The sequence below is a fragment of the Silurus meridionalis genome, chromosome 7 (genome assembly GCF_014805685.1).
Source record: "Silurus meridionalis isolate SWU-2019-XX chromosome 7, ASM1480568v1, whole genome shotgun sequence".
In the NCBI taxonomy this organism is placed as follows: Eukaryota; Metazoa; Chordata; class Actinopteri; order Siluriformes; family Siluridae; genus Silurus; species Silurus meridionalis.
In genome coordinates, this window is record NC_060890.1 from 3,025,908 (window position 1) to 3,170,086 (window position 144,179).

At 39.1% G+C, this 144,179-nt stretch overlaps 7 protein-coding genes across 12 annotated transcripts in view; 4 read left to right on the forward strand and 3 right to left on the reverse strand.

Moving 5' to 3' along the window:
* The first annotated feature begins 11,325 nt into the window (after positions 1 to 11,325).
* LOC124388794 (succinate receptor 1-like) lies at positions 11,326 to 17,064 on the forward strand. Its single transcript, XM_046853819.1, has 2 exons — positions 11,326 to 11,349; positions 16,153 to 17,064. Exons 1-2 carry the CDS (start codon positions 11,347 to 11,349, stop codon positions 17,062 to 17,064), a joined length of 915 nt encoding a protein of 304 aa, XP_046709775.1. The 5' UTR covers positions 11,326 to 11,346.
* A 5,053-nt stretch (positions 17,065 to 22,117) lies between these two features.
* LOC124388343 (protein phosphatase 1 regulatory subunit 1B-like) lies at positions 22,118 to 39,812 on the forward strand. 2 transcript variants are annotated; one of them, XM_046852876.1, is made up of 6 exons: positions 22,118 to 22,429; positions 31,674 to 31,757; positions 31,985 to 32,060; positions 33,219 to 33,314; positions 34,146 to 34,306; positions 39,680 to 39,812. In XM_046852876.1, the coding sequence occupies exons 1-5, from the start codon at positions 22,340 to 22,342 to the stop codon at positions 34,292 to 34,294; spliced, it is 495 nt and encodes a 164-aa protein (XP_046708832.1). In that variant the 5' UTR covers positions 22,118 to 22,339; the 3' UTR covers positions 34,295 to 34,306; positions 39,680 to 39,812. The 2 variants fall into 2 exon arrangements, with proteins under 2 accessions (XP_046708832.1, XP_046708831.1); XM_046852875.1 differs by lacking the exon at positions 39,680 to 39,812 and having other exon boundaries at positions 22,120 to 22,429; positions 34,146 to 35,137.
* A 3,919-nt stretch (positions 39,813 to 43,731) lies between these two features.
* Positions 43,732 to 75,874, forward strand: heatr1 (HEAT repeat containing 1). The gene is given in 47 exon segments (XM_046854192.1): positions 43,732 to 43,846; positions 44,209 to 44,370; positions 46,313 to 46,390; positions 46,393 to 46,528; positions 46,689 to 46,830; positions 47,668 to 47,769; positions 47,858 to 48,004; positions 49,918 to 50,129; positions 50,355 to 50,485; positions 51,125 to 51,230; positions 51,335 to 51,439; positions 51,819 to 51,936; positions 52,090 to 52,197; positions 52,372 to 52,467; positions 53,411 to 53,499; positions 53,623 to 53,834; positions 53,975 to 54,096; positions 54,214 to 54,405; positions 55,590 to 55,758; positions 55,868 to 56,016; positions 57,373 to 57,565; positions 57,657 to 57,829; positions 58,006 to 58,167; positions 58,319 to 58,561; positions 59,739 to 59,870; positions 59,955 to 60,058; positions 60,146 to 60,283; positions 60,951 to 61,066; positions 61,164 to 61,285; positions 61,368 to 61,496; positions 62,110 to 62,340; positions 65,043 to 65,172; positions 65,305 to 65,474; positions 66,042 to 66,094; positions 66,198 to 66,321; positions 66,948 to 67,088; positions 67,208 to 67,509; positions 68,883 to 69,033; positions 69,168 to 69,231; positions 69,234 to 69,325; positions 72,798 to 72,932; positions 73,287 to 73,391; positions 73,479 to 73,647; positions 74,547 to 74,704; positions 74,825 to 74,983; positions 75,112 to 75,220; positions 75,641 to 75,874. Coding segments are annotated over 46 exon segments (6,450 nt in total). The 5' UTR covers positions 43,732 to 43,846; positions 44,209 to 44,228; the 3' UTR covers positions 75,730 to 75,874.
* A 10,306-nt stretch (positions 75,875 to 86,180) lies between these two features.
* On the forward strand, positions 86,181 to 92,125 carry arg1 (arginase 1). The gene is made up of 8 exons (XM_046853757.1): positions 86,181 to 86,393; positions 86,482 to 86,554; positions 89,164 to 89,338; positions 89,438 to 89,597; positions 91,134 to 91,228; positions 91,354 to 91,458; positions 91,561 to 91,697; positions 91,865 to 92,125. The coding sequence occupies exons 1-8, from the start codon at positions 86,196 to 86,198 to the stop codon at positions 92,026 to 92,028; spliced, it is 1,107 nt and encodes a 368-aa protein (XP_046709713.1). The 5' UTR covers positions 86,181 to 86,195; the 3' UTR covers positions 92,029 to 92,125.
* A 102-nt stretch (positions 92,126 to 92,227) lies between these two features.
* p4ha1a (prolyl 4-hydroxylase, alpha polypeptide I a) lies at positions 92,228 to 110,154 on the reverse strand. Of its 3 annotated transcripts, XM_046853753.1 has the most exons (16): positions 110,010 to 110,154; positions 105,994 to 106,081; positions 105,785 to 105,881; positions 105,228 to 105,379; positions 104,054 to 104,191; positions 103,646 to 103,897; positions 101,318 to 101,517; positions 100,309 to 100,485; positions 99,236 to 99,306; positions 98,235 to 98,300; positions 96,165 to 96,264; positions 94,509 to 94,561; positions 93,905 to 93,971; positions 93,725 to 93,793; positions 93,534 to 93,630; positions 92,228 to 93,239 (listed from the first exon to the last, which is right to left on the reverse strand). In XM_046853753.1, the coding sequence occupies exons 1-16, from the start codon at positions 110,022 to 110,024 to the stop codon at positions 93,175 to 93,177; spliced, it is 1,707 nt and encodes a 568-aa protein (XP_046709709.1). In that variant the 5' UTR covers positions 110,025 to 110,154; the 3' UTR covers positions 92,228 to 93,174. The 3 variants fall into 3 exon arrangements, with proteins under 3 accessions (XP_046709709.1, XP_046709708.1, XP_046709707.1); XM_046853752.1 differs by lacking the exon at positions 99,236 to 99,306 and having other exon boundaries at positions 98,235 to 98,305; XM_046853751.1 differs by lacking the exon at positions 98,235 to 98,300.
* Positions 110,155 to 114,719: 4,565 nt separating this feature from the next.
* dnajc9 (DnaJ (Hsp40) homolog, subfamily C, member 9) lies at positions 114,720 to 123,628 on the reverse strand. 3 transcript variants are annotated; one of them, XM_046853759.1, is made up of 7 exons: positions 123,483 to 123,628; positions 123,342 to 123,398; positions 122,021 to 122,199; positions 121,077 to 121,217; positions 116,573 to 116,827; positions 116,396 to 116,479; positions 114,720 to 115,557 (listed from the first exon to the last, which is right to left on the reverse strand). In XM_046853759.1, exons 3-7 carry the CDS (start codon positions 122,192 to 122,194, stop codon positions 115,453 to 115,455), a joined length of 759 nt encoding a protein of 252 aa, XP_046709715.1. In that variant the 5' UTR covers positions 122,195 to 122,199; positions 123,342 to 123,398; positions 123,483 to 123,628; the 3' UTR covers positions 114,720 to 115,452. The 3 variants fall into 3 exon arrangements, with proteins under 3 accessions (XP_046709715.1, XP_046709714.1, XP_046709716.1); XM_046853758.1 differs by having other exon boundaries at positions 123,296 to 123,398; XM_046853760.1 differs by lacking the exon at positions 123,342 to 123,398 and having other exon boundaries at positions 123,483 to 123,616.
* Positions 123,629 to 127,996: 4,368 nt separating this feature from the next.
* Positions 127,997 to 144,179, reverse strand: part of usp22 (ubiquitin specific peptidase 22) — a 38,985-nt gene continuing 22,802 nt past the window's right edge. The window contains 10 exon segments of the mRNA XM_046853755.1: positions 127,997 to 129,340; positions 131,829 to 131,978; positions 132,090 to 132,152; positions 137,753 to 137,822; positions 137,825 to 137,843; positions 137,930 to 138,056; positions 138,478 to 138,636; positions 139,493 to 139,598; positions 139,951 to 140,098; positions 142,045 to 142,211. Coding sequence (XP_046709711.1) covers positions 129,298 to 129,340; positions 131,829 to 131,978; positions 132,090 to 132,152; positions 137,753 to 137,822; positions 137,825 to 137,843; positions 137,930 to 138,056; positions 138,478 to 138,636; positions 139,493 to 139,598; positions 139,951 to 140,098; positions 142,045 to 142,211 — 1,052 coding nt within the window. The 3' untranslated portion in view covers positions 127,997 to 129,297.

Genomic DNA, 144,179 nt, shown 5'->3' on the forward strand with positions numbered 1-144,179 from the left:
TTTCATGTAATGGACATACACAAAATAGTCCAAATTGGTGAAGTGAAATGAAAAAAATAACTTGTTTCAAAAAATTCTAAAAAAATAAATAACGGAAAAGTGGTGCGTGCATATGTATTCACCCCCTTTGCTATTAAGCCTCTAAATAAGATCTGGTGCAACCAATTACCTTCAGAAGTCACGTAATTACTTAAATAAAGTCCACCTGTGTGCAATCTAAGTGTCACATGATCTCAGTGTATATATACACCTGTTCTGAAAGGCCCCAGCGTCTGCAACACCACTAAGCAAGGGGCACCACCAAGCAAGCGGCACCATAAAGACCAAGGAGCTCGCCAAACAGGTCAGGGACAAAGTTGTGGAGAAGTAAAGATCAGGGATGGGTTATAAAAAAATACATCCCACAGAGCACCATTAAAGCCATTATTAAAAACTGGAAAGAATATGGCACCACAACAAACCTGGCAAGAGAGGGCTGCCCACCAAAACTCACGTACCAGGCAAGGAGGGCATTAATTAGAGAGGCAACAAAGAGACCAAAGATAACCATGAAGGAGCTGCAAAGCTCCACAGCGGAGATTGGAGTATCTGTCCATAGGACCACTTTAAGCCGTACACTCCACAGAGCTGGGCTTTACGGAAGAGTGGCCAGAAAAAAAGCCATTGCTTAAAGAAAAAAATAAGCAAACACGTTTGGTGTTCGCCAAAAGGCATGTGGGAGACTCCCCAAACATATGAAAGAAGGTACTCTGGTCAGATGAGACTAAAATTGAGCTTTTTGCCCATCAAGGAAAACACTATGTCTGGCGCAAACTCAACACCTCTCATCACCCCTAAAACACCATCCCCACAGTGAAGCATGGTGGTGGCAGCATCATGCTGTGGGGATGTTTTTCATCAGCAGGGACTGGGAAACTGGTCAGAATTGAAGGAATGATGGATGGCACTAAATACAGGGAAATTCTTGAGGGAAACCTGTTTCAGTCTATCAGAGATATGAGACTGGGATGGAGGTTCACCTTCCAGCAGGACAATGACCCTAAGCATACTGCTAAAGCAACACTCGAGTGGTTTTAAGGGGAAACATTTAAATGTTTTGGAATGGCCTAGTCAAAGCCCAGACCTCAATCCAATTGAGAATCTGTGGTATGACTTAAAGATTGCTGTACAGCAGCGGAACCCATCCAACTTGAAGGAGCTGGAGCAGTTTTGCCTTGAAGAATGGGCAAAAATCCCAGTGGCTAGATGTGCCAAGCTTATAGATACATACCCCAAGAGACTTGCAGCTGTAATTGCTGCAAAAGGTGGCTCTACAAAGTATTGACTTTGGGGGGGTGAATAGTTATGCATGCTCAAGTTTTTTTTTTTCAAGGGGGGTCAATACTTTTGCAAGGCACTGTACCAGTCGAGCAGTGCTGGAGGATCTCAGACAGCGTGGTGCAGTGCAAGATGTGATGAGGTCACTGAGGTAAGATGGTGCTGGTCCATTTTCGGCCTTGTAGACAAGCATCAGTGTTTTTAATCTGATACGTGCAGCTACTGGAAGCCAGTGAAGGGAGTGCAGCAGTGGGGTGGTGTGGGAGAACTTGGGCAGCTTGAACACACGTCATGCAGCTGCATTTTGGATCATTTGCAGTGGATGAATAGCGTTCAGGGGAAGACCTGCCAGCAGAGAGTTGCAGTAGTCAAGTCTTGAAATGACAAGAGACTGAACAAGCACCTGGGCAGCCTGTATAGACAGAAATGGTCGAATCCTTCGGATGTTATAGAGAAGAAATCGACAAGAACGAGCAACATTAGCGACATGTGGGAAGAAAGACAGTTGAATGTCCATAGTTACCCCAAGGTTACGAGCAGTGGCTGAAGGGGAGAGCAGAGAGTCATGAAGTGTTATTTGGAGATCTTGACCTGGAGATGAATCACCTGGAATGACCAGCAGTTCTGTTTTGCTGGGGTTGAGTTTTAGTTGGTGAGCACTCATCCATGAGGATATGTCTGACAAGCATGCTGAGATCCGAGCGGAAGCTGTGGTATCTGATGGAGGGAAAGAATAGCAGTGATAAGAAAACCCATGTGAGGATATGACTTCACCAATGGAGTGGGTATAGAGGGAGAAACGGAGGGGACCAAGTACAGAGTCTTGTGGGACTTGCTGTTCCGCAGATACCAAGGCTCTTGATGGTTGACAAAGGTGTTTTGTGGTTGACTGTGTCAAATGCTGCTGAAAGGTCCAGGAAGATAAGTACAGATGACAGCTTGGCTGACCGAGCAGCATGTAGTTTCTCAGAAACAGCCAAAAGGGCCGTCTCTGTGGAATGTGCCGCTTTGAACCCAGACTGGTTCGGATCATGGCGGTTGTTCTGTGAGAGACAGACTGTGTACTGCATCAGCTATATATGGTTGAAATAACAATAAAAGCTTCTTGACTTATTTCTCTTTTTTACCACAGAGCAAATTGTATCTTCTAAATTAACAGAACATTCTGAGAATAAAAACAAAAAACTTTAAAAGTGCATTAGAATTAATAATGTTATCACTACATATTTTTAGAATGTTTTTAAAGAACGTTAGTTTGCCTTTTAGGAGAACATTCTGGGATCAAAAATGAAATTACCTGCTAAAACATTACCAAAACAATATATTACTGCCTGCTAATGTTATTATAACATTTTCAGAACAAAGGATTTCCAGCTGAGCTTTTGTTTCTACCTCTAGATTTCTATATCAAGCCACAAAATGATTATAAATCAGGAAATAAAGATTTCCAGAGTTCTAACACTGTGTATAAGAAATGAAACATTTAGAAGTACAAAACGTTTTTTATCTTGTTGGAAGCAATAAATAGATACAGTGCAATCACCATCTAAACCCGTTTATAAAGGTCAAGTGTAAAATCGACAGATTGAAAGCATTCTAATGTAAGTTCAAGCAACAGCATGTAATACTTTGTCTTATTAACAATATGACAACATTGAAATCAATTTTTTGGAATCAAAATATTAGTTAATAAAAAAGGGTTTAGAATTGCTATTTATTTATTATTAAAGTAATAATTCATCAAAATTTTCAATATTATTTTCTATATTATGTTTTCTTTCTATATTAAGCTTTTATTTTCACAAATTACAAATCGGCAGCTCAAGAATCAAGTCAGACCGAGTAAAACAGCATATGAATAAAAATACAAATGCAATTTCTTGTGTTTGCTTTATCTGTGGTCTGATTCTTTTTCAGATTGTTGCAGCCATCAAATTTAAAATGAACATTTATTTACTTCAAACATCAGATATTTTCTATTGTGAAAAAACAGATTTGTTTAAGAGATTTAGAAACCATTGTATTTAGTTTTTATTTAAATTGAATACAGGATCCTACATTTTTTGGGATTTGGGGTTGTGATATTGAGTGGAGAAGAACAGCTTCTGAAATAAAGGTGATGCACTGAATTTCATTGATGTGCAAAATATGTTCCATCACAACAATTATATCTTATACACAGTACTTATAAATAAGTGCCATATATAAGATGTAGAAGAATTAAAGAAAGAAAGATATCTCCTTTTTGGTCTTCCAATGAAAATCGAGCATCTTGAAAAAAGAAAATCATACAAAAGTAAAAAAGATAAAGATTTGGAGAAAAAAGATAAATGGTAAAAAAAGATAAAGGGTTGGAGATTAGGAAAAGAGTTGCAAGAAAAACTGGTGGCTTAAAAATAAAACTGGTGGCCTTAAGGTTCATATTTGTATGTAAAAATTTATATAATTATAATAATTGGTTAAAATTGATCTTTTTTTTCCTAGTTTATTACAAACTACCTGTGTCCTGGTCATAAACCAAAACATTTATTTAACCTGTTGATTTGTGTTCATGGACACAAATTTCTCTATTTTTTCTTGTCACTCGGCACGACTGCCTCCATCTGGCTCTGTCTCCATAGCAACTGAGGCGGTGGATCATGGGTAATTCTGACAGAAATGCCAAAGTTAATCATTTTTCCCCATTTTTATCAGACAACAAGGCAGAAAATATATGGTTAGGGTAAGAGTTAGGGTTATACTGTAATAAATGTGTGTGTCTCTAATTAACGCAGTCTCCTTAATTAACCGGGAGAATATATTTACTGTGTTTTGATTGGAAGGAACCACTGATGATGGTTTCTAATAGCGAGTAGTTTACCGAATATAAAGCAATAAAAACAAGGATAAAATCTCCTGCTTAAATGTAAGTAATAGTGCTTGGAGATTAAAAAATCTATAACAAATGAGAAAAAACAATACAGAGTCTGTGGTATCCAGTGGCAGAAAGAAAACTTTGGGGGAAGCACCAAAAATACTTCCTACTGAAATACATTACATACAAGGTTGTCCTCAGTGAAACAAAAAAGAGGGGAATTTGTGTTTATGAACAGGAATAGATGCAATAGATTACATTTCATGACAATATGCTGAAATGCTGTGAGACTGGGCTGCATAAATGGGATGCACATTTTGAGGGCAATGATATCTATTTAATATGCTTTTATATTATCAGCAAATAGGAAAAAAGACTTTTTACTCATTTACATTGTTTTTTATCAAAATTAATGTACACAATTTAGAAAAAAAATATATTTTATACTTTACTGTAATTGCTTGTCATAAATTTCCTCACATTGTAAAGAGAACAAATTCAGAATTCAGAGGTTGCAGATCTGAAATGTCTTAAGATATAAAAATAAAGTTTACAATTGAATGAACAGTTTTGAACACAGTGAAGTGAATGTATAACTGATAAACTCATATTCATGCAGTTATCCTTTGGCTGCTCCTGTTAGGGGTCGTCATGGCAGATACTCGATGCTCCTATTTGATTTGGTCCAGTTTTTCTGCCAGATGCCCTTCCTGACACAAACCCTCCTATTTTATGTGGGCTTTGGGACCGGCACTGAGACCGCCACTAGTTTTGTGCACCCCCAAGTGACTGAGTTGGTTCCCTGCCCAGGAATTAAACTCAGTCCACATACTGAGAGTGTAGGATCCTTTGCTGCTTGAGTACATACAGATACAAAACCAATATAATAAAAAATAATAATAATTAAACACAAATGTAGATACTTGCATTTCTTGCTAACAGCTAATATAAAAAAGCTGTTTTTTTATGACACTGATCAAAGTGAAGGAACTTAATGAAGCACTATTCCTCTCTGATAGGGTGGACAGTAATATAATGGAAGTGTTATTTTATTTGGGGTTTATGGGGAAATTGTTGGCTATCAAGGTTTTCTTGGTGGCAGTGAATGAGTTCAGTAAGAGTGATTTAGGATTTGGTGGAACTTGGCATCAACTGCCTAAATCACACTTTAGTGATGGCTGATGTTGCTCAAAGAAGCAGTGGTGGACAGTAACAAAATAAATTTACATCGTTACTGTAATTAAGTGGCTTTTTCTGTATTTGTACTTTACTAAAGTATTACCATTTGGAAAGGCTTTTACTTTAACTTTACTGCATTTCAAAGTCAAATATCGTACTTTTTACCCTTTACACTACATTTTGCTAAATCAGTTGTTCCTATTAATTTATGAGTGAATCAAAACTTAACTGGTCAAACACACAGCAAGCCGCCAATCAGGGTGGGGCATGTGCTCTGTTTTAAACTTGTTTTGTTTGACGCTTGGTGTAACTTCTTATCACCTACATATAGTTCAGTATCAGTGCAGCAAGCAGTACATCTAGAAAGGAATAAATGATGAAAAAAAAACTCCTGACTCGAATTTACTTTTTTACCTGATCCTTCTTAAGTAGTTAAAAAAAGGTTCCGGGTCAGAATAATTTGAATTGAAATCAATCAGTGTTTAACTTATTAATATGTGGTGGCCGAGAAGTGCAAAACACATGAACAAATAGGAAAACACAAACAATTGCAAAAACAAAATAACAAATGCAAAAACAAAATAAAAAATCCGAAAACACAACGATAATTCAGACAAAGCGGAAAAGGGAGGTATAGTATAAGGGAGGTATTTGTTTCTTGTACATGTGTAAAGTTCTCCATTTTCTTTAAACTATTTTTTATTTGGATTAGTGCACCTTCAAATATAAGAAAATAACAGAAGTAAACAGAATCAGGGAGAAACTGGAATGAATTCAAAGCTACTTTGAGGAAGGACATTCATATGCAGTGATGTTGGAGATGCTGCAGAATATAATGGCATAAAGATTAGTTTCTACACTTTTACACAGAAGTTTTATCTTTCTCCTGCTGCAGACTGTTACTTCAGACACTTTATGGTCTGATATCCATAACTGGCTTTACCCAAAAGTTCCCCATCTAAGAGATTTCACTGTGAAGGACATTCTCTTTGGACTTGTAATGAACAATAACAAAGACGACTTTCTTGTTAATTATATTCTTCTGATGGGAAAATTTTTATATACAAAATCGAAATATTTGAAACTGAAACCAACGTTTTTTGCATTTTATAATGAGTTTATTTCTTTCACAAAAGCCCTAAAAGTGATTATAAAGAAGAATGCAATGAATCTTTTGTCCTTTAGAGAAAAATATGATTTACAGAATAAACCATAGCCCTGTTTATTTTTATCCTTTTTTTATTTCAATTCACTATTATTATTATTTTAAATTGTATTTACTTATCAATTTTTTTTCCTCTTTCACCTAAATATGTGTATATATTTGTATTTTCATGCACCTGTTTTGTGTATTGTAATGTAAATTGTAAATTGTACTTAATATTGCCACGTTGTTTGTATATGGCTAATTGCTTAATAAAATAAAAAAATAAAAAAGACTGTTGTACTTCCTGTATATTTTGAATGACAGGTGTCTCGTCCAATGATCAGTAAGTTTCCATTCACAAACTATACCTACCTTTTCCGGTTTGTCTGACTTCTTGTTGTGTTTTCAGATTTATTATTTTGTTTTCAGATATGTAATTTTATTTTCGGGTTTTGTAAGTATTTTCTAATTTCTTCATTTGTTTTCCGATTTGTTAATGTGTTTTGCACTTCTCAGCCACCGTACATTTATGTTTAAGATCACAAAACAAATATGTGTTGACAAAGATGGTATTAAAGGTTTTAAAACATGTGACTGATATTATTTCTTGTCCAGCTGTTTTTGATAGAAAAGCAATCCATTTTAAAGCTGAGGAAAAAGGGAAACTTGACCACAAGTTATCTTCTGAAAAAGAATAAAAATCAGAAGTTGATGTCCCAAAGTTCCAAACATTAATTGAATGGTTGCTGCATAACTGAAGGCCTTTTACTGTAGAATAAAAGCTCTGCCCCCTGGTGAAGCATTCATTATTTTCAGGTATTAACAAAGAGCCTGCATCTTTTATTAAAGGTAAAGCGAAAAAGGGGCTTTATACTTGTTACATGTATCTTATAGCACAGTGAAATTATTTCAAGATACAAAGTATCTGAAGCACAGATGGTTAAGGGCCTTGTTTAAGGGCCCAAGAGTGGCACACATGATTTCAAGTTTTTTTTTTTTTCTAAATGTATGATTTTTTTTACCACCAAAGTTATGTACTTAAATGAAAGGTTGGATTTTTCTCTTTTTTTGCATTTGGGTTCTATGTTGTTTTAAAAAAAAGGAGAATTTTTAGAAGTCCACGACCACATCTTAAACAGGGGTGCCAATAATTGTGGAGGGCACTGTATATTACAATCAGTGCACAATTGTACCGGTAGTCAGTGTAGTGTGGGAAAGATAAAGGGTCTATAGTATTATATTATGGTTCTAGTAAGGACTCTTCAGTGGTGGGCGGTCAGGGCCAGCAAAGCCTTCTCTGCTGGCCTAAACACTTTCAGAAGCACTGACCTACCTAAATTCTAATATTTGTTCCATGAAATTTTATTAATTTATTCCCAACAGTTTATTTTCTTTATTTCGTAGTGTTTCTCTCGGCTGCACTGCTTCCAGTACGTGTATGTGGATGTTAGATTTTTTGTCCAATCAGATGTCAGCCTCTATGTGTTGCCATGTCAATCTAATCTGCCCAAGGCCCTCAAAGACTCTGTGGTAGTCAATAAGTGCCATTAATCTAAATATTGAATGGGCAAAGTAGAGTTGAGCCAGTCAGGAATCAAACTTAGAATCTGAAGGATGAAAAGTGAGTTGCTTTGGACACTTTTGGCGTGGTTAAGTGAGTTAATTTAGCTTTTGTCAGTGGCAAACTTTCAACCCATGTTTCAAGATTTGTTTGTGTTAACGTACAGTTTTGTTTAAAACAATGAATGGTTTAAGAGAAAGTCTAATCATGCAGTGTGCCGATAGCCAGCCTGTGGTTTGCTGAAGTCACATTTCATTATCTAACTAAAGAAGAGCTGCTAGTCCAACTTAGGATTACAAGGGGTATATAGAAAATCCATGTCATGCCTCAAACAATATTTGCTGTGGCAATCATACAAAGTGCTAGCCACTATATGATTATGGCTTTCACCACTTGTGTGTACTGGGAACCCTGGCACTATTACACTACTACAGCAAATACCACCTAAAACCTGGTATGTAGCAGGAAACTGTAGGCAAATTTCTACTCAGGTGAAAGAATACAGACAATTTCCAATACCAGGAATCTTATTTTCTAGACCATACTGGCCTAAAGTGAGTTGCTGCAGACTTCTAATGCTTTAACACTGCTCTACTGGTCCAACCATCTCTTGGACTACAAGATCCAAAGCAGTTATGCTCCTACAGTACCTGTACAGGAAAACCATTCATGAAATGTCTCAGTCAGGATTAAGGCCTTTTTATAGCACAGTCTATTTAGTCCAGCCTGTTTTCTTAAATGAGCAGACTTGGAGTGGTCATGGATTATATAGTGTTTCTGTCCTTTTCTTCTTTTCAGATCCGCCTGATTCATCAGGACGCCCTATATTTGGATGGAGTTCTCTTCAGTTGGAGACTGCTGGGGATGGTTCCTCATCAACAACCTAAAGATTATAATGAATATAAACAGTCCGCTACAATAATGAATGAACATTCAGTGTCGCCCAGATGAGGACGTTCTCTTTTGAGTCTGGTGCTCAAGGTTTTATCCTTTTCCTTGCCACTGACACCACTGGCTCACTCATTAGGGATAAACTTTTAAGGGAAAACTTATAGGCACTTATCATTTACATTTTATAAGCTTTATGTGTCTGCAATGTCCATTGTTAAAAGTGCTCACAAATAAAGCTGAACTGAATTGAACAAATTTCAACTTATTTTACAACCTTTACATTACAAAGAAACCATTACAAAATGTAATGAACATAATCCAGTTTTTTGGCACAGAGCCTGTCATCATTAATATTAATAACTCATGTAAAAACACCTAGGCCTATAAATAACAAAGCAGTTTTAGGAATTTCCCCTTGCACTAAGACCTTCCATGATGTCTCCGGGAGTTTTTCCTTTCAACAATAACCATTGGCTCACTCATCAGGGATAAACTTAGAATTAATTTTTTAATTTTTATTTGTAATGCAGTACCATATTCTTAGACAACAGCTGGTCACTGCACCTGTACCTCATACTTTGCCCTCCTATAATATGTATATTTATATATATTAGATTTATTTATTTATTTATTTATTCAGTGCATCTGGAAAGTATTTACAGCACTTCACTTTTTGTTAGGTAACAGCCTTATTCCATAATGAATTAAATTCATTATATTTGCTCAAAATTCTACAAACAATACCCCATAATGACAACACGTAAGAGGTTTGTAAAAAAAAAACGTTGCAAATTTATCACACAAAAAATATAATGTAAAAATAAATACATGAGGGAGCATTTCAGGGGCATAGTCAGGGAGATTAACTGCATTTCATTGGCTCTGTACTTGAACTCTGAATAATGACAATAAAATTGAATCTAATGTAATCTAATCTAATGAGGAACAAACTTATAGGCACTAAACTTTACAACTTTATGACTTTTTTGTCTCTGTAATGCTGCCTGGGACAGTGTCCATTGTTGAAAGAGCTAAACAAATAAAACGTATTTAAATGAATAGAATTAAATTGTTTATGTTTTAATTCATGGCCTGCCTCTGAACATGTCCAGTTAATGAGTCTTTTGTACAGTTTTCAGTCTGCCTCTTTAATTAGTTTGTCATGTTTCAAACATTTGCTCAGTTTGTGCCACTCCCTTGATGACACCAAGCATTTGCACTTAATAAAAATGCTTCGTTCGTCTCCACTATCCACTCTCAGTCTATTTTTATATTTTAAGTAGGATTATGTTTTAAAAAAGGTTCTTAGGGAATTGATAGAAGTTATTTAATGATCGCGTGCAAAATGTTGAGAATCTCTGTTGAAAATATTGAACGATTGTATTTACCTGATGGTAATAAATGTTTTGCATTGTGTAGACTGGAACAAAGTGTCACCAAGGAAACAGCTTTTACTTAAGACAAACAGAAACGTTATGATCTAATAAACCTCTACATGTTTTAATTTGCAACAATATATAAGCCTGCTGTACAATTCAATTTGATTTATTTCAATTCAATAGATTACAAATTTAATAATTGTGTACATTAGTCTCTAAGTATAATTCCGAAGTTTATTCCAAATGAGCAAGTCATGACTCTGACTAAGAACCAAACCATCTAATATAATATGCAATATTTTTTATCTTTACTTTACATGCTTTGTTAATTTTCATAGAAGAAACTAAAAAGTGTAAATAAATAGAAAATAAAGACAATAAAGACCTTTAGTGCATATATATATATATATATATATATATATATATATATATATATATATATATATATATATATATATATATTTTTTTTTTTTTACCTTCCCTATTAACAGGGAAGGTAAATATGTATGGTCTAGATCCTTTTCTGTCCTTATTCATTCCTCTTTCTTTGTGCTCAGTCATCTTTTATGAAGTAAACCAACGGCTGTAACTGGATTTGAGAACATTGTAGTCTGGAGTGCATCCATTTGAGATAAAGTGTAAACACTATTTCATAACCTATATAAATAGTAATTAAAAAAAAAAAAAGAAAAACCAAATAAAACCATTAAAAAAAATCAGTTTGAATGTAAACAATAGATCATTTTCAACCATCTGCTGCATACAGATAATATAAATGATATATATAGTTAATAGACAGTAGATAATATAAATTTATTCTCTCATTTATGAGAGAAATAAAGTCAGGGAAAAGGAAACAGACAGATGTCATAGCATCATTGTCATTTATTTCCCTGAGGGGAATATATTATTTGCATATATAAAAAGCACAGTGTTTATACAGTGATATACATGTGAACACACACACACACACACACATTAAGCATCACATCTTTCTAAAAGCTTGCTGAAATCACAAATGGTAAGGACAATTAATTATTTCTATTTAATTTCAAGAATATGTGCAGGTAAAGTTCAAAAATATTATGTTGTATACTCGCACACAATGTCATTATTGAATGATTTGATCTTTAGGTAAAAAATTATAATTTTATTTCATATTTTGCTATCGCTTTTAATAAGTGCTTGTTGAATTATTCCGTTTAAATTGTTTACAAGTTCAGATATTAAACCAGAATGTTGGATTTGTTCAGTTGATTCATTGGTGTAAATAATATAAATATCCTCTCAACATTAGACAATATATCGTCTGTAATATTTACGTTCCAGATCTCGTTTTTTTTTTGTTTGTTTTTTTTGGGAGACACAGTATTTGTCTACTCTTTATATGATCTCTATGTGTATATGCATGCATTTAACAGCATGATTGTGACATTACACACTTATTATGATAATTAGATTTATGTAAAAGATGGAAAACATGAAGTCTGTTAGAACCTGGTTTGCATTTTTAGACTGATAAAAGCCACAGAGGTATATTTTTGCATAAATTAAGATCAGGTGGCATGATATAGATCTAGTAAATGAAAATATAATCAATAAAATAATAATAAGTGTTTATAAAAAAAAATCTACACACACTTGTTAAAATTGCAGGGTTTTAAACACATGGAACCCCTTTAAGTCAGGTCCGATATTTTCCACCTTAAATTTAAAAAGTGAAAACTTAATTATTTGGAGGGGAAAAAGAAAGAAGAAAGTGAAAAAAAAACTTACAATTACCTGAGTACATGAGAATGTATTTAAAGTGGAGCATGTAACTCTGCTTGGAAGTAATAAATAAAGCTCAGCTATTTCTGTAGGATTTTCTTGATCTCTTTATGTTCTCTTTGGACGATCTATCAACAGTGGAATTACAAAAGGCAGTCATCAACAAGTGAAGCAAATGGGGTACCGCAGCGACATTATCAAGAATAGGACGTCCTTCCAAAATAGACATAAGGACATGACACTTACTGTATTAATCTTCCAAAAGACCTGCAGTCTATAAATATCATAAAGCCATTCTAAATAACAACAAAAACCATGTGGCAACATCAATGTAATTAGAAAAAGGTAGGACTTTTTGGCAGAGGGTGGCACGGGGTGACACGGAGTGGCAACTGCATCCCTAAGATAAATCATTGCCACCCAATGTGCTTCAATATGATGACAAAAAGTTTAATGCTTAACTATTTTTAAAAGTATGTTGTTCAGTAGCTCTGACAAGTGAAGTCACATGACAACAGCGTGTTTGGTGGTGTCCGTCGATGTGCTGATTTAAATGTTGTTTCTGTGTATTCATTGTGTTTTTGACTTAAGTAAACCAATATTTGATCAATGGAGGCTTTGTACCTATATGTAATGTGTATTGTTTGTCATCGCACAGACTTAAACTTGTTACAGGTTTGCGTAGAACTCAAGACTTTTAAAGTTAAAGCATACAAATTGTTAGTAACAATGAATGAGATGTTTGTGTATTTGAACAAAACTCTTGAACATTGAAATTAATGCCTTAAAAGGAATTGGGGACTCTCCCACAATTTGAAAAAACAAAATACCTGGGTCAAGTTCAAAGGAATACAAGACATCATATATCATGTTCTCAGATCAGTTATTAAAAAAAACTGATAAGTGTGAAATAACCTGTAAATCATTCATCTTAAGCCAAATGCAGTGAGTAGTTCCATTCCATTAGCAGTTCCATTGTTATTTCCCATTCGGGAATTTTGAGCTGCGTCACTTTGGGAACATCCCCGCATTGTCCACGCTCTCAACCACGTGTGAAATCTGGCCAATAGGCAAGACGTGGCGTCATCGGCAGGCGACGTCGCGTGAAACAGGAAGCTACAAAATGGCTGTGAGGTGGTAGTGACATTAGCTTCTGCTTGTTCAGGTAAGCGCTTTGTGTGAGTATCTGGGGGGGGTTGTGCAGGCAGCAGATGTGTTGTTTGCTTAGCATAGGAGCATGCTTATTCGGCTCTTGAGGGAGCTCCAAGCTAGCTTGGCCGGTCGAGATGCAGAAGCAGTGTGCACCCAGAATGCTGGATGAGCGCTTCCTGCGGCCCGTGTCACAGCCTCAGTGCCTTCCCCGAACTACACACCGAGGGGTCCAGGTCCTGGGAGGCCCAGTATGCGGCGCATGCTTTTTCCCAATGAACCCTGCTGTACGCAATTGTGGTTGGGGCAAAGGAGTGCGTCTATGGGGCGATGCCACGTGTGGAAGAGACACTAGCAATCTATCTCTCCCCAGGTGGTGCATCGCTAAAGGCTTCAGTATGCCTATGAAAGCCGCTTTGGCTCTAGTAGGTAGGGCTAGGCGTCAGGTCAGGCTGCGGGTTGAGTCCACACGATGAGTGTGTTGCAGGCATACCAGGCTGACCTGCAATGAGAGATGGGATTCAGCTCTGGCGCTGACGATTAGGAGTTATGTTGTACTGTGGCCTGACACTGACCATTGATCGATCAATGTCAGCCCTGGTAGCCACAGAAGGGCTTCTGTTGCTCTTCCTGTGCACAGAGATTTCCGACAGAGACAGGGCTTTCCTTCTGGCTTTTTCTTCAGGAGACCATGGCGGCATTTTGGTGGTACTTCCCTGCCTCTCCCATGGGGCTGATCGGTGGCAGCCTCAGCCTGGTATGTCCAGGCACTGCTAAGGCCAGAAAGAGAGCATTGCCACCCAGTCCCCGTAGGAAGGTCCTGAGGTCCCCTGGTGACGCTCTAGGCCCGAGAAGGAGCTGGTCGACCTGAGGGTCATCCTCGCTTCTAATAAACGAGCCATGGTGCATAAGTCCTGACAGCTTACATCTTGGATGGCGGTGTACCACCGGGAGGCTAGGCCGTCGCCTCTCAGGAGGCTGTAACGGCTGCAGGGCACCGCTCCAGCTGCTCGGAGTGGGTCAGAGGCCAACCCCGAGGGGAACAGGAGGTGCGTGCTCTCCTGAGGATAGGGGCCATCAAGGTGGGTTCCCCTCAGGCCAAAGAGTCAGGCTACTACAGCCTGTTGTTCCGAAGAAAGATGGCGGGATTGCGTCCGATCCTAGATCTCCGCTCCTTGAACCACTCACTTAGGAGGCTCAGGTTAAGGATGCTCACTCTTAAAGAGGTCATGTCTCAGGTCAAGTCCAAGCTCATCACGGCACCCCACAGGGTTGGTAGTGGATGCTATTTCATCATCTTATGAGTCCTTTGGTCTCCCCGCTCCGCTCGGGGTCAAGGCTCACTCCACGCGGAGTTTGGCAGCTCTACGGCCTGGTCATGCCACTCCGGGACATTTGCAACGCTGGGGGCTAGTCCACCCCGCTAACCTTTGTTGGGTTTTATGACCTCAACCTCAGCAGGGTAGTCTCACCCCACAGCGTCACATATCGACGCTGTGGATGTTGCGTCGGACAGCGTCCACATCCGACGCCGAGGGTACCCCCTTCGCGTCGCTTTTCGACGTAGAGAGATGGTACCTCCCTTCGCCTCGCTTTTCAACGCAGATGGTTGAGAGCCCGTGTGCTACACTTTTCAACGCAGATCGCTGTCCTATACACTGAATAAAGTATTATCTATCATAATAAGTGTACAGGAATAATTTTTAAAGTTCGAAAAATCCTGAAGATGTCCATAGCCCTAACCCTAACCCTAACCCTAACCAAACCCTAACCCAAACCCTAACCCCAACCCTAACCCCAACCCAAACCCTAACCGTAACCCGCAAATGGGGTTCTGTCCATCTGCATCAAAAAGCGAAGCGAAGGGTTTCCCGTCCCTATCGTCGGCGGCGCAAAGGGGTACCCTCGGCGTCGGATGTGGACGCCGTCCGACGCAACATCCACAGCGTCGATATGTGACGATGTGGGGTGAGACTGTGTTGACCTCAGAGCCACTCCAGGCTCCTCTGGCTTGCATGCAGGTGCTGAGGCCCTCACACATTAGGCAGGTTCTGGTCAGTGTGGCATGATTGGATATCTCGTTCTCAAAGCGCTGTGACGCAGCTCGAAGTTCACGAATGGGGAACATCTCTAGGTTACGTATGAAACCCTAGTTCCCCAAGGGAACGAGACACTGCGTTCCCATGCCACACTCCCTGCATCCCTGTGGTGCTTACCTTCTCTCTTCTGCAGAAGCTAATGTCGCTACCACCGCACAGCCATTTTGTAGCTTCCTGGTTTGTGCAATGTCGCCCGCCTTTTGGCCAGATTTCACACAAGATTCAGAGCGTGGACATAGCATTGCGATACATACGTAACCTAGAGACATTTCATAGAAACAACCATGACATGATTGAATGATATTTTACTGCAACATGATTGGCTGATTGGATATGCAAATGTTTATAATACAGTGTCACTGGGCTGTGTTGAGAATGGATTCAGTCCATGGTGATATTTTGGGATTTCCTGGCAACCCCAGTGTTGCAAATGTCCTCCACTGAAGGGTAGGCTGCTCCTGTGAGAAAATATACAGTTAATTTAGAGAAGTACATTTTGTAAAAGTGAGCTAGTCAGTGAAGAACTTTGGAATCCTGGGGATGCCCTTTTTAAAATCTTGCTTAAAATTGTTGAGAATTTTGGCTCTCAATATAATGTCCAATTTAATGCATGCAAATCAGGATTCATATTACAATAATAGTATCCAAATGTTCCTCATGCTACACATTCATCTTTATTATCGTATTGTGTTTGATAAACATACATGTGCATTTATTTAAAACATACAAATCTATCTGCTTTAAAATTATATCTTGATTACGTGAAGTAATAATAAGTGGATATGTGATAATCTGTCTAACTGCAGGCGTCCAACTGTACTGATATCAACAGTCTACTCTACAACAACTACCTCTCCACCATGTATGCTGTAGAGTCTGTCATTGGCTCCCTCTGCAACCTGTTTGTGATCCTGGTCTACATATTCTGTCTGCCTTCTTGGAAATCTACAAATGTGTATATGTTTAATCTGGCAATTTCCGACCTCATCTGCATGGCCACCTTAGCTGCACTTTCCTACAACTACAAGAATAACCTAAAATTACCCCCTAATCCATGTGTGGTTGTTCGCTACATCCTTCATGTTAACCTGTACGCCAGTATTGTCTTCATGCTGTGGGTGGGTGTGGACCGATTATTCCTGATGTGGTACCCACAACGCACCCACTTTCTTTTGACTTTAAAGGGCTCATTGCTCGTCAGCTTCCTGAACTGGATTTGGGTGACAATCGAGCTTGCTCCTTACATCTACTTTATTATCGATGACTTGGTGCACAACAAAATGTGTAAAGATTTTGGCAGCTTGAACCAAACCATCCCTGTCCTACTTTACAGCTTGTTGCTTAGCGCATTTGCATATGTGCTGCCACTGCTGGCCTTGTATCTGTTATCCAGTAGGATGGTTTCTCTGCTGAAAATGAGACAGGAAGTGCTCGGGACATCCTTCGAAAGGCCAATGAACATCGTAAAGGCTGCGGCGGTCATGCTGCTTGTGCTCTACTTGCCATTTCACATCATGAGAAACATGCGCATCATATCACAGCTTCCTCAGTTGGAAATGTCACTGTGCACAAAGACCTACATTGAAACGGCATACATAATAGTACGGCCAATTGGATTTTTCCACAGTGTCATAAACCCTGTGTTTTATGTCCTAATGACAGACAGGTTTAAAGAGATCTTACAGGACAAGTGGAAGAAGATTAGAAGATTCACCTAGAAGTCAAAAGCAAACCTTAATAAGCAGAAAATTAGCCTTAATTATCTACTTATTTTGATGCATATTACACTTGTAGCTATGTTGTATTTTATGCATGGATCAAAAGTATTTATTTCATTCAACTAGTATACATTTATCTATACAAAATAAAAATGTATAAAATACTGAATTAGTCCTGTACATTGGTAAACGTTCTGTCTTTGCTATTCAGTAAGGGGGAAAACTGTTACTTACTGTAAACTGTAAACTTAGGTACTGATGGAGGTGAGGAGATCTGGGGTGCAGCCAGTGTTCCAGTTCATTTTTAACCCTACCCATGTAAACCTAATCTTCCTAGAGATCCTTTTGTGTCCAGGGGCTTTTAATGCTGGAAAGGTGTGGGTCTCATATTTCAAATAAAATGAAAATGTAATGCTACCAAATCCACAAAGACCCTACACAACTGTGTGCCTCCAATTTTGGGAAAGAACCATATATGGCTGGAAATGGGAGGCGTCCCAATACTTTGTACATATAGTGTTTTGAGTCTTGTAAAATAAATATGAGGCAGAATATTTCAAGTTGTTTATTACATTGTAACACAGAAAAAGAAAATGCTTATGTGTTGAAGATTTGCACCACAACAACATGAACATGGACATGGGAACTGAAATCCCCTATCAACTTCCCTAGAGACAAAAAAAAGGAAAGTCAGCAAAAATATATATATATATATATATATAAATAAATAAATAAATAATAATATTTCCAATTCTCATCAGCAGGTGTTTTCTGACCACACTCTTCATTTTATACAGCACAGTTGAGTCTATTCAAAATAACACATACAATGGAACTGCACTTAACAATCACAAGAGTGAGCTTTTATTGTTCTAAATATCCAGAGAAATAGTATGTTATAATAAAACATTTCTACATACACAAATACAATATATTTATTGTTAAAAAGATTCATTATTTATTAAAAAAAATATTATACTGTTTATTTATTAATGGCTAATAAATGGCTTAATTATTTAGAAATATTTAAAAATCAGCATTTCTTACATTAAATATTTATTATTTAAAACTGTTTATTAATGGATCAGTTTAATGTGTTTTCTGTCTAAAAATGTCTTTTTACATACAGCTTTTTTTTTTTGAAGGAGCACTTTTTCTTAGTAGTGCTTCTTTATCTTACCATTTTACATTTCTTTTTTACTCTGCTTCGTCTTTACATTGTATATCAAGGGGTCCAGAAACTACAGCCAGTGGGCTAAATACTGAATTTGGAACGGCCCTCTGAAAGTGTGATGAAAAAGAGATGTTTTTTCAAAATACAGTGGAACCTCGGGTTACGAACGCCCCGGCATACGTATAATTCAGGTTACGAATCGCAGTTCATCAAAATTTTTGCCCCTGGTTACAAACAAAAGTTTGGGATATGAACGTCGCGCACCAAAAAAATCACAGGCAAGTCGGTTGTTTTCTTATCGCCACCCACGCTCTATCCACGCGTATCGGGATACGAACTTTTTAGGTTACGAATAAAGTACCGGAACCAATTAAATTCGTAACCCGAGGTTCCACTGTATTATTTTTTTTACACGTGAAATGGTGCGCTGCATGGAGAGCGCTATATTGGTTAGTTATAATTTATTAGTTATATAATCATATGTATTACCGAATATATTCATATTTATTTTCATGATTCAGTACTATTTACATTTTTTTTATAAAGTTCAGTCCATTTTAACATAGAGTGTTATGTTTGTTGTTTTTTTATTCAGTTTCTATTTTAAAAACTATTGGTTGATTAATCGGTCATCGGAAAGTACGATCCAATCTAGCTATCTGTATCAGCAATATCCGCTATCGGTTAACATCTAGTTAATAATGTAGCCTAATTGTTTGTTAGATTCACCCCCACCATATATGCATATGTAAGTAAATGTTTTGATTTTAATACCAATGAATATGAAAAATGTCATTACACTATAAAATGGAGATTGAGGGTTAAAGTTAATGTAAAATGTGGGTTCAACTTAAACAATTAAATAAGATTGCAGGTAGTTTAAATAGAATTAAACTTAATTCAGCAAATGTAAATAAATATTTTATGTATTTTACTCATTTTTGGATGCAAACCCTATGAGTAAATATATTGAGTAGATTTTAAGTAAAGAAAATTAAAGTCACAATAAAATTATGTATTTTAATAAAAACACAATCTTTGCCTTAAATCAACTCATTCATATTTCAAATAAAGACCTCAAGGTAAGATGTTTTGTCTCATTTTAATGAACAAATGTCTCAGCAGCAATATTGGTCCTAATGCAATTTGTCAGACTAACGTTAAATTTACTGCACACGAACGGCAGAAGTTAAAAGCTAACATCATTAACAAGTGCTTAAAGTAACTTGAAGTTAGTGAAGTCATGTTCACAGAAAAGTTCACTTATAGGTGTTGAATTATACCCTAATTCATGAAAAACGTCTTCATTGCCAGTTGCAATCACCAATAATTTACTGTTAATTTTACATTTCATTACCATTATCTTTTATAGCATGTTACAGTAAAAATACCATTAGATTTAATCTCAAGTTAACTCATTTTATTTGCAGAAACCGACTGCACTTAAATTAACCAACTGCCTTTTGTTAATATTTATAATGTTTAAGTGATGTGAGTATATTAGTACTGAAAAAAAAACATTTTATTCCCCAAAGAAAAACATATTGAATTATGCAAAATCATTAAAAGCATCAATTCAAGTCAACTCTGAAATTAGCGACGAGATTCAACACTTGTGAACGATTAGAATCACTGAGAAACAAAAGCAGAGAAACACAACTTACAGCCAAAGCCAAAGACGAATAAACTGAAAATAAAACATTAAACCTCCCATGATCCAGGCAGAGGATGAATAAACTACACCAAAAACAGCATTGCCAGCTTCAATTATTACAAACCAGTGTTTATTTCTGTCATATGTGTACAAAAGGTTTAACTGAAAATGTTGGTATTGTACTTTCATGTGAAACATCATAATTGTGATCAGTGTTTGCTGTAGTTGTTCAACATTGACATTTTAAAGATTGTTTTTGTATTGGGGTCTTTTGTCATTAGTTGTGTTTAATAAACACGGTATTTATAGCAATAAAAACTCAAAATTCTCATGAACAAACCCACATCTGTTTTTAACCACACAGAGACATCAACAAAATTTATCTCGTCAATCTCGACATTGGTGGAATTAAAAAAACATAAAAAATCGACAGGGAAAAACTCAACCCTGAACATCGCAAAACAGTTCTTCTGAAAAGTCACAACAAAGCAAACAACCCCAAAATAAAAACAGATAAAGAAAATAGTAAAAACATTCAGCTGCAAAATGTACTCATTTTGCAATGCATGCTGGAAGTTTTGTACCACACTTGCACCCAGCATGCATTGCGGCATGACTTTTTTTTCTTTGTTAATAATTAGTCACCATTGTTGAGTTTTAGATGCTGATTCCTGATGTCCGTGTGTGTTTTTCTTTAGCGTGTGTTTAAATAGTGCTGTCGTGCTCATGGTTTGTGTGTAAAACTGTTTTCAAAATATTCCTTAATAGTTCCATTAGACAGTATCAATATTATTTAATATTAATGCATCAATATTAATTCATTTAGTCAACTTAAATATTTTATACTTAAAGATTTCATATATTTGAATTAGATTTCATTAGATTTTTAGTAACTAGCAATTATATAAATGTATTTAGTAAATATTCATTACATTTATCCAAATTATTAGTAAATCTAAATTAATTTCAGGAAGAATAATTAACATGTGGGAAGATAATTTTATTAATATTTTCTGTTTCCTGTTTCCTAGTTAGATCAACCAAAAATGTACTATTATTATGAGCAAATTTTACTTGTGCTTTTATCCCAATAGACAATGTTTTTGAATACATATAAATAATGTATTTAATGCATTTTACTCAGACTGTCAAGACTTAAAATCTATTCATTATGTTAAGTATCACTTGGTTGCCCCGAATGGTCAATTTTTTAAATGTATGATATAATAATGTTTTTTAATAGGCTATAAATCTTTTGAACAGTATTGCTCATTTGTCTGTATGGTGCATAACAATAACATAACAAAACTAATTTGGCATTAGGAGGCATAATAAATACATTTCAAATGAAATCTCCACAATAATACTAGTGCATGTAATTTTCTGTTCCCCCCATTCAAGAAAAGAAACATGTGGCCTTCACAGAAAAAAAGCTTGTGGACCCCTGTTTTAAAGCATGTATAAAAGGTATTAATATACAGAATAGGGCAGGAGTGAGAGCACATGGTTTATAAAACTCTAAGCAGAGATGTTGAACATGGCAAAAATGTGGTACTTCTTTCTTATTGACATAACGGCATCTTAAGAAAACAGTCTGTATATAATTTTGTGTGTTTTGTTTGTTCAGGTCTGCAGATCTGCTCACGGTGTGTTTAGAATGACCCGATGCTGTTGCTGACATTTTGGTTTAAATGTCAGTAAAGATTTTTGCTTTATTTTTTCTCTGGATCAAAGAGTTCGAGTGTGCTCTAGCGCTGTCTGACGGCCTTATAGATGGACAATACAGTGTGGAGAACATTCTGTGATACTGTGGCAGGAATTTAAATATGACTCATCTGTTCAATTTCTTTATTTCTGTATACTTTTTTCTGTCTACTTATGATGGGACATTTCGTCTGCACCAAAATATAAAACCACGCCCCTTAACACCAACCCCCATCGATATTTTCAAAGACGTCTAGGACATCATAATGGACAATCCACAGCATCTCATTATCAGCCCCAGTCTCTCTTATTTTTCCACTTTATCCTTTTTTGTCACTTCTTTTCTTTTTAGCTTAATCTGTCACCCCCGCATCTGTTTTCTAATCCCTTCTATTGCTTCTTGTATGTATCTCCCTCTTTCAGTCTCTCTTGCTTTCCCCCTCCTATTTTTTCCCTGTATCCCAGTGTCTCTTTATTCCCGCCCTCCTCTCTCTCTCTCTCTCTCTCTCTCTCTCTCTCTCTCTCTCTCTCTATAGGGGAGTGAAAGACATTACTCTACAACCAGAGCAAGAGAAAGAGAGGTCTCATTGAACACACAGGAGCAACCTTAGCTGTCCATTTGTAGATGATAAGCAAAGTGGCTGGAAGGAGAACGAGACGCAGGAGCAAGGCAGCTTTCGAATCTATAAGAACATCACTTGAAAGAGCGGGAAAAAACCCAGGTCGGTTTCAAAGCATCAGAGATGGAGGGAGAGATAAAAGAAGGGAGGAAGATCCAGTTTTCCATTCCGTCCGCAGGTCCTATTCAGCTCGACCCCAGACAAGTGGAGATGGTAAGAATAAAAAACACAGATGAGTAAGTTCGAATGGCTTGTGGTGTGAAATTTTATATATATATATATATATATATATATATATATATATATATATATATATATATATATATAAAGACAAACAGTGATCTCATGACCTGTTTTTATTCTTGTTATATAAAAAAAGCTCACTTACCACTACAACTGGCACGACGTGGATAAAAATAGCAGCAGATTTGCTTATGCGAGTGTGAAAGTGTGTGTGAATTCCATTGGGTTCCAGCAGTGGGATCTCCATAATAACAACCATGTTTTTAAAAATACAAAAACATATATATATATATATATATATATATATATATATATATATATATATATATATAGTCTGCAGAATATTTGCATTTTAATAATTGTATTATTTTATTTATTTTATTTCTATTACTTTTTAAAATTACCATTTAAATTTTACCCGTTATATAATATCATTATCACATTGTACTGCACCATAATATACGCTGTTACTGAAAGTTAACTCAGCTGCTACTTATAGCAAATTAAAAATAGTACTGATGAACCAATTAGTCACGTAGTAGTATATTGAATTAGCCATGGTTACCATAGTTACAGAACATGTAGTTTTGTACAGAAAAAAGTCCTTACAGAAGGTAATTCTACCCTTATTCCACCCTTGTCCCCTATTTTACCTCAATTAACATGCTTATATATTTATTAAATTGGTATTTAATGCGAGTTCTTATCTTGTATTCTTTAAAATAATGTTTCTATTGGTTAGCAGTTGGCACACAGAAAAGTGTCCCACTAGCTGGAAGTACCACAGAACAAAATTGCTGTACTCTCTGGGTAGGAGGGATGTCATATGTTCACTCTTCTGTTATTCACATTGAATTTGCAGAAGAGGGTCGATCATGAGGGTTCTTTTGAGTGTGTCCTATGAGAGCAGATAAACAGTGTCAGGTTAACCCTGCCCGTACGCTAACCCCTGTCCTCATATTAACCCCTGTCCTCATATTAACCACAATCCTCATGTTAACCCTTATTCTTCTTTTTTACTGCCCTTCACGTTAAACCGTGTCCTCATGTAAATCTTGCTATTTGGAAGTCTATCTTGTGTTTTTATGTAAAATATATTTCGGAGTGTTATTCAGGTTGGCCAATCTGATGTTGGGGTAAGATGAATTCCCAGCTACCCTTTTGGCTCTGTCACAAGCAAAGATATTGACTTAATTGACTAATAGCATATACACAATATAGAGAAAAATTGAGACACCTGGCTCCTAGCCATATGTGGTTCCCCAAACTGTTACCTCTAGTAGTGGGAAGATCAGATCATTTTAGTGACTTGGTTCTTTGAATCTGGTTAATCAAAATCAGGGGTGCCCAATACGTAGATCGTGATCTACCGGTCGATTGCGAAGGTAGTGTGAGTAGATCGCATTATATGAAAAAATAAATATTTATTTATGCATTTTTATAGTAGGTAAATTATTTTGACTTGGTCATTTTATAAGTAGCTCTATGCTGAAAAATTGTGTGCACCCCTGATCAAATCTTTTTTTTTGTTGAGTCATTTACGTCATTTTGTTCCTTTGATCAAAAATAAAATAAAATAATAAATTTTTAATAAGCAGATCCCTAACACATCTACATACACCAATTTTTATGGATATATAACTGATTAAGCATATATCAGAGTCACGTGACAAAAAGATTGAAAGCCTCTGTTCCCTGTGTAATGCACTGTATAGCGTATATGGGAGTCACGTGATAGAAGAATGAACGACTCTGACTAGAGAGATAAACTACTCAAATCTGGTTCCTAAAGACTCGTTCAAAATGAACAAATCGTTCATGAATTAATAGTTACCACAAAGTTGGAGACACACAATTGTATTGGATGTCTTTGGATGCTATAGCATTCAAATTTCCTTTCACTTAAACTAGCAAATCTGTTTCAGCATGACAATGCCCCTGTGTTCAAAACCAGCTCCATGAACATCTGCTTTCTGCATGAACATCTGGAGTGAAAGATCTCAAGTGGCCTGCTATAGAGTTCTAATCTAAACCCTATTTTACACCATTGGGAGAAATTGGAACGCTGACTGAAACTCAGACCTCAGACTTTAATAATGCCCTTGTGGTTGCCATTGCTGGCCCTTGAGCAAGGCCCTCAACCCTCAACTGCACAGGTATATAAAAGGGATAAATGTAATTTGCTCTAAATAAGGGTGTCTGCCAAATGACACAAATATAATATGTGAGACAAATCTTCACAACCGCACAGCAAAATCTTGTGGAAATTCTTAGCAAAAGAGTGAAGGTTATTATAACAGCAAATGGGAAATAAATGTAGAATGGTATGTTCTAGAAAGCACATTCCGGTGTCCAAGTGTATACAATAAAGCAGAGACCCCAACCTTTTTTGAGCCACGGTTTAATGTCGGACAATATTTTTTCACGGACCGGCCTTTAAGGTTTGGTGGATTAATACAACAAAATAAAATGATACGAACATAAAAAATGGTATTTTCTGAATATAATAATAAACGTGAATCCACTGTGTTGTTTTTTGTTTATTTTGCTCGCTTGGGGGTTTGAGTTTAGCTGTAATGTATTATGTGTTAGCGGACGGAGCAGCCCCTTTAAGAAGGTAGAGGATAGAGGTAAGACATGTGACCGAGGCTTCATAACATACATCAAGAGTGAGTCATAGACAGATGTGGCGGAGAGAATCCAGTAATTTTCCAAAATAAAACATTGTTCAGATTTAGATAATAAATAAAACAGAAATAATGTAAGTTATGTATTCTTTCTGTGCGGCCCGGTACCAACTGGCCTGGGGGTTGGGGACCACTGCAATAAACTATTACTAACTCTTATAGAAAATATGTGTACCTCTATGTTACCAGCTCCCAAGGGTTCAAGAGGTTAAAATCAACAATATACATGATGTAAAAGTAATTTTTGTTCAAAACAAGCAAATACAAAATGAACATTTTATACATGTATACATGTGATTTGTTGTTTCATAATGAGCCAAATCTAAAGTCCTTATCACTGAAATATTCTGGCATTTATTTAAAGATTTTTTACCACAGATTTGAGCGTTTTAATTATTTTTCTCGAATAGCATGCCTCTGACAGTAGTTCTCGCTGTAATTCAAATCATTTGAATACACCATTGTTTCTATAGTAACAGCTCATTTACAGGGAACCTGTATGGCAGACTTGTAGAATCTGAGACTAATAATAAATAAATGTGCACAATCATTGATATGGTAAAGAGCTTTTATGGAAGGAGCTTTTTCTTCAGGAAAAGGGAATTTGATCTGGCAGCTTTTTCAATACCATTCCATGTGGTGTGATTGTTGTCTTATGAAATTCAAAAAGAATAAAACTTCAAAAGTAAGCGAATTAAAGAGTTGATCGTTTGTAGCTGCTATTCCTTCAGTGAACTTAGACATCATGGACATTCCACAACAAATCAGGCTGCTTTTGTACAAATAAGTATAGCAACAGAAATACCATAAACAATAATAAATACAAAATATTTTAATATAATATTATGCTATATATATTATGATATACAGTAAACCTTTTGAACTCCATCACTAGTGATAAAGGATTATGCACCAATCTGCCTGACAACAGATTACGTGTGTGTGTGTGTGTGTGTGTGTGTGTGTATGTGTGTGTGTGTGTGTGTGTGTGTGTGTGTGTGTGTGTGTGAGGTGAGAAACTAGTTCAGCATCAGGTGCTGTGTCACGTTACGACCTAATTAGCTTGGAGGCGAGGAGAGGAAGAGAGGATAGAAAAGAACGGGAGAAAAAAGTAGGAATGGACAGGGGGATTACAGGAAAAAGAATAAGAAAAGAGAAAAAATGTAGACGAACAGGGGATAGACCAGGCATAGGTGATTACATAATGAAAAAATCTGCAGTAGTTAGAAAATGTGACAAATAGAAGCAGAAGATCATTTTAACAAATGTGTGTGTGTGTGTGTGTGTGTGTGTGTGTGTGTGTGTGTGTGTGTGTGTGTGTGTGAGAAAGAGAGTCTCAGAAAACACATACAGAATGATTAAAAAAACGTGAAAGCTAAGCAAATATTTATATCAGCTGACGACCAGTTTGAGTGGAAAAACTAGTTTTGTTTCAAACTAGATGTTCTGTGAATATTAATGCCGTTGTTAAGCTGCTGAGAAAAACACACACTACAAACACACACACACACACACACACACACACACACACACACACACACAGGTCGTCAGCTGATGTAAAAATTAGTTAGAGTGGAAAGACGAGTTTTGTTTCAAACTAGATGTTCTGTGAATATTAATGGAGTTGTTAAGCTGCTAAGAAACCCACACACTACATTACAGCTATATTTGTGTGTGTGTGTGTGTGTCTGTGTGTGTGTCTGTGTGTGTGTGTGTGTGTGTGTGTGTGTGTGTGTGTGTGTGTGTGTGTTTAACAAAAGAAGCATTACCATATAAATAGGCCTGGTTGAAGAGAAAGCTTATAAAAGAAGAATGAAGAGCATGTATATAAAGAGTTCGAGGGCCTCTGCTCCCCAAGGTGGCTGATTTTGAACTGAGAATGTTGATCATGGTGAATATAACGTAGCAAATCTAGCATACTTTCTGCAGCTTCGTGTGTCTCAAATGTCACATCTGAAAATAACAACTTCAAGGTCCAGTTGGCCAAAAGCATTTCATGTTCCCATCATTTTAAATGGTGTAGAGTGAATGTTCAATATGAAGTTTCTTACTCTAAATAAGTAAATGTGCTAATCCCAAAAGCTATGTGAGTAAGAGTAGCTTGATGTTAATTGTGCTTAAAGTAGTGAGTACTTTTAATCATTCTTTTCAGAAACCATAAACTCCCTGTTGATCTTGCAAAAATTCTCATACATGAATAGCTTCTATTTGATCTGATGCATGTTGGAGAAGTGGTAGCTCAGTGGTTTAATTATCCTCATCTGTGTTACACTAAATGTCCATTTATTCCAGCTAAATGTTGTTGAGGTTTGCAGTGATGGTGATCAGAAGCAAACTGTAGTCCTGAGTCAGTGTAGCAAACTGTTGACTTTACCTACAGTACAAATCCATCCTCAAAGCCCCTGTGTTTCTCCGTAATTTCATGGATCCCGCCGTAGATGTGAAACCATTCCCAGCTGCACAAAGTGGCCTCCAATCAAAGAGAACACTATCCAGAGGCAGGCCGGGATGAAGCGGGCAGATCCGAGGAGAGGAGACGGACATATGGATTATTAAGTGTCCTTATTGTTGTATGAAAGTTAATGTCACTGTGCAGTTTGGACTCCGGCAAGACTCGCTATGGCAGCATAACTAAAAGTGAGAACCAGAAGGTAACACAGACATGAGGGACCTCTGGGATAAGAGACGACCCACCACACCACCGTCAACAAACCTGAGTGAACGTGTGAATGTGAGGGGACGACAGCATACAAATATCCCAGTTTACCAAACACTCTATATCCATGATCCCTCCAGATCTGAGCCTTTACCTAAGAAAAATCTACTGATCAAAGACTCGACTTGAACACTGAGACTGTGTCTGAGTCCCGAACACTGATTGGAAGGTTGTTCCATAACTGTGGAGCTTTATAAGAGAAAGATCCCCTGCTGTAGTCTTCATTATTTGAGGTAACAACAAATAGCCTGCACCTTTTGATCTAAGTAGAGGTGAAGGATCATATTAATACAGATGTTCACACAGATAAGTGCTTTATACGTCAGTAGTATTATTTTGTAATCAATGCGAGATTTAATTGGAAGCAGTGTAGACTGATGAAAACAGGGGTGATGTGGTCATATTTTCAAGATCTAGTGAGGACTCTCTCTATTGCTGCTGCATTCTGGATTTATTTATGCACTTAATTAAACACACCCAGACAGTAAAGCGTTACAGTAGTCTAATCTAGATGTAACAAAAGCATAAACTAATTTTTCTGCATTCTGTAAACATCATATTTCTAATTTTAGCAATATTTCTAAGTTGAAAGAAGGCGATTCTGGTAATATTATACACTTGAGCCTCAAAAGAAAGACTCGAAAGAACACCATCCACAGATGCTACATAATCGGGAAGTTTACTTCTAGCTGCATGTCTTCCTAGTAAAAGTACCTCCGTCTTATCCGAGTTTAGCAGAAGGAAGTTATCAAACATCCACCGTCTAATGTCCTACACACACTACTCAACATTGTTAAGCTGATTTCTCTCATCACAACTCACAACTGTGTATCATCAGCATAGCAATGGAAACAAATGTTAAAATTTCACACAGAGGCAGCATATATAAAGAGAAAATCATTGGGCCAAAGACAGATCCTTGCAGAACACCAAACTTTACATCAGAGAGTGTGGAGAGCTCTGCAATCAATCAAATAAGACCTGAGCCAGAAGAGATCTGTTCCCTTAATTCCAACAACGTTCTCTAGTCTAGCAAACAGGATAGTATAATCAATGATGTCAAAAGCTGCACTAAGGTCGAGCAAAACTAGTAAAGGGACAAAACCCTGATCAAAGGCCAATAGCAGATAATTTACCACTTTTACCATCTCCGTCTCTGTGCTATGATGATACATTTCATAAATGTTATTCATAAGTAGATGTGAGCAGAACCGCTGTGCTACAACCTTTTCTAAAATCTTGGAGATAAAGAGGAGGGTTGATATTGGCCTGTAGTTGGACAGCTGACATGGGTCAAGCTCAGGTTTCTTAATTAGAGGGTTGATAACTGCCAGATTGAAGGATTTAGGTACATAACCAGTGCTGATGAAAGGGTTTATTATTTTTAAAACAGGTTCAATTACTTCTAGAGGTATCTGTTTGAAAAAACTTGTAGGCAAGGGATCAAGAATGCAGGTTGATGATTTTGTTGAGGAAATAAATTAAATTAAATTAATCCTCTCTTAAATAGGAGTAAAACTTTGTCTTGTTTTGATTGTCTGGTATAATAACACTGCTGTCTACAGGGTTACTTGTAAAATGGTTTGGATTTATATTAATTATCTGGATTTTTTGCCTGATGTTTTCAATTTTATTATTAAAAAAAGTTTATGAAATCATTACTACCTATTGATGGTTTAAATTTTGTGCAGTGCTTTTATTCTCCATCAATTTCACTACAGTACTCAATAAAAATCTAGGATTATGCTTGTTATTTTCTATGAGGGTGGAGAAATATGCTGATTAGCAGCACTAAGACACTCCCTCCACGCTATTTGAAATACTGTCAATTTATTTCGAGGCCAATTTACGTTCTAATCTCCGAGTGGTCTGTTTTAAGGTGCGTGTTTGATCATTATATCACGGTGCTAATTTTCTCTCCCTGATCATTTTGCTATTAAGGGGTGGATATTCCTATTAATATGGATCCTAACTATTAATCTCCATTATTGCAGTCATGACTTGTTCCACTGTATGTTATTCACATTGAACAAGTCGTGACTGTTTCACTGTTAATAACACTGGGGTAGAATGTTCCTTTACTGCAGAGCACAAGAGCTACTTAACAATTCCCACCACTACAAATGCCTACGGTGATGTGAATCACACACACACACACACACACACACACACACACACACACACACACACACAAACACACACACGCACACACACACATACACACACGCACACACATACACTGGACATCATATTGCTGTATAGAGGTTTTTGTAGATTATGATTTTATATAAAAACCATATGCACTTTTAAATTTTAATTGTTACTTTACTAATTGTTACTTTTATGTTTAGGGCAACTTTGCTTCATTACTGCATCCTGTCGCTCAGTATTGTTTCTGTTCCAGCATTGGGTTTCATGCTCACTTATCAAACCCACCATTTCTGTGATATGAGGCATAATTTGAAGTTGCAGAAGCTGTGAGCTGTAACTCTGACTAAAAATGGACTCAGCGGTGGTCAGTGTGGGATTGTGTGTTGGCGAGGAGTTTGTTTATACATAGAATAGTACATTACATAATCAATATATATAAAAGTGAAGCAGTTGCCTTATCAGCCTCTGCACGAACTTTTACTAATAGAATTTAAAGCAGCACTTTGATAAGCTGACAAAGTATTTTTCGTATTTTTTATGTGACTACATTTCTAAATAAACACAATGTCATCGATCACCTAGTTAGGCCTAAAAAACACGTAAGATGGTTTTCTGTTACAGCAGGCTTAAAGAGAGAGACGTGTAGACAATGGCCAATGTCAAATAAAAGTCACCCAGTAATCCTTTCTTTCTCACGTCCTACACTGCGGTTACACAAGGAGTCAGTATGGATTCAGGACAAATATTTAGCAGTGATTAAATGCATCACTCACTTTTTTCAATTTCCTGTTATCCTTTTGTGGGATGGATGGAATTTATTGTTGACTGGATTTCTCCCACTCTTTTGGGATTACTTGGGATGTGCATATGCGGATTTGTTTGATTTTACGCCTCAGATGATGCCCTCTAACTATTACGTAGAGACCTCACTTTGCAGAATTTGTACCTGGTTACTGCCAAGCCACTGACCACAAAAAGGCCGACCTACAGACAGACAGACAGACAGACAGACAGACAGACAGACAGACAGACAGACAGACCGACAGACAGACAGACAGACAGACCGGCCGACAGACAGACATACAGACAGACTCACAGACAGACAGACAGGTAGACAGACAGGTAGATAGATAGATATTTTTTTAGATTTTGTGTGTACTATTGCAATAAATGCAGTTTTGCATATACCAGAGGTATTTATACATGTATAAATACCTCTGGTATATGCAAAACTGCATTTATATAAATATATATATGGGCTGTTAAATGTAACAACATGTTAAAACAAATTATGTCTGTGATTATTTTTGTTAAAAAAATAGAAATAAATTAATCATTTAAAACCTTCAACGCAACACACATTTATTCACACATTTATTTGTCCTTTCTTTACTCAGATATAAAAATAAACTCCACCGAAACATTATTTTTAATCACTAAATGTTTGTTTTACTGATGTCTCAGCTCAGACACCGAAATCAGCCATGATTTACACATCCGGCAATTAAAACCTCCGTGTGGAAACATAGCAAAAGTTCCATTTGGTGTCCTGATTGATTTACATCATTTAAACCATCAAAATTACTTTTAAACATTTACAAGAATATTTTGATATCGATATATAAAACAGTGTAAACAATTTCTTGTTTTGAAAAATCAGATTCGGCGTCGAAGGCCGACTCCAGCTACTCTGTTCCGAGTCACAGATCACCCGTCTCCAGATGAGGAGAATCCCAGCATTCCGGTGAAGTGAAAACATAAAACACAAATACAATACATACAATAGAAAAATAAAATTACATTTAAAAAAATTATAATTGGAAGATTTTCAAAATGTTCAGTTCCGATATACTTTTATAGTGTATTTAAATTACATTTTGCATTTAATGTAGTATTGTTTAATAAATGGTGTTAAATAAGTAAGTATGGTCATTTTCACTGGTGTTACTGTTGAAATATTTTATGTTTTAGTTGCTTGGTTGTGAAAATGGAGTTTCAAAGCACACAAATATCAACGCAGCTACTTATCAGCCTCCTTCACTCAAAGGTAAGAAAAATACATAAAAAACTTTAAAAGGGGACATGGCCAGCTGTGTATTTAAATTACACCCAAGAGCCACACACACACACACACACACACACACACACACACACACACACACACACACACAGTGATATATTGTTCTATCTTTATCACCTGATGATGTTCTACAAGGTGACCTTTCACTGAGAGATTAAAAACATGGAGAAGGGGGAAAAAAGATGGTCATGCTAAATGAAAGCGATGATGGACTCAATATGAGATGTCGCTTGTTAATAAGAAGTTGGAGGAACACACATATGCCTTATTGTCCATGTAGCTGTGGGATGCAGGTGTTCTTTTTGGCATTTAAGTCCCTGAAAATGAGAAAACAAGAGTAGAAAAATCTTGAATTTTTGGAAACAATGCTGCTTGCATAAGTAAACAACCTCTTTGATTTGGCCTCTGTAGAACATTATGTAGAACATTTATGCTTTTTAACCAGTTGGTCTTGTGTTTGGAATATTTTTTCTACATTTTTCTAAAATGTAAACATACAACCAAGATTTAGTTTTATTTACTTTACATTTTTCTCTGTATTTTGTTTTCTATTCTATTCTATTCTATTTTCTTCTATTTGTTTTCCTTCCATTTTTTATTAAGCAATAATTGCATGGTGCTACCACCATTATATTTCACTTTAGGGTTGTGGATTAAGGCAAGGCCTCTGTTTTGTGAGCGATAGCTTCCCTAATCTTGTTTTTTTGTTTGTTTTTGTTTTTTAGTTTTTAAGGGACAGCGTTATCTAGTGCCTGGGTGGTGCAATGCAGCTTTCACTTTCTGACTAAAAGTGCTTACTTGAAAGTCCAAACTCTTAAAAATAACTTAAGTCCTAAGTTACAGAATGTGATTATATGATTTATATAATAACAACCTTAGATTGCAACTTGGCCTCACTTTCACTTCAGAAAAACAAGATGTTTTAATGTTTCACAGTGAATACAGAGATATTTTCACCCTGTAGCTGGTTAAATTGTATTTTGCTTCAGTCTATTGTAAATGGTTATTTTTGCAAGCTTTTCAGCGAGCATTAGTGTAACAACTGATCTCTGAGTCTATCAAGTAGTTTAGTCCTATTGCTTGTAACTTATGAAACATTTTACAATTTGCTGTGTATTTCAAAAGCTGTCCAAAAGATGGCCAAAGCTCACATCAAATCTCCAGACACTCCTTCTTCAGAATCATCCGACAATGAAGATGTTTCTTTGGATGCTTCTAGAGGTGAGACTTTATTTATTAATATAAAAATCCAACATACACTATGCAGGTGTTTAAACATCGCCCCCTGGTGGCTCAAAGAGTGAAACAGCACTATATGTATAATACTGTATATATTTAGGATTTTTGGGGGGGCATTTCTGCCATTTCTTCTGAAAATACAAACAATAATCCAAAAAATACAAACAATATCTTATAACAAATTATAAAGAATTTCACCACAGATGCCTTTAATGAAATCAAGATGAATTTGGAACATCATTTGATCCCAAAAGGCTCACATATTGTCTCATTGTTTAGCTTTTTGCTGCCAGGCTCTGAAACAGCTGCCACTTTTTCCTATTTATTTGTTTATTTTTTTTTAAACTTAACCTTTACATGTATTACTTCGATTCAAATGTATATATTTGAAGTATATTTTTAAACCAAAATAAAATACAATATTTTAAGAGCAGATTTTTTGTGTAGATTTTTTTTTTTTACTTGTAGTTTACTTATAGTTTAATCAAAATACATTCCTCCCAATAAGATCATCAAAAAATGAGGAATACATTATGTTTTTTTTTTATTATGCACCTGTGGGTTCCTGCCGCACAAAACTTTTCCCATTAAAAATCATATATTTATATTACAGCATTAAAGTTCAGAGTCATCGTTGAGATCCGCAGAACATTGCGGTCTTCTGCAATAAGCAATTCTAATAACACCCCAGACCTCGATTATACATCTATATTGCTTATGTTCATTTCATTGAGATGACATGAGAAAGTATCAAGGGTACGTTTTAAAAATGAAAGGAATGTTAAGTTTGACCTTTATGTGTTTCACCTGCAGATCCACCAGACGAAATCAAATCCGAGATCTCCGAATGTCCGTTATCATCAGGACAATTAGCCGAAAAGGAGAAAGGAGAAGAGGAAGCAAAGTATTTAGAAGCAGAAATTCCAGAATTTAGAGAGAGTGGGGAAGAAGGTGAAGAATGAGCTGATGACAAGGTGGAGATAAGACAGGAAACTTAAAATTAAGTTTTATAATTTAAGGATTATATGACAATTTTATGTGAAGAAGCATATTTTTATAAAACAAGGACTATAAGGATTTTCAGAGAAACCAAGAAAGAGAGAGAGAGAGAGAGAGAGAGAGAGAGAGAGAGAGAGAGAGAGAGAGAGAGAGAAGGTCACGCTGAAGGTCAGTATATGAGGAAGTGAAGAACGAAAAGCCGTTGAAGCATCATAAATAAAGCATTAAGCATTTTCTCAGACTGGAACATTTAAGGTCATTGTAAAATATGCACATGTTAATAAACATTTATATGAAGGCCACGATTTATTTGCTTGTATACATCACATCCAAAAGTCAAAAAACTTTACCTTTAACCACAAATCATTCATTTTTTGGCATCATTAAAGTGTGTAAGAAGAAGCCTGATCAATTGAACGCAGTTTTTATGTTGCCTGTTTTCTCTTCAGCGGCCTCAAACTTTCTTCACCTTGTCTTTCTTTTAGGATTTCAAAACGGGTTCTAACACACACACACACACACACACACACACACACACTCTCTCTCTCTAAATAGAGCTGTCCTCATTTGTCTATGTCTTGATCCAGACCGCTGGGTTTCAGCCTCCTGAGGGTTTGTGGTATGAGGTTTAGGTGATATTTAACACACAGTAATTTATACTCTCAGGCAGAAGTACTACAACAGAAACTGTGTACAAACTCTGAAAGTAATGAAGTAAATGTAATTATTTAATGTAATATTTACCTTTTGGAGAAACTGTAATTTCCCTACATTTAAAAAAGTCAAATATTTGACTTTTTACTCCACTACATTTTGCAAAATCACTTCTTCTTTTTTATTTATGAGGAATTAAAACTTAACTGGTTAAACACCAGTGTTTTCATTGGCGCTTGGCGTATCTACTGATCATCAACATACAGTTCAGCATCAGTTCAACATCAAGCAGAACATTTAGAGAGGAATAAATGATGAAGAAACTCCAGACTCGAACTCACCACAACACACGTGACCTCATTTACACCATTTTTTTAAGTAGTTGAATAGAAGGTTTTGTGTTCATGATCATTTTAATAGAAATCAATCAGTGTTTGAGTCATTAATATCATTCTATTAATAGATCAGTGTGCTGAGAGTCACATTCGAGTCTTTTCACATCAACTGAGGTGATTAAGTAAAGAATCTTGTGATAAAAATGATCATAGGAACATTAGAGTTATAATAAATCATAGTACTTTTGATACTTAAGTAAATTTGAAATTTGAATGGGACACTTTTACTTTTACTGGAGTCACATATTTTTGAGTTCATCTCTACTTTTACTCAACTACACTACTTTGTCCAATACTAGTGTAAAAACACTTGTTAGAGTGGTGGTAACATCAGAAATGCATTTCCTGTACCTGAAATTAAGAATAGAACTGTAACATATTGCAATGAACCTTTTAATAGATAATGAAGAAGTAGTTAACAATGGACAATCGAGAAAATCCTGCATAGCTGCTAGAAGGGTGTACTACTCATCATTGAATGAATGAAGGTACCAAAGCGCAGAGTTGGCAAAAGTACACACATCCTTCACTTAAGTAGAAGTACAGATTCTCATGCTTTAAAATATTCTGGTGAAAGTTGAAGTTCTGACTTCACTTTTTTACTCAAGTTAAAGTAAAGAGGTTTGGGCTCTGACATGAACTTCAGTGAAAAGTAGCCTTTATTACTATCTGTTTTAGAGTCAAACTGGACACCACCAGCAGCGATTAAGAGGATGAAGAGTGGAAAGTTGGTTGGACCAGATGACATACCAGTAGAAGCATGGAGATGTTTAGGAGAGATGCAGTGGAGTTTTTAACCAGATTGTTTAACAAGATTTTGCCAGGTGAGAAGATGCCTGAGGAATGAAGAAGGAGTGTGATGGTACTGATCTTTAAGAATAAGGGAGATGTGCAGACCTGCAGTAACTACAGGGGAATTAAGTTGATCAGTCACACCATGAAGTTATGGGAAACAGTAGTGGAAGCCAGGCTGAGGGAAGAGGTGACCATCTGTGAGCAACAGTATGGATTCATGCTGAAGAGCACCACAGACGCATTATTTGCTTTAAGAATGTTGATGGAGCAGGTTGAGAAGAGCCTGGAAAGGTGGAGATATGCGCTGGAGAGAAGGGGAATGAAAGTCAGTAGGAGTAAGACAGAGTACATGTGTGTAAATGAGAGGGAAGGCAGTGGAGTGGTGCGGTTGCAGGGAGAAGAGGTGGAGAAGGTGGAGGAGTTCAGGTACCTGGGGTCAACAGTGTATAGTAATGGAGAGTGTGTTGGAGAAGTGAAGAAAAGAGTGCAGGCAGGGTGGAGTGGGTGGAGAAGAATGATAGGAGTGATTTGTGATAGAAGAGTATCTGTGAGAGTGAAAGGGAAAGTTTATAGGACTGTGGTGAGGCCTGAGATGTTGTATGGATTAGAGACAGTGGCATTGAGTAAAAGACAGGAGGTGGAGCTGGAGGTAGCAGAGCTGAAGATGTTGAGGTTTTCGTTGGGAGTGACGACGATGGACAGAATTAGAAACGGGTTTATTATAGGGACAGCGCATGTAGCACGTTTGTTTTGTTTATTTCTTCTTCTTCTTCTTCTTCTTCTTCTTCTTCCTCTTTTGGCTTCTCCCATTATGGGGCGCCACAGCGGATTATTCATCTCCATACCTCCCTGTCCTTTATATCTGCCTCTTTCAACGAACTACCTGCATGTCTTTCCTCACCACATTCATAAAACCGCCTCTATGGCCTTCCTCTTTTCCTCCCTCCTGGTGGCTCCATCCTCAGCATTCTCCTACTGATATACCCCATGTCCCTCCTCTGCACATGTCCAAACCATCTCAATCTCACCTCCCTCACCTTGTCTCCAAAACGTCCTACATGTGCTGTCCCTCTAATAAACTCATTTCTAATCCTGTCCATCGTCGTCACGCCGAACAAACATCTCAACATCTTCAGCTCTGCTACCTCCAGCTCCACCTCCTGTCTTTTACTCAATGCCACTGTCTCTAAACCATACAACATCTCAGGTCTCACCGCAGTCCTATAAACTTTCCCTTTCACTCCCACAGATACTCTTCTATCACAAATCACTCCTGTCACTCTTCTCCACCCACTCCACCCTGCCTGCCTCCACCTAGAACCAGTCTGTTGTTCCTACTGCACACTTCACTGCTGTCACACTGTCCTCATACATGTCCTGCACCACCCTCACATACTTCTCTGACACACCTGACTTCCTCATACAATACCACAACTCCTCTCTCCACCCTGTCGTACGCTTTCTCTAAATCCACAAACACACAATGCAACTTCTTCTGACATTCTTTATACTTCCCCATCATTCTCAAAGCAAATGATGTAAAGTAATATAAGCAACAAAAACATTCAGATTTGTTTCACTTTTATAAGTGTGAAAAACAGAGGCTTATTTGAGAAAATGAAATAATTCCACAGTGATATCTGAATCTCTATGTAGAACACAGTAGTTGGCCAAAATATGTGACCTTCCCCCATTTTATCAAGGAGATTTCATGATATCCTTGAGAGACCAACTGAGAACATTGAAGGAAATGTACATCGAAGGATATGTACTCCTGTCAGACAGAAGTTTATTTATGCCATATGGGTCACAAAAATAGATGGTCAAGTTGTCCATAATCAGCCTGAAGCTGATGGTTCAAGATGCACTTAATATATACACCTCCCTGAACTGCATCCTGTTCAGGAGAACATTTTGTAATTTGGACTGTAACAAATTTAATGCATAAACAGGACCACTGTAAGGTACAGAACATTTTCAAGGCAAGACATCAACTTTTTTACTTTCATCTGATGTTGTATTTTCAATGTTTGAAAAAAAAAAAAGTTTAATAAATTTTAGTTAAAATTCTGTAGTAAAAAAGAAAAAAAAAACGAACGAACGAACGAACGAACAAACAAAAATCAAAGTCATGTTTTCCTCAGTATCAAACTGGAGTTTTGAAGAACTATCTGGGCACAATATTTGATGTTAAAAACATTTAATAAAAGTGGAATATTTATTGAGTATATAAAAAAAAAAAACATTCAGGAAGATTAATAGTTTTAGTCTGTGAAAATAAAAACACGAGGGCAACACGTTTTTATTTTATCATACACATTCATACAGAATACGACATGTAGTAAAATGTATTTTTTACCACATGTAACATGACTTCAAACTCTCACAGCACACAAGCAATATGGAACATGGAAAGAGTGAAAACATGGCATTAAAAGTTATACTAAACTTTTAACTTCACCCATGGAAAGGTGTTGTGAGTGTGTATCTACAATCCAAATACTTTTCTAAACTCAAGACCAAAAAAAAGCAAAAAATCATGAATACTTACTTATAATAGAATTTTACATCACAGATACATATACAACTGCATCTGACCAAATTCCCTGGTAGTTTTTCCTTAGAATAAAAAGCTGGGCTTAATTAACACAACTAACTACAGCAACCAAAGAAAAATGATTTTTTTAGTTCAAGATCCCAACTACAGCAAACACTGATCACCAATATGGTGACTTGAAAAATGTTGCCCTGGTGAATAAGCGAAGCTGGTAATGCGGCTTTTGTGGTTGTTTAATCATCTTCTGCTGAGATCATGAGATATTTTTAGTTGATTTCATCTGTGGCTTTGGCTGTAAGTTTTAACAATAATATACTGTACATTTGATTTATGGAAGCAAACTGTAAAAAACAACAACAGTAGATTACTGGAAACCCTGCTGTCAGTAGTTTACTTTAAAATAAAAAAAACAGCAAAGTACTGTAAAACCTAACAGTCAAATCCATGTTGTGTGTTTTGTGGGTTACCATTGTGCAGCCTGTGTTTAATAAAAAAAAAATATATTGAATTATTATTAATTCAATGTAATGTAATATGTAATAATTATTAAATTATTCTGTATTATGTGTCATATTGCTTCATTTAAAGGCAGTAACTGTGTAGTTACTTAAAATCTCTTTGATCATTTCAATCGCACATAAATGTTTGCTGCTGTTTTCTGCAAGAGATTTGGCTTCAATTTATGCATTTATTGTTTTTGGATGATTCATTATGTTTTTCTTTGTGCATTTAAGTTAAATACATTTTCAGTACTAATATGCTGACAACTTTGTTACTTAGTTAACTTGGGTTTTAATTAATAGAGGTTTTTACAGGGTTTTTTTTTATGCTCTAAAATAAATAACAGTGGAGACATTAAATTAACAGTAAATTACTACCAACTACATATACATATACATATATATATATATATATATATACAGTGACCACTGTTGCTGCCCCTCTAGTGTTCTCTTCGTTTGGAGGCCACGCTGTGAATCTGGGGACGGTTTCTCATCAACGACTTGGGTGGTTCCATGAAATTCCGGGAGCTTTGAGGATGGATTTGGACTGTAGTTAATGTCTACACTGACTCAGGACTACTTTTCGCTTCTGATCATCATCACTGTATTCCGCAACATCGTTTATCTGCAATAAATGGACATTCAGTGCAACCCAGATGAGGATGGGTTCCCTCTTGAGTCTGGTTCCTCTCAAGGTTTCTTCCTTATACCATCTCTGGGAGTTTTTCCTTCACCACAGTCGCCACCGGCTCACTCATCAGGGACAAACTTACACTTATAAAGAACATATTCATTTTTTATCACCACATTATCTGTGTAAAGCTGCTTTGAGGCAATGTTCATTGTTAAAAGGCGCAATAGAAATAAAAATGAATTGAATTGAATTGAATATATACCAGTCAGATTCCAGTTGCGTTTTGTGGGTTAGCATTGTGCAGGAGAGTAGAGCCTGAGTTTAAGCCAAGGACGGACAGAGCCTTATTGATATTATGCTCAATGTTGCTTCATTTATAAGCAACATTGATTAGCATCTTCTTGCTAATTTCAATTGTGCATAAATATGTGCTGCTGTTATTTGCAAAAGATGTGGCTGGAATTGATGCTTTTAATGTATTTGCATGATTCAGTAAGTTTTTCTTTGTGCATTTAAGTAAAATACATTCTCAGTACTAATGTGCTCACATTATTTGAACATTATAAATATTGGTTTATAAACAAATAGCAGTTGGCCAATTAAAATGCAGTGGGTTTCTGTAAATAAAATGAGTGAACTCAGGTTTTAATTTAGTGATATTTTACAGTAAAATGCTGTGAAGTAGATAATGCTGAAAAACTATAAAATTAACCATATTATACAGTAAATATACAAGGTCCCCTGGTGGTCTAGTGGTTAGGATGCGGCGCTCTCACCGCTGCGGCCCGGGTTCGATTCCCAGTCAGGGAACCAACCCCAACCACTCTTAGTGCCGGTCCCAAGCCCGGATAAATGGGAAGGGGTTGTGTTAGGAAGTGCATCCAGCGTAAAAACTTGCCAAATCAAACATGCGGATGGTCCACTGTGGCGCCCCCTAATGGGAGAAGCCGAAAAAAAGATACAGTAAATATACGGGACGGCTGTATTTTGTGTATCGGTGCTACACTGTCTTTTTGCACCTCTTTTGTCTGCACTGTTTGCACACGATGCACTTTATGTGGCAGGGACATTTACGTTGATCCTCATCTCTGTGTTCTGTCATGTAGCTTTATGTTGTTTATGTAGCACCAGAGTTCTGGAGAAACGTCTCGTTTCACTATATATGTTTGGAAAAACAATAAAAGCTTCTTGACTTGATCATGTGAAAAAAACTGCCCTGGTTAAACATTCAAGATCAGACAGTACATTCAATTATAAACTGCAATAACCCATAGCATTACATAGAGAAGTTAAATTTCATAGACTTAAGACAGAAACTGAGAACAATTAAAAATGTCTGAGAGCAAAATCCTACCACAGAACCCAACACAATGAAATAAATAGAATGGAGGGTGGGGAAGTTTAACACTACAAGTGATTGGGAACTGGTAACTTCGCTCACGGAAAGGTGTTCTGAGTACATACACACACTCCTTATACTTTCTAAAGCTATATAAGCTTTTAACTATTTAGACTTAGACTATATAGAGCAGGGGTCACCAACACGGTGCCAGCGGGCACCAGGTAGCCCGTAAGGACCACATGAGTAGCCCACAGGCCTTTTCTAAAAATAGCTGTTTCCTACCTTGTTAAATGATTGTTGATAATTATTATGAGAAATCATTAACATGATCAGTGTCTTCTCATAGATGAATATCATCAATTATTCATAATAACATAATAAAAGGTAAATTGAGCAAATTTGTTATTTCAGATCAAACTGAAAACTGTGTGTACCCTTCATATTAATCGCTACCCAAGAAGTAGCTGTCAGTTTCAAAAAGGTTGGTGACCCCTGATATAGACTAAACTAGCCTGTATTTAACATTATTAATCTGCTCCTACAATCAACAAAACATACAAAATTGGAGAAATAAATAAGTTTGTATATTATCTGATAAAGTGGAAAAACAGAAAAAAGCTTTTAAAAAATGTATATATATATATATATATATATATATATATATATATATATATATATATATATATATATATATATATATATAGTGTGTGTGTGTGTGTGTGTGTGTGTGTGTGTGTGTGTGTGTGTGTGTATAGAGTAGGGACGAAAGGCTTATGAATACCTAAAGTTTAACACAGTGAACGACTAAACAGAACCAATAAACAGTGAACATCTTAGTGCTCTAGTCTGTGACAACTAAAAGAGAGCAACAGATCAGAAACTAGTCTGTATTCAACAAAACATCAAAAATTGGGAAAAACAAACAAATAAATAACTTGATATCTAACCAAATGAATAAAAAGGAATAAGCTTAATTTTTTGCATCAGATGAAATGCAGTAACCAAGAGCACAGAAAATATAGATTTAATAACATAAACATGATTAAACACAATCTTATGACAATAAGAATCATATGGGATCACAAACCTACCATACAAAACCAACACCGTGCAATAAATCGTATAGAAGGAGGGAAACTCTAACACTACAAGTGACTGGGATCTGGTAACTTCACTCATGGAAAGGTGTTCTGAACACATGCCTGAATACTTTTCTAGGCTTTTGATTAAAAAATGGCAAAAGAAAAAATGCGGTTTTATTTTTCAAGGTTAATACAATGAATGACTAAATCGAACAAATGAATTGTGAACATCTTTGTGTCCTCTAGTCTGTGAAAAACACAACAAATTTGACCAAAAACGAACCTGTATTTAACATTAAGCTACTCCTACATTCATCAAAAATAAATTAACGACTCTATATGAATGATGAAGTAAATAAAAGGAAAACATTTTGGCATCATGTAAAAAAAAAACCCTGATTAAACCCTCAGGAGCAGCTAGCACACTCAATGCTAGCAAAAGCTTTTATTAGCTTTTCTTATGAAATACAGTAATATACAGTAATCTATAGCACAGAAAAGAGAATTTTAATAAAATAGATATCACAAAACAAAAGCTTATGACAATTAGAATCATGTGAGGTCACAATTGTATCACAGAAACCAACACAGTACAACATAAAGCATGGAAGAAGGGGACGTCTAACACTAGTGACCGGGAACTTCACTCGTGGGAAGATGTTCTGTGTTTTCCCACAAACTTTTTACTTTTCTAAGCTTTTGTTTAGAAATAAGCAAAGGACCATGTATACTTAATAAAGAAAAAAGAAGAATATATCTGGATATTTAAATACAGTGAATGACTAAATGGAATCTATAAATATTGAACATGATTGTGCTCAAGTGTGTGAACCTTAAACTATTCATACATTCAACAAAACTGCAGAAAATGTAGGGAAAATAAATAAATATTTAATGTCTGATTAAGTGAATGAAAAGGAAAAAGTCATCATGCAATTAAAATGAACCTGATTAAACACTCATGAGCAGATACAGTACACTTAATGCTGGCAAAAGATTTAACTGAAGAGAAAAGAGAATCTTTTATAACAAAGACACAATAATTGCAATTGTGTGAGGTCACAATTCCACCACAAAAACCAACAATAGATAACAATAGTGCAGTAGAAAACATGGACTGAGGGGACGTCTAACACTACTGGTGATTGTGGATTAGGTGTTTTGAGTGTGTACACACACATACCTTTCAAAGCTCTTGATCAAAAAATGCCATGAATAAAAAAAAAACAAGATAATTTAATATAATGAATAACTAAATGGAACTGATCAACTAAATAAAAAAGAAAAAATGCATCATTTTGGCATCTTCGTGTGTAGAAAATTTGAATAGATTACACAAAAATGTTTATTAGTTTTCATATGAACAGAAGGAAACGATTATTGTGGTAATTGTGAGTTTTATGAGGATTTGGTGTTTACTGCAGCACGTTGTAATGGATTCTAGTCCATTCCGCGCCACACCACTAGGGGGTGCTGGTGAGAATTACAGCTCTGATTGCAGGACTGTGGAAGAAGTGTGCGCTCCAGAAGCACATGTGAGAGTTTACAGTGAGGTAAGTGCTCAGGAGTTGTTTTTTGCAGTGAAATACTAAATAACTAGTGTTTTTTTTAAATCATTTAGATCTGTATTATTCATTTTGTTAGCTAAAGAACAACCCAAAGATAGAGCAATCATATTTTCGCCAGCAAGGCCCATACAAAACACACACAGCTGGACAGATGTGGTCTAATAAGAAGTTTTATCGTTTTATTCACGTGAACTCTTGTAGTGTGGTGCACATCATATTTAAATCTGAATATTATTGTACATTATACACGTTTTTATTACTGCTTTATCTGTGGAAAGCTGAATTGAGACATTGTCCATTGTTTAAAAAAAAACGCTCTATAAATAACTCTGGATTATTGAATTCAGACCTACAGGAAGCAGTGAAGATGACGTCATTAGCGCACCAGTTGAAGCGGCTGGCTTTGCCGCAGAGTGACCCGAGTCTGCTGAGCCGGAGCCGGGTCGCCTCGGTCCTCTTTAACCCTAAAGATGCTGCCAGCATGGACAGAAGCACGATCTATGCCCTGGGTATGAATCTTAAACACACCCACACACACACACCCATCCACCCCACCCCCACCCCCACAAACACAAACACACAACTACCTACCCATCCACAAACACCCCTACACACATAAACACACCTACACACACGCCCATCCACCCTCACAAACACACAACTACCTACCCATCCACCCACACCCCTACACACACAAACACACCTACACACACACCCATCCACCCTCCAAACACACAACTACCTACCCATCCACACACCCCTACACACATAAACACACCTACACACACACCCATCCACCCTCACAAACACACAACTACCTACCCAGCCACCCACACCCCTACACTCATAAACACACCTACACACACGCCCATCCACCTCAAACACACAACTACTCTACCCATCCACCCACACCCCTACACTCATAAACACACACACACACACCCATCCACCCATCCACCTCACAACACACAACTACCTACCCATCCACACACCCTACACACATAAACACACTACACACACACACCCATCCACCCTCACAAACACACAACTACCTACCCATCCACCCACACCCCTACACATATAAACACACCTACACACGCCCATCCACCCTCACAAACACACAACTACCTGCCCATCCACAAACACCCCTACACACATAAACACCTACACACACGCCATCCACCCTCACAAACACACACAACTACCTGCCCATCCACCCACACCTACACACGCCCATCCACCCACACTACACACACACACACCCATCCACCCTCACAAACACACACTACCTGCCCATCCACCCACACCCCTACACATATAAACACACCTACACACGCCCATCCACCCTCACAACACACAACTACCTGCCCATCCACCCACACTACACACATAAACACACACACACGCCCATCCACCCTCACAAACACACAACTACCTACCCATCCACACACCCCTACACACATAAACACACACACACACCATCCACCTCACAAACACACAACTACCTACCATCCACCCACACCCCTACACACACAAACACACAACTACCTACCCATCCACCCATCCACCTCACAAACACACACAACTACCTACCATCCACCCACACCCCTACACACATAAACACACACACACACCCATCCACCCTCACAAACACACAACTACCTACCCATCCACCCACACCCCTACACACATAAACACACCTACACACACGCCCATCCACCCTCACAAACACACAACTACCTACCATCCACCCACACCCCTACACTCATAAACACACCTACACACACGCCCATCCACCCTCACAAACACACAACTACCTACCCATCCACCCACACCCCTACACACATAAACACACCTACACACACACACCCATCCACCCACACCCCTACACACACACCTACACACCCATCCACCCTCACAAACACACAACTACCTACCCACACCTTTGCACACACAGACACCTACACACATGCCTATCCACCCCCACCCTCATGAACACACACCTACACACAAATACCTAACCCACTTTACACACACCTATCCACCCAACGCTCATCTACCTAACTACACACACACCACCTACAGAATGTGATGTATGGAGTTTAATAGGTGACCAAATGATAAATATGAATGTTTAATATTTGAATTTTAAACGCTCATTTGTTTTCTTTTGCACTTTTCAAATAGCTTTATATTATAATTTAATATATTTAAAACACACACACACACACACACACACACACACGGTCTGGAATGCTTGTTTGTGTATGTTTATCCACTGATTTAAAGACAGATTTGAATTGAAGTGAAATTTAAAGTCAAGGGAAATTTGGCAGAAAAATCCCCTGAAGATTCTTCAGTAGAAAACATCCAGAACTTATTTAATGTGATGGATATAATTCTGATATATGAAATGCATACACACATTATATATGTATATCCATTGTGCAGGTTGTACAGGGCTCGATGAGCTGCTGGGTATTGAGCCAGCGTTCGCAGAGTTTCAGGAAACGCTCTTCAGTCAGGCTTCAGTAAGCTTGAGCGCAGTGTGCAGTCCAAGGAGGTTAACCAGAAACTAGACAAGGACATCTCGCTGTTCCTCACTCGTCTGTCTCCATACTTCCTGCTCAAGCCTGCACTCAAGTGTCTGGAGTGGCTCGTTCACAGGTGCTGTATCACTTATATCATCTTCACTATTTTTCTCATGAATTATTGCACGATGTCACGACTGTCCGCGGTTTGTTATTTGTATGTTCTTGTTGGTTGGTTGCCTCTTGTTTGAAAGCACAGCTAGATAGACACTCTTTTTTTTCTGACTGTATTTCAGGTTCCACATTCACTTGTACAACCAGGACAGTCTGATTGCTTGCGTGTTGCCGTTTCACGAGACCAAAGTGTTTGTACGAGTCATTCAGCTTTTGAAGATCCCGGATCCCACACACAGGTGGCACTGGCTACATGCGCTACAGGTATACGGTTGTAAAACCACGTGGTGGGAAGTCGATGTTTGTTTTTTAAAAGTCTATATTTCAACGACGCATGGTAACAGACTGTATGTTGAAAGACTTTGTGTTTGGTGATTATAAAGAAAGTTATTCACACTTTTATAGCCATAATTAAAAGCAGGTATGGAGTGTACGGATCATCCAGGCATTCCATAATTTTGCCTCCCAAACAAGTGAACTTCTTGTGCATGCAGTTCTGAAATAGTCTGGCAGCATTGTGTAATCAGTAGAGGCTACTTGATCACACCGATTAATCAACCGATAGTTTTTCAAATAGATAAAAAAAAAAAAAAGTAAAGAGTACTGAACCTTATGATAAAACTAATTAAAATAATAAATGTGATCATTCTAAGTAACAAAAATAATATAGAGCCTGTGGCGTCAGTGATGTACTCCATTAGTGGAGTGATGCACAACGAGCGTTCTCTGTAAAAGCCTTTTATAAGAATGGTGATGGTGTGAGTGCAAAGAGAATTTTAGCGTCTAACTCCAGTTAAGACTTCATGATCGTGTCCCGTCTGCTGATTTCAAAGAAATGGGTTCAGCTTTAAAAAGCACTGAGCACACTAAGCACTGGTGCCCCTCAGGGGTGTGTTCTCAGCCCACTGCTGTTCACTGGGTGACAACACACTTATACACACACACACACCCCAGGGTTGCCAACACCTATTTCCAAATTTCCCCTTTTCCTGCGCCACCTTGTGTTAAAGGGCATAAGTGTAAACGTACCCAGACATGCTCTCTCTCTCTCTCTCTCTCTCTCTCTCTCTGTCTCTGTCTGTCTGTCTGCCTGCTCCACAGAAACCTGGAGTACCTTTGGCAAGAGGGACTCTCCTGACTCACTGTTATAAAGATCTAGGTTTCATGGATTTCATCTGCACCCTGGTGACAAAGTCGGTTGAGGTAACACGTCTAACCCGTGTAACCATGTCTGATCTGATGTGCTCTGATCTGTCGCCTGATTCATTGGGTAACGGTGCTGTTTCTTTAGGCCTATGCACAGTCTGTTCACGACGGAAAATGTGCACAGCTGCGAGTGATTTTTTCCTTTTATTCGGCGACCATTGTTCCCTCACTGGAGGCAGTGGAGAAAGTCACGGATTCTATCATAGCGAAGTTACTTCCTTATCTACAACTGGTGAGTTCAGATCTTACTTCAGCTTCGTAATTCTTAACACATGCCTGTAGTGAGTCATTTCATTTTAGCACAGTATCGTTTTTTTAAAGTAAAACTTGCACTGTGTGGAGAATATTTTATTAACAGTACACTCCTGCGCATGTTGTTTGGCCTCTCTGATAAATCTTTGGCTCTCTGAAGCATTCAGAAACCAGAGAACATAGTGTGGCATCTTTTACGTTTTCTTTGTGCATTTAAATTGGTGTTGAAGCTTCCATGTTTGGAAACGAATTTATGCTTGAATTCTTGTGAAGTTGTCACTTGATCCAGTTCTGTTATAACATTTATCCTGCCCTGGTTCTGTGTTTATTGCACTGCTTCATCCACCAGGCATCTTTGCACCATCCATAACTTATGTTTATCATTAAACTACTTTATATTCTACCCATATTTATTCTCTATATACTGTATCATACCGACATTTATATATGTGTATTATGTTATTTGAGCATGTTATCTTCTAACATGTCCGTCTTTGCACATTTATACTGTATATTACTATATATACCATATTTCATTACCTACAGTTAGGGATATTATCCTAATACCCTATGTTGGGGATGGATCCTGCGTATCGATATTTTCCATACTGGCATTGTATCAAAAAGATCGATCCTGAAATAGAAGTATTGATCCGTTCTTTTTTTTGTTTTGTTTTTTTAACAAGTGAGTTTAGAATATTATTATAATATTAATACGCTATGTAGTATATAAATATTTATAATACTTAAATAGGAATGTAAATGGGAACCATATCTTCCACTGTACCACCGCTTATGACAGCGTTCACTCACTCAATCAAAGCACTCAGCGTAGGTTTAAAATGAGATCGAGTGCATGGCTGCGATCAGGACTGAAAGAAAAAGAAGCATAATCTGGACTCATTTCGCTCCAGTTAAGAATGATGAAGCTTCATGTGACATACACATGACAAAGCATCTAAACGTTAAAGCAACCTATAGAACGTGACTGAGAGAACAGCCGAGGAGAGCAGAGGAGGTAACGGACACCACCCCCATCTTCTGGCTCGAGGCAGAGTTCATTAGCAGGATGGTTTTAGAATGCTGTACTTTATACCTTACACATTGTTTCAGATATGAAGATATTACAGTATTTCATGTGGAACAGAATATTACACTGCATATGAGGTTTTTTTTTTAACAGTAAGATTTTTATTAAAACATTTGATACATATTTCATAGAAATATCGATATCGACGATACTTCTTTCCAAAGAACTTATCGGATCGAAAAGAAAACGATTGGCATTAATCAGTCTCACCCCTGCACATACAGACCCATCCCCTCATTTACCACGTTGCTAACTGGAAACAGGACACGTATGCACTTCTGTGTAGATGCGGACTGCGTTTCATTTTCTTTGTACATGTACATTGCACAATGAAAATAAAGTTCTAGTAAAGTATCCATAGAAAGAATCTAATCAAAATGAATCATAATTAAACCACATGTCCCATTTTCTTAACCTCTTCAATCCAGTGACTACAAGACAGATGGGAAAGAGAGCTTTTATGTGTATATTTATGCCATAAAGCGATTCACTGCAATTCAATGGAGACTTAAAGCAATGAATTCGGTCTTTAAAAAGGATTTAGTGAAAATGTAGTGTTTTGGGGAGAATGAGACCGATTCAGTTAGAGAACAATAAGTAGATGACACGAATGCAACATTATTATTTGTATATGTTTATTTTCTGCACTCTTGAAGGGTTGATTATAAATCACAGACAGACAGCATTGAGACTTTAAAAACTGTATTTGCTGCAGAAAAATATTTGACATAAAAACAAGCTTTTCCTCCGAGCGCAAGAAAAAATGGAGATGACATCAGCATGTGTTTTTTTTTTTTTTGCAGGGCCTGAAATCTGAGCTTTTGGATTACAAAGCTGCAACATATATGATTGTGTGCCAGCTTGCGGTGAAGGTTGTGATGCAGCCAGAGCTGCTGGACTCACTGGCACGACAAGTGAGTAGGTCAGTGACTAGAGCTCCAGTGCTGACGTCTGAAGGCTTGTCGTGCCTCATTATCCTCCTCCAGAACCAGAAGAAAAGTGTCATCGGACAAAAGTGAGTGTTGTTCTTGCTGCCAAATTTGTATTTATTTTTTTTTTAATCTGGTGCATTAATACAAGGACTACTCCTGGTATTAGTGTGTTATATCACTACTCGGTAACGGTGTGTTATATCACTACTCGGTAACCATTTCTCAGGGATTTCCTTTTAGTTTTCAACATTTTTGGTCTGTTTGTGAATTGATTTTAATCTGCAATGTCTTTGTTCTTCTCCACCCAGGACATTTCAGTACCTCTGTGAAGTTCCCTCTCTGGTGTCCACCTTGCAGTGTATTGCAGCCTCCTATGATATCAGTCCTTTGCTGCACTACTTCCTGCCAAAGCTCACTAATGTGGTCATCACACAAAATGGTTTGTTTAAAAGTCATAAAACTCTCAAATACATTTTTTAAATGTTCTTACTTTCGGATAAACTCCTAAATAGTACCAGCACTTGAGCTGAGAAGTGTGCCGAGGTTGATCAGTAAGCATTAAAAGAGCACAAGGTGTAAAGAGTACCTGGAATTCTTGAGTGAAAGTGTAGATACCTCACTGCTAAACGTACTCCATTACAAAGTTCCAACTCACCAATTCCAATATGACTTGAGTAAAAGTTTATTGTAAATTTAAATGTAGTGGAGTAAAAACTGAAAAGATACTTTAACACAGAAATTAAGTACGTTTACTCAAATACTTCACACCACTGCCCACATGAATACACACATCTGTCCTGGAGCAGGAAGTAGTGAAGTCTAGATGATGGTAAATGTTTCTGAAAGGATTCAGAAGTTTTGTTCTGTTATTCAGATGAAATCCATTTTTTGCCCAACAGCGTTCATGTTAAAATCACAAGCCGCTATAAAGTCCTATACATTTTTTTGTATAGATTTCTGTCTCATATCTTTCATTTTCCATTGAAGTTACACAGTAAAAGTAGTATTTATGGAACAGCCAAAGCAATTTATACCCTTTTTCTCGTCATTAATAATTTGACTAATTGCCTGCCACCAGATGACCTGGGAAACGAAGACTCGCAAGGAGCTTCATACTGCCGCCTTCTGAAATCAGTCATTGAGAACCTTCCCTTGAGCACCGACTTGGCGAACACGGTGGCACGATAATCAGTTTCGATGGCTTGAATCCGTGAGATCATGATGTGCTGCATGGAGAGCGCTCTGGATTCTGAACATACTAATAATAAGCATTTGTTGGTCTTTGCAGACTTCTCCTTGAGGGATACATGTGCTGTGGGGCAGAGCTCAGATCAGACAAGCTCTCCTCTTTTAATCAGAAGGTCCAAGGGGTTGTCAGGCTCTTTGAGAACAAGTACGTTTTCACCTATTGCCAATAACCGGGATGCGTAAAAGCTCTGAAGGCTCTGAATGCTCTTCAGGGTCATTTTTGCATGTACTTGATCTTACTGTAGTTTAGATGATGGAGTATGTACATAATACTGATCTTGTAGTTTTCATCCAAATATGAACATGGTTTTATAAGTAGTTTTTGGGTATATGCACAAGAGGCGTTAGAAATCCTAGCAAGCCATGAGAGCAGTTTGTTTTTTATTCTACACTTTATATTTCTCTGTTTTTGGTCCATCACTGCTGCAGGCATCTGTGTGAGATACAGAATGTGGTACAGAGCTGCACTTTTCACTTTGGCTTTCTTCTGTATAAAGTTGTGTTGAACTCCTACTGTGTTGCAGGTATCCTGGAGCTCTGGATGCAGTCCTGGTGGGTTGTGTGGGTGAGATGGGCTCAGCTCAGCAGAAGAACCTCCTCCATCAGTTCCTCTCACTTACCTTGTGCTGTGGCAAGCACCAGGTATGCAGACCAGCATCGTGTCTTTTCCTTCGGCGTATCAAAATATTATTAGTGAAAATAATTTTATACTAAAACTGTATCTATTGTATACTAGAATTCTGCTGTAGGTAGTTTATATTGTTCTGACTGTAATATCTGCTGTATTTCATGTAGTTTCTGGCAAACTCGGACACCTCTCTGATCCTCAGTCTTAAACACCCCGTGTCTTCTGTGAGGACCATGGCTATAGAATACATGAAAGAGATTCTCACCTCCGGACAGGTACATGCAGCATTAACATTAGTGCTCACTAGCTGGCTGAGATGCATCACTGCACGCAGGGAATACTGGCGTGTTCAGAAAGAACAAACACTTTGTTAACGTCTAAGACGTTTACAGGGTCTTGTGTGAACATTGATTTTCTTCTAATTTGCACGTTTGTGTGTCTACATTAAGGAGGGCTTTGATGAGGCATTCCTGAAGGATGCTTTGCTTGAGAGGTTGAAGGATGATGTGCCTGATGTCGTGCTGTCAGCTCTGTCGGCAATGCGGGTAGGAGGACATGCTAAATACCTATGAGTGCTAATAAACCATGCTGCATACATTTATTCATAGTTATTTTATTAATGGAAAAATTTACACATTCAGTCACAAATAACACATTTTATTTATATATATATATATATATATATATATATATATATATATATATATATATATATATATATAGTAATAAAAAAAATATATATATATATAGTATTATTTATTTATTGTTTTTCTTTGCTCGAGTATATACAGGTAGTCGTCGACTTAAGACCTATGCGACTTACGACCACAATCGCTAGTTACTACTTAGTACGACAGTAAGAAACAAAATGGTGTAGAGATGATACAAATGGCATAAAATGATGATATTTACAGTTTAACAATAATGAAAGAAAATTATGATAAAATACTACTTAAAGATTTTTAAAACATCATTTCACAGTACTGTACATTTAGCCTACTCCACTTACGACCAAATCGTGTTACGACCGGTCTGTCGGAACCAATCGTGGTCGTAAGTTGACGACTACCTGTATATAAATTTTTTTTATATATATATATATATATATATATATATATATATATATATATATATATATATATATATATATATATATTTCTTAAATAAATGTGTGTTGCTTTGAAGGTTTTCATTTCACCATTTATTTATATTTTTACAAAAAATAGTCAAACAGAAATTTTAAAATTTTGAAAGAATATTTAAAATAATTTTGTTGTTGTTTTTATTGCATTTTTTTAGCATGAGCTACTCAATTTGGATAATGCACATGCAACACTTTGATGTTAAACCTGAGTTTTTGCTCCTAAATCTTTCACAAAACACTCGTATATCAGTGGACATGAGGAAAAGTTCTGCTTTTAAATCTTAACACGGCTGCTGCTTTTTCCGCATCAACTCTTATTGGGTATATTTTCTAATGTCTGCTAGCTGTATCTCGGACGCATGGATTTAGAGGACACGATTCCTTGTTTGATTTCTCTTCTACACCGCGTCCAGCCGTCGGATTCTGAGCACTGGTGCGTACCCACAGTAACGCTACTTTTCCACTTTATACGCCTCATCAGTGCCGTCCTGGTGTGGATTATTTCCCTTTGTACGCCTTCTGGATAAACTAATCTCTTTTAATGATGCTATGACAGGAACTCAGTATTAAAGGAGGCGGTTCGAGTACTTGATGACCTGCCCATCAGGGATGCGAACTCTGATCTCAGAGCCCAAATTAGCTGCGAGCTGTTACCCTTCCTGCTAATAACAAATCCAGCACCTGAGTCAGCAGAACTGAAACTGGCATTGTGTGTCGCTGAGACGCATCTTCTATCCCAGCATCCGCTCACCCAGGGCTGGGTCGAAGGTACACACACACACACACACACACACACACACACACACACACTTCCTGACTGTTACATTCCAATTTCTAGTAACTGATATAGAAATGTTTGTTTAATTCTGAACCTTTTGACTGAGCATGGTGTGTTGTTGGTGTTACAGTGTTACAGGGGGTGCTGAAGAAAACTTCATCTTCAGATGTTATCCGAGTGGCCAATCAGATGCTCATCAGCACTCTGACTAAAAACCTGGCCCGCATGGATCCGTCCACTAAACGCAATGCTGTGAGTATCAGTCTAGAGGAATGGTTGTAAATATTCTCGTTATATTGAGTTTGTTATTTAGGATCCTGAGGAGATCTTTCTGACTTTCTCCTTTTTGCTTTTGTCTTTGTGATACAGATCGAGCGTGTGTGTGCGTTGCTGGCCAAGCAGGGTTCTGGAGAGCGAGAGAGGGCAGCGTTCGTGGTGTTGATTTGTGCTCTTCTCCAGACTCTGGATTCTCTGAATGAGAGCACACACCTCCACACAGCTCAGATACTCTTCAGACTGCTCAAACCATCACTGAGAGAACTCAACACGCTACAGACTGAGGTCTCGACACTGCTTCATACGTACACACGCACTGAGAACAACACGATATTGTAATTTAAATAATACGGGTAGAAAATAGGAAGTAAAAATGGCAAAATCTTTAGTGGGTTTTTTTTAAATACATTTTTACTTTTTTTGCATTTATATGGTGTTTTAAAGCTTTTCTTTAAGAGGAATTTTGACATTTTATTCTGTACGTGGTTCTGAAAACGATTGGCTTTTTTTTTTTTTTTTTGCACACATCATAGTGACACGTTAGAGCAGTTTTAAAAAGCTTGGTTTCTTCAGAAATGAAAAAAAAAAAGATATTTATTGAGGAAAAAATCATTTAAAAATTCCGGTCTGAGCCATGAACCACTTCCTGATAAAAATCAGTTGTATGGAAATATCATGTTTCATCAATATCAATAACCTTTAATTTGAAATATTTACAGTTACTTCATATGTTAGTTTTTTCGTACAAAGTAGTACATATGAAATCAAATTGCCCTGAGATGACAGACTGCAACAAACCTCCTGCCCACATCCACATTTTTGTACATTTATGGGCGAAAAATGAAAGGTGGTGGTGGTGTAAAATCATTTTCAGGGAGAAATGTGAGAAACACTGAGATCGTATGACTTATTCTGTTTAAGTTGCAAAAGCAAAGTTAACTATATTAATATTTTAAGAATTCATAATTTGACCAAATTAAGTTTGATCCATATTATCCTCTCTCGATTTATTACCTGACCAGATTCGCTCAATTGGTCTGTTCACTATTAGTTCAGGGATGTAATTGAACCTTCGATTGATTCACTCAATTCTGCTGACTTGGCATTATTTTTATTAGAGCATTCAAACGTTTTAGAAATCGTCACACAAGCTGCTCTGAGGACAGAATTATATTTTAATACATTGATTTAGGGTGGTTTTGGAAAGTATTTAACCCCCTTCAGTTTTAACTGGTATGCATTTCCTTTATAATGGATTACATTTGATTTCCCTGCTGTTAATCCACAAACAGTAACCAATAAGATTCTGAACAAAAATCTAAATCTGCAATGGAAACGGAGACCATTTTTAAGGACTGGTTTTTGGACTTTGTCAATGTTACCGTGACACTTGGCTGATATAAATTTGAGAGTTTTTCTTCTCGTTTGAGTGTTTTGAGTGTTTGACTGGTAAATGTGTATTGTTGCAGCTGTATGTGGACCAGGACGAAACCCCTCAGGCCATGTATGAGGTACTTGCAGACTTTTTACTTGAAATGCACACGGGAGAAAATACGGAAAAGAAATACAGCTTGTTGGTCCTCTCGCTCCTCCAACACTTCATCAACAACCTCAAATGTCCCGAGGCTACATTTAAAGGTAGAGTTGAGTGATTTTGATTAAATCCTGCGTTTGTAAAATTGTGAAAACTGCGTGAGATGGTGTTTTGGCCTCTGACATTCATCCAGGATTGTTATTTGTGTTTTAGATGAACTCTGGTGGAACCCTGAGAAGCTCGACATGAATACCTGCTGTTACCTGCAGCTGCTGTGCCACCTGTTTGACACAGCGGTGTCTGGGGCTAGTCAGGGACCCTTGACCTTCAGTTTTCGAGCCCTCTTGCATTCCTTATTTGAGGTACTTATTTAAGTTTTAACATTGCGCTTGAAGCAACACCTCACCCAAAACACACCACTCAAGCAGACGTAGACAGTAGTTTTGGTTTTGGAAGGAGTGTGTGTGGGGCAATGATCCAAAAAGCCATCAACATAACAGTGTATCACAAAAAGAGCATCGTATCTGATATTAAATAAACGAATGTGCTATGGACGTTAAAATGAACAAATCTAATCTAATAAACTAATTCTTGGCAGTAACAAACATCAGACATATGAACTGGCTCTTCTGTCAGTGTTTTTGAGGTGGATGACAGCACACGCATATGATATGTGTGGAAAAAAGTGCTACACGGAAAAGTCCAGTAGTTCAGTGACAGTAGAACTTTAGTACAGCTCTTCTTCTGCACTGACCCCGAAAAGCTCTTCGGCTCTTTTCACTGCTACTCTCTGCTTTTCTAAATATTTAATAGGGGAAGTGGCAGGAGGAGCTCAGTGCACTTCTGATCCGGAGGTTTCATCACCACAATGCTGCCACTGCTGGGCCCTTGAGCACGGCCCCTAATCCTCAACAGTTTAGCTGTATAAATAAATAAATATCATTGTATGTTGCTCTGGATAAGAGCATCAGCTGTAGGCAGGTAGGTAAGTACGGATGATTAAGTAGGTAGTTAAGGAAGGTATGGTTAGATTAGATTAGATTAGATTAGATTAGATAGATAGATAGATAGATAGATAGATAGATAGATAGATAGATAGATAGATAGATAGATAGATAGATAGATTAAGTAGGTAGATAAAGAAGTTAAGGAGAGGAAGGTAGGTTAGGTAACTAGTTAAGGAAGGTAGGTTAGGTAGGTAGATTTCTCTTTTGTCATTGCACAAGGTACAATGAAATAAAGTTTAAGTCCTTAAGGTGTATAAAAATAAAATATGATAAAGTATAAAAAATATAAACATTAGCGATCGTTAATATATGGTATTGCGCATTCAAAGGCTTTTTATATATATATATATATATATATATATATATATATATATATATATATATATATATATATATATATATGAGAGAGAGAGAGAGAGAGAGAGAGAGAGAGAGGTTGTGATTGGGAATAATTGAATACGAGGCCTGTGAAGTGTATAAACACAAGTGTGTGTAGTGCAGATAGATTAAAGCATTCACTGATCGTGTTTCTTCATGTTCTACACTCTAATGGCTTTGGGGTAAAAACCTTTTTCTGCCTTTAATGAAAGTTTTACTGTCCATTATTTCTCTGCATCATATCTCTATCAGTGCTTGCAATGTAATTGTTTTAATACTTAATGCTACCGATTTACTAAATACATTTATTTTGTGCTTTATTTGGGTTCTCAGGTCCACCTGAGTGACCCTGAGCATCTCTTTAAGTTTCTGTCTCTGCTGTGGGGCTACAGCAGTAATCTTAGCGACCAGTTAGAGATCCGTGTGACAGCGTTGTTGCAGACACAGGCACTGTATGTGGGCAAAGTTCTGCTGACCACTCTCCCCGCAAAAAAGCTCAAAGTCCTGGTCTCACCTTCTTCACCAGGTACAGAAACCTGAACCAAGACAGAACACATCTTTCTTACAGAGAGCACCTGTTTGTTCTGAATGTGAGGTTTCTGTTTTGCTGCATGCAGTGGTGCCATCGCTCTTGGGATGTCTGAGTTGTGCTGTGAGGGAGGTGAGGAGAGCAGCCGTGGCAGTGTTGCAACCACTTGCAGGAGTCGTCACCTCTCCATACCACCCTGTGTTAGAGAAGCTGCTCGCATCGGCTGAAGAGCTCATTGCTGATCCAGCCTACCTCACTCAGGTTGTCCACTGCTTGATTCTTACAGATACTGTACATAAATCAATGTGTAATAATAATGTCAATACCTTAATGACTTATAAAGAGCTGTATTTCTTTCCCTTTAAACGTACCTGGTTTTCTCGTAATCATATTCATTTTACATTCTGCTTACTGATTGGGTCATTTTCTGACCTCAGGCACTGTCTGTACTTTACGACGAAGCCGTTTCGATGACTGGAAAGAACAAAAACAAGCTGCTCTCAGCAATAGAGCAGCTTTTACACTGTGTGAGATCTCCTGACTGCCCCAGCTACATGGCCAAAGTATTGCTGCGAGCACTGCAAGACGTAAATGGAGAGGTATGAGCGATTGTTCTGTGTGTGTGCATGAAGCCAGATTTGCTGACTAAGGGCTTTGAGATATAAGTAGAAAAGAGGCCACTAAAAATCCAGGAGATGTTCTAAAGTTCTTCTTTTTATTTTCCCTGTCTGTCTCTCGCTCTATCTTCAGTATGTTTTGGCCAATCTCCTCCCATCCATCGAACATTTGATGGAGCAGTGTGCTCCAGACACTCCAGTTTTTCTGCCAGATGAGGCTCTGTTCCTTCAGTTGCTTCTGGGCAAGTACAACGAAGCTTCTGCTCCTCTACTTGTTCGAGATGCTAAAAGCCTGGAGCTTTTTATCACCGCAATGGGCAATTCCTCGAAACCCTACTCACACATGGACAGTTTTCAGATCATTGCCATGGAGCAGGTAAGGAGTCTACTACCTGGATTTAACTCATTAAATAGGTGAGATCCATTGTATAATTACTGCAGTCATTTATTTGTTTCAGCTGTTGTGTCATTGATTCGCCTCTAGGGGCTGCTCTAATACTGTATAACGCAACATGGAAAAAACTATCGGTATGGATTTCCGCTGTGAGACGATTAATCTGCAAAACCAATGAATCGGTCGACCTCTACAGCTGACTAGCCGAGTTTACTCAATGACCAGGGCATATTCCAAGAGGATAATTCCATTATTCCTCATGTTCAAATTATGAGTGGTTCAGGGAGCCTGAGGTTACATTTACACACTTTGCTGCAATTTGCTGCCACTGAGATCAGACCTTAACCCTTAATTCTTTGAGTTGCACGCTCTCATCAACAACGCAAGATCTGGAAGGCAATAAATGTAGTGATGGTCATTTACATAAGCTTAACAAAAAGGTGCCGCAGGTAATATGTACCGTAATCGGATGGTACTGTGTATGGATTTTTTTTGACCAGGCAGTGTATATATGCTAATACGTCTGGGGCAAAATCCCAGTCCTAATGCCCTACTCTTATATCCAGCCTTTAATTCCCAGAATGCAATGTTGCGTATGTAAGTCTGCTCGCAGTGATTTTGATGAGTTCATCCTAGAACTCGATGATTTTTCTCTGAAATATTTACTTTCTGTGGGTTTGTCATTTGTTTCACCTATAAACAAAGCATCATGCAGGTCATTGAGTTCTAGTGCTCATAGTTTTCCCATGAAAACTTGTTAAATAAATTCAAATGTTGGTGGGAAAAATAGCTTTGTGCTCATTTTGATGAGAATTTGGATGCATGTTTTGGTCCTGTTCTAACACGAGACTTGCACCAGCCAATAAACAGCCTCAGATCATAAAACAATCACAATCACTATAGAAAGTAGAAGAAGAGGTAGAAGATAGGAGAGGGTTTCAGGTTTCCATTGCTTTCTCTTGAATGTCAAAACGTTTGATTTTGTTCACATCTGACCAAAACACCCAATTCCACTTAAATTCCAGTGATGTTTCTGGAAATTTTGTTAGATGTTTTTTTTTTTCCAGCTGTATTAAGTTGTCGGAGGTGTAATGCTTCTAAAACCGATCCATTTTACTAAAAAGTGATCCTAAATGAGTTCTGCTTCTTCCGAACTCAGATCACTAAGCAGTTCTTTATGGCCCTGGGAGACGAGAACATTCAGCAGAGGATTCTGGGAGTGCTTTTCGATCTGCTGGTGGACAATAAAAACCCAACTTGCTCTCAGACCATCAGTAGTGTCTTCAAAGGGGTACAGTTTATTTCATCTTTACTGTTCTGTGGTGGTGGTTTAATTTTTTATCCGTCTCTTATAGCTCTTGTATGTCGGTTTCAGATTGCTGTGGATGCAGAGTTGGTAGCAAACGAACTGATGCCTATTGACAAGCCAAAAATATCAGTGAGTGTGCAGCAAACTCGCCGGAGCAAGGTCCAGCCCAAGTGAGTGACCAACTTGAGCTCCTCCACTGGCCTGGATGACATTAAACAGTTAGTCGAACATACTAATGTACTTATTCCTTCCAAAAGGAAAGCACAGGATGCTCCACCAGATGCTGGAGAGGTGTCCTGGCCGAGGGTCACCTTTATTTTGGAGCTTCTACAGCACAAGAAGAAGCTAAAGAGGGCTCAGATGTTGGTGCCAGCTCTTTTTAGTCTTCTCTCCAGGTACAGCCATATACATTAGAGGTCAAGTGAGTAATCGATTTTGCCGGCACCGATGGTTGATTTCTGGAACTATCAGAAATCTGCAGAAATCCATACCGTTAGTTTTTCCGGCTTTCGATTCACTGTCATTACAAGAGCGCCCTCTAGAGGTGAATCACTGACACCAGCTGTTTGTTTTTACACGTGCTGCACAGAGAGCATGATATTATATTTATTCCCCTTGAAATTTTTATAGAATGAATAAATACAATTATATAATCAATATATTATATAATTATATTATTTTATATATTATTTCATTTAGCACATTTTCACTAACATTTTGTAATAAGGTTCAGCCCTTTTTTTTTTTTTTTTTTTTTTTTTATTATCCAGCATCCATTTTAAAAACTATCGCTCGATTATCAGTAAGTACGACCCAACCTGGGCATCAGTACCAGGAAAATCCTCCATCAGTCGACCTCTAATATACATACATAATTGCTTTAATGGCTTGCGATGCAGTGGTGGTGTTTTGTAGGTACACTCTTTTTAAGGTCTCCTACTTTGGTAAGAACATTGAATAGAAACCTGCTTGTTTCCAGTAGCACAAATGTGACTTTTTTCCTAATCGTTAATAGAACTGTTTGGATATAATGGACATGATCTTTCATTTGTTACTCTGCAGATGTTTGGAGGTGTCGACTGAGCAAGAAAATATGGAGTACACCAAACAGCTTCTCCTCAATGTTCTCCTCAATGTCTGCCAGAAGCTCTCTCCACAGGGTGGACCAATCAGCAAGGGTATGCATGTGCACACCTGTCTGCTTTAAGGATCCATTTAACCAACTTACCTGATATCAAATTCATCCCAGTTCCTCTGTGGTTTATTAAATTACAGACATCTTGGATGAAGATAAGTTTAGCGTAGAGCTTGTTGTTCAGTGTGTGAGGACGTCGAACACGCCTCAAACGCACCACCATGCGCTGCTGCTGCTGGGAACTGCAGCCGGCATCTTCCCAGTGAGTAATAAACACACGCATTAGGGTGACTGTAGAGATCATAAAGACTGCTAATGAGACTCATTTTGTTTTTGCTGTTCAGGAGAAAGTTCTGCACAACATCATGCCAATATTTACTTTTATGGGGGCCAACATTATGCGCCTTGATGACATCTACAGCTTCCAGATCATCAACAGGACAGTGCAGATGGTCATCCCGGCTCTGATTAATGTAGGTGGAAACCATTTTGGTTCTTGTGTCCATAATGGCCCTTGGGTAGTGGATATCGGTTTATAGTCAGTGGTAGAGGTCGACCGATTCATTGGGGGGGTTTTTTGGCGTTTTTTTTTTCCCCCGATTAATCAGCATCGATAGTCGATTGCTCGGTTTTCAGCAAAAAATCCTTACCAAGATTTTTTATCAGGTAGCTTCTGTTGCTTGAGCGCCCTCTAGAGGCGAATCACTGACCCCACATGCTGTTTGTTTTTACACGTGAGACTGTGCGCAGGTTTTTTTTTTTATTATTATTCATATAATTGTATTTGTTTATAATTAATATATTTAAATTTATTCCATTTAGCACATTTTCATAATTCTGTACTATTGTTCCATAGAGCGTTTTTTTTCCAGTATACATTTAATCAGTCGATTAATCGGTTATCGGCAAATACGATCTCACCTAGCTATCAGTTTCTGTCAAATCTATTGGTTGACCTCTGGTCAGTAGGTCGCAGCTATTGCTATTTTACACAGCGTTTGTAGGTGTGTAGCTTTCGCTTTTTGGAGTGATCTGATGATCTTTGACTTGAGGTTTTACACCCGTCGCTTCTCTTTTGTCCTGAAGGCTCATGGCGGAGGGAGTGCTCAGCCAGAGGGGCAAATGCAAGTCGTGGTGACGCGTATCATCCACGTTTTTGTTGACGCTCTCCCACACGTTCCTGAGCACAGACGTGTGCCCATTCTCAAGCAGCTACTGGGCACACTGGGGCCTGCACATTTCCTCTGGGTCTTAATGCTGCTCCTGTTCAAACAACATGCCACCAGTGGTGCTACCAGCAGCACAGGACCTGAGAAGGTAAAACTCTTCAGTGTCTCCTACAATGATAAAATACTGATGCCAGTAATAAGTAATATTCCTCTAACGTTTACTAACATTATCCTGTTTTGGAAATTTGTAGTTACCCTGGTTTATTCTTTTTATTTGTCACGTTTCTTACTGGAAAACGTTTTTTTGTTTTTGCTTACATCAAGCAGTTTGCCGTTTGTGTTACTGTGTTTGTGCGCTTTTGCAAATGACTTTCCAATAGTATGTGAAATTTTGGAGGTAAGTGGACAGGGACGTTCATCACGTGACCATTTATAGTGCACTGTTTAATACACTAAGTAAAGAAGTGCCACCTCGTGTCATTTTTTATTTTATATATTTATATTTTAGCAGTTCTTTTTGGGGTCAGTTAATCTGTCCCTTTTTTCAGAGTCGATCCACATGGTTATTCTTTTTAGTTTTACCCCCCCATGTTAACCTCGGCGTCTGAGGGAGAGGTGCTCATAGAAAGAGGAGAAAACCTTGTGGATTTACTAAAATAAATAAATAAATAAATAAATAAAAGCTCTGCCAGTGAACTGACCCAGAAACAACAGGGACAAATGGGCAGAAAACGGTGGGATTTATTTGCAATGAAAGGGCAACACATGTAAGAGAGAATATATTATATATATTATAAAACAAGACGAGAACAAAACTGAAAAACAGTGACTAATCCCCTCCTCGTAATCTATCCGAAAATGAAATGAATAAATAAATGCTCTATCCAATGCTACTCTCTCTACCACAGAGACATACACCAGGTGGCGTTCTCTCTCTACCCATTTTACAGAAGAAAACCCTGCATGTGTGCTTTATGTTGGACGTATTTCCTTCTTACTTCCCCTTGGAAAGGAGAACTCGAGTCATGAGCAGTGACCAAAAAACTATAAGTCACAAACTCAACCCCACCTCTGTGCAGGTCTCCGGAGTCTTTAAATCCGGGGTTCTGGCTGTTTCCATCGAGATCAGATTGATCAATGGCAAAACAATCTGATACGAGAGTGGAATTTGTTTCGTTTTTATTTGTAGAGTGCTTTTCTCAAGTTTGTTTCTTGCAGTGGTGGACAGTAATGAAGTAAATGTAATTTGCTTGTGATTTTAATTGGAATGTAATTTGCAAAAATGTTATTTGAAAGCTTTTTTTGCGTATCTACTTTACTGAACTATTTCCATTCGAAGAGAAGTTTACTACAACTTTTTAACTGCATTTTAAAATCAAATATCTTTATTCAACTACATATTGTGAAATCGTCCTTTTATATTTACGAGGATAAAAACGTAACTGTTCAAACCAAGTCACCAATCAGAGTCGAGCGCACGCCGTTTGGTGTATTTACTGATCAACAACATACAGTCCAGTGTCAGTTTAACAGTAAGCAGAACATTAAGAGAGGAAGAAATGATGAAGAAACTCGAGACTCGAACTCACCACAACACACGTGACCTCATTTGCGCAATTTTTCTCAAGTAGTTGAAAAGAAGGTTTTGGGCTCATTGTAATCTTTATAGAAATCCATCAGTGTTTGACTCATTAATCTCATTCTATTAATAAATCAGTGTGTTGATTCACATCAACTGAGTTGATAAAGCAAAGTGACAATAAAACATTTATAGCCATAATAAATCATAGTACTTTGGATACTTAAGTACATTTGATGGCAAATTCTTTTGTACTTTTGCTGAAGTGAAAGTTTAAAGGGACACTTACCGTAATTTCCGGACTATTAAACACACCCATATATAAGCCGCACCCACTGAATTTGACAAAGATTTTTATTTTGAACATAAATAAGCCGCACCTGTCTATACTGAAACTAATGATCTTTACACAGGCTTTAATGAAAGACAGTGTCTGTTACACGGCTTGTATCTAAACAGTAGCCTACCAAAAGTCATTGTTCACTGTCTTCCTCCTTCCTTTCACAACTATTTCTCTCGAGAGTTTATCTTTTGGCATCGTCATGCGTTTAAAAATCACCATCGGTGAATCTTTTCTCCCGATGCTGTGCAGCTCAGAACACAGGTGAAGTGCGTTTTCATGCCCGGTTGTTTTCAGCGTGACAAATGATTCGCATTTCCTGTAGACAGTCCGAGTGAGCGGCAGGTCAAACGTCAGAGGAACATCATCCATATTTATGATGTGGTGCGGCCCGATTCAGTGGGAGCGCATCTGATTTAATATAAAGAGTTTCATTGGTTCACCTGAACCCGTTCTGCAATTTTATTGGTCTAATGCTATGGGGCTCAGTTTTTTGGCTTGAAGTTTGTGAAACCAGGAAAAACCCAGGAAAAATACATAAATTAGCCGCATCATTGTTTAAGCCGCGGGGTTCAGAGGGTGGGGAAAAAGTATCGGCTTATAGTCAGGAAAATAAGGTATTTTTACTGGAGTCACATTTTACCTCATTTGGGTGACACGGAATGTCCATTCATTACAGCTTATCATTGTTAAGGTGTGCAGTGAGTGGTGATTAAATGCAACATGTGGTCCTGAGAACATTGTAACAGACTGTTGATATTAATTACAGTCCAAATCCATCCTGAAAGTTCTGAATAAAGATATAGGATATTTAAAGAGCGTGGTCGGGGGACGGGACTTGCCCAGCTATAACTGGACACAGCAGGAACGTTCGAATAAAACTGCAGGTTTATTGTAGAAGATCTTGCTGAAGGATCTAACTGTGTTTCAGGAAACAGCACTGGAGCACGATCAAGAGTTCTGGGGATTGCTGTGTTGCGAGTTTACAGTTCATGAGCAGCTTACAACCCTTAATAAAATTCTACACTTCCTTATGACCCTCCCAAAAGAAAAAGAGGACGGTAAGTGCCCCCAAAACCCCCACCCCATTTATCCAAACCTTTTAACTAACAAATACGCAAACAGGTGTAAAGTGACTACTATGCTGTGATGCTTAAGAAAATGAACAAAAGTCTGTATTTTGCATGTTGCAGTCCCGGAGCAGAGACGGACAATACGAACAATACACAAAAACCCTGAGGAAAATGCTGTAGATTTGGTTTTTAACGTAGAAGCCCATAGTGGAAAAGAGCTCCGGCATTTTAAGTTCCTGTCTGTGTCCTTCATGAGCCAGCTTCTAGCCTCCAGCAGCTTTGTTGGAAAGGTAAGGTGTTTCTACACTGTCAAATCTCCCATAAACATGGTTAAACATAACGTCCTATAGGATGGAAGTTAGAGATCTATTGATACTGGATTTTAAGTTGATAGCGGGGCTAAGTTGGATCGTACTTGCCGATAACCAATTAATCAACCGATTTCTAAAATAGATACTGAAAAACAAACATAACATTCCATGTAAAATAGTAATGAAATCTATTACAAAAATAATTAAAAGTACTCAATCAAATAATGTGCTAAACCAAATAATTCTATGACTTTTTGTTGATAGTCTTTAGGTAATAAGGTAACATGCTACAAAAGGTAACACTCCAAATAAAAAATAGTTACTTCCAAAATTAATAAAAAGACACTTCAAATAAACAGCACATGATGTCAGTAATTTGCCTCTAGAGGCCACTGTCGCACTGTATAACGCAACCTGGAAAAACTATCAGTATGAGTTTTTCTGATAGTTCTCACAATCAACCAACAGTGCCGGTTACTCTGCAAAACCGATGAATTATTCGATCCTTTAGATAACAGTTTATTTTTGTTTTATTTATTAATCTAGGTGGCTGATTGTGAGGATTTAACCGACAGCTCTCTGCAGGAGCTTCAGCAAAGGTTAGTATCTGTGAGAAAAATTCTTCAGTGCAGTAATGCAGATCGTTTTAGAGTCTGGCCACAGCATGTAATCATGCGCGTTATCTTTATGATTGCTTTCTAGCCTGTTGGAGAAAAATCTGCAGTACATCCACACTGTGGCTCAGTGTGTTGAGGAGAACTCGGACAAACCCACAGCCAAGTTTTGGAGAGCACTGCTTAACAAGTCCTACGACGTTTTGGATAAGGTACAATCAGCATGTCAAACGTAAACTTTGTGGGTTCTATTCTGACCCGAGAGCAGGCTTGCTGAACTTTACACATTTTTGCATATTTAACATACGAGTATTTTCCTATGATTTTGTCGCACAAGACCACACACTGCTCATACACACTTCAGTCTACAGTTGTTCGTGTGGGCAAGTATTTAAGTATTTTTCAGGAAGAATTCGTTTTACACCACAAGTCCTCCTCACCCCAGGGGTTCTCTGTGTTCCTGTTCAGCATTAGCAGGTTTGCAGTCATGTGTTGGCCAGGTTGTGTGTGTGTGTGTGTGTGTGTGTGTGTGGTGCATTTCTCAAAAAAATTAATACAAACAGCACAAAACAATGGATTATTTAAATGCTAACTTGATCACTCACACAAGATCGTCAAAATGGTCAGTGATGTTTTTTCAATATGACGGCGCACGGTTTCAGAATCTCCTACAGTTTGAAATACAAAGATTGAAAATGCACGAGGCTGAATTTCTTCTGTTCGGCATCTACGGGTTTCAACAGCACGAGTGACTACATGATACAGACGTCGAAGAATTTCAGAAACTCTCCAAAGCAACCGAGTAAAAAAAACGGTAACATCCTTGTCTTCTCTGAAGGTGAACGCCCTCCTCCCTACCGACACTTTCATCATGGTGGTGCGGGGCCTGATGGGTAATCAGCTGCCGTCAGTGAGGAGAAAAGCAATGGAGCTGCTGAACAACAGATTACAGCAGAGGACTCAGTTGGAGGAGAAGCAGGTACGCACCAACGTGGTCTTATTGGATTTTAGGGCTGTAAGTTCTAATGAAGTGTTTCATGCACACGCACAGTTTTAGGGACTTCACTGTAGCTGCATTGTCTGTATCCTCTGTTTAAGGTGGATGTGCTGCTGAAACTGATTGATGACCTCTTGAGCATCGTGGGACGGGGTTGTGGCCAGACTGAAGGACAAGAAGAAGAAGAGCAAGCCATTAACCGGCAGACAGCCCTGTATAGCCTAAAGCTGCTGTGCCGCAGCTTCGGGAGCCAACACCAGACGAAGTTCTTACCCGTCTTGAGTCGGACGGTGGAGTTGGTGGAAAACACCAAGGAAGAAAGAAATGTTTTGAGCAGCGCTTTGCTCTGTGTGGCCGAGGTCACTAGCACGCTGAAGGCCCTCGCCATCACCCAAGTTCACAGGTACAAAGCACCAAATGGAATTTTTTTATAATTACTTGCATAATACATTTTTAATGAAGTTTTGTTCATGTTTGTTGTTCATCAAAAAAAATTGTTCTGCATATCAATTAAAATTCATGGCATTTGGCCGACGCCCTTATCCAGATCCAGAGCCACTTATATGTCATTCATACCACTGAGCAGCTATAAGGTTAAGGGCCTTGCCTAGGGGCCCAGGAGTGGTAGCTTGATGTGGCAGGGATTTGAACTCAAGATCTTCAGACCCAAAGCCCACTGCCTTCACCACAAAGTTACCACCTCCTTCATTCTGCTTGTTTTTGAACATGTCACAAAGTGTGCTAACATTTTCACTTTAACACGTTACTGCATTAGAGCACTTTTTCCATCACCATTAAAATGACCTGACAAAACATGAAGAAGGAACCTCGATAAAGAACCCCGTCCTCTCCTGGGTGAACGCAGGGCAGTGAAATTATTGGTCTTTTCTCATTCACAGCTTCAGTGAGAATCTTTTTTTTTTTTTTTTTATTCAAAGTTTTTAGCTGCATGTCTTTAGCATCCAGCTGAAGTTATCCACTGAAAACTAAATGAGACTTGAGCTTCGGTGGTTTTCCAATAAGTAGAAATGATGCGAGTCCAGTCCACAGGAGTAAAAATGGTTCCGTCCACAGCAGCGCCCCTGCTGGCCATCCTCAACAGCACCCGAGTGTTTCTCACGTGAAGGAAACTCTGAGCAAGTCCATGTTAAATTTCGCTACAGTTTAGGGGGAAGAAATGCTTTAAGTAAAATTGCTTGTCGTTTCGATGTTGAATTATTATTATTATTATTATTATTATTATTATTATTAACATTTGTGAACATCAATAGTTTACTTTTTTTTTTTTATAATTTAAAATAAAATGCCTGCTACATGTATCAAATAAATAGAATGTAGAATAGAATAAATCCAATTAATGCAATTATTCATGAAAACATTCCTTTCATCCCTCGTTCATTCACTCCCTCGATATGTGAAATTGGCGGAATTTCTTGAAGTTGGACATAAAACGCAAAGGAATCCATATCACTAGAATGTTAAAAACATTGGCAATGACAGGATGTCATAGATTTCGCGCATAATCGACATGGGCAGTACACATCACGTACAAGAAGTGCATTTCCCAAAGTCGTGTAACGTTTCTGTACGAATACGTGCACCGTTACACCCCTACCTTAATGGCTGGTTGCTTTTTGGGGTTTTTACTAGATATATATTATATGATATTGAGATTTTTTTTATTGTATAATGTATCTGTCATTACTGACTCTATCTTGTTTATTAAGTGTTTTTTTTTGTTGTAATAGTTACTCTGTGTGTTTGTGTGTTGATAAGGTTAATGCCAGCGATTCTACAGGCCCTGAAGAAGCGTAAGGATCTTCTGTCTACAGAGGTGTATCTGTTAAGTGCAGTTACAGCCTTACAGAAAACAGCTGAAACTCTCCCTCATTTCATCAGCCCTTACCTGGAGGACACTGTATCGCAGGTAAAGAACATACAGAAATCTGTGGACTGAGCAACACACAGGAGCCCCGAAACCTTTACAAATAATTGATGATGAATTATTCTGTCGAGTCTCTACCCAGTGCAGTGTGTATTCATTATGCCTTTGTTGAGCAGGTAGCACATCTCACAGGGGTTGCTGAGCGTCTCTCCACCTGCCCTCAACTGACTGTTAGACTCTCCTCCTGAGTTCCACACTCGCAACCAAGGTGCCCCCAAGGGTTCTTCTGCCCACACTGGCACGGTGCTATAACAGCATGGTGGACTCTCAGCAGGTTTGTGTGGAGATAGAAAATTAAATCTTAAAAATGTAATCATCTGTTACACCGCTAAAAATCCTTTATTTGACCTTGGGGTGTGTGTGTGTGTGTGTGTGTGTGTGTGTGTGTGTGTGTGTGTGTGTGTGTGTGTGTGTGTGTGTATATAAACACCAACCAGGCATAACATTGACATTATAACATTATGAGCAGTGAAGTGAACATCACTAATTATCTCTTCATCATGACACAAGTTTGGGGGGGGAGGGGTTATATATTAGGCAGCGAGTGAATATTTTGTCCTCAGAGTCGGTGGAGGAGCAGAAAAAATGGGCGAGTATAAGGATTTGAACAAGTTTGACAAATTTTGACGGCTAGACAACTGGGACAGAGCATCTCCAAAACTGTAGCTCTTGTGGGATGTCCTGGTCTGCAGTGGAATCTATCAAAAGTGCTCCAAGGAAGTAACAGTGGTGAACTGGCGACAGGGTCGTGGGGGCCGAGGCTCAATGAGCGGTCAATGGGGCACGACTGTTTCATCAGCAAAAGGGAGACCAACACATTATTTAGCAGGTGGTCATAATGTTGTGCCTGATCGGTGTGTGTGTGTGTGTGTATTTGGGCTGTCAAAATAAACACATTAATAGCATGTCAACGCAAACTCATTTAAACGGTACTAATTTTATTAACGCTCGATTAATGCAGCGCACGTTTCTGTGACTATTTTTATTCCAAATATAAATAAATATGAGGCGAATTTAAAACCTTCAAACACAACACACATTTATTCACAACGTCCTTTTTTCAATTAGATATAAAATATATATATACAGTAAAACCCCGTTGTACGAGCATAATTCGTTCTTAAAAATTGCTCGTATTTCCATTTGCTCGTACTTTTGAACTGATTTTCCCCATAAGAATGAATGTAAAAGTGATTTAATCCGTTACGAGATCTCATTCGATCGCTTATTTCTGCACTTAAAAAGTATTTGTAGCCCATTTTAACAAACAAATACACCGCAAATTTCTTACCCTTACACCCTTATTACCCATGTGATAGTGGTTGATTGCGAGTGTGAAACGCGCATCACGCTCGTAACTCCTCGGTTTCCATGGTAATTCTATTCAATTTTCGTTTTCACAGCACCATCACTGATTTTATTGGGAGACATTTTTCAAGATTTCTAGTGAAATAAAATTATAAAACTAAAAAAAGTACAGTTTTTACTGCACTGAACAACGAGAGCGACCGAGTGATACGTCATCAACTAAGCCACTGATGCGACCCTCCGCAGAAAACGGTGAACCGGCAGCGTGGGTTTGCTCGTGCCTTTAAAATGTGCTCGTGAAACAGGGTAAAATTTGGCGAGCGAGGTCGCTCGTATCTCCATTTGCTCGTACTATAGGTTGCTCGTACAACGGGGTTTTACTGTATATAAACTGCACTGAAAATTCTTTTTAATCACTAAACACTTGTTTTACTGATGCGTTAAGTCTCAAATCCGCCATGAAGCACAAATCCGGCAGTTAAAACCGTCCGTGTGGAAACATAGCGAAAGTTCGCGTTCTCATGATTTACGTAATTTAAAACACCATCATTACTTTTAAAACATTTACTTGAATATTTTGTCTTCATGCACTATGTTGAGTTTGGTTTCACTAATAATTAACATACATTTGCATAAAGCATCCATAATTGTCCATGTTGATTAGAGTATTAAACACGTGAATAGTATTCATTTAAGGTACATTTAAAGCAAATTTTAAAAAAAATGTGCAATTGAGACAATCCATATTTTAATGGATGAAGAGCCCAAATATATATACATACATACATACACATGTGCATCCCTCACATTTCAGCAAGCACTTTATTATTTCTTCTCAAGGAACAATACGATAGAAATAAACATTGGATATATTTTAGAGTAGTCAATGTGCAGGTTGTATAGCGGTACTGATTTACTGTCCTCTAAAAATAACTCAACATACAGACATTATCAAAATATCTGGCAACAAAAGTGAGTACACAGTAAGTGAACATGTAGAAAAAGTGTGTCCAAAGTGTGAATATTGTGTTTGAACACCATTGTTATGTAGCACTGCCTTAATCCTCCTGGACATGGAATTCACAGGTTGTTGCTGGGATCCTCTTCCACTCCTTTATAATGACATCACTGAGCTGCTGGATGTTAGACACATGGTGCTTCTCCACTTTCCGCTTGAGGATCCCCACAGGTGCTCAATAGGGTGCAGGTCTGGAGACATACTTAGCCACTTCTTCACCTTCAGCTTCAGCAGGGCAGTGGTCCTCTTTGCGGTGTGTTTGGTGTCGTTATCACGTTGGAAAACTGCAGTTCGGCCCGGTTTCTGAAGAGAGGGCATCATGTTCTGCTTCAGAAAGTCACAGTACATGTTGGAATCCATGTTTCCCTCAATGGACCGCAGCTCCCCAGTACCAGCAGCACTCATGCAGCCCCAGACCGTGATGCTACCACCACCTTGCTGCACACAATCTTCTCACAAGGGCATCGCCCCACATGCTGGACACCATCTGAGCCAAACAAGTTTATGGTTCTAGTAACTCATGCTCTTCAGATTTTCTTCAGCAAATTGTTTGTGGTCTTACTTGTGAGCAGCTTTAGAAGAGGCTTCCTTCCGGGACGATGGACATGCAATCCAAATTGTTGCAGTGTGCTGCGTACGGTCTGAGCACTGACAGGCGGATCTTCTTCTACTGCGACCTCTAAAGCAATGCTGCAGCACCCATGCGTCTGTGTTTTGAAGCTCCACCACCTGACACACAGCAGGAGGACTCAACATCTTTAATGGATCTTTGTGAGGTCCGAGTGGAACCCGTCTTGGAAAACCTCTGTATGACCCTGATCACTGCACTGTAACTCAGTTTCAGGGTGATACTGATCTTCTTACAGCCTCAGAATCTTTGTGGAGAAAAACAATTGAAATTCTCAGATCCTCAGAGATCTTTACCATGAGGTACATGTTGAACATCCAGTGGTCAGTATGAGAGATTTGTACTGAAAGCACCACATTTTAACTGCTCTAATACAAGATACACACATTTGTCTGGTTTTGTCAAGCAAAACACAAAAACATGAACATGATGAATAGGACGTGTGTCTTTACACCACGTACAGCTGTTATTACTGAGGGTCTACTCACTTTTGTTGTTAGTTATTTAGACAATAATGACTAAGTTGTTATTTTCAGAGGATAATAAATCTGTACTGTTATACAAACTGCGCATTGATACTCAAATATATCCACGTTTTATTTCTATATTATTGTCCCTTGAGAAGAGATAATAAAGTGTTGCTGAAATGTTAGATTTATTTATTTATTTACATTGCTAGGGGTTAGGGTTATTTGCACCTTTGGTTAGATGATAACTGCAATTCATTGACGCTGTATTTGTTGTCTGCACAATGACAAAGTGGAATCTAATCTAATCTTTTCACTGGTTTAGCACCATCTTCATCCTCTGATGAACATCCTGAAAGAGCACATTGGACATATGGAAAAGGATGAGCTCAACTCCCACCATTCAGAACTTACCTCCTTCTTCTTGTCAGCATTGGACTTCCGTACTAAACACCATCAGGTAAAACCTCCTCAGAGCATTCCTCATTAATGCTTAGATAAGTTTGGTCGTTCTGGTGCAGGATCTAATGGGAATTATACAGTGAGTGAAGCCAGGATCTGATTCCCTCATCAATAAGGGGAAAGATAATGAATAGACATTCTGTGCCACTCAGATAAGGATGGGTTTCATCCTCAGGGAGTTTTTTCCCCTTTGTCACAAATCAGCACTGGCACACTCATCATGGATAAACTTTATAAGCTCTTGATCTCTGTAAAGCTGCATTGGGACAATGTCTGAAAATAAAATTGAATTGAATGAAATGGAATTGAATATAGGATCATGGTGACTAAAGCCCATGGTGTGTTTGAACAGGGAGATCTGGAAAAGACGTCTGAAATCGAGGGCTGTGTCATAGACTGTCTTCTTGTGATGGTAATGAAGCTTTCTGAGGTCACATTTAGACCACTATTTTTCAAGGTAAGCCGAAAGCTCACACTCTACTACCTGCTGATCTTATTAAATAGTTCAGTTAAGAAAATACGCAACCTGTTTTTTTTATGGCAGCTTTTTGACTGGAGTAAAACAGAAGGAGCACCTAAGGACCGAATGTTGACCTTCTGCAGGCTAGTTGATTGTATTGCAGACAGACTGAAGGGCTTGTTTGTACTGTTTGCTGGCCAGCTGGTGAAACTATTTTCAGACCTTCTTCGCCAACTCCATACTGCCCACACTGGTAATTCTCTTTTTAACGACACTTTCTTCACCATTTGTAAATACATATACATATATACATATATATATATATATATATATACTTTTTTTTTTGTTTCTCTCTCCATCCCATCCTCTTCTTTTTATGCTTAGTATGGACCAGAGTACCTGAAAATCATACTTGAGTAAAAGTCACCAATTCCAATACGATTTAAGTAAAAGACTTGGAGCATGTTATTTAAAAAGTAGTTGAGTATTTGACTAAAATTTAACTTTTTAGGCTCAAAGATGCACAAGTCCTCAACACCAGGACACCCGTTAGTGAAAAGCCAAAAGAAGTTGATTTGAGGTTTTATTTCCTAAAATACAAAACAAATTGAACACTTCAACACTGCATTAAACAGCAACACAACAACCTCTTCAACACACCAGAATAAACCAAAGATTGTTCAAAAAATTTATTTAAAAAAAGGCAAAGTAGCAATCTTTAATAAAAAATAAGCCACGGCAGATGAAGCTGCCAAGCAAACTGTAATCAGTAATGTCATTGTCAGTTACAATATCTGCAAATAAATGGACATTCGGTGCAACCCAGATGCATCTATCGAATCCTAAAAGTAGTTGACTAGTAAGAAAAAATCCTTAATAATCACTAAAACTAGAAAGCTGCCAAAATTTACCTCAGCAAAGTACATTTACTCAAATAATATACAACTCTGGTATAAACATGCTAAAATAAAGTACTAATGTAGTTACTGGACATGTTTAGTTTAGTATTTACCAAACATTACAGAATTGTTCATCCAAACAAAACTACATTTCAGATTGATTGAATTTAGTTTTGCTAATTATAAGGTTCAGGTCTTCACGTGGCACACGTGTGTAAATGTGTATATTTAACCTCGTATGATCTCCTCGCAGACAAGGCCTTCTTTGAAGATGAAGATGATGCTTTGCAGAAGAGCAGTCTTTTGCTGCAATATACACTGGACTGCCTCCATAAGATCTTTCTGTATGACACACAACGATTCATCAGCAAAGAAAGAGCAGATACCCTCCTGGTCCCTCTGGTAGATCAGGTGGGTTTTACAGCTTATTCATTTTTAGGTATTGTCTCTGTATGGATGATTTATTTTTAATAGCTCAGCGAATGCAGTACAGTGATTATGCACTCACATATTCATGTTGTCCACTGGCAGTTGGAGAACATGTTGGGCGGAGAGCAGGTCTACCAGACCCGAGTCATTCAGCACTTGGTTCCGTGTGTAGCCCAGTTCTCTGTTGCCATGGGTGATGACTCTCAGTGGAAAGTTCTCAACTACCAGATCCTGCTGAAAACACGGCATAACAGTCCCAAGGTGATGGAAACAAGTAGCACGATTCCTGTTGCCACACAATCATAAAAGAAAGTTTAATGGATATGTATAAATAATGAAAGTGTTGTGGAATGAAATATGCTCACAGCTTTTGTTCGCTTTTCTTCCAGGTGCGCTTCTCGGCACTGCTGACGTTGGTTGAGTTGGCAAGCAAACTGAAGGAGAACTACATGGTGCTTCTACCAGAGAGCATCCCGTTCCTGGCTGAGCTAATGGAAGGTGAGCCATGAGTGTGTGTTTAAGCCAAACTAAGGGAATTGCTTGTTTTTTTCCTCTGAAACTTTGTCAAGTGCACAAACACAATGTGCTCTCATATCCCAGTTTGTCTGTGTTAATTCAAATGTAGTTGTACTCAAAAATACATAGTGTCTTTGGGCTCGGAGGGGGTGGAAACATAAAAAAAACTGGTCTCAGGCAATCAACCTTAGTTTTCACTGTTCTGCTTCCTCAGATATTTATTATAATAATAATAGTAATAGTTATAACCATCACGTTGTTATTATTATTATTATTATTATTATTATTATCAGTATATCTGATAAAGGTGGCTGTGCTCTGATTTGTGTGTCAGGATACACATTCTTTGTTCCCTCATGTCATTTCTAAATCTCAACCCGTGAATGTGTCTTGTCTCTGTAGATGAATGCGAGGAGGTGGAACACCAGGTGCAAAAGACTATTCAGGAGTTGGAGACGATCCTGGGAGAATCCTTGCAGAGCTACTTTTAATACTCATATCTGACCGCACAAAAGAGACCACTTTGAATTATAACTTGAGCTTCAGTGGCCTCTGTGTACACCTTATACAACAAATGATCTTTTGTGCACTTCTGGTAAAAAAAAATAAATAAATAAAAATAATGTGACATCTGAATTGCATTGTTCTGTATTGTTTTTTGGCAGTTTATGAAGCAACAAATCCAGACGATCGTCTCGAATAAATTCTAAGAACTATGATTTTGTTCTCTTTATTATTCCATGCCAAACCTTAGCATTCTTACTGTGTTCACACCACCCAGAAACACCAGCGTGCAGTATCTTGAGTCTGTAGCATGTTTACACATTAGCTGTAACCTTTACACATTAACTTTTGCAGGCTCCTATTGGGCCTTTGATTCCACTGATCAGACTGAGCCTGGGTCAGCGTGCTGCAGGACTGTAGTGGCGTTTCATTTTGGATTTTAACCCTTACATTTACAAAGTATGCTTTCATAAAGCTTTTCAAAAAAATTGCTAAAGTTTATTCTATAGAATAATTCTATACTTATTTCAATGCATTGCATTGTTTATAAAACAAATGTTGAGATCTTGAATTTTCCTAATTAAAAAGATATTGGAAGCGCAATTTAGCAGGTAGGAGCCTGGGGGTCAATAATAGGGTCACGGCACCGTCAGTGTGTAGTTCTTGCCGTGGTAGAATATTCAGTAGTCTATAGATAAACATGCTGTTTCAGTTTCATGATGTAGCCTCAACGATATACCTACTAAATGCTGATTGGTTGATTTTTATTAATAACCCAGACATGCAGTGAAATGCTTTTTACATCTGTCTGGCATTCAAGCATACAAAGAATGGAAATAAGGATAAAAATAAAACACAGCAAAGAAGGTAGACAAAAAGTATAAACTATATACTATTGCATATTGTATATAACTATATACAATTCATTCTTGTTTTTTATAATAACCACTCTTGCTTTTTGTGAGATTTTGGGGTGTAGCTGTGAAGATTTGTGTTAATTCAGTATCAAGAGCATACAGTGGTGTGTAGAAGTGTTTCCTGATTTCTTATAGTTTTGCATGTTTGTCACACACTATTGTTTCAGATCATCAAACTAATTTAAATATTAGTAAAAGATAACACAAGTGAACACAACATGCAGTTTTTAAACGAAGGTTTTTATTATTGAGGGAACACAAAATCTAAAACTACATGGCCCAGTGTGAAAAAGTGTTTGCCCCCCTGTTAAAACTGTGGTTTATCACACCTGAGTTCAATTTCTCTTGTCACACCCAGACCTGATTACTGCCACACCTGTTCACCATTAAGAAATCTCTTAAGAGGTCCAAATAAATTCAGAAACAAATGAGAGGAAGTAATTGAGATCTATCAGTCTGGAAAAGGTTATAAAGCTGTTTTTAAAGCTTTGGGACTCCGGTGAACCACAGTGAGAGCCATTATTCACAAATAGCAAAAACATGGAACAGTGGAGAACCTTCCCAGGAGTGGCCGGCTGACCAAAATTACCCCAAGAGCACAGCGATGACTCATCCAAGAGGTCACAAAAGACCCCACAACAACATCCAAAGAACTGCAGGCCTCACTTGCCTCAATTAAGGTCAGTGTTCATGACTCCACCATAAGAAAGAGACGGCAAAAATGCTCTGCATGGCAGAGTTCCAAGACCAAAACCGCTGCTGAGCAAAAAGAACATAAAGGCTCATCTCAGATTTGATTTTGATGATCCCCAAGACCTTTGGGAAAATACTCTGTGAACTGACGAGACAAAAGTTGAACTTTTTGGAAGATGTGTGTCCCATTACGTGTGGGGTAAAAGTAGCACCGCATTTTAGAAAAAGAACATCATACCAGCAGTAAAATATGGTGGTGGTAGTGTGATGGTCTGGGGCTGTTTTGCTGCTTCAGGACTTGGAAGACTTGCTGTGATAAACGGAACCATGAATTCTGCTGTTAAACAAAAAATCCTGAAGGAAAATGTCCGGCCATCTGTTCCCGACCTCAAGCTGAAGTGAACTTGGGTTCTGGTTCACAGCAGCAAGTCCACCTCTGAATGGCTGAAGAAAAACAAAATGAAGACATTGACCTAATGAAAGTCCTGACCTGAATCCTACTGAGATGCTGTGGCATGACCTTAAAAAGGCGATTCATGCTCAAAAACCCTCAAATGTGGCTGAATTACAACAATTCTGCAGAGATGAGTGGAGCAAAATGTCTCCACAGCGCAGTAACAGACTCAGTGCAAGTTATCACAAACGCTTGATTGCAGTTGATGCTGCTAAGTGTGGCCCAACCAGTTTAGAGGCAAACACTTTTTCACACAAGGCCAAGTAGTTTTGGATTTTGTTTTCCCTAAATGATAAAAACATTCATTTAAAAACTGCATGTTGTGTTCACTTGTGTTATCTTTTACTAATTAGGGCCCGAGCACCGAGGAGCAGGCCAGAATGGCCTGCACCAGAGGTGCGAAGCCCTATTGTTTTCCTTAGAATTTTTTATTAGGGCCCGAGCTGAACAAGTGAACACAACATGCAGTTTTTAAATGAATGTTCAAAACCAAACATTCGTGCACAGATCGGGCAATTATGTTCGCACATGTACGAGAGTTGGTACGCATATAGATCTCATCGAACCGAACAACTTTCTAAACTATGAGCTACGCCCAACAGGAAGTCAGCCATTTTGGTTTGTTTTATAAGTGCATGCGGTGAACTTTTAAATACTCCTCCTAGGGAATTCATGCGATTGACATCAAACGTGGCGAACATGATGCCGAGACATTGGACTTGCTAAATTGCGAAGGGATTTTTGATATCTCGAACGCTGCTGCCATGGCGAGGCGACAAATTTATGGCGAATTCGGAGAACAGGAAAGGTTTAATATCTAAAGCAAAAAAATGTCTTATTCAGATGACACGCGGTTCTGCCAAGGATTCCGATCGCATCGATGTGCCTATTGTGAATCTCGGACATAGCGCCACCAACAGGCGCCAGGAAGTGTGTTAGTCACAAAAGGTGGATTTTTTGACAGTTGCATGTGAACTTTTAAATACTCCTCCCAGGATATTTATGCGATTGACACCAAACGTGGTCAACATGATGCTGAGACATTGTAGATAATAAATTGCGAAGGAATTTTTGATATCTCGAACGCCGTTCCCATGGCAACGCCTCAAACTTTACTTTCATTTTCAGGCGTATTTAAGCACTTGGCATGCACTTTGGGTGCCTTAACATGCTCGAAAACACCGGAGATTTGGCACAGACGTCAAAGTCGTCTGCCATTAGGACCGGTCAAAGGCTGGAACATAGGCGTGGCAATAGGGCTCTGTAGCGCCCCCTGTAATGTAAAAAAAATTTTGGTGCACAGATCAGGCAAACATGTACGCACATGAACGAGAGTTGGTAGGCATATAGATCTCATCGACCCGAACAACTTTCACAATCAAACCTATTAGCTCCGCCCAACAGGAAGTCGGCCATTCTGGATGTGCATGTGGTCAAAAGTGCATGTGGTGAACTTTTAAATACTCCTCCCAGGGAATTCATGCGATTGACATCAGAAGTGGTGAACATGATGCCGAGACATTGCACTTGCTAAATTGTGAAGGGATTTTTTTACATTTTGAACGGTGCTGCCATGGCAAGGCGACAAATTTATGGCGAATTCAGAGAAACAGGAAGTGTCTAATATCTAAAACAAAAAATGTCTTATTCGGATGACACGCAGTGTGTATGTTCGGCCAAGGATTCCGATCGCATCGATGTGCCTATTGTGAATCTTGGACATAGCGCCACCAACAGGCGCCAGGAAGTGTGTCAGTCACAAAAGGTGGATTTTTTGACAGTTGCATGTGGTGAACTTTTAAATACTCCTCCTAGGATATTCATGCGATTGCCACCAAACGTAATCAACATGATGCTGAGACATTGTAGATAATAAATTGCGAAGGAATTTTGATATCTCGAACGCCGTTCCCATGGCAACGCCTCAAACTTTACTTTCATTTTCAGGCGTATTTAAGCACTTGGCATGCACTTTGTGTGCCTTAACATGCTCGAAAACACCGGAGATTTGGCACAGACGTCAAAGTCGTCTGCCATTAGGACCGGTCAAAGGCTGGAACATAGGCGTGGCAATAGGGCTCTGTAGCGCCCCCTGTAATGTAAAAACAAATATTGGTGCACAGATCAGGCAAACATGTACGCACATGAACGAGAGTTGGTAGGCATATAGATCTCATCGACCCGAACAACTTTCACAATCAAACCTATTAGCTCCGCCCAACAGGAAGTCGGCCATTCTGGATGTGCATGTGGTCAAAAGTGCATGTGGTGAACTTTTAAATACTCCTCCCAGGGAATTCATGCGATTGACATCAAACATGGTGAACATGATGCCGAGACATTGCACTTGCTAAATTGTGAAGGGATTTTTTTACATTTTGAACGGTGCTGCCATGGCGAGGCGACAAATTTATGGCGAATTCAGAGAAACAGGAAGTGTCTAATATCTAAAACAAAAAATGTCTTATTCGGATGACACGCAGTGTGTATGTTCGGCCAAGGATTCCGATCGCATCGATGTGCCTATTGTGAATCTTGGACATAGCGCCACCAACAGGCGCCAGGAAGTGTGTCAGTCACAAAAGGTGGATTTTTTGACAGTTGCATGTGGTGAACTTTTAAATACTCCTCCTAGGATATTCATGCGATTGCCACCAAACGTAATCAACATGATGCCGAGACATTGTAGATAATAAATTGCAAAGGAATTTTTGTTATCTCGAACGCTGTTCCCATGGCAACGCGTCAAACTTTACTTTTATTTCAGGCATATTTAAGGCTTTTGATGTGCTTAGATTAACTTGAAATTTGACACATACATCACATTTGACAATTCACATACATCACAAGTGTGGACAAAAAGGTCGGACAACGGTGTGTCTCTTAAGTGGCTCACTAGCCCCCCCCGTTTGTCTAAAATGTGGGGTTTCTTTTACCTACAGTCCCCAAATGGGTCAGTAACAACATAAAATAGTCCACTGATATTTACCCACTTGATGCACTTGCCCACCGTGCATTGTTTTTTTGGGGGGCACCGTATAGCGATACACAAACGTGCGAGGGCCCGCCATCGCTGCTTGCAGCTATATTATTTAAATTAGTTTGATGATCTGAAACATTAAAGTGTAACAAACATGCAAAAAAATAAGAAATCAGGAAACACTTTTTCACACACCATTGTAAGTGAGACACTGATGTTGGGGAGGATTTCTGAGTTTCATTTTCTGTCCTGGTTCATCTTAGTTGAGTTCAGTGTTGATTAGATTAGGGATGTGTTTGCCAACTCAAGTTCTTCCAATCCAACTCTGGGAAATCATGTCTTCATAGAGGTGACTACAATTTAATTTAATATAAAAAAAAAAAAAGACCTACATACATTCCTGGTCAAAACATTAGCCAGGCCTAGAAGGTTAAACCAGTGCAATGATATAAACTCATGATAATTATTTAAATCATGTCAAATTAAACATGTGTCTGAGATCACAATTGTGCAACTGTTTCAAACTCATCAACATTGAATGGAAGAATGTAAACAAAATGCAGCAGCAAGCTTCTTATCCACACGGTATTGGCGCCAAATCAAATCTTTCATTGATTACACTAATATAGAATACATGATACTCCTATTAGCATGGAAAGTATTGAATGATCTCATGCCACAGTTGTCACGCGGGAAATGGAGGCGGAAGCCGGAGTAACAGCAAACAAAACTTTATTAAACACAAAGGCAGAGCCAACACAAATACCCGCGTTCGCAGGGATAATCCAGGATACGGAGTCCGGGGAAAAGGAAGGTATAGTCCCAAACGCGCCTGGGGAGAGGCGCGGTCCACGCAAAGAGAGTAAGTCCGAGACGAACGGCACGTAGCAGGGAGAAGCATACGCAAGCACATGCCAACACGAAACACACAGGATCATACGTGGACGGCATAAACGTGCAATAACGGACGGGGCGTGTGGGTGAGTGATCGGTTTATATTGGAGCTGGGAGTGAGTAAATAACTAGCTCCAGCTGTGCGTGATTTGGGCTGAGAGCTTGGGAGCATGAGGAGGCAATGACAGCCACCGAAGGGGGCGTGGCAGGTGGATTCCTGACACCCCCCCCCAAAGAGGCACCGGACGCCCCAACCCACTCAACGCCCGGCGGGCCAGGGCACTCGGAGGAGGGCCCCTCCAATCTTCCAGGGTCGAAGGGGACCCGGCCGGAACAGCCAGGAAGGGCCTGAGGCGAAGCGACCACCCCTGCGGAGAGCCGGAACGGGACAACGACCCCAGCGGGGTTCCGGAACGGAGCACAGCCCAACTTGGAGACCTGAAGCGGAGTGACGCCCTCAGCAGAGACCGGATGTGGGGAAACGTTCACCACGGAGACCTGGAGCAGATTGACACCACCCCGAGATGCCTGGAACGGAGCTGCTTCCACCTCGAAGAACCAGACTGGCACAACGACCCTGGTGATGACCGGAGGCGGAGCGATGACCACCCCGGCGACCTGGAACGGATCGACGTTACCCAGGTAAGTCTGGACAGGAGCCTCATCACCCACGGGGACCTGGAGTGGAGAGACAACCCTGGTGACTACAGGAGGCAGGGCAGAGCTCTCAACGAGGCTTACCGGCTGGAAGACCCTCTGGATGGAGACCGGAAATGAAGCAACGCCCCTGACTGAGCACAGAGTGATGACCTCGGCAGGGTTCATCGGTGCGACGTCACCTTCGGATGAAGCCAGGGGCAGCGGTTCGACTTCCCTTTCGCAGTCCCGGAGCTGAGGTGAGTGCTCTGGGGACCCCTTGGGCGAAGAGGAGGTCTGTGACGTGGCTTTGCTTTCTGAGTGCTGGTGGGGTGAGCCGTCGGCTCTTGGGAGACTGTGGGGCGAGCCGTCGCCTTCGGATGAAGCCAGGGGCAGCGGTTTGACGTCCCCTTCGCAGTCCTGGAGCCAAGTTGAGAGCTCTGAGGATCCCTTGGGTGAAGCGGAGCTCTGTGATGTGGCGTCACCTTCAGGGAGACTGTGGAGCGAGCCGTCGCCCTTGGTGGAGCCCGGGGGCAATGGATCGACTTCCCTTTCGCAGTCTCGGAGACGAGTTGAGTGCTCCGGGAACCCATTGGGTGAAGAGGTGCTCTCGGGGATGCTCTGGCGCTGAGCTGAGCACTCCTTGGGGCACTGGAGCGAAGCCGAGCTCTCCTTGGGACGCTGGAGCAGAACCGAGCGCTCCTCGGGACACTGAGGCGATGCCGAGCTCTCATCAGGGACCTGGAGCGAAGAGGAGCTCTCCTGGAAGCCTAGGAGCGGGACTGAGCTTTCCTGGAAGCCTAGGAGCAGGACCGAGCTCTCTGGGACTCTCTGGAGCGGGACCGAGCTCTCGGGGACTCTCTGGGACAGAGAGGAGCTCACGGGGACTCTCTGGGACAGAGAGGAGCTCACGGGGTCGCTCTGAGACAGAGAGGAGCTCATGGGGTCGCTCTGGGACAGAGAGGAGCTCACGGTGGAGACCTGGAGCAAAGTGGGGCCCCCCTGGAGAGTCTGGAGTGGAGTGGAGCTCTCCTTGAGGGCCTGGAGCGAGGCGGAGGTCTCTGGGAGGTCCTGGGACAGGTCCAAGCTCTCCTGGAGGTCCCGGGGCGGAGCCGAGCACTCACGGAGGTCCTGGAGCCAAACGGAGCTCTCCTCGGGACACGGGAACGGGGAGAAGCTCTCCTCGGGACACGGGAACGGAGAGGAGCTCTCGGGGCCGCTCTGGAACGGAGAGGAGCTCTCGGGGCCGCTCTGGAATGGAGAGGAGCTCTTTGTGGACACCTGGAACGGTGCTGGGCTCTCCTGGAGGACCTGGAACGGAGCCAGGCTTTTCTGGAGGTCTGGGAGCAGGGCGAAGATCTCCAGGAGGTCCTGAGGTGGAGCGGACCCGTCCTGGAGGACCTGGAGCAGGGTGGAGATCCCCTGGAGGACCTGGGGCAGAGTGGAGCCTTCCTAAAGGGCCTGTAGCAGGGCGGAGATCTCCGGGAGGTCCTGGGGCAGAGCAGAGCTCTCCAGGAAACCCTGGTGCGGAACGGTGCTCTCAGAAGCGGGGAAGAGGTGATAGAGATCCGCCGTGAGTATCCCGAGTTCCCTGGATAGAAGCTGAATGAACCTGGCGCATGAGCTGAACTCGCCTCCAGTCCCGCTTCACAACTCACTGGCAAGAGAGAGAGGTTCTCCAGACAGCAGAGAAATGTGGAGTGCGATTTTTGCTCTTTCCGTCGGGTAGCTGGACGAATTCAACTCCATGTACCTATTCACGCTCCGTAAAAATTCCCCCCATTCAGCTCTGTCACCGGAGAAGCGAGCCGGGAAATCCATGACGTCAACATGGGGCATGGTGCTGCCGAGCGTGAGCCGCGCAAAACCGCAGCGGATTTCTGGGTTTTCCCGGGGGCGGAGCTTAGTGGTCGCTTCATCGCAGCGGTACGAATCCTGCTTCCGAAATTCGGATCGCACCTGGACCACTGTGGTAATCCGATCATCCTTTCCAATCCTTTCTTTCCTTTCTTTTCTGTCTGTTACTTTTTTTTCTTTTTTTTGTCCTTATATTCCCTTTCGGGGGTCCGTTATTTCTCTCATGCGGGAAACGGAGGCGGAAGCCGGAGTAACAGCAAACGAAACTTTATTAAACACAAAGGCAGAGCCAACACAAATACCCGCATTCGCAGGGATAATCCAGGATACAGAGTCCGGGAAAAGAAGGTATAGTCCCAAACGCGCCTAGGAAGAGGCGCGTTCCACGCGAAGAGAGTAAGTCCGAGACGAACGCCACGTAGCGGGGAGAAGCATACGCAAGCACACGCCAACACGAAACACACAGGATCATACGTGAACAGCATGAACGTGCAATAACGGACGGGGAGTGTGGGTGAGTGATCGGTTTATATTGGAGCTGGGAGTGAGTAAATAACTAGCTCCAGCTGTGCGTGATTTTGGCTGAGAGCTTGGGAGCACGAGGAGGCAATGACAGCCACCGAAGGGGGCGTGGCAGGTGGATTCCTGACAACAGTACCTTTTGGTCTGTTATGATTTACTTCATTCAAAAAGTGCAGGCTATTTGTTGGTACCGTATATAGTAAAGACTACAGTGATGGGCAGCGCTTTCCTCATACAAAGCTCAACAGTTATGGAACAGCATTCCAATTAGCATTATGGACTCAGACACAGAATTAGTGTTTATGGTTGAAAACATTTACGTTGTTTATTATTTTAGCCAAAGAAGTAGATCTCTAATCATACTGCACAGCATATCGAATTTTAATATATCATATCTCTCTCTGAACATGATTCTAAAAGAAACTATAACAAATTGACCTTATAGTTTCTTTCTGTAGTTGATCTGATACCCAGATGAGGATCGGTTCTTTTGGTTCCTCTAAATGTTTCTTCAATTTGATTCATGTTTATTTGTAGAGCACTTTTAATAATGGACAAAGCAACTTTATAAGTTTAGTGCCTATTAGTTTGTTGATTATAATTGTAAGCTTGTTTCTAATGCGGAAGCCAGTGGCAAATGTGCAAATAAATACTTCCTGAGATGAAATGAGGAAAACCTTGAGAGGAACCAAACTCAAAAGGATCTCATCCTGATCTGGTGTCATTGAATGTCTATTTATAACAGTTCATCATTGCTTATATATATATATATATATATATATATATATATATATATATATATATATATATATATATATATATATATATAAGGTGTGTATAGTATATAGTGTATATATTGTATATACATGTATAAGCTGTGTATCTTGTATATAGTGTGTTGTGTGTATATACATGTGTATAAGGTGTGTGTGTATGTGTATATATGTATATGTGTATATAGTGTGTTGTGTGTATGTATATATGTATATGTGTATAATGTGTATATAGTGTGTGTGTGTGTATACGTGTATATAGTGTGTTGAGTGTATGTGTATATAGTGTGTTGTGTATATGTGTATAATGTGTATAGACATGTATATGTGTATATAGTGTGTTGTGTATGTGTATATAGTGTATATAGTGTGTATAGGTTTTTAGAGCAATAATTCAGAAGCATTACTCTAATTGGATTGCTGAGGATTTGGATTCTGCACACTGCACTGGTGTGTGTTCATGTTCCATGTAGGAGTTGTAGTTTACACACATGGGGACAAAAAGGACATTATTCTGTAACAGTGTTTACTCTCCTGCTCAAGGTGATTTTAACACTGCGTTTCTTAAGATCTGTTTGTCAGAACCTCCACGGTGAAGCTGGTGTCCTCAGGCGCACTGTTTCATGTAGAAATAGTCTGGTAGTCACCTGTTAAACCGGCTTTAGTGAGTGGTGTGATGAAAGGGGGGAGGAGGAGGGAGTAGGGGGTTCCTGAACGCGCTGAAGGAATGAGGGCAGATGCGCTGTGGAAGTGTGAGAGCAGATCCACGCGCACGAGCCGCTGTATGATCTCGCCTGCAGAGGCGTTCAGAGCGCGCGCACACAGCATCAGCACCGCAATGACGAGTGTAAACCACGCGTTCAGAACATTCCGGAGGAAACTCCATTCTGTAGGAATAATCGGAGCACCTTTTTCCAGAGGACAGGTGCGCTTTCATTTTAGAATTCAGACTTTTTATTTCTAAACCTATTCAATTAATAATCAATAAATGAAGTAACAATGTCCTGAAACAGCCCCGGGATGGTGTCCAACTGGGTCCAGATGTGATTCGACAAGCTGGACTGGTGAAGAAACTTGAAGTTCAAGGTAACGGATTCACTTCTGCTGTGCTGAAATTAAAAGTCTATTCACTGCTTTTATTTTAGACAGTTTTGTCCTGTGTTGTGTTGTTAGACAATACACACTCTGTGGACAGTACACAATGCACACTTTGTGCCACAGTGTTTATTGATTAATTAGAATGGGGGTTTTTTGTCTACAAAAAAAGAAAAACTGAGTTTAGGTGGAATAATTTGCATTTTAAAGCCTGATGTAAATTTTTTCATGACTGAAACTTGGTCAAACAGGTTACGCAAAAACAGTTCAAGTTGTGGAGCTTCTAGTCAAATACAATCCTCATTAATCCACCAACAAACCCAGGACTGACATAATAGCTTTGTGATCATGTTGCAGCATGTTGCAAAAAAATTTAGGGCTTTATTATTAGCTTGACACCTCAATTTAGAAATATAACTGAAGTTCAGTAGGACTTCAGCTCAACACACATTAGTGCACTTCTACTGTAAAATTCTACATATTCCACTGTAATAGTCTACTGAAATATTCTACTGTAATATTACACTGTAAGATTCTACTGTAAGATTCTACAGTAAGATTCTGCTTGGTAAAATAATGCAATGAAATTTCAGTATATGTCCATTCTATAAGTCAAAACTATGTGAATTTTCAAATTGAAATGCATTAAAAAAGCTCCACATTTTAGACAGCAAAATGTCATTTTATAACTGCGATCATCAGGGTCATGTCTTTACACACAAGCTGTAGAAAAGGTTCATCACCAACATTAGGTGTTACCTACGATGTCTTGCTGGAATCTGGCTGTCTATTAACATTAAATGTTTGTTTGTGTGTTGAAATGAAACACAAGTTGGTGTCTGATAGGACAGAGCTTGTTGACCTTGCAACTCCCACATTTGTGTGTGTGTGTGTGTGTGTGTGTGTGGTAGAGTACATTTTGCACATACCTCCTGTAACAGTAAAATTAGGATGTCATTACTGAGTTGGTTTATTCCTTGCATGCAGCAGCGGAGAGATACAAGTGCAATCAGTAACACAGCCTTCTATTATGAGTGATTTATTTATCGTCTAGAATTCCTGCAGCCTGTTTTATTTTTCTAGATTATGCTTTTAGTTTGCATTTCAGTCACTCATTAGGCTCACTAAATAGAACACTGAGAAGAATTTCCAAGAACTTAAAACAGATTTCAGGCATCTCACAAACCCCCCCCCACCCCCAGAATATATGGCTAAGAAACTGCATTTGTAATGTACAACACACAATGGGACACAATTCAGTGTAACACTATGTGGCTGAAAGCTTGTGGCCACATTACCAAGACACCAATATGGGATTGTTGAGCATCTTAACAAAACACTTCAATGCTATCAGGTTGCACTAGATTTTGGGGTATTCCACTCAGGGGAGATTTGCCTGCGTTAGAGCATTAGTGAGAACAGATACTAATGTTGGTGATGAGGTTTGGAGTTCTGTAGGTGTTCTAGTTCTTTCCAAAGATGTTGAGTGGGGTTGAGGTCAGGGCTCTGTGCCAGCCATTAAGTTCTCCCATTCCAACTTTGGTAAACGATGTCTTCCTGGACATGGCTTTGTGACCACGCTGGCACTGTTAAAGCTAGAAACTTTTCATGTCAAAGACTCATGAACACATAGAAACGATTAAAAGGTTTGATGTAAAACTTCAACACATGGCTGAATTGCTGAATGGCTGAATTGAAGTTTTACAGCTGCTCATAAATATTACATTTAACAATAAAAAACTCTTCTACATGAAAAAACGATCTAATGATCATATTGTTATTTATTTATTTAAATCTCTTTTTTTCCTAATTAATAATTTGGTGTCAAGACTAATAAAAGCTTTATATTTTAGACACTCAGATGCCTTTAAAAGGCCAGTAATACACCTTTAGGCAGTAAAATGCCTCCATTTTATACAGTGGTGTGAAAAAGTGTTGGCCCCCTTTCTGGTTTCTTATTTATTTGCATGTTTGTCCCACTTTAATGTTTCAGATTAGCAAACTAATTTAAATATTAGTAAAAGTAAACACAACATGCAGGATTCAACTGAAGGTTTTTATTATTGAGGGAAAACCAAATCCAAAGCTACATGGCCCTGTGTGAAAAAGTGTTTGCCCCCCTGTTAAAACTGTGGTTTATCACACCTGCGTTAAAGTTCTCGAGGTGATGCATCGATTTACAAAAGTGTACATCGGATACAAGTTGGGATTTTGTATCATGATGCAGCCTTTTTAACATATTTGCATTGCTAAAAAAAAATTCATTTATATTACATATTTAAAAGTTTTAATGCAAATTGCATCAGCCTCAGTTATAAAAGGATTCAAATGCTAGAAATGCTGGTCGCCAACACTTCAGATACTATGATGCCTTGCTAGAAATTAATTTACCCGTGTGTGTGTGTGTGTGTGTGTGTGTGTGTGTGTGTGTGTGTGCATGTGTGGGTTTTTTTTAACTGATGTGAATATTAATGCATGGTTATAGGATTATGTTTCCTGCTGTCAAATGTTTGGTTGATTATATAAATGCATGGTGAGGTGTTATTAATAAAGTGCTGGTAAATGCATGTATGAAGAAATAATCAAGCTGTCTCTTTCAGGTTGTGCCGTAAAAGATTATGGCAATCTAAAATTTGAAGACCTGCCCGACGATGAGCCCTTCGGAAGTACAAAACGACCCCGGGCGGTTGGTCTCGCCAACAAACAGGTTGCTGATGCTGTGCAGAGAGTCAAGAACGATGGCCACACCTGTGTGATGCTTGGGGGAGATCACAGGTTCAGCAAGTTATAAACGAAATACATGGAATTTGATGATTTAATGATGACTTTTTCAGGCTTGTTACAGTGTCTGTTTCTTTTGTTTGGTTCCTTTAGTTTAGCAATTGGTTCAATCCATGGCCATGCAGCCTGTAGACCTGAGCTGAAGGTGGTCTGGGTGGACGCCCATGCTGATATCAACACACCTCTGACCAGTCCGACGGGAAACATCCATGGGCAGCCCATGTCCTACCTGATCCATGAGCTGTGCGCTAAGGTGAATCAAAGAAAGTATAACAGTCATGCATCTGACCTGTTTGCTAATAAAAGTAGGCCACATCAAATTCAGCAAAGACCACTAGGAAATGTGTTTATAAAAGTTGTATTCTAAGATGAGATAACTTAATACTTACTTAATAGACATGTTTACATGGTCGTTATCTGTCCTAAGCAGTGCTTCCAGTGCTATGTACAGTTGTGTTCAAATAAATAGTGTGAATGTTATTAATATAATACATAAAAATATTTAGAAATAAATTACAAATATTTGCATATATTTCATATATTAAAAAATAAATATAAATATATCTGAATAAAAGTGCAGATATTTCTAATAACTTTTATGTCAAATGCAGTGAAAATATTACGGATTTAATTCCAAAACAAAACATTAACTAATAACTAATGTTTTTCACCTAGAAACAGGGATTTCACCCCAGGATAAATGAACTACATTCCAAATTTTAACTCCACAAGGTTTTAATGGGGTTGACATCAGGGTTTGTGTGGAACCAAGATGCTGCTTGCTTACTTGTGTGTTTGGGGTTGTTGACTTGTTGAGACACCAAATATCAGGGGCATTTCCTCTTTGGCATAAGCACACATAAACTCTTTCAACATTTTGATGTTTTCAACTGATCCATGATCCCTGTTTGTATGTAAAACATCCCCATACCATGATTTTGTGCCACCATGCACTAATGTCTTCATAGTGTACTGTGGTTTGAGTTCAGACCCCAAATAACAGTTTCACTCTCAGACCATTGAATGGAGCCATTTCTGTTTGGCAAATTTTAACCGATTCTAAGCTTCTAACAAACGTCTTCTTACTCTAACTGTATTTAATTGCAGATCGTCTTTGATCGTTTTGGAAATGATTGGCTGAATCTTTGACTGTCCTTCAATCAGTTTCAACAGTAGTTGCTCATTTTTCTTTCTGTGTTTCGGGTATTTGTTGCCATTTTAAAGCTATAAAGGTGGAAATCCTATAATCTGCTGCACCATTATACAGTATGTCTTTCCCTATTTCCCTATTCCAATCAACTTTTAAATCAAACTACCTCTGTTGTTTGGCCCAGTGTACTTAGCAACTCAGAAGCTAATATATGTTATAACATTGTGTGAAACATTTGCTTCCCTTCTTCTTTAATAAAAGATAATTAATGATGCCTGTTTTCTTTTACGGAATGAATAAGTTCTCTAATTTCACTTCTCACTGCTTATTATTTTAAAAATGCCCATTTCAGTGAATGAGGAAATAACTCAGAACAGTCACTGTGTGTCTGTTACCTTGGGTCAGCTATTTTTCTATGACACTACAACATCTACAAGCAACATTATTTGCATATAATATATATTCATATAAATATATTGCATATAAATAACTGCAAATATATAACATTATATATATATATATATATATATATATATATATATATATATATATATATATATATATATATATATATATATATATACATAAAAATTCTCAATATATAGAAATGTCTTATTTTATTGTCTTTCTGTCCTTTAGATTCCTCGCATGCCAAACTTCTCATGGATCAAGCCTTGTATAGCAGCTAAAGATATAGTGTACATTGGACTCAGAGATGTAGACCCAGAGGAACAGTGAGTTCCTTATCAATGTTTATTATACAGTTACAGATGAAATATTTGTATTTTTACAGGTAGGTACATGTCCCAATACTTTTGTTCATATTGAATATAAAACCCTAAAATCTGCTGTATTTCAGTTACATCTTGAAACACCTGGGTATTAAGACTTTCTCAATGACAGAGGTAGATAGTCTTGGAATTGCCAAGGTTATGGAACAGACGTGTGATTACATTTCCTCAAAGTAAGTATTCGTTTCCTAACGTCGTTAATGGCTGTTACACTTTAAAACTTATAATATCTATATGCAAGATCTACCATAATAAAAGCATGCATTGACCAACAGAATAAAAAAACCCATCCACCTGAGTTATGATATCGATGCTCTGGATCCCTCAGTGGCACCAGCCACTGGGACCCCTGTGATAGGAGGTCTGACATACAGGGAGGGCATCTACATCACTGAGTATCTGTGTCAAACAGGTGAGAACAGCCCACTGATTTGCATTTAGAATAAAATCATGTGAATGATGTAGGCATGTAAAGCTGTTGACCTGTAAGGCATAGATGCAATGAAGAATACAAGGGCTCAAGTTTATCTATGAAATGTAGTGGTATGACCCACCCATTGCATGGTGTTTCACAAACAGGGCTCCTGTCTGCTATTGATATCGTGGAGGTGAACCCAAATCAAGCCAAAAGAGAGGAAGAGGTTCACTGGACAGCCAACGCGGCAGTGGATCTGGTGTTAGGCTGCTTTGGACGCGTGCGCGAAGGATCGCATGCGGACGATTATAAAATCCCAAACCCATAAGTGAAAAATGGTCATATTCTGATTTATTCCTGGACACTTGCTTATTCCAGGCATGCCACAAGATTATATACTGACACAATAAAGGCATAGAAACAGATCACTAGACCAGAGGATTCTTTATTTCTGTAGTAAACAACGTTCACATATTTGTACAGCATTTGAGCACAAATCTTCACTGGAGTGAAAAGACTACATCAAATGATATAAATAGAGGCTTTTATTTCCTGATCGGATAACAGGAGAGAGAGAGACAAATGGAGTCATGTTACAGAGTGTTACAGTCTCAAACGAAAAGAGAGAAAAGACCGCAGATGGATATCTTGAATTCTTGGGCATGTATTGTTCTTTCATTCTTGAGGGAAGAGAAACCTTAAACACACTGTGTACCTTTGGTTTAAAACATGTCATTTTGTTTGCCCTGATGTGAATGACCTCAGTGCAAGTGAAGCCTTGTACAGTGTTCCTGGCATCAGATGGGACAGGGGGTGGGTGGATGTGTGTGTGAGGGCTTAAGAGTGGTGGAGAGAGAGGGAGGAAAAGAAGGGTATGATGGACATTAAAAAAAAAGAAGAGTATAAAGCCCTGTATTCAGACTTATAAGCCTTAGTTCCAGTCCACTTTCCTACAGGATAATCAGTGCAATAATTCTAATCTTTACACATGGACACACAAAGTGAGAAGAAGATATTGCAAAGTACTCCACTGGAATCTCACACACTACCTGCTCTACTACATCCCACATCTATCCACAGAAATAGATACAATTTGGAGTGTAGAGTTTTTGTGCAAGAAATGCTTTGATGAAGGAGGTTTACGTTTGAAACGTCTTGTCTTTTCATTTGTAAGTTCGGTTCAATCTGGTACCGTGTATAAAAGTTTGAGATTTACCCTACAGTACCCCGTAGCTATATTAAGACCTGGAACGTTGGAGTGTCATGAGGGACAGCTTTCTTCTCTGCTGCTATTCTGAGCTGATGATAAAAGGCACCAATGGCATCAATTTGCTGGCAGACACACGCACATTAAAATAAAAACTAAAATATGGCAGATGACTGTTAAAGGCCAACGTGGAAGGGGATGGGGGTGTAATCTCTTAGGTCTCATCTGACACACGTGAGATGGACGACGGGATGAGGAAGGTTATCATCAGTCGGACTTATGGCAGGGCCTTCTGAACTCCTGACCTCTTTCATGGATCCACTTGTTTGAGACTACATAAAAAAAAAGAGAGAAAGAATTGAAAACAAAGAAATAAGATGAAAGAAATCGATTTGTTCTAAAATGTTCCAATGAAAAGCTTCATGGTTATGAACAAAGGAGTGCCATTGTTAGTGCAGTTACTATGATGTTTAACAGAAGGAACCATTTCAACAGATTCAAATCTAAAAGAAAAATGGCAGAGTAGTAATGATTAACTGCAACTAGAAATGAGATGTAGACCTGGAAAAGCACATGTAGTGTAAGAGAAAAGGAGCTGAAATGAAGATGACCTGTTGGTCACTCACCCCACTTATTGCCCATAAGTACTGGGCATGCAGCATGCCTTGTTTTGTAGTCTCCCTCTCCACTTGGGAAGAGGTTATACCAGAACACTGCTGTACCCTGCACAAATCAATAAAATGAGTTTCGTTAGAAAATTTTAATAATCAGGATTGACTAAGACAAGTCCTGTTCCACTCGCATGGACATGCTGTACCTTCATTGGCTTTACAGCTGCTCCGACATCTGGAAAGACTGTGGCACCACCTGCTGCCACATCACTCATCTACAGAAGAAACATTCGCCCATGTTAGGCCACTTCCTCAAACAGTAATATAAAATATCAGCCTCATATGAGAAGGAATACAAGTACAAAGTTCAATTTCCTTAAACTTACATAGAAGAGCCAGGTGGCAATGCGGTTCCCTGTGCCGAGCTCCTTAAAGGCGTCTGGCTCGTCTTTCTATCAGAGATCATAAAGTATAAAGTTAGGATTAGTATGAACAGAAAACAATGAATGTTCGAGTTACATTTAAACTCTCAGCAAACATCTGGAAATAATTTCAAACAGCTTCCGACAGAAGGCTCCTGCTCCAGTTACTTCAGTAAACTCTTTCATTTGAAAATTGGTTTTTATATATTAAAATAAACACTTTTTTAATTCATAGTGATTTTTTTTTTGTGTAAAAACCCCGATATTATTTAATTATTTTCATACCTTTATAAACCAGAGTTTCACAATTCTCTGTACATGACTTATTCTGAATGTTATGATCCTAAACATTTTACTGTCCCAAATCATTCCAGAGAAGTGAATAGGTTCTTCGTTCATTTAATTAACTTGATTGAATGGGATTCTATAATAAAAATCAATGTGCAGCTCCGTGGGAGAAAATAAAGCAATGCTGAAACCATTGCATGGGATTCCATTGGAAACTGATATTCATATTCACTAATTCTAATGCTGAGAGCTGTTAAAGTAAAATGACAAAGTTATTCACCGTCCGAAGTCAAAGTGTGGCTCATACTGACCTCCGACACCATAATTAGCCACCTGAAGAAAGAGACAATATGCATAATATATTATAAATTGTAATAGTTCAGGTTTAGAAATTATTCAACCCCTTCAGTTTTGGCACATTTTATCAGCCCATACCAAATAATCCATAATGTGTCATTTATCATGGATATACACTCACCGGCCACTTTATTAGGTACACCTTACTAGTACCGGGTTGGACCCCCTTTTGCCTTCAGAACTGCCTTAATCCTTCGTGGCATAGATTCAACAAGGTACTGGAAACATTTCTCAGAGATTTTGGTCCATATTGACATGAGAGCATCACGCAGTTGCTGCAGATTTGTCGGCTGCACATCCATGATGCAAATCTCCCGTTCCACCACATCCCAAAGGTGCTCTATTGGATTGAGATCTGGTGACTGTGGAGGCCATTTGAGTACAGTGAACTCATTGTCATGTTCAAGAAACCAGTCTGAGATGATTCGCGCTTTATGACATGGCGCGTTATTCTGCTGGAAGTAGCCATCAGAAGATGGGTACACTGTGGTCATAAAGGGATGCTTTCATGTTGTTGACGCCAAATTCTGACCCTACCATCCGAATGTCGCACCAGAAATCGAGACTCATCAGACCAGGCAAGGTTTTTCCAATCTTCTATTGTCCAATTTTGGTGAGCCTGTGCGAATTGTAGCCTCAGTTTCCTGTTCTTAGCTGTCAGGAGTGGCACCCGGTGTGGTCTTCTGCTGCTGTAGCCCATCCGCCTCAAGGTTTAACGTGTTGTGCTTTCAGAGATGCTCTTCTGCATACCTCGGTTGTAACGAGTGGTTATTTGAGTTACTGTTGCCTTTCTATCAGCTCGAACCAGTCTGGCCATTCTCCTCTGACCTCTGGCATCAACAAGGCATCTGCCCACACAGAACTGCCGCTCACTGGATATTTTCTCTTTTTCGGATCATTCTCTGTAAACCCTAGAGATGGTTGTGCGTGAAAATACCAGTAGATCATCAGTTTCTGAAATACTCAGACCAGCCCGTCTGGCACCAACAACCATGCCACGTTCAAAGTCACTTAAATCACCTTTCTTCCCCATTCTGACGCTCGGTTTGAACTGCAGCAGATCGTCTTGACCATGTCTACATGCCTAAATGCATTGAGTTGCTGCCATGTGATTGGCTGATTAGGAATTTGCGTTAACGGGCAGTTGGACAGGTGTACCTAATAAAGTGGCCGGTGAGTGTAAGTCAAGATTTTTACAAACGTACAAAGCTGAAATTTAGATATGTAATTAGAGCTTTGAACAAACACCTCTGGTCAATAATTATCTTCTGTCTTCTTTTTTTTTCTCAGTCAGATTCTCTCATGTTTATCAGAATGAATGGGAGCATCTATAAACTGCCATATTCAGGTCCTACAAAGTTGTTTTAAAGTTCAGATCTTAGCTCTATTTAAATGTCTGACTAATGCACTGTGAATTGTTGAGTCCAGAAATAAGAGCTAATCAGAGCAAACAGGAAGCACCTGAGCTCGTTTGGTGTACCTCGTTATGGAAAGGGCTGAAGAAATGCAGATATTTTGTTTTTTTCAGAATAGCAACAAAAAAATTTGCTAAAACACACACACAAACATAATGTCGCACCTGTAGTTCTTCTGCAGTTTTGACATCCAAACCTGTAATGTCCTCAATTCTCTGATTAATGCGGTCCACCACTGGGTGCTCATATGCTGCTAACCAGGCACTGCAAGCAGAAAAGCAAATCAGTCAGACTTTCTCTGTATAAGTAGTAAAAACAGGCACAATCATATACGGGTAAAATCATCATTGTCAAGAATGAGTTTTTTAGTGATTTTTAGAGGAAATGACAGCATGAGGTGTGTAATTAATAAGCTTTAGAATATACTAGTCTTATGTAGGGAGATCATTGCTGGGTGTTTTCCCATTTCAGTAAAGAAAAACTAGTTAAAAGCACAATAATATGTTTCTAATGAGTAGGGAGCTCATGTTCTCTAGTGGTTCTCTCCTGTTCTCCATCTTACATTACTTTTTCTAATGTCAAACTTGGACTTATCTGAAAATATTAATTACAGGCATGCTCCTGATGAGGTTTGGATGCTGTCCTGAGGGGATCTTTTAACAGACCTGAGTCAGGGAATCTTTACCTTTGTCCAAAAACTGGCAACACACTGTCATGCACCAGGAGGAACCCACTATATCAGTGTAAGGTCTAACAATGGCTCTGAGGTCTAAGTTCTAACACTGCTAATGAACAGCAGTAAGGGCTTGCATGTGGAGGTCGGTGTGTCCCACCAAGGAAATTCCTCCCAAACCATGACTGACCCACTGCCAAACCGTTCAATCAGTTCTCCGTGGCATCTCCAGGCTTTTTGTATATCTGTCAAATGTTCTCAGTGTGAACTTTCTGTAAAGTGAATGGGGCGCCAGTGATGGACCTGCCAAAATGCTCTCTGGCAAAATACCAATCCATAGTGTTGGGCTTTGAGCACAGGAACCGCTAGAGGAAATCAGACCCTAAGCCACCCTCATGGAGTCTGTTTCTGACAGTCTAATGGACCTATTGGACCAGTAGCCTGCTAAAGGTCGTTTTCTCTGGCTCCGTCAGTCTCTCCCCTAGAACAAAGAAGCAGATACCAATCCTTCTGCTGGGCTGTTGCCCTTCTACAGCCCTGTACAGCTTTTCTCATGTAACAACATGTCTCCTGGCATCTCCTCTATGCTTTGAAACTGCTTTGAATGAGATGTGCTATCCTGGAGGAGCTGGACTACCTGAGCAACCTGATTGGCTTGCAGATACTTTCTCATGCTACAAACATTGACAAAGACCCAAACAAAATAAAAAAAACTAGAGACAAATCAATCAGGAGTGACAGAAACTAATTCACTAAATGGACAAAAGTTTGTGAACACCTGACCATTAGATTGGTATATATGTGTTTTGATCATCTGACTGCTGTTTCAGTAACCTCCACTCATCTGGGAAAATGTTCTAATAGATTTTAGAGTACGCCTGTGGACATTTGTGCTCATTCAGCCACAAAGGTGTTAGTAAAGTCAGGTGCTGATGTAGAGATGAGGTGTTGTGAGGAGGCCTGGGGTGCAGTCAGCATTCACATTCATCCCAAAGTGTGTTCAGAGATCTACAGCAGGCCAGTCAAGACCTTCCATTCCATCCCATGTAAACCATATCTTCATGTAGTTGGATTGAGCACAGAGGCATTGTCATGCTGGAACAGGTTTGGGTCTCCTAGTTGAAGTAAAGGGAAAACTTAAAGCGACAACATCCAAAGACAACCAACACAATTGTGTGCCTCTGACTTTGTGGTAATGGTTTAAGTTGGCTGGAAATGTCAGGTGTCCCAATACTTTTGTCCATATAATGTATAAAAAATAGGCACTGCATTTTTATTAAAATCAAAAGATCTGATTTAGCCAAGACATAAAATTGAGTTCAGGTGCATGAAGCACTATAGTGACAAATTTAATTGACTGGACATGAACAAGAGTAAGAGTAAGCGCAATACCACCTTTAATTTGAAGCATGCTGGTGGCAGCATGTGTGCTAATGGCAGCATCATGTTATGGATGTGCTTCAAATCAGAAGACTAGGAACGTATGGGAAGAGCATCACCACAGAAAAAATAAATAGACACACACATCCTGACCTTCTACACTTCACCTTTAGCCCCTTACCTCTTGGAGACTCTGTATTGGGCTGTGGTGAGTTGCCCTGTTTGGGGGTCATGCACAGTGGCACGCCTGAGCTAAGAAGAAGGCACAGCGAATACAGAGAGATAGAGACAGAGAAAGACAGAAAGAGGAAAAGAGGAAAAGAGGGAAAGAGTAAGAGCAAGCATGCCCAAAAAGATTTCCCATTTACATCTCATTTGGTGAGCAGCACCTGACATCTGCAGGGAACATCTGCATTTACAAGAAGTAAATCAGCTCAGCCTTGCAACCCTAACATGACTAGCGACACCTAGAGGAACAGCCTGCACACTCCTTTCAAAAAACTAGGCTGCGCTACAAGGAATTGCAAAGGAGAAACCTATTCATTTACTGAACAACGATAACAATGCAGCCATTGGGTATGCAGTCACTCACTCACAATATAAGGTTATTTTGGCTATTTAATAAAGACATTTGGTTTTGTGATGAACAAGAGACAAAAGATCAGAATTTCAGCTTTCGTTTGCGGATATTTTGTCTAGATTTGTTAAATAATACAGAACATATCACCTTTAATGATAGCATGCCCACAAGTATTTGAACAGATGCCACTGATCTACATTAAATTTAATTTTAAGTTTCACTGTTCTATTGTTATAGTATGGTGTTGTTTTATGTTGCTTCATGTAGTCCTTGTTAAAGATCTTTATTTTGAGTTTTCCCATGTAACTATATGTTGTCTTGTGTAGAACCTCAGGTCTCTAAGTGCTACACCTGAAGGAACGTCAGTGTCGTCAGTGTGCCTCTATACAGAAAGCGAGCTCCATGAAGACATGGTTTGCCAAAGTTTCAGTGGAAGAACTCGGGTGGCCTGCACAAACCCCCCCAACCTCAACCCCACAAAACAAGTTTGGAATGGATTTTCAACACACTTGCAGAAATGTGAAGTGCCCCCCTGTGTGTCCTGTCTTGCTAAAGTTGCTGAGGCAGAATGTGGTGAAAAAATGCGCCTATAGGTGTCTTACCTCTTGCTGACACGATAGCTGGCGGTCTCCAGTATACCAGTGACAGGGTTGGAAATGGTGGCTCGGCGCAGCTGTGAAGCCAACCGGCCGAGAGGAGACGAATTACTCACTATACCGATTATGTACATTGGTTTGGGGATTAAGATGCTCCCTTAACACTAAACCTCAATGCGCCCCATTTATTTATCTTTTTTTAAAAAAGTGTGTAAATGTAAACAAAATCAAACTCTGCTGGATTTACAAACGTTTCTTCCAAAACCTTGGTAAACCCTGCGGAATTTGGTTTGCAATAAGGAGGCTCAAAATAGTTGGGACTGATTTTTTGTGTATCCTGATTACTTATAAGTCACTCAGTATAAAGACCTCCCCCAAATTTTATCAAATAAATGTACTAAAAATAAGAATTTTACACTTGAAACTTAATATAATCCTAATTAAAAGTGCAGTAATCCATGCAAATTAAGTCGTATTCAATTTTACATTTCAAGCATTACATTCGTTTTTAAATGTACACACACTTAAAGGTAGAATAAAAACTTTTTCAAAATTATAGGATTTTCATTTAAACAAAATGTGTAAAATTTCTAAAAAACATTTCACATACATATACATATATATGTATATATATTTATTAGCACTTATTTAGATAAACGAGTGCCAATATTTCGTAAATGAACGCATGTCTCAGCCTGAACCACAAGGCCACGCTGTGCTGGCAATAGCATTAGCTATAAAACAGCATGCTACAGCATAAACCAAATGCAGTTCTTTAGCATAAGCAGCACCAAAATCACATCTAAGTTACCTGTAAGACAGTCTCTTATGGCTCATTGAGGAATTTGGGAATTCAGTGCAAAAACTGAAACAACTTTTGGAAAAATTCTTCAGTTAAGGTTCAGCTTTCTAATTAACTAATGTGTAAAATTGGTCTGTTTTTCAAGATTAGCGTATAGCACTAGTCTTGAAAATCTGTGATCTATGATCCATTTAATAACCAGTAATCAAATGACATGTGTAACTGATTTTAAATGTAAACATTTATAACCTGATAGAGCTGTAGATCTCAAACTCACCCTGGGCTTAGCTAGTTCCTTTATTTTTTCCATCTCTCTTTCACTGATGATGTTGTGGAAGCGTACAATGCGGGGCCGGTCCCACTCATCCTCCTGTTTCACAGGGCCCAGCACATAGTACGGGTGCCTGTTGTTGTCGTAGAAACGGCAAAACAGTCGACTCTGTTTGCGTGGGGTCTGTGTGGATCAGAATGAACAGTAAGAAACTAGAAATCCAGTACTGAAAAGCTGAACATAGATCAGTCCAGCTAATTAACTGGGTTCAATGAACAGTTAACTATTTGAAGAACATGGTTGTAAACACAGTACATACAAACAGAAAAAAACAGAATGAATAGAATATGCTTCTAGAATATGCTTTTTACTACACTAAACAGAAACTAAAAGCCTAAGATGCCCTGTGGCCTGTAAAACACCTGAGCAGACACATTTGACTTTGGTTTTAGATTAGTTGGTAGTCGGAGGAAAAAAAGAAAGTGAATCTGAATAAAGGTTCATTATTCAGACATGAATTACAGAATTAATTTTTTAAGAGTTAAGGGTCTTGCTCAGGAGCCCAGAAGCAGGAGCTTGAGGGTGGTGGGATTTGACCTTACAATCAGAAGTCCAATGTCGTAACCATTGAGCTACACTTTCCTCATTAGAAAGTCATGGTGGAAAGCAAACATATGAAATTTGTTTGCTCCATTTTCTCTGCAATTTGGTCACCTGTAAGTTAGCCCTCAGCAGTAGCCCTACAGCAGTAGCTAACTGAGGAGACACAGTCACAGATTTCGACTCGAATAAACATCTATGAAAGAGTTTGGAGTAATTCTGAAAGAACTCTCCACCACCAACTGAAGGAATATCTTTCTAAAGAATACTCTCGCTCTGTCCAGTACCAGGCCATATATGTTCTATCAATAGCATGCAAAGACTAAGGTCTGAATTATATCGGCTGAAGGCTGTAAGGTCTCTTCCTATGTACTTTCTAAAATAAAGGAGGCACATAATGATTTTAAACTCTTACCAGCCTGATTCCTTCACCTCTGCACAGCTGCTCGTATTTCCCCCTTTCTGTAAAAAAGCCCTTCTCCTTGTCCACTTCTCTTTTCTCTCGCTCCTTTTTCTCCTCGTCTGTTCCAGTCTGCTCCATCTCTGCTTTTCTCTGCTTTGCCAGCTGGTAGTCAAAGTACTTCAGATTGCCATTGGCTCTCTGATGAGCTGCATCTGTTCAGCAGGAAATATTATATTAGATGTTAGAAAGTTTCACATAAATAATGTACAGCCCTTTTCTACAAAGCAACAAGCATCCCATAAATTATACACTGCATTGCAAGATAAACAGAGCCTGCTGAACCTAGGTTTCCATGGTTTCATTCATTTTCCTTTAACGGTTTTATAGTCATAATATAAAATTATTTTTTTATTCATGCTATATTCATGCTATATTCATACTACATGCTTGACACGATAGTCCAAAACACATACATTAATATCAGCTAATGACAAGTTTTATCAAAATTCTTAAGATCACCATCTGATGGTACAATTTGACCCCACAGATCAGCATCTGACCCCAATTCCCCACAGAATTTTATCTCTAAATAATGTACCTCTATTTCAAAGAAAAATAATAACACATAAAAACTTTTTTAAAAAATGGCATCGAAACATACTGCTTGTATTTCAAAGACCTCTGAAGGTGAGCCTACTGAAAATCACTGCAGTTTATCTTTCATTTAAAGAAGAGCTGAACATAAAGAATCCTGTTGAAACAAATATTACAATGTATCTTATCAGCAATTAGAATATTTTACTCGCCTGATTTCACTAATTTCCTCATCGAATTCTTCACCTTGGGTACTAGACCAAACACCTAATAAAAAACCCTCACCTTAACCCTGTCAGCTATAGAATACAGTAATCCTCCGCTTTACTGTGGGTCAAATCTCATACACCCGGTTTGTTGCAGTATTGAATTTGCCGTATAACTAATTAGTTTGTCTGATTTTCCCGGTCTCTCGTGGATAGCACCATAGACCAAAAACTTATAGGGAAATGTTTTTATAGAGTTTTATGTTGAACTAATGAAATGTATTAACAAACATATAATTACTGTAATCTTGCAAATGTTTTCTGTGTGTATTTAAATTGTGTGGGAGGATAATTTACGGCTTAAACATTTTAAGGGGGGGTTTGGAATGTAACCACTGCAATATAAATCCCCTTCATCTCCAAGATTATAAATAAAAAATGTTGTAGCACAGCATTTATGCTCATACCTGCTTATACATAGTAATACAACTTATGAAATGTACAAGTCTGAATTTTGGTCCCTCATAACCCAGAGACAGCACTGGGTAAAGACTTAAATAATCTGCTTAATAAAAAAGAGGAGTGTGTAGAGGGTATTAGATATTTTGTTACCACTATGTTGCATAATTGTACTTCATTACTGTCTGGATGTTGTAAAAGATGCATAAACAAGCTGAGAAATGAGTTTGACCACGTCACACTTTTCACTACACTGTGTCCCAGTTAAACTATTCTTTTATTATAAAAAACTATTATTTCCTGATAAAGCACTGCCTGAGTAAAATTTGGTCTATAATGAACTGCAATGCGTACTTTATACTTACATTTACAGCATTTAGACATTACTTTGATCAAAAGGTGCAGGCTGTTTGTTGGTACCTCAAATAGTTAAGGCAGAAGTAATAGTTTTCTTTTACAGTGCATCTGGACATTGTCCTTTGTTAATGACACTATATAAATAAAACCAGCCATTAGAACATTAAGTGCTAGAGGTCAACCAGTTCATTGGTCTTGCCGATGAATCAGCACCAGTTGTTGATTGCTGGAAATATCAGCTATCTACAAAAAATGCACACCAATAGTTTTTCCAGGTTGTGTTATACAGTATGAGAGCAACCTCTAGAGGCATCTGTTTATTTGCAGCATCTTTTCTGTATACATTTTGCATGTTACTGTTTTTATTTATTTGGAGTGTTACTTTATGATTTAGTTTGAATGCGTCTTTTAATTTTTTTATTAATATAATTCATACATATATTTCATTCAGCACATTTTCATGATTCCATACTGTTTTTCTTTTAAAAAATAAAGTTCAGTATTATTTTATCTGAAGTTATCTTTGTTTTTATCCAGTATCCATTTCAAAACTATAAAAAAAACCTGGTTGATTAATCGGTTAGCAGCAAGTACCTAGCTGTTGGTCGACCTCTAGTAAGCACCATATCTAGAGAATAGTCCAAGTTCTGACAGTAACTCTATCAACTGTGTACACAACTGTGTATTTTGTTTACAATTTAAATAATCTTATGGCAGGACTTACCGAGTGACAATAGTCTTTTGGTATACTCCAGGGCTTTCTCTAGCTCACCCTGCTGGTATACAGAGTAGCTCAGGTAGTCCAGGACAGTCACAGCATCAATGCTCGACACCTCACCCTCATCCAGCTGTCTCAGAGCCTGTGCCATCCACAGCTCTGTATGATAGTAATCTGCTTCGGAGTATGCAATCTTCCCCAATTCAAAACAGTCCTCCACGGTCAGAGTGCTCTTATATGGCACATCTGCAGGCAAGCCTATGAAAGCACAAACTATCATTTATAGCAAACCAAGTTCAAGCCAATAACTCCTATTTAAGCCTGCATGACAATGTCAAAATATCCTAACTATACTTATAAGAAGTGTATTTTGCACTCTCTTTTCCACAATTCAATCCTAAAATGTGCACTCACCAGGAAGATCTCCAGTGGAAATAGCATGTGTTTCCAGTTTATAGGTGTCCTGAAGCCGGAGCAGAGCTTTGGCTGCTCCCGTCTGATCCTCGTCATTAGGAAAGTATTGCCGCTGGATTGTTAGGTTGGAAACAAACCCTGTATAAGATGAAAGATTTGTTTATTTAATACATTTAGCCTCACCAGACAGAGTTTAGGATTCAATTAAAAGATCCAAAACTGAAAAGCAGGAACTATTAAAGGAACTATTAACTTGTATTTGCTGAAAACTTGAAATTTGGGTTTGAGATTAAAAGATGAATAAGCAGAGAGTTAGAATTGTAACATTTATTTTCTAGTATCATTATGTACATGTGCTAAATGACACAGAAAAAAAGCATTTTGTATCAAACCACCCAGTCTGTAGGTGAGCAGAAATACTGTATCATGTGACTGACAAGAGTCTCTTGTTACCCCGGTGTGTCCTTTTAGATTGAAGGTTTAAACAACGAATGGCTCTCAACATCAAATCTTGTTGAGTTTTACCTTCAGTGTCACCTCTAAAGATTGATTTTTAAAAAGGATAAGCCAACATGGAGATCTGTGATAGAAACACGAGCCAGTAGGAAATGGAAGGCTAGATTTGAATTTGCAAATAAATACAAAGACATGCCACAAAAGCTCTGAAAACAAAGTGGACCTGTAACAAAAGCGAGGGGAAAGGCCAAAAGCGTGACAAAGAAAGAGTCTGCTCATAATCCAAAACATAGAAACTCATCTGTGAATGTGAAACAATCACCAGATCTTAGCCAAACTGAGTATTTCACCCAGTGAAGAGTAGATTAATTGGAGAAACCACCCACAAACCACAACACCTGAAAGAGACACTTTAGTTTACTTTGAGATTTACCTGTTCCTATACTTTTGCTCACTTAACAATTGGATGGTTTTTTGTGTTTCATGTTGTTTAACAAATGCAGAGATAAAGACCAGGAAATGAAGCTGAAATTCTGAACTCTCTTCCCAAATTCATCTTTTCATCTCAAACCCAAATGTCTTCAAACTACAGCAATGAATTCGCCTTGTTCCAATAGTTTCGGAGGGAACTGTATGCAGTCCAACCCAACCTTGACAGAACGTTTAGCATGTAGTAAAACATTTTGAGGATCTAAAGGAAAATAGATGAAACACTGACCATCAGACATGTCTTTAAGCACCAGGTCTTCTATTTCACTCCACTCTGTGTTCAGCCTTTTCATCAGTTTGAAGGCATTGACTGGGTGACCGAGGAAACCCTCAGGGTCGTGTGTGGCGGTGGCTGTTAATGTCTCCAGTTTCTCAGCCCAGCTGGAAAACACATTCACACCTCCATTAAATGTTTCACTTAAGAAGGAGGCTTAAGATGGTCTTCTGTTCGTGTCAATACAGAAGACCAGCTTATTGAGAAACAAACATAATGCACTGATGTACAATTGTATAATGTGAACTATCATGAATTAAAAGGCTTCATTTTCATCAGTTTGCATTAGTTATCAGTTGAAATCCTGCTGATGCTGCATTACACGAGCTCACAGACACACAAGTAACTGGTGTCTTTGTAATTAACAGATTAGAGGGTATAGAATTTAGAGCATTTCTATGTAACAATAAATTGTATAACACTCTGTGACTCATATGATATTTCTACTCAAAGTGTCTACTTGAAATTAAGTTTCGATGAGCAAAAAAAAGGGAACATGGTCAACGTCTTACAGTTTGACCTGCTCCAGCTTGCGTTCTTCAGCTCTGATATAGTCCTTCAGAGACGTCACCAGGTCCTTCTCTATGAACAGCAGATCTGTCATTTGGCCTGTTGACATAACATGCATAAATAGCATAAATAGAACGGTTTAATTGCATGTTATGCAAAATGAATAATGATGCAATTGGCTTAGCAATCCGCTTTATGAATATCAACAGACCGATAGACGTGTAGACGTCATTTTGGGCGGAGCAGGAGGGAAGAAGTGAGCTGATCAGCAACACACACCAGACACTCCAAGTCCCCATCTAGACACATAAATATACAGAGATTATATTGATTTTTACGCTAGTAAATACATTAGTGTGGAAACATTGGACAGGGTGAGGTAAAACCCCATGCATGCTGCTGTATACTTTAAATGGCTTCACCTTATACAATGGCTAGGAAGCATTGTTACATGTCACAGCTACAGCATCCTGGGATTCAGTGGAGATTCAAGTCAAGTCAAGAAGCTTTTATTGTCATTTCAACCATATATATCTGACGCAGTACACAGCGAAATGAAACAACGTTCCTCCTGATGCTACATTTAACAACATAAAGCTACATAACAGAAAAACACAGACATCAGGACCATTTTGTGTCCTCTCTATATAAACCTGGTGCAAACAGTGCAAGACAACAAGACAGTGCAAAGACAACACAAGACAGTGTAGCACAAAATAGCGCCGACATTAAACCTGTTGTATATCACACAGTGCGGTGTGTAAAAGAAAACCAAATACAGAAGTGGACAGTGTCATTTACAAAATGTAAACAAACATTCGGCAAGCGTAAAAGCGTCTGATGACATTGAGATGTAAATTTGACCTTGACAGTTTTACATTTGGCTGAAACCCAACATTGCTCTTTACCCTGAACATCACATTCCCCACAGATTGTGTTCGTGTCACTTGGTAGAAATGCTTTTCATCAGTAGGGATTAAAAAAAACTGTTTGAGCACAAATCAAACCATTTGAAGGACAAATCTAGGGACAGGGTTTCACTTTCCAAAATGACAATGAGCTGCCAAAGCTACTCAGGAGGGCTTCAAAGCCAGAAACTAGAGCTGGAGCAATCAAGACCTCAATCCTGTTTTAGAGATGTGTTTTAGCTAGAGATCCAGTCGAGACCTTGGGGTCAAAACAGTTATCATGAACATTAACAACTCACACTACATAAAATAATGGTCACTGAATATATTGCAACAACGCAACAACACATCGTCACAAAATATTAGGGCAGAGAATATGGATTAATGGTGGGTAGAGATGTGAACTGGTTAATGGTGTTGTTAGATAGAGGATTTGAGGTCTGAGAACATTGAGATCTGGGAAGTGTGGTGGCGTGGCAGGGTGCATCCTCCTTCAAAAATAGGGCATGAACATTAGGGAGTATCAGAACCATGAATGTGTGTACTTGGTCTGCAAGGGTAGGTGGTGCATGTCAAAACAACATCCACATAAATGCCAGGATTAAAGGTTTTCAGCAGAACATTGCCAAGAGCATCACCCTGCTGGTTCAGGTTCTTCCTATAGCGCATTCTGGTGCCATGATTTCTCCAGGTAGGCAACACACATGTCCCCAGCTTTCCACAGAAACATGATTCTTCAGCCCAGAACTCCTTCATTCACTGAATAGTGGTCCAGTGCACACTGTAAGCACATTCAGAGGTGGTCTCAGACACTCAGACTAAAGCTACACAGCCCTATATGTAGCAAGCTCCAATGTCTTGCATTCCGACTCCATTCTACCTTAGCCAGTATTTACCTTTTAGCAATTTGTGCTACAAAAATTATGTTTGTCTTTTGGATTGGAGCTTTTGGTCTTTTCTCCCCATCTATGAGGTGGAATCAAAAAGTTGAGATTAGCTCTGAAAGTATTTATATACAAGAAAGTATTTATTTATGCTTACATATCACTTTTAAAATAGCCCCCTTACACTGCAATACAGTGCCCCCAGCGTTCCTGCCACTTCTTGATTGTGTCCTGGAAGTCATCCTCTTGCTCATTGGTGAGAGGGTGAAGTCCACTAGAGTCAAATCTGGCGAGTAGGATGGGTGCGGAAGTGAGATCATGTGAACTGTTCACTGACGATCATCATGCACAAGTTGCTGAATGGTTACAACATTTTTGTGGTTTGATCTCGTTCCTTCCATTAGTCCTTTCATCAAGTCGGTCAGATCCCTGACACTCACCCATTACTCCTGCCTCCAGCACAGATCATCAACACCTGTCAAGTTTACATACATGATGATGCAGATGAAATAGACAGGAGTGAAGACCTGAGCAACTAATAACAAAATGACTGGTTCAGATCATCTGCTAAACATAAACACTTAATGCAGTGGTGCATGAAGTGGTGCAGCCCAACCATAAAGTACCCTTATAGAACACAAAAGTCCTAAGTACAAGGTTTCTTGAAATTATGAGTATCATATGGACCCAGTTCCTTAAGTACCCTTCTGCAAGAACTGTTAGATGAAGGAAAGTCACCACCGCTTTGCACTACGGTAATATGAACGTTACCAAATTGTCCCGGCTTTTCTAGAAGAAGCGAGATACCTTTGTCCACTACACCATGTTCCCCTAAAGAGACCAGCCTGAGAGTTCACCCAGAGGTCCTTCATCTTTAAACCATGACATGTCAAAGGCAGTGTTTAGCAGTGGGGAACTCCAGGAAGTCTGTGCTGCAGACAGTTACATTGGGAATTCTCATTAAATGGGCATGCAAGCTTTCGAAACGAGACTTTGGAGCAAGAAGGTAAGTCCTGAATTTAAATCATCCTTTTTCAGGATGATGGAAGAACATAAACAAATAATGTTAATTATGTAAATGTAAGCAAAATGTTTCACTTCTTCTTTATGGGACATTTGTCACATCCAGCCTTCATTTCCAGTGTAAATATTCAGTTCTTGTTCTTAATAATACACACAATAAACATCAATTAAACGAGGCTTTTTACTTGTCACGTGTACATGACAGCAGAGTGAAATTCTTTCTTCACATATCCGATCAATGTTAGGAAACTAAAGTCAGAGTGAATGGGCAGCTGTGATGCAGCACACCTGGAGCACAGAGTGTTAAGGGCCTTGCTCAAGGGCCCAAAGGCAATACTGGGGCTTGAACCTCCCAACCTTCCAATCAATAACTTAATCACTGACTTACATTTATGGCAACTTACAGTTATCTCTTTCATACAACTGAGCAGATATGGGCTTAAAAGCCTTGCAGGACAGGCAGCTTGGTGTGGCCGGGACACAACCTTCAGATCCAAAGTCCAGAAGCACTAAACTACCACCTCCCCACCTTTCATATCATACATTTTTTTTGGCTTCATTTTTCGAAATCTTGCTTCATTTTTCAAAACCATGCTTAGGTCAAACTGGGTCCAGAACCAGATCGATCTCAGTCTGGCTGTAACGATCAGAACCAGAGTGTGAGATCAGTGTGTAAGGGTGAGGAATGTACACATGCTTCAATAAGACGACAGGGTGCCACGTCCCCAGCCCAACCTCCGTATAGTGAGAATACAGAGCCCCAGGGAACAGGAAAGGAGGAGTACAGCAGTGGAGGAGTGGAGGAATGATCTAACCTGTTTGTTAGCCTGTATAAAGAAAGATTTTATTCCCAGAGAATTCGTTTTCTCACTCAGGTTCACATAACAGCCTGAATTTCTACACAGAACAGTGTCTGGCCTAAATCCGACTCGCTGTAAACAAACACGAACACGTTGACATGTGAAGTGATCATGTGTCTGATCATTATTTATAGTTTTACCCCCGGATTGTGTCGGATTCCTGATTTCCGGATTGTGCAATCCAGGAAAAGTCTAATGGACCGAATCTGCTGCAAAAACTTTCTTTCCTCGAAATTGGCGCTGAGCTCCGACACCTTGGCGGTGTTACAATGTTACAATGTTACAGTGTTACAATAACAAACACTGCGCACATGAACCACGTTACAGAGAGATGCAGTGAGGAGAGGAATATATTACCAATCATCATCATCATAATAAGGATATTAACATAACACACAAATCCAGCCTTCAACGCTCTTCCTACTGCGATATATCCAGCCAACAGAGAAATTTCTAGACTCTTCCAGTCTCCCGTTTACAAAACTTGGTGTGTGTGTGTGTGTGTGTGTGTTTATCCAAATAGAAATAAACAACAACAAAAAAAGAACGTACCGTTATTTTCCGCATTTTTCTGTAGACCAAGCCAGTGGATTACTGATATACTGCCCTGTTTCCAGTCGAACCCGCTCGGATCCAGGGACTGCAGCTCTGCACAGTGTCGCCCCTGCTGGCGGAATGAATATACTGCACTGCTGACTTTTTTTTTTTTTTTTTTTTTTTTGGAGGAAGGAAACCAGACGTGGACATGGCATCAAGTTTAGGGCAAATCTGTAAATGGGTTCCTTCCCCAGGTTAGTGTGGAAAATTTGGGAAAAATATAAACAAAACACTAAAATCAGAAACAACAAAAATACATTTATAAATGACTACTAATAATCATACAAATAAAATCAATCATCTGAGATATTCTGAAGTTTTTGTGTGCTTATCAGTACTCCGTACAGCAGGGGGCGCCCTGGTCCACTAATCACATTCCGGCGGCTTGGGAAACGGGAAAACATGGACGCCCCCTTGTTAGAACCACGCTGTTCAGTTACCTGGTGTAGACACAGTGTTCTTCAGACTGTGTAGTCTGTGTTCTAGAGAAATTCTTCTTATAACGACTCAAAGTCTGAAATTCCTGATTCCATCCAGTTTCCACAGTGACGTCATATCACAGCTGGGGGCAGGAATTTCAGACTTTGAGTTGTTAAATGAGAATTTTAAATTATTTATAATCCCAAGTGTTCGTTTATTGGAAAAGGCAGTTACTTGAGCAAATGTACAACAAACTGGAAATGTAATGGAAATATTTACCAGATAAAGTCAATAAGTAACCTTCCTTACAATCCAAGACTAACACTGTAAAACTGTATTATTGTTAGGTTGTATCACTAATAATGTAACATTTAACACTGTAATATCGTAACACAAACATTGTACTACTGCAGAACACTGTAACACTGTAACATTGTAACACCAACATTGTATCATTGCAATATTGTGATATTACTCATTTATACTATTTTAGAAACTGTAACATTGCTATTTTAATGCTGTAACTGTAATATTGTAACATTTTAATGCTGTAACTGTAGCACTATAACCTGACATTCAGATGTAAAGTTATAGTGCTAGAATAACAGTGTTACAGTGAAAGCAGACTGGGTGCTGTAACATTTACAATGTAATGATCAAAAATGAAAAATATTATATCTTATCCACAAGAAGAGCAATCAATGGTCAAAATATTGCAAAACTGTTTCTTCTGGTGCAGAACAATAGCGTGTAAGTGCATGTAGACTGCTTTCTAAATGAAACCTGTCTGTATACTCAAATCTGATTGGCTGGAAAGTGTGCATTCAAACCTTAAAACGCAAAGTTCCAATTAGCTTCATCCCCATTCTACTGCCTTTTATACAACTGTAACCTTAGTAACATTTAATATGACATTACAAATCTAACATGTTGCATCATTAATCATCCCTGAGGTTTTCTCTATGAGGTCAAGTTTGGTGTTCCTCAAGGATCTGTCTTAGGCCCTCTGCTTTTCTCTTTATATATGCTGCCTCTTGGTAAAATTATTCATAAAAATGGGATTCGCTTCCATTGCTATGCTGATGACACACAGCTGTATATTTCAGCAAAGCCAGATGAGAGAGATCAGCTTAACAATGTTGAGAAGTGTGTAAAGGACATTAGACAGTGGATGCTTAATAACTTTCTTCTGCTCAACTCAGATAAGACGGAAGTACTTTTACTAGGACCACATGCAGCTAGAAGTAAACTTTCCGATTACGTAGCATCTCTAGATGGTGTTTCTGTTTCAGCATGTACGGCTGTCAAAGACCTTGGTGTGATTATTGACCCGAGTCTTTCCTTTGAGTCTCACGTGAATATTACCAGGATCTCCTTCTTTCACCTCAGAAATATTGCTAAAATTAGAAATATGATGTCGTTACAGGATGCAGAAAAACTAGTTCATGCTTTTGTTACTTCTAGATTAGACTACTGTAACGCTTTACTGTCTGGGTGTGCGAGTAAGTGCATAAATAAGCTTCAGTTAGTCCAGAATGCAGCAGCAAGAGTCCTCACTAGATCTAGGAAATATGAGCACATCACCGCTGTTTTAATCAGTCTACACTGCTCCCAATCAAATCTTGCATTGATTATAAAATATTACTACTGACGTATAAAGCACTTAATGGTCTCGCACCACAGTATCTGAGTGAACTTCTGTACCAGTATGATCCTCCATGCCTACTTAGATCAAAAGGTGCAGGCTATCTGTTGGTTCCTCAAATAATGAAGACTACAGCAGGGGGCAGATCTTTCTCTTATAAAGCCCCACAGTTATGGAACAACCTTCCAACCAGTGTTCAGGACTCAGACAGTCTCAGTGTTCAAGTCGAGGTTGAAAACTTATTTATTTAGTCAAACCTTTTATCAGTAGATTTTTCTTAGGTAAAGGCTCAGATCTGGAGGGAACATGGATATAGAGTGTTTAGTGAACTGGGATATTTGTATGCTGTCGTCCCCTCACATTCACACGTTCACTCGGGTTTGTTGACGGTGGTGTGGTGGGTCGTCTCTTATCCCAGAGATCCCTCGTGTCTGTGTTACCTTCTGGTTCTCCCTTTTAGTTATGCTGCCATAGCGAGTCTTGCCGGAGTCCAAACTGCACAGTGACATTAACTTTCATACACCAATAGGGACACTTAATAATCCATAAACATGCTCCTGAGGCTCCAGTGACCACTGTTCCTGCCCCTCTCCCCTCCGTGGATCTTCACATTTCTGTGCAGCTTGGGACGGTCTCTCATCAGCACCTTGGGTGGTTCCATGTAATTCCAGAGTAGAACGGGTGCTTTTGAGGACGGATTGGACTGTAGTTGGTGTCGGCGGTCTGCTGCACTGACTCGGGAGTGCAGTTTGCTTCTGATCGCCATCACTGTACCCCGCAGCATTGTATATCTGCTTTAAATGGACATTTGGTGCAACCCAGATGAGGATGGGTTCCCTCTTGAGTCTGGTTCCTCTTAAGGTTTCTTCCTTATGCCACATTGGGGAGTTTTTCCTTGCCACAGTTGCTCATCAGGGACAAACATACTTACAAAGAACATATTTACGTTTAATCACCACATTATCTGTGTAAAGCTGCTTTGAGACAATGTTCATTGTTAAAAGCGCTATACAAATAAAAATTAATTGAATTGAATTGAAAATTGAATGTTTATCCTGAATGAGTAAACCAGAGGCAACAGTGACAAAAACAAACTCTCTGAGATGGTTATAAGGAGAAAATCTAGAGAGAATCCAAACTCAAAAGGGAACTCATCCTCATCTGGCTGACACCAAAAGTCCATTCATTATAGTTGCTTCATTGTTGAGGTTATCAGCTGTATATGGACGGACACAAGTTCAATACTGTCCTCTCAGTGTGAAGTGCAGTGGAAATACTTCAAACTCAAGCATGAAGAAACATTACTAAACACAAGAGCCCTGGGTTCGAGGTTTCTGCAGACAATTACACTGAATATTGCCAACAGGAAGTTTATTTCATGAGTGTGGTGGACTAAAGTAGAGAGCAGACTGAATTCTACTATATTCAATGCATAAAAATATATTTAAATAATTGTAAATTAACTTTTTATATAAATATTTATTTTTGACAATAGTTTTATTGTATTTTGTACTGAGTATATAGCTACAAATGTTGATGCATCAAACTCAGAAAATCTAAAGTTTATACACATAGGGGTGTAACAGTATTTTATACAAAATGTAGTAAATGAAAATACAATGGAATAAATCGAAATGAATAAAAAAAATATTTTGATTAAATTGAGTAGTTAATTAAATGGACAGGTTCAATTGATCAAATAAAATTAAATAAATGGAAAAATGTAATTAAATAATTTACATTTGTTAGACACCATTTGGTTAATACAGATGTGTGTGTTTAACATTTAATATCTAATATTACAAAGATGTTCTACTTAATTCTTTCAGCAGACTTTAACAAAAGTCTTCATTCCTTCTATCCTTCATTCATTCCCTCCCTCTTTATTTAGAATCATTAGGATTTTCTCATTTTAGGAGAAATTCTTGAAGCTGGACATAAAAGAAAAAAGGAATCCATATCGCTTGGCCGTCGTTAAAAACGTTGGCGATGGCAGGAAGTGGCAATGATTTTGTACATTTTATCTGTTCTAAATGTACCTTAAATATATACTTTTCAAGTTTTAATACTCTAATCTACATGGACATGGACAAATATCGATGCTTTATTCAAATGTATGTTTATTGTTAACAAAACCAAACTGAACATACAGCATGAAAACAAAATATTCTTTTTTTTTAAACGTTTTAAAGTAATTGTGGAGTTTAAATGAAGTGAATCATCAGCACACAATCCGGAACTTTTGCTGTTTCCACACGGACGGTTTTAATTGCCGGATGTGCGCATCATGGTGGATTTTTGTGCATCGGTAAAACAAACATTTAATGTTTTTCAGTGGAGTTTCCTTTATATTTCTTAATAAAAAATCTCTCCATGAAGACCACTGAAGGAACTGAAAGATGCTGAAGAATTTAAACATGTACATTTCACTGATGTATATTGTTGCTACTTTGGAATATTTGTTGTCTGCACAAGTTGACAGTTTTTTCTCAATCAGATTCTCATGCCTTGCAAAATATACACTTCTCATGTACAGGCATATTTGCCTTAGAAACCACAAAACAGGATGAATGCTGTTCAGTCATGTAAAACCATACCAGTGAAGAAAACAACATTTATTACATTTACACTTTGCCAAAGCAAAACCAGTACAAGTGCTACAAAAAGTGTATAAAGACCTGCTGACAGAAGTTTAGACTCATTCTGAAATTAGAATTGTCCATATTTATTAAATCCTCCGTGCCTTTAAGATACAAAACATTGTTCTATTGTTACAAACGCTCTCTAATTTATGTCAAGCTGAATTTTATTCAAATGAACTACTTTTTTACTTATCAAGTAGCCATACTACAGTACAGCATGTGTTTTAAATGACTTCTTCAGGGGTTAGATCTCATACAGCAAAGGATTAGCTCTGTAAAGAAAGAAGAGCAACTAAAGCTTCATCATCAATCTTATGCAGTCCATATTTGGCTAAATGAATAACACAAAACAAATTATTTAATAACGAATCCCTCGGTGACCTGTACTGCTTTCTGTAAACTTCTGGTGAGAAGTAACGAAAACACCTTGAGTTAGAAGAAGTGCATTTATAATACTGTCACACAAATGTCTAATTCTAGACTAATTCAGCTTAAAGAAACGTGTATAGAAACATGTTTGAATTGAATGAAATCTTCATATTGGTCTGATACAGATGTAATATAGAACTGGTCCATTTCCAACACTAATTACATAAAAAGCTCTAAAATATGGTTCTGTCTGAAGTGTACAAGGCAGTCATGTGAGAAGACTGAACTCAATGGAAGCAAAACTGGTTGATGTTTACAATCTTCAGTTTTTCTTCGCCTTTTTCCCCTTGGAAGACTTCTGGCAGTACTTGGCCTCCAGATCCGCCATAAGCGAGTTAAAACCTTTTTCTTTGGATTTCTGTCTTTGCTACAAAGAGACGTAACAGACAAATATTACAAATCAATTGTTATAACAAACAAGTTCTAAATTCCATATTAGGAGCATCCATAAAGAGGGGTGTGGAACTGTATCCTGAGGTGCAAAAATTGGGTATATGCAGTATAGGGACTGTGAAATTCACCGATGTGCATCGGTACATCGGCATAAAAGATAATGGTGTGAAGCATCGATTTAAAAAAGCGTGCATCAGGTAGAAGTTGCCATTTGTAGACACGCAACACTGGAATTATTTAGCAAGTGATCGATAATTTCTGAGCAATATTTAATACGCAGATCAGATTTGGCCTCGTTAAACTGTTTCTCGAGCACGTTTTCTACGTGACTATGATGCGTCGCAATTCAATTCATGTTTATTTGTATAGCGCTTTTAACAATGAACATTGTCTCAGAGCAGCTTCACAGATAATGTGGTGATAAAAAATGAATATGTTCTTTATAAGTAAGTTTGTTTCTGATGAACGAGCCGGTGGCGACTGTGGTGAAGGAAAAACTCCCGAGATGGCATAAGGAAGAAACCTTGAGAGGAACCAGACTCAAGAGGGAACCCATCCTCATCTGGGTTGCACTGAATGTCCATTTATTACAGATAAACAATGATGAAGTGTGCAGTGGTGATCAGACCCAAAAAGTAGTCCTGAGACTACAGAGACCGAGGTAATAAAAAATCTGTAACATGTTGAATTGCAGTGTCATTGCAGTGTAGCCTGTAGCGCAGGTCAGTTAAAATACTGCTGACTCTTTTTGGTTTATGTTATTTAATGTCATCCTGCCCCACAAGTTTCTCCAGGCGTAGTATTTCTCTCACCTGGATCATGGCTACCAGGCTGTTCTCTGAACTCAGCCCCATCTCTCTTTGTAGCTCCTCAGCCTCTTGTTGCTCCTTCTCTGCCTAGACAATGCAGACGTCCAACATTAATGCTACACACAGACAAAGTTCCACATGCAGGCTGAAAAGTTTAGATGAAGGACAAAAACCACTGACCTTCCTCCTGCGAGTGGCTTTTTTCTTGCCACATTCATGAATAAACCCTTTGTATGCTGGAACCTCTTTAGCATCTATGATTTGTTGAATGATCTCCCGCACACGAGGCTCATCTTCATGAGTTCTGCACTGTGCTGCTTCCATGATGTGGTCCATGTCTCCTTTATGCAGCATGTAGAGCTTCTTTAGGTCCTGCTTCTCTTCCTCAGAGTCCTTATACTGCTTCTCAAAATCAATGATGTCCTGCAAAGTTATCTGAGAGACACAACACAGTGTGTATATGATAGCAAGATGTTAGTTTGGCACGATGGAAGAATAGTTCATTCAGATCATTTCTCCAGATGAGGCTCAGACTGTAAAATGAGACGGGGTTTGTTAAAATAATTGGGGTCACTCTGCCTCAACTCTCAGCTCAAACAGAGAGTCACAACCCTGCTCTGACTCTCACAGCCAACAATAATCATCTACTGATGGGACCCATGACCAGACTGGCAGATCTTTTAGTGCAATCACCCCATAAATATCTAATGCCAACCAATTCCTTGAGATGATATATGGTGTAAACGAATATAAAAATATATATAATGGAATCCTCTCCCAGTAGTATCACATATAATGGACATTTTTTTTAAACCTAAAACATTTGCATTTCAGTGCATAATCTATTGTCAATTAATACACAACTCGCATATAAACGCAGAAAAATTTATTTATCGGAAAAGGACTAATATTTGTATATGGATTAAAGTTTTTATTATATAACTTAGTTGATGCTCCATCAACTTCCTTTTTGTGTCTCACTATAACTCAATGTATCTCGCTAACTACAACTCACTTCGCCTCGCTCACTACGACTCCCTGTGCCTCACTCTCTCACTACAACTCCCTGCATCTCATTCTCTCACTACAACTCCATGTATTTCACTCTCTCACTACGACTCCCTGTGTCTCACTCACTATTAGCTCCCTGTATCTCTCTCTCTCTTACTATAACTCCCTGTATCTCTCTCACTATATCTCACTCACTATAACTCCTGTATCTCTCTCACTATAACTCCTGTATCTTTCTCACTATAACTCCTGTATCTCTCTCACTATAACCCCATGTATCTCACTCACTATAGCTCCTGTATCTCTCTCTCTCACTATAACTCCTGTATCTCTCACTATATCTCACTCACTATAACCCCTGTATCTCATTCACTATAGCTCCCTGTATCTCTCTCTCTCTCACTATAACTCCCTGTATCTCTCTCTATATCTCACTCACTATAACTCCTGTATCTCACTCACTATAGCTCCCTGTATCTCTCTCTCTCTCTCACTATAACTCCTGTATCTCTCACTATATCTCACTCACTATAACCCCTGTATCTCACTCACTATAGCTCCCTGTATCTCTCTCACTATAACTCCTGTATCTCTCACTATATCTCACTCACTATAACCCCTGTATCTCTCTCACTATATCTCACTCACTATAACCCCTGTATCTCACTCACTATAACCCCTGTATCTCACTCACTATAACTCCCTGTATCTCTCTCACTATATCTCACTCACTATAACTCCCTGTATCTCACTCACTATAACTCCCTGTATCTCTCTCTCTCTCACTATAACTCCTGTATCTCTCTCACTATATCTCACCACTATAACTCCTGTATCTCACTCACTATAGCTCCCTGTATCTCTCTCTCTCACACTATAACTCCCTGTATCTCTCACTATATCTCACCACTATAACCCCTGTATCTCACTCACTATAGCTCCCTGTATCTCTCTCTCACTATAACTCCTGTATCTCTCTCACTATATCTCACTCACTATAACCCCTGTATCTCACTCACTATAGCTCCCTGTATCTCTCTCTCTCACTATAACTCCTGTATCTCTCTCACTATATCTCACTCACTATATCTCACTATAACCCCTGTATCTCACTCACTATAACTCCTGTATCTCTCTCTCTCACTATAACTCCCTGTATCTCTCTCACTATATCTCACTCACTATAACCCCTGTATCTCACTCACTATAGCTCCTGTATCTCTCTCTCTCACTATAACTCCCTGTATCTCTCTCACTATATCTCACTCACTATAACTCCCTGTAGCTAACTCACTATAACTCCCTGTATCTCTCTCTCTCTCTCTCACTCACTATAACTCCTGTATCTCACTATCTCTCACTCACTATAGCTCCCTATCTCTCTCTCTCTCTCTCTCTCTCTCTCACTATATCTCACTCACTATATCTCACTCACTATAACTCCTGTATCTCACTCACTATAACTCCCTGTATCTCACTCACTATATCTCACTCACTATAACTCCTGTATCTCACTCACTATAACTCCTGTATCTCTCTCACTATATCTCACTCACTATAACCCCTGTATTTCACTCACTATAGCTCCTGTGTATCTCTCTCTCTCTCTATAACTCCTGTATCTCTCTCACTATATCTCACTCACTATAACCCCTGTATCTCTCCTCACTATAACTCCTGTATCTCTCTCTCTCTCTCTCTCTCTCACACTATAACTCCTGTATCTCTCTCACTATATCTCACTCACCATAACTCCCTGTATCTCACTCACTATAGCTCCCTGTATCTCTCTCTCTCTCTCACTATAACTCCCTGTATCTCTCTCACTATATCTCACTCACTATAACCCCTGTATCTCACTCACTATAGCTCCCTGTATCTCTCTCTCTCTCACTATAACTCCCTGTATCTCTCACTATATATCTCACTCACCATAACTCCCTGTATCTCTCTGTATCTCTCTCACTATAACTCCCTGTATCTCTCTCTCTCTCACTATAACTCCTGTATCTCTCTCACTTTATCTCACTCACTATAACTCCCTGTCTCTCTCTCTCTCTCTCTCTATAACTCCCTGTATCTCTCTCACTATATCTCACTCACTATAACCCCTGTATCTCACTCACTATAGCTCCCTGTATCTCTCTCTCTCTCTCTCTATAACTCCTGTATCTCTCTCACTATATCTCACTCACTATAACCCCTGTATCTCACTCACTATATCTCACTCACTATAGCTCCTGTATCTCTCTCTCTCTCACTATAACTCCCTGTATCTCTCACTATATCTCACTCACTATAACCCCTGTATCTCACTCACTATAGCTCCCTGTCTCTCTCTCTCTCTCTCTCTCACTATAACTCCCTGTATCTCTCTCACTATATCTCACTCACTATAACCCCTGTATCTCACTCACTATAGCTCCTGTATCTCTCTCTCTCACTATAACTCCTGTATCTCTCTCACTATATCTCACTCACTATAACTCCCTATATCTCACTCACTATAACTCCCTGTATCTCTCTCTCTCTCTCTCTCTCACTCACTATAACTCCTGTATCTCTCACTATATCTCACTCACTATAACTCCCTGTATCTCACTCACTATAACTCCTGTATCTCACTCACTATATCTCACTCACTATAACTCCCTGTATCTCACTCACTATAACTCCCTGTATCTCTCTCACTATATCTCACTCACTATAACTCCCTGTAGCTCACTCACTATAACTCCCTGTATCTCTCTCTCTCACTATAACTCCTGTATCTCTCTCACTATATCTCACTCACTATAACTCCCTGTATCTCACTCACTATAACTCCTGTATCTCTCTCTCTCTCTCTCTCTCACTATAACTCCCTGTATCTCTCTCACTATATCTCACTCACCATAACTCCCTGTATCTCACTCACTATAGCTCCCTGTATCTCTCTCTCTCTCACTATAACTCCCTGTATCTCTCACTATATCTCACTCACTATAACCCCTGTATCTCACTCACTATAGCTCCCTGTATCTCTCTCTCTCTCTCACTATAACTCCCTGTATCTCTCTCACTATATCTCACTCACTATAACTCCTGTATCTCACTCACTATAACTCCCTGTATCTCTCTCTCTCTCTCACTATAACTCCCTGTATCTCTCTCACTTTATCTCACTCACTATAACTCCTGTATCTCTCTCTCTCTCTCTCTCTCACTATAACTCCCTGTATCTCTCTCACTATATCTCACCACTATAACTCCCTGTATCTCACTCACTATAGCTCCCTGTATCTCTCTCTCTCTCTCTATAACTCCCTGTATCTCTCACTATATCTCACTCACTATAACCCCTGTATCTCACTCACTATAGCTCCCTGTATCTCTCTGTATCTCTGTATCTCTCTCTCTCTCTCTCACTATAACTCCCTGTATCTCTCTCACTATATCTCACTCACTATAACCCCCTGTATCTCACTCACTATAGCTCCCTGTATCTCTCTCTCTCTCTCTCTCTCTCACTATAACTCCCTGTATCTCTCTCACTATATCTCACTCACTATAACCCCCTGTATCTCACTCACTATAGCTCCCTGTAACTGTGTACACTGGATAATATGGATTATGGGTTAATTGATTATAAATATGCAGGACTTCCTAAAACACTGCTCTATTTATAGCATACCTTTGGAAACAGAATTCTCCAATATTCTTCCCAGTTGCGATCTTGGTTGATTGAATCCGGCTCTTCATCCACTTCACCCTGCTCATTATATATAGCTCGCTGTTCCTTGTTGTTTAACACAGCATAGACTTTTCCCAGAACCTGTTCAGGAAATCCAACATGTAAAAGTTAATTGTGATGTTTCCTTTCTTTATTTCATCCTGTAAAGTTCTGCAAAAGAAAGAACTGTAGAGAAATGTATTGAACCCCACATCATGCAGGCTTGACTGTAGGCTTATCTGTAACTCACGATAACTCGCTGTATCTCACTATCTCTCACTTTAAAGGACAGTCACCTCCTGTATCTCACTGTGAGCCACTACATCTCACTGCAACTTATTATATCTCATGATAACTTGCTATAGCTCACTATATTTCACTTTAAGACAGTCACCTCCTGTATCTCAATGTGACCCACTGTATCTCACTGAAACTCACTATATCTCACTGTAACTCAAAGTAACTCACTGTGACCCACTATATCTCACGATAACTTGCTGTATCCCACTATCTCTCACTCTAATGGACAGTCACCTCCTGTATCTCACTGTGAACCATTACATCTCACTATATCTCACTTTAATGGGTGTTAAGTCCCTATATCTCACCGTATCTCATAGTAACTCAATATCTCTCACTGTAACTCAGTATATATCACTGTAACTCACTATATCTCACTGTAACTCACAGTAAGTCTCTACATCTCACAGTAATTCACTATGTCTCACTGTAACTCACAGTAAGTCTCTATATCTCACTATATCTCACTGTAACTCACTATCTCACAGTGAGTCTCTGTCACTGTAACTCACTATATCTCACTGTAACTCACAGTAAGTCTCTATATTTCACTGTAACTCACTATATCTCATTGTATCTCGCTGTAAGTCTCAACATGGTGCTACCTGAAACCGGATGGTGGCCTGCTCATCCCCAGGAGCTCTGTCAGGGTGAACCTGCAGGGAGAGTTTATAATACCCCCTCCGCAGCTCTGCATCCGTCGCCTGCTTCTCCACCCCGAGAACCTCATAAAGGTTGGAGGTGTTAAAGAGCTCTGCACACTGCTGCAGCAAACCCATGGCTCCTGGAAGAACATTACTCACATTTACCAGATTTTAGCAGGAACTGATTTCAAACCGAAGAGCTGCTACTGAACACCAGCCCTCAGGAGGATCACACACACACACACACACACACACACACACACACACACACACACACACACACACATTGTACATACATACACACACACATACACATACACACACACACACATACACACACACACACACACATATATAAAACAAACACACACAGTCATACAACACACAGTCATACAAACACACACACACAAAACAAACACACACACAGTCATACAACACACAGTCATACAAACACACACACACACACAGTCATACAAACACACACACACACACACACACATATATTCACTCACTCACTCACTCTCTCTCTCACACACACACACACACATAAAACAAACACACACAGTCATACAAACACACACACCCAGTCATACAAACTATAATTAGAGTTATATATAATTAAATAATTAGAGAACAACAATGACTGTAGCATGGAAAAAGATTACAACAACATTTTCTGAAGGTTACAACAGTCAGCAATTAGTAGGAAGTGTCCAGGCCTCTGCTCTGAATGACTTCAGCACATCTGCAGCCACAGGACAGCACTGGTCTCTCACACTGCTCTGGTGTGATTTTGGTCCACTCTTCTTCCAGTCTCCTCCACAGTTCGGTGACTGTAGTGGGTTTCTTGGCCATAACTTTGTCACCAAGGATTTTCCAGAGGTTCTTTATTGGGTTGAGATCAGGACTCTGGGCAGGCCATGTCATTATTTCAATGTTTTCAGTTTCAAGGAACTGCTTTAACCGTTTTGCTGTGTGACATGGAGCGTTGACCTGATTTTGTGGAAAAGGTGTTCTGGTAGCATGGTATAGACAGGACAAAAACTCCTTCAACTGTTGAGCAGTGAAGATGACATTATTTCAGAATTGTTCAATTGTTTATAAATTGTTCTCTAATTTTGATCGCCAGTGTGTGTGTGTGTGTATGTATATATATATATATTCTCTCACACACACACACACACACACACACACACACACACACACACACACACACACACACACACACAAATATACCGCGCTTGAGAACGGGTCACGTCACAAACCGCACCACGCTCACTACCTAGGGCGCTTGGGGTTTACACCAAAATACCGCGCCAGAAAGCAGCAGTGAGATTTACTGAAAAAAAGAAAAGTCGAATTTTAATAAATGTTTGTTGGTGAATAAAATGTGACACCGCCAGAGTTGAATAACAACCAGTACCTGTATAATCCTCCTCAGTGTTGTGACTGGTCCGGAAACAGAGGTATTTCGGACGTGAGTGTGTTTTCTTCTTCTTCTTCTTCTTCTTCTTCTACGGTTTATGGAGAGTTTTCAAGCAGCACGTATTTCTTCTGCCACCTACAGTTTACTTCCAAAAACATAACACTATTCCTGCATGCTGGAGCGCCTCCAAACGTCCTGGCGAGCAAAGCCTTTTATTTTTTATCAGACTATCAGACCCTCAGACTTAAGTTTTAAATTATTTTTGTAAATGAATATTTTTCTCTCAGGTACGCTGGCTTTAGGAGTGTCTGATTATGTTGGAGTTTCTGTCCATTCAGATAACAGATTTTCTTTTCGAAGCATGTTAAGCATCTTCTGCCGGAGCTTCACAATTGTGTAAAAATGGTGACCTTTGATCCGGATCTTCATCTTCGGCAAGAGGGTGCCAAATCTGGCATGTTGGGTAAGTGCGGACGTGAGAACATATTGTTTCTGGTGAGAAACTCATGTGTGAGGAGGTGACGTGGTAACACACGTGGTCACACAGCTCCCGATGTACACAGGATTATGTCTTTTAGCACACTGAATTATGAAGGTCGGTGCTCTCTGTGACTGTGCGTACAGCCTTGTGCTGCCATCTATTGGCGTGTTATAAAACTAGTCTTTTGATGCTACCTCATACATTTACAAGATCGACTTTTCAAGAAAAGCTGGTCATCGTGAGTAAACAGTTCAAACCCGTTGTTAAACTTTTTATCTTTACTGTAGAATTTGCACAAAAATACACAATTTGCTAGGATTTCAGATCAGGGATCTGTTCTCTAGACCACATGGCTTCATACACTTCACCAAATATGAAGTAACCTCAGGGGAAACAGCAGTGAAGGTGTGTGAATGCAAACTAAACAGGAGCAAGAGAGTTTGCACTTTTCGGGTGCTTTCACATAAGCACTGATTAATGATTTGGAAATAAATGCTGGTGTATTTTCCTCTTCTGTGAGACAGAAACTATTCAACTGCAGTGAAAGTAGTTTTATATTGATATAACGACTACAGAAAGTGAACAAAATAGGTCAGAAATGTTGTGTTTCAAAATCCGTCTGTCGATGTGAACTGAAAAAAACGAGCACCAAAATCCAAACGGTACCAGAGGACACACTTGAGAACAGCAGAGATGTATGTGTTAAAGGCAGACACAAAGGCAGGAGCAGGGCTGTTCTAAAACATGAGAAAGACAAGAAATTTAATATTACAGACATCTCCATGGGGACAAATAAAAATTCACAAAACCTGAGTATCAAAATAAAGAATGCAAGGCTTGGTAAGTGTCTAACTTCTGTCTATATGGTGTCATTGTAAAATTGTGAAGAAAACACTCTTCTTAGGTCAACATCTGGGGCATGGGCCAAGTCATTGTGGATGTTATGGACCATATCTTTTCTTGGTCAATGGATATCGACAGATTGCCAGGAAGTCTTTTGAGACAGTGTTCCAGGGTAAGAAGGGTTGTGTGGTAACTCAGTGGAAGTCAGTTGAATGGCTGAATGGCACCGTGAATTCTGGGTGTATTCTGGGCAAAAGAAACAACTGATTCCAATCATTTTTACAGCAAATTGTTGTCAGGAAACAACTGATTTTCTAGTTGTTTCTGTGCCGTGTCAGACTGAGACTCATTTTGTCTCTCACACATCTCCTTTTTTTTATGGTGTTGTGCTTTGACTCTGGTTGTAAAGTCTGTGTATTTGAGTTATTATAGACTTCCAGTTGGCCGGTTAGAGACCAGTCTGGTCATTTCCTGTTTATCTCTACTCATCAGCAAGGGGTTTTAGCCTGCAGACCCTCCCTCCACTGTCTAGAGACTGCTATTTAGGAAAACCCCAAGCGAGCAGTAGTTTTTGTAAAACTCAAAGCAGCCTATTTGGTACCAAAACTCACAGAGAGCCTCAGTTAAGGTACAAAATCTGATCCATTAGATTTTATGCATTGTGCTGCTATCGCATTATAACACAGGTGAGTGTATATGAGGTGGTATCAAAAAGTTTCGGGACTAATGGCATTCCCATGTCTGCGATTTCAATCTGGACAGCCAGTTAGAACAAAGAGCAAACGTGGAATTATGCGTGTAACTGGGCCACCAAGACATTTGACATACGGCGATGCTGCAACGAGTCTTTTGCGTGCAGAAAGAACAAGAGATCAGGAAGACCTTCAATGAGCTTAAACACCGAAAATGTCGAAACCATTCAGCAACTTGTGCATGATGATTGTCGGAGAACAATCTACATGCTCTCACTTCTGCACCCACCGTACTCTCCAGATTCGGCTCCTGAGGACTTCACCCTCTTGCCGAAGATGAAGACGAAGGTTTTGACACCGTTGCCGAGATCCGGCACGAATCTCAGAAGGAGCTTGACACGCTTCAAAAAGAAGACTTCCAGGACACGTTCCAGAAGAACACTGGGAGCACTGTGTTTCTGTGCAAGGGGACCATTTTGAAGGTGATAGAGTGGAAACGTAGATAAAGATAAAAATGTACAACTATTTTACTTTGTAAGCAGATACATTATAAATGTAAACATTTACAAACGATTCAACAAATCTATCGAATAATTATTACCTTTAGTCCAGAATATCTGATATGGGGTCAACAGTGTATAGTAATGGAGAGTGTGTTAGAGAAGTGAAGAAAAGAGTGCAGGCAGGGTGGAGTGGGTGGAGAAGAGTGATAGCAGGAGTGATTTGTGATAGAAGAGTATCTGTGAGAGTGAAAGGGAAAGTTTATAGGACTGTGGTGAGACCTGAGATGTTGTATGGATTAGAGACAGTGGCATTGAGTAAAAGACAGGAGGTGGAGCTGGAGGTAGCAGAGCCGAAGATGTTGAGGTTTTCGTTGGGAGTGACGACGATGGACAGGATTAGAAATGAGTTTATTAGAGGGACAGCACATGTAGGACGTTTTGGAGGCAAGTAGAGGGAGGTGAGATTGAGATGGTTTGGACATGTGCAGAGGAGGGACATAGGGGATATCAGAAGGAAAATGCTGGGGATGGAGCCACCAGGAAGGAGGAAAAGAGGAAGACCAAGGAGAAGGTTTATGGATGTGGTGAGGGAAGACATGCAGGTAGTTGGTGTGAAAGAGGCAGATGTAGAGGACAGGGGGTTAGAGACGGATGATCCGCTGTGGTGCCCCCTAATGGGATCAGCCGAAAGAAGTAGTCCAGAATATCTAATAATAGGGAAAATGTTCAGTGAAAAATGTCCCTATTGTGCTTCTATTCTGATTTTCGTTTTTAAGCCACTTGGACATGTTTGGACTGGTCATGTGCTGTTGATGCGTGACAGAAAAAATGCTTCTGAGTAAACAGTATGATTGGTCTTTGTAAGCTGTTTTAATTATCAGTAGCAGGACTATATTTTGTTCCAAATTCACAACTGTTTCACAAATGTTCAACAGATTCTCCACTATTTCTTTATAAATTTGGTTTGTTACACGTGTTTTTAGTGTGAAATGAGTCCATGTATGAAATATGCATACAAAATGTGTCCACGTATGCGTATCCAATGTTTTCAGTACAGGGATTTTGGTTCTGTACACGTGTGTACCAAATGCATTTTTTACATGCGGAACAAAGTTCAAATCTGAGTTCCCTCAGGAACGTATAAAGTGGCCTACCACAAGTTTGTTTAGTCTCTGCCTCGTACTTTGTACAACAATAGCAGGGGTATAAAAAGAACCTAGAGTTAGCGCAGTGTCACTGTGGCGGTCACTCAGTACCTCAGAACTAGCGTGAGCTACTACCTGGCTAGCGGCTAATTTTGAATTTGGCTTCAAATTTGCTCTTAAAAGGATAAAATCCTGACAATTCCACATATTGAGGGAGTGAATGAATGAAAGATGGAAGGAATGAAGTCATTTGTGTTAAGTGTGCTAAAAGAAGTAGAACAATTACGTAGATCATATCTTTAGAAAATTCAATATTAAATTTCACACACACACACACATCTGTATATACACATCTGTATTACAAAATTGGGTAAGTAAACTATTTAATTTTGCATTATTTCATTTTCATTTAATCAATGTGATTAATTACTCACAAAATGATTTGTATTAAATTGATTTATTCTATTTTAATTTTATGAAATATATTTTATATTATTTAACCAAGAGGGAATTTTATTTAAAATTGTTTTAAAAATGCAAACTAATATTCACAAATGTTAATAAACTGTTAATAAAAAAAAAAGACAGCATTTTGATGTTTCGCATTTCCTCCCTGAACTTTAACGAAATTAAACAGAACCCTGAGTTATAAACTGAGGTACGTACCGAACCGTGACGCATGTGTACTGTGACACCCCTGTGTGGGAGGGACCACATTTTAATTTGTAAATCAGGAACAGTCCGAAGACTCCACTAAGATGTGCTCATTTATTAGAATCTGCAAATTACGTAAATGAATTGAGGATTTTGACAATAAATACAAAAAAATGAGAAAAAACAAAAACGATTTTTCATTGATTTGTTTTATATACATACGTACATACTATACATACATACATGATTAACATTTATAAAAACTCACTTCTCTCCCAAAGTCCAGTTTAGACAGCATGCCAAGTTTAAGTACTGATTCAGTACACAAACACACGCGCACACACACACACACAAACATATACACTTACAAGGACTTGATCACGTGAGCAAACGCACGCACACACACACACACACACAAACTGCATAGACGCATCAGAGACCCACACACAACCCGAGCAACATGTAGCAGGGCTAACACTGCTGAATCAAGCCATGTCAGGATGCACCACATGAGAACATTCTGTCCACAATGCATCACCCAACCCTCGATGAGAAACATTTTGCCATCCAAACTTTTCACAATGACTACATTTTCTAATAATAATTAAAAAAAAAGACATAGCTGCATTTCCTGGAGAAAAAAAACAACAAAAAAACAAAAAACAAAAACAGCAGAAATATGAGAGAGACAAATATGTGGGTGGGGGGAGGGGAAGTATCGAAACGAGAGTTCAATGTCTTATAAAAATAGATGTAGGTATATATACACACACACACACACACACACACACACACACACACACACACACACACACACACACACACACACACTATTTCCCTGCCCTCGGTGAAAAAAAAATAAAAAAGAATGCAGTGTGAGGAAGAAGCAGATCTGATGTGTACGACGTGCCGACCGTATTCGCTCTCCGCCTGTTTTCATACACTCCATCGCTTCACCCTGTCGAATGGGGAAAGACATGTGCAGGTATACAGTATTTCAAATTCACAAAAGATTAAAATCTATCGACGTTTTCACAAAACCTTTTGTACCATAACGTTTTCTTGCATTTGCATTCAGGTGAATAAAAAAACAAAAAAAAACAACAACACACTTAACATCGAACGTCCTCCCTCGCCGGCTGCGGTGTCAGAAATGCATCAGAACCAATCAAATGTGTGGAAAAGGGCATAAAAAAATAAACCTGTGGCTGAGCAGATAAACAGACGTCGCTTTTCGCGTGAAAACAGCACAGAGCTCCGTCTTGCATCACTTTTCACTAATCTTTACTCAAGTGTGCACTGCCTCAGCCGGGTCGCTGTGCATTCGTTTTTTCGTGTGTTTTACGCGAGGAATAATTTATGGTAGTCGTGGTGTTTTCTTGCTGTTGTTGCTGCCCCCTGCTGTGCTCGTGTGAGACTGCCGTCTTTGCTTTTCCGCTTCGATTTCTCCGGTTACTCTTATGGTCCAACATCTTCAACATCTGCGTGGAGAGGTTACTCGTACTCAAGGAACTGTTTATGGTAAAACAGTAGATACCTAAGAGAAGAAAAGAGAGCTGTTAAATTCAGAAGTGTCTGTAATCGGAACAGTTTAATAAAACATGATTTAAAATGTGATTATCGAACACATTCAATTCGATTCCAACTTCAGGTTAGTTTGATTTGTCGAGGGCTTTTAATACATGTTGTTTTAAAGGAGCTTTGTGGTAATAAAGCAGTTCTAAAGCTTTCAGTGAGTTTAGAGTTCAGTGCCTATAAGTTTGTTCCTTATAATTGCAAGATTTTTTCATTGGTGCTGTAACTAGTGTACATTACAGCACAGTGAAATTCTTTCTTCACAAATCTTAGTGAAGTTAGGAATCTGGGGTCAGAGCACAGGATCAGCCATGATACAGTGCTACTGGAGCACAGAGAGTTAAGGGCCTTGCTCAGGGGCCCCAAAAGTGGCAGTTTGGCAATAATGCGGCTTTACACTGCCTCCCCCCCGACCTTCTGATCAGTAGCCCTGAGATGTCTCGTGTGTCCCCATGAGGGTTTTAGAGGCAAAAGTCTTGCTGTGGCCTACAGTCGTGTCAAACTCCAGCACAGACCCAGTGTTCAATTTTGGCCCCGTCTAAGTTGAGAGCCAGACACAGTCAACAACAAGACAGCCAGGATACAGAATAACGTGGAAGTAACAGGAAAAACAGGAAGTTAAACCTTCTGCTCGTATGCACGTTTGCCTGAATGAGACACTCGGCGTCGTGTCTGGATTCGTGTCAGTTCATGAATGTTTGCGTTTGGGTTCTGTGCCTGGGACAGAGTGAACGTGTGCGTCAGTGAGACGACTCCTGTGTGTGCTTTTGTTCAACTTTAGAACAGTGAGATGTTGCTCACACAGAGATCTTCTTCAGACTTCCACATGGAGAATTCGAGAAGCCTGTAGATGAAGAGCCTGTAGGGGCATCGTCTCAGGAATTAGGCTTTGAAACCAAGCATTTGGTCTGGGGTCCCTGAGTTTCACATGTCTGCTCTAGCGGCAAAAACTAAACTCAATTCTGTCTAAAAGTTCACACCTCAAAGTCAAAGTCCTCCAACTCTGTCTAGAAACAGCAGTGCAGACTGTCTATCAGGGGTTTAAGGAGTTTGTGTTGTTTTACTAACCACAAATTATTAGCAGTATACAATAAAGTCCCAGACTTACTATATATATTTTAAAGACGACTCAGTCTAAATTTCCAAATGGTGTTTCCGTCTAAAAAACGCTCCACATCCACACTACCGTTTTCAATCGTTTCCGCAAAAGTCACTCGTTCCACACTGAAACGTCCCCCATAAAAAATAATGTAAAAACGCAAAACGTTAGACGTCATCATTTCCAAAAGCCTTCGTTTTCACAGTCGACAGAAAAATCTGTGTGGACGGAAGGGAGGAGAAAAAAGAAAAAGAAAAGAGAAAATTTTTTTCTTAATGGGGGGGGGGTATGTTAGTGTGGACATGACCTCAGAGTGCGTGGGTTGGCAGGGAAATGTGTTTTCCCCTCTACCTGGACACACAGACTCTATTCAGCACCACACTGGTCCAACAGCTGGGGGGGGTCTTGGTGCCAAAGATCTACAGGTTCATTAGGTTTACATGTGCAGTATTTATGTTTATATGGACATTCCACATGTACCTTCTGTACTGGACTGATTTGTGCTACAGTGTCACTGTTTACTGTCTCCTTGTATTATGTTCTCTGTTTGTTTGCACTAAATGGTTCCGCGTTTCCATTTGTTGGTCCGGGGGAACGTTATTTCGTTGCACTGTGTCCTGCACTGTATATGGCAGGAACGACAATAAAAGACGAAAGGGAAAAGGTGCATGCCGGCTTTCTGCCAGGTAAATGCAGGGCCAGATGTTGGAGGGTCCTGACAGTTCACCTTCTTGTGTTTTCCAGACAGATGTGTTAGACAGAGGTGTAGGGGCCGTAGAGGTGGTGGAGGGAAAGGAGTCCCACGTGCTGTACATGATCCCGGCAAAGGAGGATACAGTAAAGCACAGGCTATACAGATTGAGAAGAAGTGCCTGGCCATCAGGTGGACCATCCTCACCACCTGGTACTACATACTGGCGTGTTCTTATCACCCTCTGCAAATGTATTCAACATAAATCTGGAGTCCATTTTACTCCACACCTTCACCCTCACCTGATTCTATACCTGACAATACACATTGATCAGCCAGAACATTATGACCGCCTGCCTAATATTGTGTTACTTCTGTATGAATATTGTATGTTCATTCTGGAAAGTTACAGCCCTCTGTTTATGCACATATCTGAGAGCACTGAAGAACGAGAGACCAGAGGGTTAAAACACTCAATATTTAGCAAATTATTTGTAGCAGTATGTACAATTAAAATGATCATATTATACATTGACATTAAGTAATACATGTAGTGCAAGTGATTATTATGAAGCTCTTTGGGCGTAGTTTGTACTCTACTATAGCGATCATGCTAGCTATTTGCTAAGAGGCATTCTTTCAAAGGCGAGTGTGACTGACCCTTCACTGTCCAACACGTCCTTAATGCTGGCTTTAGTGATGATGGCGTCATCACATTTAAACCATTGGTCCTTATGCTGGCGGATAAAGGTGGTGTAATGGCCGCTCTCCAGTGTGCCCTGATGATTCACTACAGCAAAGAGAGAATACCTGCAGAGAGATGGGAGGAGAAACAGATGACGACCAGATTCAGGAGGAAGAGCAGCTGAGATCACTAGTAGTGTGTGTGAGGTGGAGGGAGAACCGGGAGGAGGCACTTACTTGTTATCATTGTTTAACGAGTCTACTGGCTGCTGGTACTGTCCGTTCATCCGACTCTCTTTACTGAAAATACAAAACACTCGTCATTCACAGCACACGAAACTCACCTGAGATGTTCAGTGGTTTCATCAGTTACCACAGCTTCATTTGACACCGATTTACACAGTTCCCCAAATTCAATCGTGTGTGTGTGTGTGTGTGTAAAGAGAGAATTAGTAGAGAAATAAAATATATAATAAATAAAAGTGTGTGTAAAACAGAGAGAGAGAAAGAAACTTATTGGTCCATCTGCAATCTGGTAATTGAGTTGGTCACTGCAGGTGGTTGACGGCCTGCACATTCTGCATATTCTACAATCAATTACAGCTGAGGAATGAAGCCAGCAGGCTAATAAATGTGACTCTACAACAGCGATTTAAACTCAGTGGCAATCTGTGCAGATATTACATACATACATACACACACATATATACACACACATATACACATTTTTATTGATTATATAATCAATGCATGTAGCCTGATAAAGAACACCTCAGAGTCTGTTTCTAAATACAGTGGTCCCCCGGGTTATCGAACTTAATTCGTCCCTTAAAACCTTTCGAAATCCAATATGTTCGAAAACCAGAGCTAATTATCCCATAAGAAATAATGGAAAACCAATTAATCCGTTCCCGAACTCCACCAATACCCAATAATTAAATTTTTTTTCCTGTTTTTAGCCGTATTAATAGTCAGGAATCCCCCTGCCACGCCCCCTACGGTGGCTGTCATGATGCTTCAGGGAATGCCCTGTTCCTTCATGCGTGCCCCGCCCACATTGAGCTCATCGCAATCGGGCTTCCTCCGTAAAGCACCGTGGATATTATTTATGGACTGCCTTTTGCCGGATTATCCCGATCTCTGCGGGTATTTTGTGTTGGCTCGGTAAAAGTATAAATTAACAACTTTACAAGAGTAAGAAACAAAATGATTACTGTGCTTACTGCTAAATATCACTAATATTGTTCACAAACAGAAGTTGCGATAGATGCTTACTCAGCGATGGTTGAACTGAAGCAGGTTCTTCCCCTCGCGCTGGGTTGGGCAGCGTGGGTGGCGTTCGATAACTGGAACTTTGTTCGTTCACCGGACCCAAATTTTGTTCGGAAAACCGTTCGCTAACCAGAATGTTCGATATCCGAGCTGTTCGATAACCAGGGGACCACTGTATATATATTTTTTAAAATTACATTTCAAGTCGTTCTTCCAGTTATGCTCTGACTTCCTGCAGTTCATTCAGACAGGTTCTGGGATGTTGACTTGATTTGTTTAGTCAGAAAGGTAGCACAGAAGCTCTTTCATGAACACCAAAGAGAACATGTCCACTGTGAAGCATGGTGGTGGTAGCCACATTGCTATGAGGCCACCTTTCAGTTAAGAAAATGAGGTTTTAAAATACACATTGAATTAATATTAATATAAATATATAAATATATAAATATATAAATATATATATATATATATATATATATATATATATATATACACACAGGAGTGCAGAATTATTAGGCAAATGAGTATTTTGACCACATCATCCTCGTTATGCATGTTGTCTTACTCCAAGCTGTATAGGCTGGAAAGCCTACTACCAATTAAGCATATTAGGTGATGTGCATCTCTGTAATGAGAAGGGTGTGGTCTAATGACATCAACACCCTATATCAGGTGTGCATAATTATTAGGCAACTTCCTTTCCTTTGGCAAAATGGGTCAAAAGAAGGACTTGACAGGCTCAGAAAAGTCAAAAATAGTGAGATATATTGCAGAGGGATGCAGCAGTCTTAAAATAGCCAAGCTTCTGAAGCGTGATCATCGAACAATCAAGCGTTTCATTCAAAATAGTCGACAGGGTCGCAAGAAGCGTGTGGAAAACCAAGGCGCAAAATAACTGCCCGTGAACTGAGAAAAGTCAAGCGTGCAGCTGCCAAGATGCCACTTGCCACCAGTTTGGCCATATTTCAGAGCTGCAACATCACTGAGTGCCCAAAAGCACAAGGTGTGCAATACTCAGAGACATGGCCAAGGTAAGAAAGGCAGAAAGTCGACCACCACTGAACAAGACACACAAGCTGAAACGTCAAGACTGGGCCAAGAAATATCTCAAGACTGATTTTCTAAGGTTTTATGGACTGATGAAATGAGAGTGAGTCTTGATGGGCCAGATGGATGGGCCCGTGGCTGGATTGGTAAAGGGCAGAGAGCTCCAGTCCGACTCAGACGCCAGCAAGGTGGAGGTGGAGTACTGGTTTGGGCTGGTATCATCAAAGATGAGCTTGTGGGGCCTTTTCGGGTTGAGGATGGAGTCAAGCTGAACTCCCAGTCCTACTGCCAGTTTCTGGAAGACACCTTCTTCAAGCAGTGGTACAGGAAGAAGTCTGCATCCTTCAAGAAAAACATGATTTTCATGCAGGACAATGCTCCATCACACACGTCCAAGTACTCCACAGCGTGGCTGGCAAGAAAGGGTATAAAAGAAGAAAATCTAATGATATGGCCTCCTTGTTCACCTGATCTGAACCCCATTGAGAACCTGTGGTCCATCATCAAATGTGCGATTTACAAGGAGGAAAACAGTACACCTCTCTGAACAGTGTCTGGGAGGCTGTGGTTGCTGCTGCACGCAATGTTGATGGTGAACAGATCAAAACACTGACAGAATCCATGGATGGCAGGCTTTTGAGTGTCCTTGCAAAGAAAGGTGGCTATATTGGTCACTGATTTGTTTTGTTTGGTTTTGAATGTCAGAAATGTATATTTGTGAATGTTGAGATGTTATATTGGTTTCACTGGTAAAAATAAATAATTGAAATGGGTATGAATTTGTTTTTGTTGTTGCCTCGCTGGGTTGGGCAGCGTGGGTGGCGTTCGATAACTGGAACTTTGTTCGCTCACCGGACCCAAATTTTGTTCGAAAACCGTTCGCTAACCAGAATGTTCGATATCCGAGCTGTTCGATAACCAGGGACCACTGTATATATATTTTTAAAATTACATTTCAAGTCGTTCTTCCAGTTATGCTCTGACTTCCTGCAGTTCATTTATACAGGTTCTGGGATGTTGACTTGATTTGTTTAGTCAGAAAGGTAGCACAGAAGCTCTTTCATGAACACCAAAGAGAACATGTCCACTGTGAAGCATGGTGGTGGTAGCCACATTGCTATGAGGCCACCTTTCAGTTAAGAAAATGAGGTTTTAAAATACACATTGAATTAATATTAATATAAATATATAAATATATAAATATATAAATATATATATATATATATATATATATATATATATATATATACACACAGGAGTGCAGAATTATTAGGCAAATGAGTATTTTGACCACATCATCCTCGTTATGCATGTTGTCTTACTCCAAGCTGTATAGGCTGGAAAGCCTACTACCAATTAAGCATATTAGGTGATGTGCATCTCTGTAATGAGAAGGGTGTGGTCTAATGACATCAACACCCTATATCAGGTGTGCATAATTATTAGGCAACTTCCTTTCCTTTGGCAAAATGGGTCAAAAGAAGGACTTGACAGGCTCAGAAAAGTCAAAAATAGTGAGATATATTGCAGAGGGATGCAGCAGTCTTAAAATAGCCAAGCTTCTGAAGCGTGATCATCGAACAATCAAGCGTTTCATTCAAAATAGTCGACAGGGTCGCAAGAAGCGTGTGGAAAACCAAGGCGCAAAATAACTGCCCGTGAACTGAGAAAAGTCAAGCGTGCAGCTGCCAAGATGCCACTTGCCACCAGTTTGGCCATATTTCAGAGCTGCAACATCACTGAGTGCCCAAAAGCACAAGGTGTGCAATACTCAGAGACATGGCCAAGGTAAGAAAGGCAGAAAGTCGACCACCACTGAACAAGACACACAAGCTGAAACGTCAAGACTGGGCCAAGAAATATCTCAAGACTGATTTTTCTAAGGTTTTATGGACTGATGAAATGAGAGTGAGTCTTGATGGGCCAGATGGATGGGCCCGTGGCTGGATTGGTAAAGGGCAGAGAGCTCCAGTCCGACTCAGACGCCAGCAAGGTGGAGGTGGAGTACTGGTTTGGGCTGGTATCATCAAAGATGAGCTTGTGGGGCCTTTTCGGGTTGAGGATGGAGTCAAGCTGAACTCCCAGTCCTACTGCCAGTTTCTGGAAGACACCTTCTTCAAGCAGTGGTACAGGAAGAAGTCTGCATCCTTCAAGAAAAACATGATTTTCATGCAGGACAATGCTCCATCACACACGTCCAAGTACTCCACAGCGTGGCTGGCAAGAAAGGGTATAAAAGAAGAAAATCTAATGATATGGCCTCCTTGTTCACCTGATCTGAACCCCATTGAGAACCTGTGGTCCATCATCAAATGTGCGATTTACAAGGAGGAAAACAGTACACCTCTCTGAACAGTGTCTGGGAGGCTGTGGTTGCTGCTGCACGCAATGTTGATGGTGAACAGATCAAAACACTGACAGAATCCATGGATGGCAGGCTTTTGAGTGTCCTTGCAAAGAAAGGTGGCTATATTGGTCACTGATTTGTTTTTGTTTGGTTTTTGAATGTCAGAAATGTATATTTGTGAATGTTGAGATGTTATATTGGTTTCACTGGTAAAAATAAATAATTGAAATGGGTATGAATTTGTTTTTGTTGTTGCCTAATAATTATGCACAGTAATAGTCACCTGCACACACAGATATCCCCCTAAAATAGCTAAAACTAAAAACTACTTCCAAAAATATTCAGCTTTGATATTAATGAGTTTTTTGTGTTCATTGAGAACATGGTTGTTGTTCAAATTAATCCTCAAATAAAATTAATCCTCAAAAATACAACTTGCCTAATAATTCTGCACTCCCTGTATATATATATATATATATATATATATATATATATAGAGCATTTTTGCAAGGAAGAGTAGAAGAAACGTTGCAGATCAAGATCAAAAGAAAATGCGCCAACATATAACTTATTGTCAAGTGTGCTTTATTATATCTCTATATATCTTTCGTGCTTTATTATATCACACTTTCTTTATAATCACTTAATTAAAAAAGTGTGTAGACTTTGTGTGTGTGTGTGGGTGTGTGTAATACAGCATTATTACTAGAGGTCGACCGATATGGATTTGACCAATAGCCGGGTTAGACTGTACTTTCCAATAAATGATTGATTAATCGATATTTTCTATAATAAATACGGTATAAAAAATAAACAACACTGTAAAACAGTACTGAAGTGTATTACAAAAAAAGCAAAAAAAAACCCAGTACTGAATCATGAAAATGTACTAAATGAAATACATATGAATATATTAATTATATTATTGAATACTGAGGAAAATAAAAGACAATGCATTCAAACTGAAACAAAAAGAAACACTCCAAAAAAAAAAAAAAAGTTACATCCAAAATACCAGTTCAATAAACAGCATGTAGCAACATTGATTCACCTCTAGTGGTAACTCTTGTACTGTATAATGCGACCCGGAAAAACTGTCAGATAGACCTTTTGTTAATAGTTAATAGTTCCAGCGATTAACTAACTAAATTACGAATTGGTCAGCCTCTAAATAATAGGATGGTCACTGTACTGTACTAAATGTTTAAACAGTAAACCAAAAAAGTGTGTTTACCTGGAGGCCATGAAGGGAGTCATATCGAGCTCGAGTGGAAACGATACGTATGTGGTGATTTTCCTTCGAGTTTTGCGGAATGCTCAAACCTCTAGAGCACGTGGTAAGGAAACATTGGAATTCAGTGTGGGTTTAAAATGTTTCAAAAGTCAGGAAAACACACACACACACACTCACTTTGAGGTGAAAGCATGCCACGATGGGGAGCCTCTTCATTGTCAGTTGCTTAGTGGACTCCTGGTAACTATGGCAACCACTGCATTTGATTTTGGCACTGCTCCCCAAGTGCTCGGGCCGAGTAAATCTACAGCACAGGTGCACACACACACACACACACACACACACACACACCACAGAGCATTTACCTTATCAGATCAAACTGTACACATGTACAGAGGTGTGAGTATGTGTGTTTGTCGTTGTTGTGAGGTTATACCTGTAGATAAGCTAAAGTGCAAAATGTGTGTGTGCATGTGAGAGAGAGAGAGAGAGAATGTTGTGAGGTTATAGCTATAGATATGCTGTAGTGTGAGATGTGTGTGTGTGTGTGTGTTTTCAGTAATCCGCAGTAAACTGAAGATGAGTGTGTGTGTGTGTGTGTGAGAGAGAATGTTGTGAGGTTATAGCTGTAGATATGCTGTAGTGTGAGACATGTATGTGTGTGTGTGTGTGTGTGTTCAGTTATCCCCAGTAAACTGAAGGTGTGTGGGTGTGTGTGTGTGTACCTCCGTAAGCAGTCGGTCAGTGTGGTAGCTCCACTCGGATGACTCTCTCCGTTCACGACGCTGCCGTCAGAGCCTGGACTGAGAGGCCAGAACGGAGTGGATGAACCCGGGAGGTCTAAACTGATGTCCCAGAATGGGTCTATTGTTGTTGATACCCCACTACAAGAACAAAGTGTAAATGTTTACTGTCAAGAAGGAATTATATTCCACATCTTAATATTTCTCAGACTCGAATATTATAGGCTGTGAGCAAAACCAGCACAAGGACTTATGGTGCTGAATTGAAGCTTTCGAACACCAGGTGGCATCACAGTGTAATTCTGCATAACAATACACATTATATTACATTAGGAACCCCATGTGGGTTGAACTGACTTATTGTAGTTATCTTAGCAATTAATAATAATAAAGTAATACAGAGTAATACAATAAAAAAACAGGGTAAATTCATGTAGATTTAAAATTGTATGAATATCCACTGATCATCAGTAACATATTAGTGATTTATGGTGTGTGACTACATGAAACACACAGTTCTATATGATGTTTATGGACAGAGAGTCCAGTATCAGAGCTTTGAACAGGCTGCAGGTTTGCACTTTAACATGTAGCCTGAGGAGAGAAAAGAGAAGCTGATGTGCTTTTACAGCTGCTGCACCGCTCGAGCATCACGAGTACCGTAGCATTAGAGGAATCAAATAAATGAGCTATTCCTAGTAAGTAATCAACTTCAGGTGGTTACAGTAACTGCTTCAATCCAGGCCTCACACACACACACACACACACACCCCATGTACTGTACACACTTACATGACGGCTATTATTACAAATAAATTATATATACAGATTTTAGAATAATTCTGTATTATTATTATTGCTCATAAATTAAACACACACACACACACGCACACACCCACCAAGACACACACAAAGAGACTGACCCAGAGAGACAGAGACAGACGGAGACACATACACACACACACACACACACACACACACACACACACAGCCTTACTGGCAGACTTGACACGTGACGTCTGACTGCAAGCCTCCAGTAAAGATTTGGTCAATGATGCAGTTGCAGTGATTCGGGTTGTTCGCCTTCTTCCCGTTGTCATCCCCTTGGTGGACGATCGGCGCAGCACAAGAATGCAAGCAGACACAAAGTGTGGTCAGAAAAAGATCAAAACAAGCTAAAAAAAAAAAAAGCCCGTCCCTTTCTGAGAGACAGCATGTCATATTACTAGAGGTTGATGGTTTTGCCGATAGTTGATTGCTGGAATTATTGGCAAAAATCCACACCGATAGTAAACGATAAATTGGTCGAGCTCTAAAAACACAGCATAATGTTTCCACCTGAACTACAGTATTTAACATTCCCTTATCGCACTAGAATAATTCCACCAGTATACCATTGTACACCTCCTGACTCCAGCCTAACACATGGAGAGGGGGTGCGGTTGGTGGCGTTACCTTTGCAGTGGCGATGTAGCACGTCCAGGGCTGCGATGAGGAACTCGTGTGCATCCTGCTGTTCATAGCCAGCCAGGTGGCGTGCATGTGTCCACACCAGGTGCAGCAGCCGAAAGGGAATGTGGGGAGAGCGATGGCCCGAGTAAAACTGACAAAACAAGACAATGAGTCTTATCTATTTTTATCTACACACTGTAGATCCAAATCCGCACAGTCAATTTCTCTTTCCTCTTCTCGTACTGTAGGGTAAATAAGACTAGCAGAAGAAACTGTTCAAAATCTTTTGGGGGAATTCAGAGTCCGCTTCTGAGTAATTTAATAACAAGACAAAAGGCATGAGTTCTGTATTCTTGTGATAAATCTATTTATTAAGTAATTAAACTAGCAAAAAGGCATCAATGCGGTAAATAGCCAGAGCACCAAACTGTAGACGTGCATGTATCAGGCTCAGTGGTTAGATCCATGACCTCCTGCTTAGACTGTGAGGAATCAAAATCTCAGCTCAGATGTACAAACGAGATGCAAATAAAATGTTCACTTGCGAGTTGTAAATGTGTGAGTATGGAGTAGTACAGGATTGAACTGCACATCATTTGTCAATTGTTATAACAATATCATACACTGCCAAAAAAAAGGTTTCCCACAATTATATTTTGTTGGAGCGATTATTGCTTTGATTACAACGTCACAACTTTTACTTTGAGTTGCTTTTATTTCCTCGCCAAGATGTTGTGCTGATGATGAAAAAGTCGAACTGCTGTGCAAATGTCCCACAGATTATCAGCTCGGGTTACGGTCTGGACACTGTGGTGGCAAATACATTTGTGAAATTGCTCCCTGAAACCCACTTTCAACATCGTCTTGGAATTATGCCCGTGCCATCAGAGAAGGTAAATAAATTCCATTGGTCAACAAACCTGAAGATTCGTTATACTCAGGAGGTCAGCTGACCTCATATTTTGAGCACATAACATTGACCTGACCAAATGAAGCAACCACAGATCAAAACATTGCCCCCACAGAGTGCAGCTCTTCATGCACCAAACACTCTGGAGGAGGGTAAATCTGGACTCGTCAGACCACATGCTCCATTGCTCCCCAGTTAAATTAAAGCCTTTTCGCCATTAGAATCACTGATCAGTGTTTTTTAAGGCATGTGACTTCTTTTTGTATTGTGTGTGGAAATGCTCATAATTTCACTATGAAACACACCCATGAGTACCCAAAAACAACCGCCTGAAACAGTGTGGTGATGAAGTTACTTGTGAACAAAGGTGTGAAACCCACAGATATCTACAGAAGACTTCAAGCACAGCACGGTGATGAGATGCTCAGCTGCAGTAAGATGTTTGAATGGTGTAAAGGTTTTAGAGACGGTCGTACGTCGGTCAGACGTGATGATCCCACACGTGGTGGTTCCCTGGTGATGAAGTGGAGCAGGTCGTCCCAGGATGGTTCAAAAGCACTGACAAATCTTTCTGTGCTGAATCTTTCCAGGCGTTAGTTAAATAATTAAATGCTAGGATAAGTGTTCAATTGTAGCAGAGGAGTATGTTGAAAAATAAATGCTGTTTCCACCCCTTGAAATTTGTTCTTATATTTTATAAAATCACACTCGGTTTGACTCTTTATAAATAAATTAAATAAATCCAGGGTTCCATCTGAGTCAAGTCCGAGTCATTCAGACTCCCATATACACTATGCAGTTAAATAAATGATTAAAACTATAGCCAAAGTTGGTGTATGTAGACATTTTGGGATCTGCTTATTGCATCATTATTGCATAATAACGAAATTAACAAAAAAATTCATTCTGATTAACGAGATTCAAAGAACAAAGTCAGTAAAAGGATCTGATGATCCCATCACTACTTCTTTCCCCCCATGATTCTTCAGGTTCTCACTCAGGCATGTAAACACTTTCATCTATGCTGAACGTTGAGATCATAGAGACCCCCCCCTGAGGTTTGGGGCTTTCGAGCCAAATGTAAAGATGGCGTTCACGTCTCAGTGAAAACAAACCAATAACTGTGTTCCACAGCAGAGGGACATAAAAGTGAAGAGAAAAAATTTAATAAATACAACTCATCTCACCTCCTGGAAAAGCTGGGACATCTCACAGACAAGGCAGGAGTTGGCCTGCATCTCACACTTGTGTCTGTCTGAGAGGAAGAAGTCCCTCAGCAGTGGGGTGTGTGTCAGAGCCTGGACAATGCAGTTCATAAAGCATGTGTTGCCCAGGTTTATCAAACCCCTCAGACCTGAGACACAGAGAGACAGTGAAGAGAAATCAGCTTCCCCACAGTACAGGAACTGCATCATTTATTTCCCCTGTGACCAAGTGATTTCCCTGAACACCTGTGGGTTTAAACACAGACACTGAGACACAGGAAGGACAGGCTCCTGCCGAGAGCATAAACGTGGCCCTGCTCCAAATTCACACACAACACACACACACACACACACCTGCTCGCTCACACACTCACAGTGTAGTTAAAGGACAGAAAACAAGTCTGTACTGCTGAGAGCATCTGTGCTACGAGGACGAGACGGAAAAAAACGAATATAAGCTGTGGTTCACATTGGGTTCAGCGAGTTTTGTTGTTTAGAAGTAAAAGAACATTTTATTCCCTGGAAACGAACATCAATCACACATCTGTATGCATCTGTAGTGTTTTCCTTAATAAAATATTTGAAAGCTTTATTAATATTATGGTCAGAAAGTAAGGAATTACGTTTCCTCACGTTACTGTACTTTTATTTTTACTTTAGTAGGTTTTGTTTGAAGTGTTGTGCTTAAGTACATTTTAAATCATATCTGTTACTAAGTAAAAAAATATAATCTATATAAATTATGCCATGTGGGAAAAAATATTTCCCCACCATTTCTTTTTTTGTATAATTTTATAAATTTTTAGTTTTTGCATTTTCATTTGTAAAGTTGTTCCTTAAATTAAAAAATAACCAGTGTGAGATTTATATCTGCTTGTCCTTTTTGTCCTTCATTAGAATCCCCCACACCACTGTTAAAATAAAATATATAAAAAAAGTAGAGTTACTTTTTACTTTTACTTGAGTAGATTTTTAGACCTGTAACTTAAGTAACATTTCGTTGCAGTAACAGGACTTTTAATTGAGTAGAATATTTTATTACACTTTCCACATCTAATGACTGCTATAACGAATGGACTTTCGGGTGTCACCCATAGGGGACGTGGCAGCTTAGTGTTTAAGGGCACTGAGCTTTAGAACTAATGGTTATGAGTTCAAATCCCAGACACACACAAGCTGCCACTACCTGGGCCCCTGAGCAAGGCCCTTATCCACATAGTTGCTCAGTTGTATGAACGAATAAAATGTAAGTCACTCTGGATGAGGGGCATCTGCCAAATGGCGTAAATGTAGATGTGAATGAGTTCCCTTTCAAGTTCGGTTCCTCTCCAGGTTTCTTCCTCGTACCATCTCGGGGAGTTTGTTTTCTTGCTACAGTCGGCCCTGGTTAGGGACACACTTACAAAGAACAAACTTATAGGCACTAAACAATACAATTACAGTTGTGTTCAAAATTATTCAACCCCCAATGCTGTAAATGGTTTTAGGGAATTTAGTGTACATTTGTAATTGTATTCAGAATGAAATCCTACAAGGACTTCTTAAAGAACCATATGCAACTAAAATGACATCAATTAGTTTTGTAATACAGTAGTAAATGTTTCTTTTGTGAATTCTTCATTGACATAATTATTCAACCCCTTAAAGACGACCACTCTGAAGAACAGAGGTTCAATGAAGTGTTTTCAATCAGGTATTGAAAACACCTGTGGATATCAGGGAGCAGCAATAAAGCCTAATAAGCACCAATTAGGCAGCTTTAAAATGACTGTGATACTCAGCTCCTTCTAGACATTTACTGGTGTGGTTACAAACATGGTGAGGTCAAGAGAATGGTCCAGGAAGACAAGAGAACAGGTGATTACTCTTCACAGGAAGGGCAATGGCTATAAGAAGATTGCAAAGATGTTAAACATACCAAGAGACACCATAGGAAGCATCATTCGCAAATTCAAGGCAAAGGGCACTGTTGAAACGCTACCTGGTCGTGGCAGAAAGAAGATGCTGACTTCGACTGCTGTGCGCTACCTGAAGCGTAGAGTGGAGAAAAGTCCCCGTGTGACTGCTGAGGAACTGAGAAAAGATTTGTCAGATGTGGGTACTGAAGTTTCTGCTCA

Bases quoted from the DNA above. Each gene is read 5' to 3' on its own strand.
- LOC124388343 (XM_046852876.1), top strand. From the start codon at position 22,340: ATGGAGGGAGAGATAAAAGAAGGGAGGAAGATCCAGTTTTCCATTCCG. The intron at 22,430-31,673 runs GTAAGAATAAAA...TTGAAAAATCAG, and splicing joins ACCCCAGACAAGTGGAGATG to ATTCGGCGTCGAAGGCCGAC. The intron at 32,061-33,218 runs GTAAGAAAAATA...GTATTTCAAAAG, and splicing joins TCAGCCTCCTTCACTCAAAG to CTGTCCAAAAGATGGCCAAA.
- arg1 (XM_046853757.1), top strand. From the start codon at position 86,196: ATGAGGGCAGATGCGCTGTGGAAGTGTGAGAGCAGATCCACGCGCACG. The intron at 86,555-89,163 runs GTAACGGATTCA...TGTCTCTTTCAG, and splicing joins GAAGAAACTTGAAGTTCAAG to GTTGTGCCGTAAAAGATTAT. The intron at 91,698-91,864 runs GTGAGAACAGCC...TTTCACAAACAG, and splicing joins TGAGTATCTGTGTCAAACAG to GGCTCCTGTCTGCTATTGAT.
- p4ha1a (XM_046853753.1), bottom strand. The intron at 105,882-105,993 runs GTCTGTTGATAT...TTATGTCAACAG, and splicing joins TGACGTCTACACGTCTATCG to GCCAAATGACAGATCTGCTG. The intron at 93,631-93,724 runs GTACAGCATGTC...TGATTTGTGCAG, and splicing joins CAGCTGTAAAGCCAATGAAG to GGTACAGCAGTGTTCTGGTA.
- dnajc9 (XM_046853759.1), bottom strand. From the start codon at position 122,194: ATGGGTTTGCTGCAGCAGTGTGCAGAGCTCTTTAACACCTCCAACCTT. The intron at 116,480-116,572 runs GTCAGTGGTTTT...TGCATTGTCTAG, and splicing joins AAGCCACTCGCAGGAGGAAG to GCAGAGAAGGAGCAACAAGA. The intron at 115,558-116,395 runs GTGAGAGAAATA...GTCTCTTTGTAG, and splicing joins GCCTGGTAGCCATGATCCAG to CAAAGACAGAAATCCAAAGA.